Source organism: Somniosus microcephalus, chromosome 6 (assembly GCF_052327205.1).
Source record: "Somniosus microcephalus isolate GS21.2 chromosome 6, FLI_Smic_1.0, whole genome shotgun sequence".
NCBI lineage: Eukaryota > Metazoa > Chordata > Chondrichthyes > Squaliformes > Somniosidae > Somniosus > Somniosus microcephalus.
In genome coordinates this window covers 207783039-207896532 of record NC_140992.1, presented here as the reverse complement: position 1 = coordinate 207896532, position 113494 = coordinate 207783039, and the positions used below count along the sequence as shown (strand labels likewise).

The 113494-nt window shown below is 44.5% G+C and overlaps 1 protein-coding gene and 1 long non-coding RNA gene across 9 annotated transcripts; one reads left to right on the top strand and one right to left on the bottom strand.

The window, feature by feature from the left end:
* Positions 1–36315: 36315 nt before the first annotated feature.
* On the bottom strand, positions 36316–37354 carry LOC147116413 (uncharacterized). Its single transcript, XR_015078807.1, has 2 exons — positions 37264–37354; positions 36316–36539 (listed from the first exon to the last, which is right to left on the bottom strand). It is a non-coding gene; the product is annotated as an uncharacterized LOC147116413 (long non-coding RNA).
* A 2-nt stretch (positions 37355–37356) lies between these two features.
* On the top strand, positions 37357–98740 carry nutf2 (nuclear transport factor 2). 8 transcript variants are annotated; one of them, XM_085991308.1, is made up of 6 exons: positions 37357–37454; positions 52960–53080; positions 58984–59055; positions 66234–66332; positions 82180–82339; positions 93903–93992. In XM_085991308.1, exons 2-6 carry the CDS (start codon positions 52982–52984, stop codon positions 93905–93907), a joined length of 435 nt encoding a protein of 144 aa, XP_085847434.1. In that variant the 5' UTR covers positions 37357–37454; positions 52960–52981; the 3' UTR covers positions 93908–93992. The 8 variants fall into 8 exon arrangements, with proteins under 8 accessions (XP_085847434.1, XP_085847436.1, XP_085847428.1 ...); XM_085991310.1 differs by lacking the exon at positions 82180–82339 and adding an exon at positions 70213–70368 and having other exon boundaries at positions 93903–93991; XM_085991302.1 differs by lacking the exon at positions 93903–93992 and adding an exon at positions 82498–83921.
* Positions 98741–113494: the final 14754 nt, after the last annotated feature.

Sequence of the window (113494 nt, the reverse complement as noted above, 5' to 3'; positions counted from 1 at the left end):
CTTAAATTAAACTTGAACCGCTGTACAATCTCACTAGGCTTAGGGTTGAAATGTTCTTTTAGCAAAGCCACTAATTCAACAAATGATTTGTCTCCAGGCTTTTCAGGACTGAGCAGATTCCTCATCAAACTGTAGGTCTGGCTTCCCACTGAACTAAGCAGAATGGCTTTCCTTTTTCCGGCATCATTTATTTCATTTGCTTCAAAAAAATAACCCAACACTTCACAGTATTCCTCCCAGGTTTGTGCTTGACTACCAAAAGCGGAAACCGTTCCTACCGTAGCAGCCATGCTCTCTTCCAACTGGTAGCTAACTTCAGCTCGTTATTTTGTTGTTTAAAATTCCTGGCAGACTTCTCTTCTTTATCCAGGGTCCTTTTTACCTCGTCGCCAAATGTGATAAATCCATGTAGTGGAACAAGAACTCGAAGAGGCGATATCTTGGAACTAGTACAAGTATTTTATTAAACAAACAGAGTAACAAACATCATGCCTGCATCCTGGCATTTCACCTTTGCTGACCTTGACAGGAAGCAAACCTCTGACCTTAACAGGAAGCAAACCTCTGACCTTAGCAGCAGCATTGGCTACAGCACCACCTGTGGATAACCTTAATCATAACATCCCAGATTACTATATTTTTTCAAAAGGTGAGAGACTAGTTAATGTACATATTGAGAGCGATTTGGGTGTCCTTGTACATGAATCACTGAAAGTTAACATGCAGTTACAGTATGCAATTAGGAAGGCAAATGATATGTTTGCCTTTATTGCAAGGGTGTTGGATTATAAGAGTAAGGGAGTCTTGCTGCAATTATATAGTGCTTTGGTGGGACCACACCTGAAGTACTGTGTACAGTTTTGGTCTGCTTACCTAAAGGATATTATACTTGCCTTAGAGGAGGTGCAACAAAGGTTCATTAGATTGATTCCTGGGATAAGAGGGCTGTCCTATGAGGAGAGATCGAGTAGAATGGGTCTATATCCTCTGAAGTTTAGAAGAATGAGAGATGATCTCATTGAAATGTATTAAAGTCTTAGAGGACTTGACAGGGTAAATACTGAGAGATTGTTTCCCTGGCTGGAGAGCCTAGAACCAGGGGTCATAGTCTCAGGATAAGGGGTTGGCCATTTAGGACTGAGATGAGAAGAAGTTGCTTCACTCAGGGCTGTGAATCTTTGGAATTCTCTACCCCAGAGGGCTCTGTTTGAGTATATTCAAGACTGAGATCGATAGATTTTTGGGCACCAAGGGAATCAAGTGATATGGGGATAGGGCGGGAAAGTGGAGTTGATGTAGAAGATCAGCCATAATCTTATAAAATGGTGGAGCAGGCTTGATGGGCCATATGGCCTACTCCTGCTCATATTTCTTATGTTCTGAGGGTATTGCTTGATAACTCATTAAAGGTGTACAAGCAATATGAGTTTGCTATAGGGAAGACAAATAGTTTTAGGTTGTATTTGTAGGACCATCAAATATAAAATGAAGTGCATTATGCTTAGGCTATGTAGTGCTTTGATTCCAGTTTTAGTCCCCCTGAAAGGATTATTACTAGTCCTAGCCCCTTTTGGGCTACCCCAGATCAGGCGTATTCCCCAGACGTTCACCTTCAGCTAAAGTTAGAGGTAGCCGAATCCTAAAGACGCTTAATTAGGTCTAAAGGTCCAGACTATCTCTCCCTAAAGGAAAGGAATGGCCTGAAGATGTCACCGTCCTCCAGATAGCACTTTTAATAAGTTTAGCTAGATTGTAACCTTCCGGATATTATGAGGGTCCGGAAAACTTCCCCAGAATTCTGCAACTCCTCACCAAAGAATGTACAGAGATTGAGTTTGCGAGTTTGATACAGAAGTACTATGTGAGACAATTCTTAAAAATATATAGATTTATTAAAGACCCGACATGCAGTTTACAGTAGGTGTTTCAATCGCAACCTTAACAGTTCCAAATACAAAAAGCTTACAATCTTATTATCAGAGATCCTTATTCTCAAATCTTAACTTCGTTATATTTTTACATTTCTTAGTCTTATTCCAGGATATCCACCAAAATCAAATACAAGTATCTTGATCCCCGAGATACAAAGAGTTGAAGACTTACAGAACTTGCCTCTGAAGCCTGAGAATCACTTTGCCCCTTCAAGCAAATCTGTCTTCCCATTTGAAAATCCAATTTTTATACTCTTTCTCAGTGGTATTTCCTTTGAAGTTTTCTGCTGATGTAAGCTAATTATCTCTCGTAATTTTTCTGCTGACTCCTGCTATTCTTACAGTTCAATCAGCTTGTAGCATTAAGAATCGTGTCTCTACCTTTAGGTGTTCAAAGCTTATCATAAAAAACGGTGTGGAGCAGATGCTTGTATTTGATGTCATTCTTACGAAGGTCTTCTGTTTGTATGTTTTGCATTTAGAACACCTCAGCTGGTTGTACCATTGTCTTCTTAGTTACCTCAGTTGGTTGCAACACAGACTCGTGTCTCCGTGTTTCATTTGATGTCATTTTTACGAAGGCATATGTTTCTTTAATTTATGTGATTCTTTCCGAAGTGTTGGTTTAGGACACTTTAACTGGGTATTCCATTGTGTTATTTCCAAGGCTTCAGACTTTCTGGAACCTCTAACCTTTTACTTCAATAAGGCTATTGATTCAGTGTCAACAACTTATCTTATCTCAATATCCTGTATGCTGTTCACAGCTTTAGATTGTTGAGGCTTCCAGATTTTCAAACTCAGTTTGTCATGTTTTAATAAAGTCAAAATTCTGTTCATAGGATGGCGTATTTTTCTGAATATAGCTTGTTGCTTATTCCTTCACACCCTAACGTGGCAAAGAATATCGAGGCCTTTAAAGTGCAGAGGAGGGCAACCAGAATGACACCTAACCCTCGGCACTTAGTTATAAAGATAAGCTCTGAGTTAGGTCTATTTAATTTAGAGAAACTAGAGAGTATATAATTGAGGTTTTTAAAGAAAGAACTTGCATTTATATAGCTCCTTTCATAATGACTTGCATTTAGAAAGACTTGCATTTATATAGCGACTTTCATGACCTCAGGACATCCCAAAGCACTTTACAGCCAATTAAGTACTTTTTTTTTAAGTGTATTCACTGTTGTAATGTAGGAAATGCAACAGTCAATTTTGCACACAGCAAACTCCCACAAACAGCAATGTGATAATGACCAGATAATCTGCTTTTAGTGATGTTGATTGAGAGATAAATAGTGGCCAGGACACCGGAGATAACTCCCTTGTTCTTCTTCAAAATAGCGTCATGGAGGGGGCAGGCAAGGCCTCGGGTCTCATCCAAAAGACGGCACCTCCCACTGCAGCACTCCCTCAGTACTGCACTGGAGTGCCAGCCTAGATTTTTGTGCTCAAGTCTCTGGAAGTGAGGCTTGAATCCACAACCTTTTGATTCAGAGGCAAGAGTGCTACCAACTGAGCCACAGCTGACACTGACTTTAGGATGACACAAAGAGTGTTACAACCAATGAAGTGCTTTTGAAGTGTAGCCACTGTTGTAATGAAGGGAAACATGACAGCCAATTTGTGCACAGTAAGGTCCTACAAACAGCAATGAGAGGCAAGGGCAAGGCTGACACTTTCAAACTCATGAAGGGGCTGGATACAAGTCAGTGGGATAAGATATGTGATATGTGATAGGGATAGGGATGATAGTACAAGAGAGCACATACACAAAACTTTTATGGAAAGAGATATGTTGAATGCCAAAAAGCATTTATTTCCAGAGTCATTACCTTCTGGAACAGACTACCAAAATATGTGGGGTAGATTTTCATCTTCATTGCTTGGGTGGTAATCTAGCAGAGTCGATTGTCTACCCTTTATAAACCTACCCAATTTTAATTCCATTAAATATCAATGGAATGAAAATCGTGTGGGTTCCATAAAGGGTGGGCGATCCACTCTTTTAGATTATTGTCCAGGCAGTGGAGACAAAAATTTAACCCATGGTGTTTAAGGATTCGTTACAGCCTTTAAAAGGAAACTTGACAAGTTCCCGAGTGAAGATGAGACTTCCAGTAAATTGAGAGTTTGCTGGGATTATGGGGCTGCAGCATTTTCTTGGAACTTTAATTGATTGGCATAGGAATTTGGAGGGGAAATTTCCAGTGTTTTTCCTCACTGCAGTTTTTTCCCTCCCCCAGGAGATTGTGTGGTTCGGAGGTAGATAATCAGTGTATGTAGTCAGACTGTGTCTGGATGGGTTTGGCTTAATAGGCTTGGTGACCTTTCTCACCCTTTTAGTATAATAGGTTTCATTGGTTATGGGTGGCAGCCTGATCCTGATTTGATGGAATATTTTGTTTGTGCTTTGTTTTTAAGCTCTTCCAGGAAGCTCAGTGAATCAGAAACTGTCTTGATTAGCTGTGACTCGGGGTGTCAGAGGAGGTATTAAACACTTCACTATATGAATCCTCATACTATTTCCCCCACTTTGACTCCTACTTACTGAATGATACAGAGTCTGGGCTCTCATGTATAATTCAAAGTAGAGTCCACTTAAAAGGGGACACTCACTATGTTAGAATAAGTATAAATGTTAATGATCAACACTCTATTCAACACAATATTTCCTGTGTAGCTGACCGTATATGTGGACAAGATCATAGACCCAGCATCCCACCCTCTCTGCTAATATGGACAATGCACAGCAAACCCACCAACTTGCAAAGCTTTCAATCTCATGGCCTATAAATAGAATGATTCTCTTAATGTCCAACATGAAAGCAACAATCTTTGATGCTTCCAAAACATATAATAGGATGTGGCTGTAACAAAAGTGCAGCACCTTTGTCCAAGATTTAGCTGGGTATTGGCTTCTTTAATTCTGGCACAGTGCATATAGGATTATAACTTAGCTTCATTTGCTGAAATCATATTACTGTAGGAATGGTCAAATTCCTATCTAGAGATTGAGTTCGACGCAGGCAATCAATCAAAAAGGTTTTTAATGTCAAACTAACGAGTTTAAACAGATTGATGCAAGAGAACTATGAGTACAGGTCTTAACAGGTCGGAAGCTCCACGAGGACTGCCTGGGCGGTCCCATGGATGGCGTCATGACATCATCACATTTTTCCTGCATTTGGGTGATCATGTGATTAGCGGCATGACGTCATCGCGTTTGCCCGTGCTCTTAAAGGGACCGCGCACTGTACATGCAAACAGTATATACAAAGGTACAGATTTAGTCTGTAGCTAACACATCGTTAAAGGGAATTATGTACAGTTGTTCAGAGTCCCTCAGTGGCTCTGCCACATGCGCCCCCCCAGAATTGTCTTTAACGGAAAAAGTCAAACGGTGAGGGGGTCTGACAAGCCTGTCAGAACGACTCCTGTATTCCCGAAGCGGAAGCTGTTGGACGGCGGGCAGTCTGGCGGGTGGTTGCACTTGTTCTGGCGTGACGATGGTGGGCGGCCGATCTTGTCTCGGTGGCTGTGCGGTCTCGATGGGACGGTCACGGTCCAGGTGTGCTGGCTTCAAATGGTCGACCGAAATGTGGTCCGGTTTACCACCGACATCCACCTTGAAGGTTTTGTCTCCTGCCTCTAACACGCAGAAAGGACCAGTGTATGGGGCCTTAAGCGGATCCCGGTGCGCATCGTGGCGGATGAACATGTAGTCGGCTTGTTTCAGCTCCGCTGGAACGTGAGAGCCCTGAAACCCGTGATGCGATGTGGGAACCGGCACGAAACATCTGGCTGCCTCCTGGTGACTGATAAGCTGGCATGAGGCTGACCATGGCTCCGTTAGTGTTGGCAGGAATTCTCCTGGCACTCGCAGCGGCTGACCATAAATGAGCTCTGCCGCGGAAGAATGAAGATCTTCCTTGGGGGCCGTGCGAAGGCCCAACATGACCCACGGCACCTTGTCTGCCCATCCAGCGTCTTGGAGGCTGGCCCTCAGTGCTGCCTTAAGCGATCTGTGAAAAAGTTCGCACAGACCATTCGCTTGTGGGTGGTAGGCTGTGGTGCGGTGTAACTTGACACCGAGTCATTGAGCCACCGCATTCCAGAGTTCAGAGGAAAACTGCGGCCCGCGGTCCGAAGAGATGTCAGCAGGCACTCCAAAACGGGCGACCCATGAAGCGATGAACGCCCTGGCCACATCTGCCGAAGTAGTAGATGACAGGGGAACCGCCTCCGGCCATCTGGTGCTGCGATCTACTATGGTCAGGATGTGCGTAAAACCATGGGAAGGTGGAAGTGGTCCTACCAGGTCTACATTAACATGGTCAAACCGTTGCTCAGGAACTGCAAAGGTGGCCAATGGAGCCTTGACGTGGCGCTGTACCTTGGCCTTTTGGCAGACCACGCAGGTGTTGGCCCAGTCGCGGACATCTTTATGCATGCCCCACCAAACGAACTTAGATGAGATAAGCCGCTGAGAAGCCTTCATCCCTGGGTGTGACAACCCATGTATGGCGTCAAAGACCTTGCGGCGCCAGGCAACCGGCACAATAGGGCGAGGGTCCCGAACGAAGACGTCACACAGCAACGTGGTACCAGCCGAATGGAACCTGACGTCGGCCAACTGGAGGCTAGTGGTGTTGGTGCGGTAAGCTTGCACTTCTGGGTCTGAGACTTGGTCTGCTATCATGAGGGCGTAGTCGATGCCCAGCTGGACCGCATGCACGGTCGCGCGGGAGAGGCAATCTGCCACCAGGTTGTCTTTACCGGCCACGTGCTGAATTCCTGTGGTAAATTCGGAGATGTATGTCATCTGACGTTGTTGTCGAGATGACCACGGTTCGGCGGTCTTGGCCATGGCAAAAGTCAGTGGCTTATGGTCGACGAAAGCGGTGAAAGGATGTTCTTCCAACAAGAACCGGAAATGGCGGATAGCCAGAAAAAGGGCTAGTAACTCCTTGTTGAAAGTACTGTACGCCCGCTCGTTACGCCGCAGTTGACGGCTGAAGAATGCCAACGGCTGCCACGTCCCGTTCACCCACTGCTCCTGAACGGCGCCGATTGCGTAATCTGACGCGTCGGTGGTGAGGGCGATGGTGGCTCCTGGCAGCGGGTGCGCCAGCATGGTCGCGTTGGCTAAGGCACTCTTGGTGTCGGTGAATGCCCGGTCCATGTCAACCGTCCAGCTCACCGGATCCTTGCCAGACTTGCCCTTGAGGGCCTCGTACAGGGGCTGCATGAGCAGTGCTGCCTTAGGCACAAAACGGTGGTAAAAATTTACCATCCCGAGGAACTCCTGCAGGGCCTTTATGTTCTGCGGGCGTGGAAAGGATGTCACCACCTCTACCTTCGCTTGCAAAGGAACCGCCCCCTCTGAGGTAATGCGATGTCCCAGGAAATCGATTTGGTGCAGACCAAACTGGCACTTGGCTGGGTTGATAATCAGGCCGTGTTGGCTGAGGCGTCGAAAGAGGGTGCGGAGGTGCGAGATGTGTTCCTCCTTATTATGACTGGCGATGAGGATATCGTCTAAGTAGACGAAAAGGAACTTGAGGTCCCGCAGCACGGAGTCCATGAGGCGCTGGAAAGCCTGGGCGGCGTTCTTCAACCCAAACGGCATCCTTAAAAATTTGAAGAGACCGAAAGGGGTGATGACTGTGGCCTTTTGGATGTCTTGCGGGTGCACCGGGACCTGGTGGTAGCCTCGGACAAGGTCAACCTTGGAAAAAACGGCGTTTCCTGCCAAATGGGCAGAGAAATCCTGAATGTGGGGGATCGGGTATTGATCAGGAGTGGTGGCGTCGTTTAGGCGCCGATAGTCGCTGCAGGGCCGCCATCCACCGCCAGGTTTCGGTACGATGTGCAGAGGCGAAGACCAGGGACTATTTGACCTGCGAATAATCCTTAAGCATTCCATTGTTGTGAATTCCGCCTTCGCGACCGCTAGCTTGCCAGGTTCGAGGCGCCGGGCCCGCGTGTGGACCGGGGGGCCGGTGGTGGTGATGTGGTGTTCCACACCATGCTTCGTGGCCGTGGAGGAGAACATGGGCCTGGTCAGGTCTGGAAATTCGCCTAGCAGGCGAGTGAACTCATTCGGACTCGGGAAAGCACAGGAGACGACGGTGCGTGACATGGTGTTACTACGGTGGCAAGGGATAGAGTGAAACGTGGCCGCGTTGATCAGCCGCCGGTTCCTTACATTGACCAGGAGGCCGTTGGCGCACAGGAAATCGGCACCAAGAATGGCTTGCGAAACCTTGGCCGTAACGAATTCCCAAAAAAACCGCTGGCCGCCGAAGCACACCTGGACCTGCCGTCTGCCGAAGGTCCGAATAGCCCCGCCATTAGCCGCTTCGAGGGGAAGGTCATGCCTGCCAGCCTGTACATCAAGGGCTGATGCGGGTAGAGGAACCGACGACCGGAGAGGGCATCTGTGATGAAGAGCAGCTTGCCTGCATTGCCGATTGCCATCGCGGCCACGGGGCACCCGTTAGACCCGTTCTTCATTGGATGGAGTTGTTGTTGTTTTTTTTGAGAGAAGCTGCAGGGAGGATGGCAACATCTCGCCTTCGTGCCAAACCGCGCGTGGTAGAAGCACAGCCCCGTGGGATGAGGAGCTGGGGCAGTGTCTCTGGGGGATGGGTGCCTCGTGGCAGCGCAGTATTGTTGCGTAACTGTGAATATTTTGTCCACCTCGGCAGCGAGCGCTGCGCAGTCTTCGACCTCGGATCTCGCCAAGGCCGCTTGCACTTGCTCCGGTAATTGGCTGAGGAACAACTCTCTGAAGAGAAAGCATTGCGGTTCAGAGCCAAGGAGTGTGAGCATTTGGCTCATCAGCTCAGAAGGTTTGGAGTCCCCGATCCCGGGCATAGCGAGCAGCCGACGGGTGCGCTCTGATTTTGTGAGCTCGAAAACCTGTAGCAACCGCGCCTTGAGGGTCTCATACTTGCGGTCATCTGGGGGGTTCCCGAGAAGACTGATGATCCGCGAAGCAGTCGAGCCGTCGAGTGCGGAGACCACGTATAAGTAACGGGTCTGATCCTCAACGATGCCGCTCAGGGCGAACTGGGCTTCAACTTGGATGAACCACGAGGTCGCTTGTTGCTCCCAGAACTGTGGCAGCTTCAACGAAACGGCATTCACCTCCATGCTGTGTTCCTTTTGCAAAATCCGTTCACAAAAGTCAAGGTCACCAATGTAGGAATGGTCAAATTCCTATCTAGAGATTGAGTTCGACGCAGGCAATCAATCAAAAAGGTTTTTAATGTCAAACTAACGAGTTTAAGCAGATTGATGCAAGAGAACTATGAATACAGGTCTTAACAGGTTGGAAGCTCCACGAGGACTGCCTGGGCGGTCCCGTGGATGGCGTCATGACGTCATCACGTTTTTCCCGCATTTGGGTGATCATGTGATTAGCGGCATGACATCATCGCGTTTGCCCGTGCTCTTAAAAGGACCGCGCACTGTACATGCAAACAATATATACAAAGGTACAGATTTAGTCTGTAGCTAACACATCGTTAAAGGGAATTATGTACAGTTGTTCAGAGTCCCTCAGTGGCTCTGCCACATTACAGCCATTGTTGCAACAATTATTTGAAAAGAAAGACTTGTATTTATATTGCACCTTTCATGGCCTCAGGACGTCCCAAAGCACTTTACAGCCAAAGAAGTACTTTTTACTGATGACAGGCATTCTGTATGATTCGTTCAAATATATGTTTGATTGACAGCTCTTTTTGAATTTTACAAACAGTTATTTCAATTCTGCTTGGTCCCGGTCACCATTTCGAAGGTATTCATTAGTTTGCCTTTTTCAAATCAACGAGTCTATCTGGAAACTCTGAGGAGAGTTAGTGAAGTCAGATAACCTCCATAGTTGGTGAAAAAAGGAAAAATAACCAGTATGTAAGAAAACTGCATATATCATAATTTAGCAGAGGAGTTGTGAAATATTTATTATTTCTATTATACAAGGAGTTAGCAAAACTTAAGTACTGTAAAAATAGTTATTTTGATACTACTACTATTTGCTTTTTTTGCAAAATCTGGTGTATTGTTATTTTACTTTCCTAAGGCAATAGCTGAACTAATCAGAAAAGGCTCGTTGCATGTTAACTGGTTAATGCTACAAATTTTAATTGGATATCAGGGCAAATGAAAACACTCTTTGGGACATAGGGTACTAAGACTCATCTATAAGACTATAGTCTGAAACATCAAAGCTGAACATTTCTATAGTTTAAAAGGGTAAACAAACCACAAACATATGCAAGTGGCATCCCAAATTATTGAAAAGGGATAACATAGAAACAGGGGTAGTCCATTCAGCCCCTCGAGCCGGTTCCCCCATTCTATTAGATCATGGCTGATCTGTCCCTCAGCTCCATTTTCCCACTTTACTCCATATCCCTTGATATTCTTACCTAACAAAAATCTATTGATCTCATTCTCGAAAGGTGCCAGCCTCCAAATTGAAGAAAGGCACATAGAATGAGGGAGAGAAAGCCCAGAGAAATTAAACAAACGTTCGCACCCCCCAGTGCTGCTATAGCTGAAATCAAGTTACTAAGCACAGGTCAGGGATCAAACCTGGGATCTTTCGGATCTGTATGGTCAATGCATTATGTTTAGCACTAAACCAATCAAGATTGACCAAAATTGAGATGCCTTTATTAATAAGACTGGAAATCTCAGCTCCTGTGTGGTCCAGTGGTTAAATTCACCAAGTACTATATGGTTCTGAACCATATTGATCTGTAAGGTCCCAGGTTCAATGACACTTTGATCTATTTATTAATAAGATCATAAATATTTTGTCGAAATGTGATTATTTCACAACTTTACAGTACGAGTAAGGAATGAGGAGCAGCAAGTGTAGCTGAGGAGCAGAAAAGGAGGTCAAGCTCCAGGTCTCCCTCAGATGCTGAGGTCCTGGATTGGTGCCATCCAGGACTTGGGTACAAAGTACTATTGGCTTCTGAGTACCATCAAGTGATTTGAGAGTGTGTAAAGCACCCTGCAAACATGATGTGTATATGGAAAAGTCACCACTACCCATATCTGTGCAGTGTTGGTTGAGTGATGCTAACTTTTCAAACATTTTTGACTTAGCGACCCAAATGGTCCTCCAGGAGAATTTCTTCCCCTAAGAGACTGAACTCTAAGAAGCTGACTGCAAAAAGACTGAGATACTAAAATAGTAAAAAAAAGTTCACTAAAGACATTGGGGGAAAAATTTGGTTGCTTTGTGCCTCCCGTTAGTGCTGCGCCGCCGGCAATGATGTCATTGTCGTGCACAGCGCCCCACTCGCGATCTTCGGTAGCGCCCCCTGACCTACCGCTGGATGCTATGTCTGACGGGGTCAGGGAAGCCTACCTGCAACCGGGGCGGCGCTAATTAAAGGTGAGGTGCTGGGCGGTCATTTTTGTTGCTGGCCGCCTGCTAGCACCTGCCCCTGTTACTGTCCCCGGCCTCCTGAGCAGCCCCCACACCCGCGGAGTGCCGGCTGCGCTCTGTGAGCCCAGCACTTCTCTTGAGTGCCATGGCTCTTTTGCCGGCACTCCGATCCCTGGTGGCCCAGCTGAGCCCCGGCTAGGCCCCTCCCCTTTAAGAAGGGGTGGAAGGCCTGCAGTACCGCGGTGCAACGTGGCGCTGCGGCACGTAGCGCCATGATATTCCCTCGCAGCACCCCAAGAGGGAGGCGGGGTGTTTCCAGTAGTGCCCCACTTCCTTCTGGGGCGCTACCTCCGCAGCAGCGACACCACTTTTGAATTTCTTCCTTCGTGTTCCACATTCAGCTCGGACTGACTTTGAGTTGCTCTCAGGCTCGCTCTCACTGACTCTCGACCGCCGGTTCTCCCATTTTTATCGGTGGGCCTCTCACACTGTTCGCTCTCTGCTCTCCCAGTTGCAAATGTTTTGTTTTACTGTTGTTTTAAGATTATTGATAGTAATTTAAGAGACATGCCATACGTGCTTTTTACACATAATGCTACTCTTGCACAATGCACATTGTACAATTTGACCAATCAGATACAGGTAGCTTGTAGAAGCTGTTGGCAGTTTTCACTGTTCTTTGGTTCCCCAGGATGGGGCCCCCTCTTTGCTTACTCTCCCCGCCCAGGGGTCTATTTTTATGTTGTGCTATGGTCCCTTCACAGCTCAGAAATCTGTGCCTGCTAGTTGCCTCTGACTTGTTGTTTTCTCACCTACTTTGCAACAATCAGCAGAAATTAAAGTTTGAAGAAGGAAAGACGATCACATTAAAAATAATGATAGCAACTTGGGGAATTTAAAGTGGTTACATAGAAGCTTATAACTTTTTTTAAAACTGAATTGTTAAAACCAATTAAGATTTTAAGTATTTTTTTCCCCGAAATAAAGAGCTTGTTCAAAGTGCAATCCCCAAATGATATAGCCACTTAAACACCACCAGAAAGCAACTTACTGCTGTACTGGGCTTTTTAAAGTGGGGAAAGTCGTTGACAACGTTGCCCACTGCTGACAGTCATCCAGCTGGGGATGAGATTACAAGGAATTTCTCCTAGCTTTGCCTGCGAGTACATTAATGTTTCTAGACTGGGGTTTCAGACTTTTCAGCTCTCCTGTAGCGTTTGGATCTGAATTGTTTAGCTTGGGGGAGGGTGTAATTCTTGCCTTTTCAGTTAGATGCATCATCAGCTTCAAGTAGGAGAAAGCCATAGCTTTGCCAGGCATGGACCTAGAAGAATATCTATGGAAACTCCTGGAAGGTAAGTGTGTTAGGTCCAAATCAATAGCTGAGGCTTCTCTTTAATTTGATATAACACAATTTGTCAGTATAAAGGGATCTTTGCACACATCCAAAAGAAGTGTAGGACCATGCCTTCTCCACCAGAACCTCGCCAGCATTTTGCTGTCACCTCTTGATTCCATCTGTGCACAGGGAAAGGGTGTGTAAGTGCAAAGTTACCTGTGCTTTCAATCCATTCCAAATGAAGACACATCAGTTCAATTCTCAAACAGATTGGACAGAGTTCTTTCAGGTCACGTTGAACCTTTTATTCCTTTATTTGTATTTTTTGGATAAAATTGAATGCATAAGAAATCAAACACATTATAATAAAAGTATTTATTAGACTGCATCACTGAACTGTATTAAATATCACTGCAGTAGCTGAAATGGACATGCACATGGAAACCTGAATTGAAAAAAAATCAAATTGAAGAAAACTATCTGTCATACAATGATATGTGTTTATTTCGCAGCAGTTTCATTGCATAAATAATACACTTCATTGATTTGTGGACTTGACCGAACTTGCAACATTCTCGTTCAGTTATGATTCATAGATTGATTTTAATACATCTTGTATCACACTGCCACTTCGATTTTTAATTAACCCAATTGTGCTGTCAATAGGAACTTTAGAATGAAACACAAGAGAGAATTATTAATATTCTGTAAAAATAGTTAATAGGAACTATATCTCTTTGCATTGGGTTATTTTACAGACTAACTGTTACATACAAAAAGCAATTATGATAGATCGACTTAATTCAATTGGTACAACTTATCTTCTCATAATACAAAATAAAGAACATGTCAAGAATCACCGTATCAGTGTGTCATCTTATTTGACTGAAACAAAATGGCTTCTAACTGTCCTCCCCCATTTCTAACCTCTTAGTCCAGGCGAAAGACCTCACAGCTTTCCCTTTTTAAAAAACCTGACTGCCGTCACAGCCTTAGCTGGGCCTGAATGCCTGTGCTTCTGTCTTCTTTTTTTTATCTTCATCAGTTCAGGCCTGCTACACTTCCACCCGCTGACTCCCTGTGACCAGCGACTTTGCAACACAATAGGTCTGCAGTATTTATCGAAAGAGACAAGATATTCAATTGCTTATTGTTTTCAATCTTTGGGGAAGAACAACTTCTATTAGCATATAAACCACCTTGCATCTTGGTGTTCTTGCTTTAAAAACCCAACATTAAAAGTAACTCTTTCCCAAAATCCTTTCTGCGGTAAAATGGCCAAAAAATAATCCTGAAATGTGACACTGATATATTGAAATTTTTAAAAGCATATGTTCAACACATACACAAATTATAAAGTTACACTAAGTACTTTGAGGTACTGCGACTCTGTAAGCACAAATCCTTGGGGTTTGTACTGTCATTGTCAATATTTTTACTTTTGTCAACTTGCACTGAAAGTACTGAAAAGGGAAGGGTTGAGTCATGCTTTATTAAACTTTCCTTTGTTGAGGAAATGACGTGAGCAGTCACAATATTAACACTAAGTAGACGTATCTGTGACAGAAGAAATTTGTCTTGTATAATGGCAGCTGTGCCTTCAGCTGCCAAGGACCTAAGCTCTGGAATTCCCTCCCTAAACCTCTCCGCCTCTCTTTCCTCCTTTAAGACACTTCTTAAAACCTACCTCTCTGACCAAGCTAATGCCCTAATATCTTCTTATGTGGCTCGGTGTCAAATTTTGATGGATAACACTCCCGTCAAGCACCATGGGACTTTTTACTACGTTAAAGGTGCTATATAACTACAAGTTGTTGTTGTTGTTATTTCTATTCATAAAGGACATTATATTTTTAATATTTCTTTAAAGAATCTTGGTTCTGTGCATACTGCTTAGACTGAGCCAGTTGTAATATGCTCATCTGTGGCTCATAGTGTAGTGTATGTGCCTTTAAGTCAGAACTACTTTTTACAGCTCCTGTATACTGTAGTACCGGCAGTGACCACACCGGTATATAAGCTGTGCGCATGCCTCTGTACCCCAGTCTAGAGATTACCCTCCTCCAGTAAAGACCTGTTATTTGTTAATTTACAGTATCCGTGTGATTATTTATCCACTGAACCATGGATCTAACAGTGGCGACGAGTGTCGATTCGAATCTAACTGCAACATAAAAAAAAAGTCGAGTCCAGGAACACGGGCGTCGACCGCGAGCAACCGCCCAGCAGTCAGGCAGAGATCCAACTTCGCTGGGGAGGCTGTGGAGAGCCGGGCTTGGATCCCCAGCCACAACGAGCAGTAAGAGACCGACGACAGGTCCAGAGCGGACCCTTCCCGGGCAGCGGCGGCTGGAGCCGACCGACGGCAGAGAGAGAGCTGAGCAGCATCGACGGGGTAAGAAAGAGGGTGAAGAGAGCAGGGCGCAGCCGGGGGTTGATCACCGAGCGGCGTCGAGGAAAAATACTGCAAACCAGAGAGAGAGAGGGTAAGAAACAGCCGGTTTCTAGACTGAGCGGCGTCGACAAATATCAAGAGAAGAACACGCAGAGCACAGCCAGGGATCACGGGCTGATCAGGGTCCACGGGGCGAAGCAAGGGAAGACGCTATTGAGCCGCGGAGAAGCAGGGAGAGCGCAGGAGACGCCATTGAGCCGCGGAGAAGCAGGGAGAGCGCAGGAGGCGCCATTGAGCCGCGGAGAAGAAGGAAGAGCGCGGGAGACGCCATTTTGCAAAGCCGCAGCGGAGAAGAAGGGTGAGCGCGGGAAGGAAGGAAAGCACGGGAGACGCCATTTTGTGCCAGCGGAGAAGAAGGGGAAGCGCGGGAGGCGCCATTGGTGATAGTTAACGCACAACCAAGGATGCCGAAGAGTGGCAGTATCTCTACGTTCGACAATGAAGTCGAAGATTGGGCGACATATGTGGAACGTATTGAGGTGTACTGCAGGGCGAATGAAGTGCCAGATGCTAATAAAGCACTGGTTCTGTTAAATTCCATGGGTGCAAAAACTTATGGGTTACTGCGAAATCTAATAACCCCAGAGAAGCCGGTAAACAAGAATTTTGAAAGCATAGTGGAAATCCTACAGGACCACTTAAACCCCACACCGCTGCTGATAGCAGAACGATTTAAGTTCCATAAAAGGAACCAACACAAAGACGAAAGCAATGCTGAGTACCTAACGGAACTGCGCAAGCTATCGAAATACTGCCAGTTTGGAGCGGGACTAGCAGACATGTTAAGGGACAAGTTTGTGTGTGGGCTACAAAGTGAAGGAACCCAGAAACAGCTTCTATCAGAAAAGGACCTTATGCTGGACAAAGCTTTCAGTATGGCAGTATCACACGAAGCAGCCGCAAGGGGCGCTGCAGAGATACAACGGAGACCGCAAGAATATGGCACCAACGAAATGACCTATGGAACAGGGACGTGCTATCGCTGCGGCAGAACAACACATGACCAGAAAGATTGTTGGTTCAAGGACCAAGTGTGCAGACAGTGTGGGAAAGCAGGACACATAGCAAGAGTCTGCAGGTCTGGGAAGAAAACCAACAGCAAGAAATCTCCACAGGAGAAATACAAAAAGGTACACCAGGTGATGGACAGTGGTTCAGACGAACAGAAAAGTGACACAGACTCCGGAAGCAAGGAGCTGGGTTGTCTGAAACTACATAATGTAACCGAAATGGAGGATCACCAGACTATCTGGGTTACACTCAAGATAGACGGAGTCCAAGTGGAAATGGAATTGGACACAGGGTCAGCTCTAACAGTCATAAATCAAAGAGACTACAAGCGGCTATTTTCACACATACCCTTGAAAGCTACAGAGATTGTCTTGAAGACGTATACGGGGCAAAAAGTCTACCCCAAAGGGAAAATAAGGGTGAAAGTGACATATAAAGGTCAGGAAATACCTAAAATGGATATATATGTATTGCCAAATGGAGGACCACCACTGCTAGGCCGTGAATGGATCCGAAAGTTACAATTAGATTGGCATTCCATACAGGCACTGAAGGTTGAGGCCAAAAAGGGTGACGACGTCACACCTGGACGACTGTCAAAAATGCTAACTGACGCAAAAGAAGTGTTCCAGGAGGGACTAGGAACACTAAACGGAATAACAGCAACAATTAAAATAGAGGAAAATGCAAGCCCAAAGTTTCTGAAGGCCAGACCAGTGCCTTATGCGATCAGACCAGCGGTTGAAGCAGAGCTGGAAGGGTTGGAACGTTCAGGAGTACTGTCCGAAGTGGACTGGAGCGAGTGGGCTACACCCATCGTTCCTGTAATGAAGAGGTCGTTGAGTAATACGCCTGGGGAATCAAAGGAGGTCCGCATCTGTGGGGATTTTAAGGTGACAGTGAACCCAGTCCTTCACACGGTGCAATATCCGCTTCCACGAATTGAGGATATTTTCGCCTCGCTATCTGGTGGTAAACGCTTCACCAAAATTGATCTAGCCCAGGCGTACTTGCAAATGGAGGTAGAAGAAGCTTCGAAACATTACCTTCCGATCAACACCCATAAAGGTCTCTATCAATACAACCGGCTGGTGTTTGGAGTAGCCTCAGCTCCGGCTATCTGGCAAAGGGCGATGGATCAGGTCCTGCAAGGGATTCCAGGGACTCAGTGTTATTTGGATGACATCTTGGTCACGTGCGAAAATGACGGTGATCACCTCGCTAACTTGGAGAAGGTGCTCGCCAGATTAAAGGAATATGGGCTACGAGCTAATCGCCACGAGTGCGAGTTTTTCCAGAAACAGATCTCGTATTGCGGCCACGTCATCGATGAAGAGGGGTTACATAAGTCCCCTGACAAGATTGAGGCAGTAGTCAAGGCTCCAGCACCGGAAAATGTGTCACAACTGAGGTCGTTCCTCGGGCTGGTAAACTACTACCACAAGTTCTTACCAAATTTGTCTACGGTATTACACCCGCTGAACACCCTACTGCAAACAGGGGTACCATGGAAGTGGGATGATGAACGTAGACGAGCTTTCCAGAAGTGTAAAGAATTGATCACATCAAAAGAGGTGTTGGCCCATTTCAACCCAGCACTACCAGTTCGTTTGGCATGTGATGCATCACCCTACGGCATTGGAGCGGTGCTGTCGCACAAATTCCCAGACGGGTTGGAGAGGCCAGTAGCCTTTGCGTCTCGGTCACTAACCTCAGCCGAGCGCAACTATGCCCAGATTGACAGGGAGGCCCTCAGCCTAGTATGGGGAGTAAAAAAATTCAACCACTTCTGCATGGGCAGAAGTTCACCTTGCTGACTGACCACCAACCACTTGTCTCCATCTTTAATCCTAAGAAGGGCGTGCCAGTAATGACTGCACAGCGGTTACAAAGATGGTCCCTGTTTCTAGGGGCGAATCAATATGAAATAGAATATAAAGGCACGAAACAGCATGGGAACGCTGATGGGCTATCGCGCCTGCCACTGCCTACGGTGGAGGAAGCACCAGCAGTGGACCCTATCGAGATATTTTATTCGTCGATAATTGAACGATTGCCAGTAACAAACGCGGATATAGAGAAGGAGACCCGCAATGATCCGACGCTGTCACGGGTATATGAATTGACGGTGAGGGGATGGCCAACACATGGCGACTCACTGTTGCCAGCATTCTCATCCAGAAGAGAACAGCTGTCAGTATGCCAGGGGACAGTGATGTGTGGATCCAGAGTGGTGATTCCATCCAAGTTAAGGGAGAGAGTGCTAAATGAGCTACCTGAAGGTCATCTGGGGGGAGTGAAAATGAAAAGCCTTGCTAGGGCTTACGTGTGGTGGCCGGGAATCGATCAACAAATCGGAGACCTAACTAAGAGCTGCTTAGGATGCCAGAAGGTCCAAAATGCACCACCACATGCCCCTCTACACCCATGGGAGTGGCCCTCCTCTCCATGGCAACGGGTACACATTGATTTCGCTGGTCCATTCATGGACTCAATGTTCTTAATAGCAGTGGATGCTCATTCAAAGTGGCCTGAGGTGATAAAGATGTCTGATGTGCCTCAATAAATCCGAGACTCAATGTTAGCGGAACAAAACAAGGCTTTTATTAACTTAGAAGGTAACACACAGTGGAGAGGTGTCTTCCATCCAGAGGTCTGCAGTACTGGATGTGAGGCACGCTGAGCCTGCTTACATAGGGGCCAGGTATAGGCGGAGCCCTACACACAATACAATACAAGGTGAGGAAACGGAACTGAGGTAAGGGAAATGAAACTGAAACTAAACCACAGTCACAGGCACAATCACACAGAGAATACAGATGAGTGATGAATGGCATATTTCATCACATTCACCCCTTCTATAGATTTAGTCTGTTCGGGGGTTTGATAGTCCTCTGTGACCGACGTGGCTGTTGTGGTGCCGCGGGTGTCGGCTGGGTGTCCCCGGTGGCCTCCTGGGTCTCTGCCGGGGGCGCCGCCAGGGTTGTTGAAGGGGTAGTTGGTGGGGGTACCGTTGGTCGATGTTCTTCCGGGGGTGATGAAAGAGTAGTGGGTGGGTAAGAGTTGCTGTGATCGTTGTTGCTGCTGTTGTCGTGGTTGTTGTCGTTACCGGCTGGGGCGACGTCTTTTATGGACACGGTGTCCTCCCTTCCGTCGGCGTGCCGGACATACGCGTATTGGGGGTTGGCGTGGAGTAGGTGCACTGACTCCACGAGAGGGTCCGTCTTGTGGCCCCTCACATGCCTTCGCACGAATACCGGACCTGGGGTGGAGAGCCATGACGGCATGGATACGCCTGAGGTGGATTTCCGGGGAAAGACAAACATTCGTTCATGAGGCGTGGCATTAGTGGCAGTACACAATAGCGACCGTATCGAATGGAGCACATCTGAGAGGACTTCCTGCCAGCGGGAGATAGGGAGGCCCTTGGTCCTTAGAGCTAGAGTGACTGCTTTCCATACTGTCCCGTTCTCTCGCTCCACTTGACCATTACCCCGGGGGTTGTAGCTGGTGGTACGGCTCGTGGCGATCCCCCTGGACAGCATGTACTGGCGTAGCTCTTCACTCATGGAGGACGCCCCCCTATCCGTATGGATGTAGCTCGGCATACCGAACAGGCAGAACAGGCTGTTGAGGCATTTAATGACCGTGGCGCTGGTCATGTCTGGGCAGGGGAAGGCGAATGGGAAACGGGAGTATTCGTCCACAATGTTCAGGAAGTAAACATTGCGGTCGACGGACGGGAGGGGGCCCTTGAAGTCTAAGCTGAGCCGCTCAAAGGGCCGTGTAGCTTTGATTAAGTGGGCTCTATCTGGGCGGTAGAACCGAGGCTTGCACTCAGCGCAAGTGCGGCAGTTCCTGGTCAGAGACCGAACTTCCTCAATCGAGTAGGGTAAGTTACGGGACTTTATGAAGTGGAACGGCCGCGTGACCCCTGGGTGGCAGAGGTCGTTGTGGAGGGTCTGTAGCCGATCCCCGGTGGCGCTGGCACACATCCCTCGTGAGAGGGCGTCGGGGGATTCGTTAAGGGCCCCTGGCCGGTAAATGATGTCATACTCGAAGGTGGAGAGCTCGATCCGCCACCTAAGAATCTTATCATTTTTAATCTTCCCCCTCTGTTTATTATTGAACATAAACGCTACCAACCGCTGGTCGGTAAGTAGGGTGAAGCGTTTGCCGGCTAGGTAGTGGCGCCAGTGGCGCACTGCCTCCACGATGGCTTGGGCCTCCTTTTCCACGGAGGAGTGTCTGATCTCGGGCCCTTGGAGGGTCCTCGAGAAGAAAGCTACGGGCCGCCCCGCCTGGTTGAGGGTGGCCGCCAAGGCAAAGTCAGACGCATCACTTTCCACTTGAAAGGGAGTGTTCTCGTCCACTGCCTGTAGCGTGGCCCGCTCAATATCCCGCTTAATGCTTTTGAAGGCGGTGTGGGCCTCAGCAGAGAGCGGAAAAGAGGATGCTTTCAAGAGGGGGCGGGCTTTGTCGGAGTAGTTGGGGGCCCATTGGGAATAATAAGAAAATAACCCCAGGCACCTTTTCAGGGCTTTGGGAGTGTTGGGCAGGGGCAGCTCCCGTAGGGGGCTCAATCGGTCGGGGTCTGGTCCGATTTCCCCATTCTCCACCACGCTGCCTAGTATGCAGAGGCGCGTGGTGTTGTAAACGCACTTGTCCTCGTTGTAAGTGAGGTTGAGTTTTTGTGCGGTTTTCAGGAACCTCTCGAGGTTCGAGTCGTGATCCTGCTGGTTGTGACCGCAGATGGTGACGTTGTCGAGGTAGGGGAAGGTTGCCTGCAAGTGGTGGTCATCGACCATGCGGTCCATCTCCCTCTGGAAGACCGAGACCCCATTCGTCACCCCAAAGGGGACTCTGAGGAATTGGTAGAGGTGTCCGTTCGCCTCGAAGGCGGTATACGGGCGGTCCTCTGGTCTGATAGGGAGCTGGTGGTACGCTGACTTGACGTCGATGGTGGAGAACACCCGGTATTGGGCGATTTGGTTCACCATTTCTGATATGCGGGGTAGCGGGTAGGCGTCTAGTTGGGTGTACCTGTTGATTGTTTGGCTATAGTCGATCACCATCCGTTTCTTCTCGCTACCCCTTACCACCACCTCTTGGGCGCGCCACGGGCTGTTGCTGCGTTCAATAATGCGCTCCTTCAGGAGCCTGTCTACCTCGGTCGCGATAAACCGCCTGTCCTCCCAGCTGTACCTCCTGCTTTTGGTCGCTATTGGCCGGCAGTTAGGGGTAAGGTTCGCGAATAGCGAAGGCGGCTTTACCTTCAGGGTAGCCAGACCGCACACTGTGAGGGGCGGCTGGGACCCACCGTAATTGAGCGTGATGCTTTGGTGGTGGCACTGGAAATCCAGGCCCAAGATCACGCTCGCACATAGATTCTTCATGATTAGTACTTTAAAATTATCATATACAGTTCCGTTAACGGACAATTGTACCGTGCAGTAACCCATAATAGTCGATGTCTGGGTTTTATCAGCCATAGAGATGGTACCCCGAGTAGGGACCACCTTCAGGGAGAGTTGTTGTGCTAGTTCAGGGTGGATAAAACTCTCCGTGCTTCCACTGTCAATTAAACATTTAACCCCGCAACCGTTTACCTCGATGTCCACCATTGATTTGGATAGCGGGTGCGGCCTGGTCTGGTCCACTGTGACCAATGCCACTGTAGGGGCCTGATCGAGACAAGATGGCGTCCACGCTGTCTGCTCACAAGATGGCGGACCCCACAAGGTTGGGCAAGATGGCGTCCAAGATGGCCGCTCCCACGGCGCACACGCAGCGGTGGCGTGTTTTCCGGCGGGGTTCCCTCTGCACACCTTCCCGAAGTGCCCCTTCTTACCGCACTTAAAGCAGGTGGTGCCTTTCGCCGGGCACAGGTTTCTGGTGTGCTTCGACTGCCCGCAGAAGTAGCAGTTGGGTCCCCGACGCGTCGCGGCTGTCGTAGGGCTTCTGGGGGGAGAGCGGGGCCCCGACGGTGTCGGGCTGCCGGGCGGGGAAGATGCCTTCCAAGATGGCGGCGCCCTTGGTGCACACGTGGCGGCGTGGGCGGCGCGGGCTGAAGAGTAGGCGTCCGAGTTTCTCTGGGCCACATCCAGGGATCGCGCTGTGTCCACAGCCTGTTTCAGGTCCAATCCCGTTTTTTCCAGCAGTCTCTGCCGGATGTAAGTGGAGCTGAGGCCTGTGATGAAGGCATCGCGAACAAGCTCGTCAGTGTACACTGCGGTTTTTACATCTTGGCACTTGCAGTCTTTGCCAAGCGTTTTCAGGGTGACTAGGAACTCATCCAGCGATTCCCCAGGTCGCTGTGCGCGAGTAGCCAGCAGATGCCTAGCATACACCTCATTCGTAGGCTGCTGGTAATGCACCTTTAAGATGTCGCAGGCGGCCGGGTACGTGTCGGCGTCTTGGATGAGGGGGTAAACCCTGTGGCTTACCCAATTCCGCAGGATTCCGAGTTTCATACTTTCAGCGTCCGTAGCGCCTGTGACGGCTGCGGAATTGTCCAGGAAGAATTCCATACACATAAACCAGTGTCCGAAGCGTGCTGATGCGTCCGAAGCATGCTGGTCCAAATCCAAACGTTCGGGTTTCAAGAGTTGATCCATTGTGTTGAAAAGTAAGTTAATAAAATTGATGTGCCTCAATAAATCCGAGACTCAATGTTAGCGGAACAAAACAAGGCTTTTATTAACTTAGAAGGTAACACACAGTGGAGAGGTGTCTTCCATCCAGAGGTCTGCAGTACTGGATGTGAGGCACGCTGAGCCTGCTTACATAGGGGCCAGGTATGGGCGGAGCCCTACACACAATACAATACAAGGTGAGGAAACGGAACTGAGGTAAGGGAAATGAAACTGAAACTAAACCACAGTCACAGGCACAATCACACAGAGAATACAGATGAGTGATGAATGGCATATTTCATCACAATGTCTTCAACCACTACAGAGAAAACGATTGCAGTCCTACGGACCATATTTGCCAGAAACGGTTTGCCAGAGCAGATCTGCTCTGATAATGGACCACAGTTTGCGTCCGACGAGTTCCAAAAATTCATGAAAAGGAATGGGGTAAGGCATTACACATCCGCCCCGTATCATCCAGCCACCAATGGATTGGCTGAGAGGTTCGTACAAACCTTTAAGAAGGCGATAAAGGCCATGTGCGACGAGGAAATTCCACTACAGCATAAGCTGGACAATTTCTTATTAGCCTACCGAAACGCGACACATGCAGTTACCAACCAGACCCCGGCCATGATGTTCTTTAACCGAAGGTTGAGATCTCGTCTGGACTTGCTCAGACCAAATGTGTGAAGAAATGTTGAGGACAAACAATTCCAGCACATCAACAAGAAGCCGACAAGGAGCTTCAATGTAGGGCAACCAGTCTTGGCCCGGGACTATCGAACAGAGAAGTGGCAACCCGGAACGATATGTACAAGGCAGGGGCCATTAATGTACACAGTGGATGTCGGGGAGAACATTGTGAGACGCCACGTCGATCAGATCTTAGCATCACAGGAATGCGTCAACCCCATGTCTCGAGTACCTGGGGATGAACCCGACATACCGGTAGTATCTACTTCAGACCCAGTAGCAGTGGAACCCGATGAACTACCCGATGAAAAGGGGTCAGAATCGCCTCTGCACCAAGAACAAGAACCTCTGGAAAGGCACTATCCCGAAATGGTCAGGAAGCCGCCCCAAAGACTGAATCTATAAATGGACTTTTGTTATTGAATGTACATGTAAAAATGTAATTGTTATTTGAATATTAAGGGGGTATTATTAATCGAAAAAGGGAGGAATTGTAGTGCATGTGCCTTTAAGTCAGAACTACTTTTTACAGCTCCTGTATACTGTAGTACCGGCAGTGACCACACCGGTATATAAGCTGTGCGCATGCCTCTGTACCCCAGTCTAGAGATTACCCTCCTCCAGTAAAGACCTGTTATTTGTTAATGTACAGCATCCGTGTGATTATTTATCCACTGAACCACAGATCTAACACATAGTAAATAGGATAACTTTGAATTCCTTTTCTTCTCTTTTGTTTTTAATTACATTTGAGGAATGTATACATGGTCACAGACTAGAAAGCTTTCTTGCCTTGTCGTTCACAAGTTGTTACCACAGTTGGGTTGGCGCCAATGATCTGTTTGATCTAGCAATGAATCAGTTAAGGTACGATGGACTTTCACGCCCTCCCTGTCCAAAAATATGTAATTGCCCAAAAACGTGATTACCAGGCTGTGGGAGAAAACAAGAACTAATCATTTGTGATGGGATGTTTGCCTCATCAGAGGGTCTTGCAAGCAAGGCTCTTACAGCTTATCTTGAAAGGGGATTGATTGGTGGAAGCAGAGTTCTGGGAATCTAACCTGATGCTTTTGAACCCTACTTTGAGTCACAGCAGCATTAAACTGTGAAAGATACATTTTGATATTGCTCTGTCTTTCTTCAGTGTGGGTTCAACTGTTGCCCACATCTAGCCACTTTAGCGGATTTTGCTTTGCCAGGCCATTGAGAAGTGGGGGCTAATGTGGACATTCTATCAATACCTGATTTGGGGTATAAATTTCGTACCAGTCCAACCCAAGAAATATATAAAGTAAGGACTTTGTGACTTTTTAAAATTTGTTTTGGAATAGATATGTAAGTTTAAGTAAAACTTTTTAATTTAGAGAAATCTGCTGTTTTTGTTGTTCCTTCTACTAATTTTATTTCTTAATAAACTTGATTTGTAGTTTGTAGTTCAAGATATCTAGTCAGTTAGAGATTTATTCACTCTATCAAAGTAACCAGAGAGTACAATTGGTCTCATACCATTTTCAGTACTTCTACTTTGTGCATAAATTGATGATTTCATTCACTCTTGCAGTGTCAGCCTTGCCTCAGTTGTAGCACTTTCACCCCTGAACCAAAGGTTGTGGTTTCAAGACCCAATCCAGACACTTGAACACATAATCTAGGCTGAAACTTCAGTGCAGCACTGTCAGAGGTACCATCTTTTGAATGAGATGTTAAACCACGACTGCCTGTTTGGGTGGATGTAAAAGATCCCATGGCACGATTGGAAGAAGAGCAGGGGAGTTCTCCTGGTGTCCTGACCAACATTTGTACAAATTGGCTGCTGCTTTTGTCTACATTACAACAGTGACTACTCTTCAACAGTAATTCATTAACTGTGAAGTATTTTGAGACTTGCTGGTTCATGCAAGGCACTGTATAAATGTAAGTTCCTTCTTTTCTTTCTAAGAAACGTGGGCTTGCCTGTGGCAATGGTCCTTTGTGCTGGGTACAAAAAAACATATCTGGCAAGCATCCCAATTGTAACACTATCTATTAAGTCTCAGAATCACCACAGAATATTTAATGGAGTTGACACTACAGGAGCCCAGTTCTTATCCAAATGATGAAGTGGCATTAATGGTGACTATGCAGAAATCCGCAACTAACCAGGTTATGAGTGTGAAAACAAGCAAGAAAAATGGCTGAAGCAATACTCTTTTAAAATTGTAAAACAAATATCTGAGTTGACAAACTATAATTCAAACCAATGAATTGGCATTCACCATTTTCTAAAAAGATGGAAACTGTAAACTTAGCAAGAAAGACAAATTAAGTAAAACTAATCAATATACAGCTGGTTACTCATGAACTTTTATAAAGTGCCCTTTTTAGCTCCAACGGGAGAATTTTGCAGACACTTGTCCAGAGGGCCCTAAGTTCAATTCACAACCTTGACAACTAGCTGACTGTTCTCAGGTTTCACCCAGGTCACAAAAATTAAATGCCTTGTAATGCAAGAGTGCTCCATTGGTGAGAGGAATGAAGAATCATTAGGGACACCTATTCTGCCTCACTAACTATGTCTTCTGTATTTTAGTTTTCAAATGGCAATACTATTGAAAAGCCAATAGCCAACCTATGCTCTCCTTAATGCTGGAAGGTAAAATTAGATAATATTTGAATAAATGTGCTTATGGTTATAAAGAATATCTTATCTAACTCCATCATGTAGGTACTTTCTAATTAAAGAACTTCATTAACTTCCAAATAACAACTTTTTAGCATAGTGGTTATGTTGCTGGACTAGTAATTCAGAGGCCTGGATGAATGATTTGGAGACGTGAGTTCAAATCCCACCAGGGCAGCTGGGGAATTTAAATTCAGTTAATTAATTAAATAAATCTGGAATAAAAAGCTAGTATCAGTAATGGAGACCATGAAACTACTGGATTGTCGTAAAAACCCATCTGGTTCACTAATGTCCTTTAGGGAAGGAAATCTGCTGTCCTTACCTGGTCTGGCCTATATGTGACTCCAGACCCACAGCAATGTGATTGACTCTTAACTGCCCTCTGAAATGGCCGAGCAAGCCACTCAGTTGTATCAAACGAAAAACAGTATTAAGAATGAAACCTGACGGACCACCCAGCATCGACCTAGGCACCAGATTCAGACACGACAAAGGCACATCCAACCCAGTCGACCTTGCAATGTCCTCATCTGGGGACTTGTGCCAAAATTGGAAGCGCTGTCCTACAGACTAGTCAAGCAACAGCCTGACATAGTCATACTCACAGAATCATACCTTTCAGCCAACGTCCCAGATTCCTCCATCACCATCCCTGGGTATGTCCTGTCCCACCAGCAGGACAGACTCACCAGAGGTGGCGGCAGTGTGGTATACAGTTGGGAGGGAGTGGCCCTGGGAGTCCTCAACATTGACTCCGGCCCCCATGAAGTCTCATGGCATCAAGTCAAATATGGGCAAGGAAACCTGCTGCTGATTACCACCTACCACCCTGTCTCAGTTAATGAAACAGTACTCCGCCATGTTGAACACCATTTGGAAGAAGCACTGAGGGTAGCAAGGGCACTGAATGTACTGGTGGGGGACTTCAATGTCCATCACCAAGAGTGGCTCGGTAGCACCATTACTGACTGGGCTGGCCGAGTCCTGAAAGACATAGCTGCCAGACTGGGCCTGTGGCACATGGTGAGAACCAATACGAGGGAAAAACCTACTTGACCTCATCCTCACCAATCTACCTATCGCAAATGCATCTGTCCCTCCATGACAGTATTGGTAGGAGTGTCCACCACACAGTACTTGTGGAGACGAAGACCCGTCTTCACACTGAGGACACCCTCCATTGTGTTGTGTGGTATTACCACCATGCTAAATGGGATAGATTCAGAACAGATCTAGCAGCTCAAAGCTGGGCATGCATGGGCGCTGTGGGCCATCAGCAGCAGCAGAATTGTATTCCACCACAATCTAACCTCATGGTCCGGCATATTCCTCACTCTACCATTACCATCAAGCCAGGGGACCAACCCTGGTTCAATAAGGAGTGTAGAAGAGCATGACAGGAGCAGCTCCAGGCATATCTAAAAATGAGGTGCCAACCAGGTGAAGCTAGAACACATGCATGCTAAACAGCGGAAGCAGCATGCTATGGACCGAGCTAAGCGATCCCACAACCAACGGACCGGATCAAAGCTCTGCGGTCCTGCCACATTCAGTCGCGAATCTTGGTGGACAATTAAACAACTAATGGGAGGAGGAGGCTGCATGAGTATCTCCATCCTTCAGCCAGAAGTGCCGGGTGGATGATCCATCTTGGCCTCCTCCTGGGGTTCCCACCATCACAGAAGCCAGTCTTCAGCCAATTTGATTCATTCCACGTGAAAGCAAGAAATGGCTGAACCCACTAGATACAGCAAAGGCTATGGGCCCCGACAACATCCTGGCTGTAGTACTGAAGACTTGTGCTCCAGAACTAGCCACGCTATTCCAGTACAGCTACAACACTGGCATCTACATGACAAAGTGGAAAATTGCCCAGGTATGTCCTGTCCACAAAAAGCAAGACGAATCCAATCCGGCCAATTAAGGCGGCATCAGTCTAGTCACAATCATCAGCAAAGTGAAGGAAGGTGTCGTCAACAGTGCTATCAAGTGGCATTCACTCACCAGTAACTTGCTCACCGATGCTCAGTTTTGGGTTCCGCCAGGACCACTCAGCTCCAGACCTCATTACAGCCTTGATCCAAACATGGACGAAAGAGCTGAATTCCACAGGTGAGGTGAGAATGATTGCCCTTGACATCAAGGCAGCATTTGACTGAGATGGCATCAAGGAACCCTCGTAAAATTGAAGTCAATGGGATACAGGGGGAAAATTCTCCACTGGCTGGAGTCATATCTAGCACAAAGGGAGATGGTTGTGATTGTTGGAGGCCAATCATCTCAGCGCCAGGACATCGCTGCAGGAGTTCCTCAGGTCAGTGTCCTAGGCCCAGCCATCTCAGCTGCTTCTTCATGATCTTCCCTCTAGCATGAGGTCAGAAGTGGCGATGTTCGCTGATGATTGCACAATGTTCAATTCCGTTCACAACTCCTCAGATAATGAAGCAGTCCGTGCCCACATGCAGCAAGACCTGGACAACATTCAGGCTTGGGCTGATAAGTGGCAAGTAACATTCACGCCACACAACTGCCAGGCACTGACCATCTCCTCTTGACATGCAATTGCAATACCATCGTCGAATCGCCCACCAGCAATATCCTGGGGGTCACCATTGACCAGAAACTTAACTGGACCAGCCACATAAATACTGTGGCTACAAGAGCAGGTCAGAGGCTGGGTATTCTGTGGCAAGTGACTCACCTCCTGACTCCCCAAAGCCTTTCCACCACCTACAAAGCACAAACCAGGAGTGTGATGGAATACTCTCCACTTGCCTGGATGAGTGCAGCTCCAACAACAATCAAGAAGCTCGACACCATCCAGGACAAAGCAGCCCGGTTGACTGCCACTCCATCCACCACCTTAAACATTCACTCCCTCCACCACAGGCGCACCGTGTCTGCAGTGTGTACCATCTACATGATGCGCTGCAGCAACTTGCCAAGGCTTCTTCAACAGCACCTCCCAACCCACGACTTCTACCAGCACTTGGAAATATATCGCTATTCCTTCATTGTCATTGGGTCAAAATCCTGGAACTCCCTCCCTAGCAGCACTATGGGAGTACCTTCACCATACGGACTGCAGCAGTTCAAGAAGGTGGCTCTCTACCACCTTCTCAAGGACAACTAGGGATAGACTTAGTGAACATAGCCTGGCCATCGAAAAAGGCAGACACAGGCAGACCCGGCTACCAAGAGAGGACAGGATATGCTCTCACTGCAGTCAGGGAGTGGTGGAGACAGAGATGCACTTCCTCACAGCTTGTAGAAAATATCAGGGCATAAGGGAGAATTTCTACCCAAAATTCACAAAAATATGCCCTGAATTCAGAAATTTGAATGACGACCAAAAACTCCCATACCTACTAGGGGAACAGAGAAATTGTGTAACCTTAGCGGCACACTATGTTACAGCTTGCCATAAACAGAGGGACAACCATTAAATCTAAGAAAAGAGTATATACAAATTATATGAATGTATATTTATACACTCAGGGATATATCTGTTTATACACTGTATAGATAGACCTGCGTTTATGTGTTCAACCATAAATGTTTTTCGATGCTTTGGCAACATAAGATGTACCTTGTCATGCCAATAAAGCGATTTGAATTGAATTGAATTGATAGGCAATAATTGCTGGCCTTGCCAGCGATGCCCACATCTCGTGAATTAATTTTTTTAAATCCTAAAAATGTATTTTTCAAGTAAAAAGATTGTTCATATTTCTATTTCCTTATTATTCTGCTGCATTTTAAAAATAAATATTAAATAGCACTAATATGCTGCCAAAGTGGAGTCCTATTTTGTGCATCGTTAGGACAGACAAAAAAGTTGCATATGGATCTGTTAGAGGGCTGAGTACATAACTGCAAAAAACTCACAACTGCACAGTGGGTACCACTCACGAGTCAGAGGTTTTATAAGAATTGGGGTGCTGCAGTACATAATGGTCACATAGTGTGAAAGTGGAAGTCTCTTCTTGTCTTTAATTTGTACCTGGCGATACCTGAATTTGAATAGACTGAGATGTACATTGAATAAAATGATTTTTTTACAGTGAAAAAATTCTGTTATTGCGATTCACCCACAATCATAATTAATTTCTTTAACTTATAATACTTGTTACTTTGATGAGCAGAAACTAGACACTTCAATGAGTCCACTCATTCATGCAATGTTTTCATAAGTGAGGTTGCACTTCATTGGAACGTGAAATATTTACATAGAAAAATATTTTCTTTACAATATTCAGGCAGATTAATATTTCACAAAACTAGTAATATTTCTAAATCAGCAGTATAGTTTGTTATTGATATGGAAGAGAATGTGATATGGAAGAGAATGTGATACAAAGGAGAGACTTTGCTGTTTGCTGACTACTCACCTGATATTAGCTTGGTTGTATTTTGTCTTTCATACAATAGATTATTTTCCGTACTTTATATGGCGTGTGTTGGCCTGGTATGACCACCGATGAAACTGAGAGCCGGGGACATGGGAACTCTCGGCTTTGGGAATCTCTGCCCTCTCTTAGGCTGCTGCGCGACTGGCCTAATTTCTAGCTCTTCCGTCGCACACCTACCTGAGTCCACAACTCCATGTTTGAATCCCTCCAATCAGGTTTCCGTCCCTGCCATAGTACTAATATGGCCCTTATCAAAGTCATAAACGACATCCTATGCAACTGTGACCATGGTAACCTATCCCTCCTCATCCTTCTCGACCCATCTGCAGCCTTTGACATGGTTGACCACACCATCCTCCTCCAAAGCCTCTCCACCGTCATCAAGCTGCGTGGGACTGCACTCTCCTGGTTCTATTGCTATCTATCCAGTTGTAGCCAGAGAATTATCTGCAATGGCTTCTCTTCCCGCTCCCGCACTGTTACCTCTGAAGTTCCCCAAGGATCTATCCTTGGCCTCCTTCTATTTCTCATCTACCTGCTGCCCCTCAGCGACATTATCCGAAAACATACTATCAGGTTCCACATGTACGCTGGCGACATCCAGCTCTACCTCACCACCACCTCTCTCAACCATGCCATTGTCCCTGATTTTTCACACTGCTTGTCCGACATCCAGTACTAGATGAGCAGAAAATTCCTCCAAGTAAATATTGGGAAGACCGAAGCCATTGTCTTTGGTCCCCACCACGAACTCTGTTCCCTAGCCACGGACTCCATTCCTGGCAACTGTCTGAGGCTGAACCAGACCGTTCGCAACCTTGGTGTCGTGTTTGACCATGATGAGCTTCCGACCACATATCCGCACCATCACCAAGACCGCCTACTTCCACCTTCATAATATCGCTCATCTCCACCCCTGTCTCAACTCATCTGCTGCTGAAACCCTCATCCATGCTTTAGTTACCACTAGACTTGGCAATTCAAACTCTCCTGGCTGGCCTTGCACCGTCCATAAACTTGAGCTCATCAAAAACTCTGTTGTCCATATACTAGCTTGCACCAAATCCTATTCACCCATTACCCCTGTGCTCACTGACCTACATTGGCTCCCATTCTGACAACACCTTGATTTAAAAATTCTCATCCTTCTTTTCAAATCTCTCCATGGACTTGCCCCTCACTATTTCTGTAACCTCTTCCAGCCCTACAACCCTCTGAGATCGCTGCGCTTCTCCAATTCTGGCCTCTTGCGCATTCCCAATTTGAATGGCTCCTCCATTGCCTTCAGCTACTTTAAGACCTTTAAGACACTCCTTAAAACATATCTCTTGGTCACCTGTCCTACTATCTCCTTACAATAGCAAAATACTGCGGATGCTGGAAATCTGAAATAACAACAGAAAACGCTGGAAAAACTCAGCAGGCCAAGCAGCACCGTGGAGAGAGAAACAGAGTTAACGTTTCAGGTCGAAGACCTTTCGCCAGAACTGGAAAACAGCAGGAAATGGAACAGATTTTAAAGCAAGTTTAGGGGCTGGGAAATGGGGGAGGGGATGAAAGAACAAAAGGAAAGGTCTGTGATAGGATGGAAGGCAGGAGAAGAGGCATTAAGAGATATTCAAGGCAAGAGGAGATGGTAATGGGACAGGTTAAGAAACAAAGGATGGCTCTAGATGAAGTGTGAATTGTGCTGGCAGAATGAAAGACAGCTGCCACGTGGGAAGGAAGAAGGAAAAAAAAGGCACAAACAAAAAGTGTGGATAAAAAATATATATGTGATAGGGGCCGAGGTTATGATCTGAAATTGTTGAACTCTATGTTGAGTCCAGAGGGCTGTAAAGTGCCTAATCGAAAGATGAGGTGCTGTTCCTCGAGCTTACGCTGAGCTTCCATGGAACAATGCAAGAGGCCGAGGACGGTGAGGTCTGAGTGGGAATGGAGCGGTGAATTAAAGTGACAGGTAACCAGAAGCTCGGGGTCCCCCTTACGGACTGAATGGAGGTGTTCCGCAAAGCGGTCACCCAATCTGCGTTTGGTCTCCCCAATGTAGAGGAGACCACATCATGAGCAGCGAATACAGTATACTAAATTGCAAGAAGTACAAGTAAATTGCTGTTTCACCTGGAAGGGGTGTTTGGGGCCCTGGACAGTGGGAAGGTATAAGGGCATGTGTTGCATCTCCTGCGCTTGCACGGGAAGGTGCCGGGCGAAAGGGAAGGGGTGCTGGGGGTGATAGAGTGGGCTAGGGTGTCTCGGAGGGAGCGGTTCCTACGGAATGCTGAAAGGGGAGGTGAGGGGAAGATGCGTTTGGTGGTGGGATCATGCTGGAGGTGGCGGAAATGGCGGAGGATGATCTGTTGAATGTGGAGACTGGTGGGGTGAAAGGTGAGGACAAGAGGAACTCTATCGTGGTTCCGGGAGGGAGAGGCAGGGGTGGGGGCAGAAGTGCGGGAGATAGAACGGACACGGTCGAAGGCCGTGTCAACCACAGTAGAGGGGAATCCCTGGTTGAGGAAAACGGAAGACATGTCGGAAGCACTGGTATGGAAGGTGGCATCATCAGAGCAGATGCGGCAGAGACGGAGAAACTGGGTGAATGGAATAGAGTCCTTACAGGAGGCCGGGTGGGAGGAAGTGTAGTCCAGGTAGCTGTGGGAGTCAGTGGGCTTGTAGTGAATGTTTGTCAATAACCTATCCCCAGAGATGGAGATGGAGAAGTTGAGGAATGGAAGGGAAGGGTCGGAGATGGACCATGTGAAGGTGAGCTTCGTCAACTCTTGAACACCAACGCCCCTCCGGAACCTTCTTCCCCTTCACTTTCCTCTGACCCCCCTTCTCCCAATCTCACCCCCGCCGCGTTTTCACTATCCCCTCTGACCCCGAACGATCAGTCCTCAGCAAAAGCCTGAGTTTCATCCCCTTACGCCCCCACCTCAATGAAGTTCGAGCTCGGCACGATGCTGAGCTCTTTTTCCGCTGCCTTCGTCTCCGTGCCACTTCTTTGGCCAGGAGTCTTCCCCCCGCACAGCTGACCCTTTCTCCCGCTTTCAGAATTCTTGTTCTACTTGGAACCCTCCCTCTGGCCTCTTACCCTCTCTAGATCTTTTCATCGCTAACTGCTGCCGTGACATCGGCCGTCTCCATTTCTCTGCTCCCCTCACTCACTCCAACTTTCCTCCCTCTGAACTTGCAGCACTCCATTCTCTCAGATCCAACCCCGACATTGTCATTAAACCTGCTGACGAGGGTGGTGCTGTTGTTGTTTGGCAAACCGACCTCTACTAGCGGAAGCTGAACGCCAACTCTCCGACACCTACTCCTACCTCCACCTGGACCATGACTCCACTACCGAACATCAAGTCACCGTTTCCAAGACTGTCACTGACCTCATCTCCTCTGGAAATCTTCCCCCCGCGGCCACCAACCTCATAGTACCCCAAACCCGCACAGGCCGCTTCTACCTCCTTCCCAAGATCCACAAACAGGACTGCCCTGGTAGACCCATTGTTTCAGCCTGTTCTTGCCCCACGGAACTTATCTCTTCCTATCTTGACTCTATCTTTTCTCCCCTTGTCCAGTCTCTTCCCACCTACATCTGCGACTCTTCCGATGCTCTCCGCCACTTTAACAGTTTCCTGGCCCCAACCGCCTCCTTTTCACTATGGACGTCCAATCCCTCTACACCTCCATCCCCCACCAGGATGGCCTGAGGGCGCTCCGCTACTTCCTTGAACAGAGGCCCGACCAGACCCCATCCACCACTACCCTCCTCCACCTGGCTGAACTTGTTCTCACATTGAACAACTTCTCCTTTGACTCCACTCATTTCCTCCAAATCAAAGGTGTTGCTATGGGTACCTGCATGGGTCCTAGCTATGCCTGCCTTTTCGTGGGATATGTGGAACACTCTTTGTTCCAGTCCTACTCGGGTCCCCTCCCTCACCTCTTTTTCCGGTACATTGATGACTGTATCAGTGCCATTTCCTGCTCTCGCCCTGAAGTAGACAATTTCATTCACTTTGCTTCCAATTTCCACCCTTCCCTCACCTTCACATGGTCCAACTCCGACTCTTCCCTTCCCTTCCTCGACTTCTCCATCTTCATCTCTGGGAATAGGTTATTGACAAACATTCAATACAAGCCCACTGACTCCCACAGCTACCTGGACTACACTTCCTCCCACCCCGCCTCCTCTAAGGACTCTATTCCATTCTCCCAGTTTCTCCGTTTCCGCCGCATCTGCTCTGATGATGTCACCTTCCATACCAGTGCTTCCGACATGTCTTCCTTTTTCCTCAACCGGGGATTCCCCTCTACTGTGGTTGACACGGCCTTCGACCGTGTCTGTTCTATCTCCCGCACTTCTGCCCTCACCCCTGCCCCTCCCTCCCGGAACCACAAGAGTTCCCCTTGTCCTCACCTTTCACCCCACCAGCCTCCACATTCAACGGATCATCCTCCGCCATTTCTGCCACCTCCAGCGAGATCCCACCACCAAACACATCTTCCCCTCACCTCCCCTTTCAGCATTCCGTAGGGACCACTCCCTCCGCGACACCCTAGTCCACTCCTCTATCACCCCCAGCACCCCTTCCCCCGGCACCTTCCCGTGCAAGCGCAGGAGATGCAACACATGCCCTTATACCACCCACCCCTTCCCTATGTCCAGGGCCCCAAACACCCCTTCCAGGTGAAACAGCGATTTACTTGTACTTCTTGCAATTTAGTATACTGTATTCGCTGCTCGCGATGTGGTCTCCTCTACATTGGGGAGACCAATCGCAGATTGGGTGACCGCTTTGCGGAACACCTCCGTTCAGTCCGTAAGGGGGGCCCCGAGCTTCCGGTCGCCTGTCATTTCAATTCACCGCTCCATTCCCATTCAGACCTCACTGTCCGCGGCCTCTTGCATTGTTCCACGGAAGCTCAGCATAAGCTCGAGGAACAGCACCTCATCTTTCAATTAGGCACTTTACAGCCCTCTGGACTCAACATAGAGTTCAACAATTTCAGATCATAACCTCAGCCCCTATCACATATATATTTTTTATCCACACTTTTTGTTTGTGCCTTTTTTTTCCTTCCCTCCCACATGGCAGCTGTCTTTCATTCTGCCAGCACAATTCACACCCCATCTAGAGCCATCCTTTGTTTCTTAACCTGTCCCATTACCATCTCCTCTTGCCTTGAATATCTCTTAATGCCTCCTGCCTTCCATCCTATCACAGACCTTCCCTTTTGTTCTTTCATCCCCTCCCCATTTCCCAGTCCCCAAACTTGCTTTAAAAGCTGTTCCTTTTCCTGCTTTTTTCCAGTTCTGACGAAAGGTCAACCTGAAATGTTAACTCTGTTTCCTCTCTCCCCAGATGCTGCCTGGCCTGCGGAGTTTTTCCAGCGTTTTCTGTTCTACTATCTCCTTATATGGCTCGGCATCAAATGTTTGTTTGATAATGCTCCTGTGAAGTGCCTTGGGACATTTTACGATGTTAAAAGGTACTATATAAATGCAAGTTGTTGTTGTTAAAATGGAATTGTGTTTAAGCTGATCTGTTCCTTTACAATCAGGAAGTATTTGGACATCCTGAGGTCATGAAAGGCTCTGCATAAATGCCTGTCTTTCTTTTCATACTGCAGGTTTTATTGCCTCATCCCAGTTTTTTTTTGACCGATGTCAGCACAAGAACTCAGGAGCAAAGGGCTGCACGTGGACCAAAATTGTTATATTTAGTCAGCATAGATTGTGTATGAATAATAAAGTCTAAAGGAGGTAATATTTATTTATTTAGCATTACAGCTACACAAATGCATTTTGAAACTATTTTAGGCGGTTTGTTTCTTATTACTACAGAATGATTTTTGCCACACAATTTTATTCGCATCTCTCCTGAATGGGCTGACTTCTGCTGAGCGACTTAAAGGTGCCCGTTGTCCTTCAGTAACTTGCTGAAGTGCTCATTCTTCATACTTCACGCTAGACGGTAATCTATTCAAACAAGAAGCCATTCAGCAACCAAGGGCAATCCTATTCCACAGCTGGAATCCCTTTATGTACATTAATAACCTAGTATAAACCAGGTATAAAACTTCAACTTGCCTGTTTCAATACTTTAGACAGTGCGGTTACCTACTGAGGCATCAAAGGATGCAATAGGAAAACATCTATGGGAATTTTTTTTTGGTAAGAGTCTTAACCAAGGCCTCAAATAATGAATACTGCAATTGGACACACACTGGGTTAACAGGAGCAGCTCTGAATTAAAGTTAGATGAACTGGGCCAGAATTGTGATTTTTTTTAAAAATTGACTAAAGTTAATTGAGCTAATTAATTAAAAATGGGAAAATAAAAAAGCACAACGGAAGTTTACAATAAAATGCCCTCTATACACAATCGGGCGTCAAGAATGGATATTTAGATGAGCTATCAGAGGCCTATTAATATCAACTATGAAACCCTGTCCCCAGCTTGAATTGCTGGATTCAGAATAGGTGAGGTAAGAGAAACACAAAGGGGTAGATTAGAGGAGAAAATATAAAAATAGTTCGATAATACATTACTGCAAATATCTATCTTCGTCGATGAAACCCCGAAAAATATATCTATTGTCATTTTAACACCTCCACCACCCAGTTTGTCTGGACTTTCGAACAACCGATCCAAAACACGTGGGCTCACGTTAGCCCACTGTATTGTGGGTGTTGTAGTTACCTCGCTCTCCCGCTTGAAACTCTGGTTTTTTGGGTGAACTACAAGTCCCGCTGTGCGGCGCGCCGCTTCACCGCGCGAGCATGCGCCGTGCCGCAACGGCCGAGGGTGCCTCCTCCCCCCCCTCGCAGGGGCTGGGAGGGGCCTGGTGCCGTTCGTCGCCATACTGCGATCCGCCGGAGTTGGGGCGCTGGGTAAGTTTTTTTTTCAGTGGCCCGTCAGGCGTGTGATGGTCAGGGTCTGAATCACGGGGGTCTGTATGAGAGCCAAGCGGGCGGTTTATTGGGCGGGCCGCGCACATGACACAATGCGATGTGGTGTGAGGAGGCCGAGGTGCCTCTCACTTAGGGGGTCGGGCCTGGCTTGGCCAAGGGGGGCGGGAGGGGGGGTGCAGAGAGAGTGATATTTTTAGGTTGAATGATGGCGGCCTTGGCCTCGGCTGCGAGCGCGGGGGGGCGGCGGCTGTCTGCACTTGCGTTGATCTGGCTCCAAGATGGGCTGCGTCGAGTTGATAGCGGGCGCTGGGCGGGCGAGTGGAGCGGCCACAAGCCTGGTGCCTGCGGGCGTCGCTTTGCCGGCGGTAATGACGCTGCGCTTTTGGACGTTAACTTTGAATTGTTTTAAAAATAAACGGGTGAACGTGAGCGAGCAAAACCGCACGCGCGCGCAGCCCGTCACCTGTGTGTGAGGTGTTCGCTCTCCCCCCTTGTTCTCTACCAACAGCCTGCTGAAACCTCAGGACACTTCAGCCCCGAATCTCAAGCCGCCACACCCCCCTGTGTCCTATCGCAATACCGCCTTTTCTTTTGTGTTTGGCAAGAGCCGGTTCATTTTCTCTCTTCCCCCGTGTACGTGTGTGTAGTAGTGGCGCGGCGAGTTGGTGGCCGCACATTGACCCGCTTCTAGTTCACGAATACCTTCCTGAGCCCGAAAGGACTTGGCGCCGCTGCGTTTAAAAACAATGACATTTCAGAATCCTGTGCTGCTCTAACGCAAACCAAACAGGCGCCTGCTGCCTTTGTAGGAGAGTTTCGGTTTCCTTCTGTTACTGTGATGCCCAAGAAGCTGTCATTCATTCTGCAGCGGGCCGCCGATCTATTTTTCACTTTCCCATGTCGAGTCATCCATCGCGCTTCTGCTGTTTTTAAAAAAAAGTAAATCAAATGCGCTGCACTGCCTTTAGTTTTTGCACGCCTTGTATTTTCCCAGTTGGCAACACTTCACCGGGAGTTTGCAGTAGACTTGCAATAAAAGATCCATGTTTGAATTTCTGTAGTTGCACCTCCCCCTTGATCTTATTCGGGAGTTTAATGCCACTCAACGTAATATCCGTGAGTTTTTTTGAGGGTTGGGTTTGATGTCTGTCATTACGTATCAGAGAGGAGATCCCCTCCAACCAATACACACGAACCTTTTCCAGAGTACAACTTATTTACTGCAGTAATTATTTATTTTGATCTTATTAAGGAACCTTTGATGAAATATGTTGACAATGATTTACCACTTTGTACAAGTAGCTGAATGAAGAGACTGTTGTATTTATGATCACCCAAATTGTACAATTTTCCCCAGTACTGCAATCTTGTTGCATTTTGTTAGTGTTCATAAGATAAATGAAAATGACCAGTCATTTAATCGAATTCCTTTTGTAGGTCCCTAGCTGCTTTGTCTTGACAGCCTCACTTAATTTTGTACCATCAGCAAACTTGACCAGATAGCATTAGGTTTTTGTCTTGGTTCAATCATTTGAAATTTAAAAGTGTTCCCTCTCCCTGTCATCTGTTTGTTGAATAATGATATTGCACACTAGTAGGAAAATGGATGTCATGAGTATACTATGTGTAGAAATAACAAACATAAAGGGATCTGAATTTTGTCTGTCCCATGCTGGAAGATATTTACAAGTGTTAATCACTCCATGTGAAGTTGTTTGACATCTGTCATACATTTTACTTTCACCAGTTTTGACCTTTGACCCCCTTCTCGTATCTAGCTGGATCAAATTCCTCACTGGAAGGTTAACTAGTACTGTGGGGGAGGGTTTAAACTAATTTGGCAAGGGGATGGGCACGTGGATGAAACATTAGAGAGGAGAAACAAGGTGCACAGAGGACTGGGAGAGGCAAATAACACTAGACTCAAGAATAGTTAAGAAATAGGAGGTATCAGACGGGGCAAATGCAAAGCAGTCTAAGATGAGTTTGGAGGGTATGCACGGAACGTGGTAAGTAAAGTTATTGAGCTGCAGGCGCAAGCCGCCATATGGGACTATGATATAATGGCAATAACAGAGACCTGGCTCAAAGAAGGGGAGGATTGGGAACTTAACATTCCTGGCTACAAGGTATTCAGGAAAAACAGGGAAGGAACAAAAGGAGGGGAGGGGGGTGGCAGTATTGATCAAAGAAACTATTATAGCACCGGAGAGGGATGATGCAGTTGAGGGGCCAAAGACAGAGTCTTTTTTTCATTAGTTCATGGAATCTGGGCAAAGCCAGCATTTATTGCCCATCCATAATTGCCCTTGAGAAGGTGGTGGTAAGCCGCCACCTTCAACCGCTGCAGTCCGTGCGTTGAAGGTGCTGTTAGGGAGGGAGTTCCAGGATTTTGACCCAGCGACAATGAAGGAACGGTGATATACTTCCAAGTCAGGATGGTGTATGACTTGGAGGGGAACTTGGAGGTGGTGGTGTTTCCCATGCACCTGCTGCCCTTGTCCTTCTAGGTGGTAGAAATCGCGAGTTTGGGAGGTGGTAGCGGTCGCAGGTTGGGAGGTGCTGTTGAAGCCTTGGCGAGTTGCTGCAGTGCATCTTGTAGATGGTATACACTGCAGCCATGGTAAGCTGGTGGTGGAGGGAGTGAATGTTTAAGGTGGTGGATGGGGTGCCAATCAAGCTGGCTGCTTTGTCCTGGATGGTGTCGAGCTTCTTGAGTGTTGTTGGAGCTGCACTCATCCAGGCAAGTGGAGAGTATTCCATCACACTCCTTACTTGTGCCTGGATGGTGGAAAGGCTTTGGGGAGTCGAGAGGTGAGACACTCGCCGCAGAATACCTAGCCTCTGACCTGCTCTTGTTGCCAAAGTATATATGTGACTGGTCAAGTTTCTGGTCAATGGTGACCCCCCCCCCCCCCCAAAGGATGTTGATGGTGGAGGATTCGACGATGGTAATGCCGTTGAATGTCAAGGGGTGGTGGTTAGACTCTCACTTGTTGGAGATAGTCATTGCCTGGCACTTCTGTGGCGTGAATGTTACTTGCCACTTAGCCCAAGCCTGAACGTCGTCCAGGTCTTGTTGCATGCGGGCATAGACTACTTCATTATCTGAGGAGTTGTGAATGGCATTGAACACTGTGCAGTCATCAGCGAACATCCCCATTTTTGACCTTATGATGGCAGGAAGGTCATGAATGAAGCAGCTGAAGCTAGTTGGGACTAGGACACTGCCCTGAGGAACTCCTGCAGCGATGTCCTGGGGCTGTGATGATTAACCACCACAACCATCTTCCTTTGTGCTAGGTATGGCCCCAGCCAGTGGAGAGTTTTCCCCCTTATTCACATTGACTTCAGTTTTACTAGGGCTCCTTGATGCCACACTCAGTCAAATGCTGCCTTGATGTCTGGGGCAGTCACTCTCACCTCTGGAATTCAGTTCCTTCGTCATGTTTAAACTAAGGCTGTAATGAGGCCTGGAGCCAAGTGGTCCTAGCGGAACCCAAACTGGGCATCAGTGAGCAGGTTATTAGTGAGTAAGTGCTGCTTGATAGCACTGTCGACGGCACCTTCCATCACTTTGCTGATGATTGAGAGTAGACTGATGGGGTGGTAATTGGCCGGATTGGATTTGTCCTTTTTGTGGACAGGACATACCTGGGTAGTTTTCCACATGTCGAATAGATGCCAGTGTTGTAGCTGTACTGGAACAGCTATTTGGTTAGTATTAAGGAACAATATTATGCTTACTGGGTGTATACTATTAGCCACCAAATAGTGAGAAGGAGATAGAGGAGCAATTACAGAAAGATGCAAGAACTACAGAGTAGTGATAATGGGGGATTTCAATTATCCTAATAAGACTGGGATAGTAACTGTGTAAAGGGCAAAGAAGGGGAGGAATTCCTGAAATGTGTACAAGACGATCAGTGTGTTTCCAGCTCAACGAGGAAGGAAGCAGTGCTGGATCTCGTTCTGGGGAATGAAGTGGAGCATGTTTCAGTGGGAGAGCATTTGGGGAACAGTGATCATAATACCATCAAAGATAAGGAGACCAAAACTCTAAACAGTACTCCAAGCAATAATCTGGGACAAAATTAATTGACATTTAGAAAAGTATGGGCTAAAAAATGAAAGTCAGCACGGATTTGTTAAAGGCAAATTGTGTTTGACTAACTTGATCGAGTTCTTTAAAGTAATGGAGAGGGTTGATGAGGATCGTGTGGTTGATGTGTATATGGACTTTCAAAAGGTGTTTGACAAATACCAAATAATAGACTTGTTAGCAAAATTAAAGCTTGTGAGATTAAAGGGACAGTGGCAGCATGGATACAAAATTGGCTTGGAGACAGAAAGCAGAGAGTAGTGGTGAACGGTTGTTTTTCAGATGGAGTGAGATATACAGTGGTGTTCCCCAGGGGTTGGTATTGGGACCACTGCACTTTTTGAGACATATTAATGACCTGGACTTGGGTATACAGGGCATAATTTCAAAGTTTACAAATGATATGAAACTCGATAATGTAGTAAACAATGAGGAGGATTGTAACAACTTCAGGAGGACATGGGCAGACTAGCGAAATAGGAAAACACATGACAGATGAAATTTAATGCAGCGCAGTGTGAAGTGATACATTTTGGTAGGAAGAATGAGGAGAGGCAATATAAACTAAATGGTACAAGCTTAAAGGGGGTGCAGGAACAGAGTGACCGGGGGTGTATGTACACAAATCTTTGAAGGTGGCAGGACAAGTTGAGAAGGATGTTTAAAAAGCATATTGGATCCTTGGCTTTATTAATAGAGGCTTAGAGTACAAAAGCAAGGAAGTTATGCTAAACCTTTATAAAACACTGGTTAGGCCTGAGCTGGAGTATTGTTCTCAATTCTGGGCAACACACTTTAGGAAGGATGCCAAGGCCTTAGAGAGGGTGCATAAAAGATTGACTAGAATGGTACCAGGGATAAGGGACTTCAGTTATATGGAGAGACTGGAGAAGCTGTGGCTGTTCTCCTTAGAGCAGAGAAGGTTAAGGGGGGATTTGATAGAGGTGTTCAAAAACATGAAGGGTTTTGATAGAATAAATAAGGAGAAACTGTTTCCAGTGGCAGAAGGGTCGGTAACCAGAGGACACAGATTTAAGGTGATTGGCAAAAGGACCAGAGGTGACATGGGGAAACATTTTTTTACGCATTGAGTGGTTGTGATCTGGAATGCGCTGCCTGGAAAGGTGGTGGAAGCAGATTCAATAGTAAAAATCAAAAGAGAATTGGTTAAATACTTGGAAGAGAAAAAGATTACAGGGCTAAGGGAAAATATTTACAGGGCTATGCGGAAAGAGCAGGGGAGTGGAATTAATTGGCTAGTTCTACCAAAGAGCCGGCACAGGCACGATGGGCTGAATGGCCTCCTTCTGCGCTGTATAATTCTATGATCAAGGCATACCTTGAAGTAGTACCCTAGGGTTCAGTGTTCAGGCTGTTGCTGTGCTGATCTACATTAATGACTTATAGAATTATTATAGAGTGGTTGCAAATGATTAAATTGGGACGGAGGGGAATTTTGAGGCTCGCAAAGTACCCAGGGGTCGATAAAAGGAATTGGATAAAACCTGAAATGTAATTCAATAGGTAAGTGCATAATCCATACTCTTGGGAAAAATGGATGTTGAAAAATGGAAAAATGAAGGCCAAACAGAAATTGTGTAAATTTAGCATTTAACTTCAGATGATTGTAGCAATTGTGAACTAAGGGATTGGACCGCTTAATTATATTGGTAGGTCGGTTGAGTATGAGAACAAAGATGTTCTGAATTTTGTATGCCCTGGCCAGACTTTTAATGTCTTGTTTACTTCTATAAGATCCCATCTCAGTTGCCCCCTTTCAAGTCTAAAGAGCCCCAATTTCTGCAGTCTTTTCTCATAACTGAATCCTTTGACGCTCATCATCAGCCGCATGGCTTTTCTCTGCACCAGCTCCATTGTTTGAATGTTTTCCATCTATCATGGTGACCCAATCTGAACATAAGTCAGTGCACCCTGTCCAGGGCATTGTACGGTTATTGCATGACCTTTCATTTGATACTAAACCGCCATAGCAATCATTCTATTCACTTCATTTATTGCTGTTTCACAGTCATTTGAATTGCTATGTTTACTATCTCTACCAGATCCTTTTTTGTTCTGTCTTTAGCTATTTCTACATAGTATGTATCTGTGACATACATTTTTCCTACTAGTGTGCAGTATCTTGCACTTGCCTATTGAATCTGCCACCGACTTATCCCATTACAGATTTTATCCATCTCCTGTGTAGGTCTTTAGCTGTCTTGCCAACCCCCTTGGCCTGTTTGCATTGTGTTTCTGTGCGTGTCAGCTGTAGCTCTGGGTAGCACTATCACCTCAGAGTCAGTAGGTTGTGGGTTCAAGTTCCACTCGAGACATGAGCACACACACTGCAGTACTAAGGGAGTGCAGTACTGTTAAGAGGTGCCAACTTTCAGAGGAGACATTAAACCGAGGTTTCATCTGCCCTCATAGATGTGGACGTAAAAGATCCCATGGCACTATTTCGAAGAAGAGCATGGGAGTTCTCCCTGGCGTCCTGGCCAATATTTATCCTTCAACGAACATTACTAAAATGATCATGTTGCTGTGTGCAAATTGGCTGCCACGATTCCTACATTACAACAGTGACTACACTTCAAAAGTACTTCATTGGCTGGAAAGTGCTTTGGGATGTCCTGAGGTCATGAAATAAAGTCTTTCTAAATTATGAATGTAGGTTAGAAATCGCAGGGGCCTCCGCATCGTGTTCTGGGGTAGCTCCCCCACTCCCCAAACAATTTCCCGCAGCTATCTTCCTGTCACTCAATTTCTTAATAACACCCAGGTTGTACAATGATTTCCCGCTGCATTCAGATTCAGTAATAAGCCTTTCATGTTGAACTTTAAAGAAAAAGACTTTCTGGTAATCTTAAGTATACCACGTGATATGATTTCCATTGTCTATTTGGAGTTTCACTTTCTCAAAGTCAAGCTTTGTCAGGTAGGATCTTTCCTCCGCAAAGCATTGATATATTATTTTCATACAAGTACTGATCAGGTTTGCTCCAAATAATCAGTTCCGTTATTCTATCAGGTATTGATGTTTGATAGATTTGGAGTGGCCTGGATTAGATTTCTCCTATTTCCTGAATATGGATACTGAATTAGCTTGTTTCCAATCCAGTGGTGGTATCTCCTCAAATTCATTGACTGTGCTGAAGTTTTAAAAAATTTTAAATGATGTGCAATTCCCCATGAAAGTATAACCACTTCACATTTTTCAACATTTTTAAAAATTCTCCTGTTTTGTTTTCTTTCTTGGTTACTTGCCAAGAAACTGAAAGTTGCAAATTTTCTCCCATAGTTTTTAAATCAAATAAAAATCCTTACTGAAAGTATAGAGCCAGCGGGTGTGGGGCGACTCTCCTTCAATATCCTCCCTTTACCCAATGTCATTTGAAGAGCTGGTTCAACGGCCAATGCAGGCCTAGCAATACTATGCTCAATCTTTACATGTGAACCTAGTAGTGTGTTGCTTGGCTATTTTACCATGATGAACATCACAACCAAGCATGATAGTGTCTTGATCTGACATCTGCACTCGTGTTTTTCTAGTAGGAATCATCATTGGATAGTGATCATGAATGGGAACCTTGACCTATCTATCCTGGGGAATTGCACTGTTCTAGTGGCTCAGATGGGGGCGATTAGAAGAAGCTTTTTCATGCAACTATCGGAATTTGGTATGTTTTCCACATGAACTGATTGTGGCTAAACTGATTACAGCATTCAGAAAGGTACTGGTTAATAAAGAATGCAAAAGCTTATATGAGAATAAGGCAGGAAAATGGACCTCTATGGCCTAGCCCCTCCCCATCTCTGGCTCTGCGCTCCTCCAATTCTGGCCTATTGCACATCCCCTATTTCCATCGCTCCTCCATTGGTGGCCTTGCCTTCAGCTGCCCAGTCCCCAATCTCTGGAATTCCCTCCCTAAACCTCTCCGCCTCTCTACCTCGCTCTCCTCCTTTTAAGTCACTCCTTAAAAGCTACCTCTGACCAAGCTTTTGGTATCATGCCCTAATATCTCTCATATGGCTCGGTGTCAAATTCTGTCTGATAACACTCTTGAGAGGTCTTGAGATGTTTTACTATGTCAAAGACACTATATAAATGCAATTTGTTTAAGATCTGTGCCCAACCGGCGGCTAAATTCATCATGGGCAAGAATGGCTGAATGCCCCCACTTGTGCTAAAATTGTTTCTATGTAACTCAGACCAGGGATTGAACCTGACACCCTGCTGACCTATGCACTTTATCTCCACTGAACCACTTGGAAACAAACAACTTATCTCTCTCCAAAGAGTCTTCACATTGAAACTTTCAAGGATCAAGAGTAACACTGAACTTTTAGGCAAAGACAGACCATTAATGCCCTTTACACCAGCATTTCTTGCATGGTATATATGCTTGCAATGTTATAAAGGTTCTTTGAAAATCCCAGGAGAACTGCTGAAACTGGGGATGTTTTGGCTGTAAGAACTGTATTGATGCTTAGACAGGGCTTTGGTTCAGCGGCACAGTAACAATATGTTGGCTCTAGGATGCTTCGCAATCCAATTTAGGTCATGGTGTGCATCAGACTGTTTATCTATCAAATGGTTTAAGTTTGGTCCTTTGAGGATGGTGGATGATGTGCAAATAGGTATAACTTGTGTGGCAATATGGTGGGTACTCCAAGTTCTTCCAAACTAAGAGCAGTATTACACAAGCATAGGTGATGCAGCATGTATACCTGTTATTTCAAGTCTTGGAAGGAGCTGGTGTGCAAATTGGATGTGGCCAGTGTAATCTGGCTGGCACTGGAAGCAGCATTATTCATTCAAACTGTCAGATTAGATATAATAGGGATATTAACAGACAGTGAAAGTGGCAGTCCAACTGCTCCATTGGGCTAGTGATTCTGTTTCAACATTAAATTCGTTGTTGTCGTGCACAGGAAGCTTTGTGCACAGGATTCTCAGACCATAGTTTACAAGTGTCTGTAGGGAAAAAAATACAACACCGCAAGTCTGGTTTATTTTATATCTATGGATTAGTCGTATTTTTCTTTAGACTGCTGATGTGCGTGAGTCACCGCTGCCTCATGATTCCACAGCTCTCAAGTAATAAGCTCCAGGTTCACGCAGAGGATCTGAAGCTGAAAGTTCTTTGAAGATTAATTCAGGCCTTGTATGTACAGGTATCTTAGTCTGATTGATTGATTATTGTCCTGCTATGATTTTGGTTTGCCCATTTCTGATCTTGCATCGTCCTATTGTTGCTAATGAGAATGTGAGCAGTTCATGGGTATCAGATATGAAAAGTGTGTGTTTTCCATCCTTCCTTGAGTCTCCTAGGGAGGACCCTATTCTTCCTTTGCTGTTTTATTTTTTTTCCCCCTGTTAATTATCCAATTTTCCAGTCTCTTTATTTTCTTAATTTATTTTTCTTTAATTTGTTAGAGCTCTTAATGTTTGCTGCTTAGCTTGCATTTTTCTCCGCTTGTGATTTTCACAAACTGATTTTTGCACAGACTAGTAGCAATAAGCACTGTGATGCTTTTTTGATTAGCGTAGCAATTTTCTCCATGCTACCATTGATAATATGGAGCTCACATTGCTTCTGGTTAGCCAGGATTAGGGGATGAGAAGTTCACTCAGCAAAGAGCTGAACAAAAGGTAGCTGTGGATATATGGGACTTTGACAGAGCAGATCAAGGCTATAACTGGAGGATGCCAACAACCTATTTGTTCTGTATACCAAATGAAATGCAGATATCCTAACACTTGGAAGGAAGTTGAGACATGGTCTTTTCATTTGATGCTAATTATATGCACTAAAAGAAGAGTATCTCTACAGTATTCAGTGCTGCAATGTCTGTCAATCTGTGATCTTCCACTTTAGTTATAACTAGCTGAAAAATGACTTCATCTTTCAGCATTCATCGCTAAATAAGCCTGGTGACGTCTCCTCTGCATGGATAGAATTTGGCATGGTGAAATTGTCGCAGAAAGTAACTGCTGTGATATTTGTTCATTGGAATTTTGGAAGCTGTTCTGTACTACATGTAGGGTTGGCAACTCTGCTTGGAGGTATTCCTGGAGGTTTTATCACGTGGCATCTGATCACATGAAAATTGTCCGTAGTTTGTCAATATTCTTGCAATTACCTTATAAAAGTTTGGACCTCCTGTAGTTGAGTATCTTTGCTCATGGTTGGCATTTGGCAACCCTATATCCAGACACCTCTAACTCAATTAATTTGACTGTACAAACATACCTTTTAAAATGCTGTTGTGAAGTATGAAAATTATGTGTAAGTTAAAATTGCACGTTTTAGAACTTTTCGGGCGCGGGGGGGGGGGAGGGAAAAAGGGTAATGGACTGAAGAAGAAATCTGCTTGGTACCCTAGACTGTTCATTAAAAAAGAATAAGCAGTACGCAATCCATGGATGACAGATCTTGCATAATGTTCAGAATAATGACCACCGCGCCCCACCCCCCAGACTTTAGTAAATTCGCTTACCAGTTGCAGAACTTGCAGGCTGTGCTTTTGAACACGGTTTAAAAGCAATTTTCTCTTGGCAAACGGTTTTGCTCCATCTGCCATGGCAACGTCACTGGTAGTATGGGTGGACCATTCTTCTGATGGGGCTACCATGGCGGGACATGACTGGCTACCAGGAAATTCTGGGCTGTTTCTTAAAATGGCAGGCAGGGAATGGCTGGGAGCCTAAGATAGACAGCTGCATGCGGAGCCAGTGAGGCAGGTTCTGCGTTTTACGGGGCAGGAATCGTTTCAACTGTTGCATCAGCAGCTCTCGCGCGAGACATACAAGCACACCGGTACGAACCGCAGAATAATCATCTGGTTTGTTAACAGCAGTGCCCAGTAGATTCATCTTCCATTTTGGGAGACTCCCGGCCAATCCAGGAGAGATAGCAGCCTAAATTACATAGTCATTGCTGCACCATGAATTAAGTATTTGAATGACGTGGAAATTATAACACGGAAACAGGCCGTTCGGCCCAAGCAGTCCATGTTGGTGTTTATCTTCCACATGAGCACTAATCCTAAGACCAAGTGCCTGCCCTGTTCCCATATCCCATTATCCCTTTTTCCTTCAGCCACTTTTCTGATCTATTCTTAAATGTTGACATGATCTTTGCTTCAATCACGAACTCTGGTATTGCATTCCACAGCCATTACCCACTGTTTTTATAAAAAAAATTTAAAAAAAATGTTTCTCCTGCTCTAAATCTTACACTTAATTTTATATTCCATTAGTTTTTTTATGGCTGTATATATTTGAGGTGCTGCTTTTAATGCCTTGTGAACCTGAACTGCCAAATCTCACTACTCTGACACATCACCCATCCTTCCCCCATTCAAAATTTAATGTCAGACAAGACCTCCTACGATCTAGTGCTGGGCAATTTTTTACATATGTTAAAAATACATGTTTAATCTCAATGTGATACAAATCTGCATAAAGGATATAAGGTAATGTGACTAATACTGACACCCACTGCCCCCTCCCCCCTTTACTGGAAAGCATCTGCACTACGTTACAATGACACGACTGAGATTAGGAACTCAACAAAGGGATTGTTTGTACAAATCTAGATCCAACTGATAAAAGGTATGTTTTGATCTAAACACATGCCAATGTACTCCTCTGAAAGTAAAACTCTTAAAATTATTTTGTTGTCTTTTCTCCAAGTCCATTTCCATGTACTGCCACTTGGTGCTCCAGCATTCCACTACTGAGCAACAAGAGTCATTTTGTTCAAATTCTCAAGAGACTGAGCAGTTACCTTAAAAATGATTTAATTCCAAAGTACTGACTTTTTGGTGAATTTTAAATGATTTCTGTGCATGTTAAACATGTCATGTTAAATGTGTCTGGAGCCCAAGCTTGATGGTGTAGTGGATTAGTACAATGTCTTTTCACCCATGGCACTTGGCTTTGCATCCAGCTCGGATTGATGAAATGAAGCTTCCCAAATCTGCACCTTCTTCGGGTCCTACAAAAAATAAGCTTCATCAGTCTCGATCTAGCATCATACCCGTAATTTACCATAAAATTGGCAATCATACTGGGAATTGTAAATATTTGGTTATCTTTTGTCTGTGACTAATGATGACCAAGAGATGATGGAGGGAGGAAGGGCCAGTTAGGGTGCAGCTCTTCCGAGTGATCAGTGATTTTATGCTGTGAATATCTGAGCTAGTAGTGTCCCATATTCAATCTGTGCTGAATTAGCTGATGTCCACTGGGGCAGCAGTGGTTCTGGAATTGGCCTCGGCGTCCCTAGATTGGGGAGGCGAAATATTGTCATGGTTCCTACTTGTGATCGCCATCCAGGAACTCCTTCTGGAATTGCACGTGTGGGGATAGGATCTGGTTCAGTTGTTATGTCTTCTTGCCCCGTGTACTTGAATTTCCTGCCAGCACTTGTCATTGGGGCTCACACATGAGTAATGGCCACTTGGGGGAAGTACAGGAGGGTGTGTATGGAACGATACTCCTTGGAAGGGGAGAAAATCAGCAAAACTAAAAATTACGATGCTGAAGATGCATTAGATTAACACGGAGGCCTACAGTTCCTTAACTTTAATGAGCAGGGTTTTTTTTAGTGTGAGATGGTTTGCTTCCAGTCTGATTTTAACTTTGAACTTCCAAAAATTAGAACTGAAGCCCCACACAAATGCCACTTTGATACAACAGAAGTTTAATAAGATCAATCCTAGGTTAGAGATACATTGAAGAGCAAATCTGTTTCTGCAGTGTATAATCTTGTTCCAGGTATTTTCCATCTAACTGGTCTTTTACTGCAGTGTTCTTAGTTGCAAACTCTTGGAAACGGGCTAGGAACACTGAATTTATTTCCTGGTAAAATGTATGTGGCCTGTACTCTGGAAGATACTTTGTAGTATTAGTTTTTCATGCAAGTCTTGCTAGTAGTACAGGAATGCCTTCTAACTGTGGAGTTTGTATGTGTATATCAGCAATGTAAACATGGTGCCTAGTGCTATCTGGGTATGTCCTTTGATCTACCCTCCCAACTGCCTCCAGTCCAGAGTGTAGGTTATGGTGACACTTTCACTGTTGTAGTGGCATTTCTGTACAGCTGTTTTACAAGATCAAAAACTTGGCATAATCATGTTGACACTTGGTATATCAGATCAGTACCTGGCGAGAATCTGCTGTAGACCCTGTGGGTAAAAGTTTGTTTTTCAAGTACCAAATGCGATTTCTACAGAAGTGGCCTTAAGATTAATTCTTGTGATATACATTTGCCGGCAAATTGCAGTAGAATCATAGAAATTTCAGCACAAAAAGATAGCATTCAGCCAATTGTGCTTGTGCCAGTACTAGCTCCACACTGGAGCTGTCTACTCTAATCTCACTTCCTTGCTCTTCATCTGCATACTTTTCTTTGTATATATCTAATTTCCACTTAACTGAAGCTGATGCCGATAATGATATTTGTCACTTGTGGTAATGCATTCCATATTCTAACGACCTATTGCATTAAAAAATCACGAAGCACTAATCGATATTAATGCCCCCTTGTTACAAATTCATCAATCAGTGAAAATAATTTTTCACCTTATTCTCTCGAGCCCTTTCATATTTTTGAATACTTCTAAAACAAAGCCACATATACTTTTCTACTGCAGTGAATATAGCCTGAATTTTTCAAGTCTCTTATCATAACTATATCCTTCCATACCTGGTGGTATCCTAGTTAATCTTTTCCAAGGCTCCAAGATCTTTTCTATAATAGATGCCGAAAAACTGCACGTGTTGCTGGACCGGGAGCCTTTGTTATCTCTGGACTTGACTATTCCAGTGCTCTCTTGGCCGGCCGCCCCATCTTCCACCCTACATAAACTTGAGCTCACCCAAAGCTCTGCTGCCCGTATCCTAACTCGCACCAAGTCCAGGTCACCCCGTGCTTACTGACCTACATTGGCTCCCAGTCCAGCAACGCCTCCATTTTTAAAATTCTCATCCTTGTTTTCAAATCCCTCCATGGCCTCACCCCTCCCTATCTCTGTGACTACTACAACCGTCCGAGATCTCTGCGCTCCTCCAATTCTTGCTTCTTGCACATCCCCGATTTTTTAATTGTTCCACCGTTGGCAGCTGTGCCTTCAGCTGCCAAGGTCCTAAGCTTTGGAATTCCCTCACTAAACCTCTCTGCCTCTACTGCTCTCTCCTTTTTAAGACGCTCCTGAAAACCTACCTCTTTGACCAACCTTTTGGTCATCTGTTCTAATATTTCCATATGTGCCTCGGTTTGATAACACTCCTGTGAAGCGCCTTGGGACGTTTTACTGCGGTAAAGGCACTATATAAAGGCAAGTTGTTACTGGACCTGTGGTTCCCTAAGCTTTCCACCACTGGGGTTTTCCTCACCTCATGTCTGGGTCTGTTGTAGACTAATTGATCGAGATTGACTGCTATTAGTCAACAACTCCATTAACATTGTATCATGTAACTACAGGAAACTTTGTGCTATCCGGCACCGACGTGACCAAGCTGTTGCCGTCCCATCAAAACTGCCGGACAAACCAGCGTTAATGTTGAAACATACGGAGATTTTGAGCTCCGTATCTGGCAACAAACCCTGTTGCTTAGCAACAGCTTCTAAACAGTTGGCCGTACCTTGCAAGCGTCTCTGTAGCTTAGCAACAGCTTCAGCGAGACCTTGCAGAGCCTGACTAGTGGGGGGAAAAAAAGCAACGAAAAGAAAAAAAACTAACGAAACGGCTCCTGATTTTTGCCGGTGGCTCGAGCATTCTGGACAGTTAACCTCCGGATAAACCAAAGTTTCCTGTACCAGGATGGTAGAAGGCGAATTAGATGAACCGTGGTCTTTTTTCATCCAGCAATTCCTGTCATTCCCCTAACCTGTCTTGGTCAGTAAATTATAATATTTCCTCTCGGTCCATATTGGTTTTGCTTGTCCCAGGCAGAGATATTTTAGTTTTCTCTCATATACATTTTAATAATTTGACTTTTTTAGCCCACATTTGTTCTGTAATTCAGGGTGGTGCATTAACCTAAGGATTAATCTTTAGCTTCCCAGGGTAGCGAATCATGTTCAGATCCCAGTCTTGACTGCCATTTCAACTTGCTTGTCCCCATTTGTAGCAGTTGATGGATGGAAAATTATGCATATGTGGAGGAAAAGCTGTTGGGGTTGGTTCCCCAGTCCATTCTACCAGGCCATTATTGTATAACATTAATGGCAGCAATGTCAAAGTCTGTGGCTTACAGTTTTCATGGTCTCTTGGATAAAAAAGAGGAAGCATAGTAACGGGATGGGGCATGAGAGTAATTTTAAATGACTAGAATACTGTATTTTTGTTCTGATCTGTTTGTAGTGCCTGTGGCTGAGCGATCAGAATGGGTGACAAGCCTCTCTGGGAGCAGATTGGAAGTGGCTTTGTGCAACATTACTATCAAATTTTTGATGCAGACCGGAGTCAACTAGGATCATTATATGTAAGTATGAACTGGGTGCTATCTGCTCATTTGCCATAATTTTTCTTTTTCTTCAATGTGGCATGGTTGGAAAAAATTGACGAACTTTCACAAAACACTTTTTTGCATAAATGTTTGGCAAGTGAGTATCATTGTCATTAAGATTCAAAACTGCTGCATTAGAGGATTTTAATTATTATTCTTTTGTATGGTAGTAGCAAAGCAAATCAAATGTCAATATCTAAGTTGGATATCCAGGCCAAAGCCACTGGTGTAACAGCATGGATATCTTGTAGGCTACCTGCAAATTTCCTCTGAGGGCAGTGTGCCATGATGTGCTCCAGGGTCTGATTAGGATCTCCACAGTCACATGATGGGGATGCTTTAATCTTCCATCTATGGAGAAGGTGGCAGCATCTACCATGACCCGTTCTGAGGCGGTTGATGGTTGTCCACTGTTTACAAGGAAGGTTTGATCCTTCAGGTTGTACTGTGGGGTCCTCTAAGGAATCCATTCCGTATGTCACAGTTCTTCCAAGCATTTCGTCATCAAGGCTGAGGGGAGATTGCTGAAGGGCTTCGGTGATGGTCCAAAATGGCCGTCTAGATTTGAGACGGGTTGGTGGTAGGTTGTTCAAGTTGGCCTGGATTGGCATGTCTTTGCTGGTGTAGTGGTTGTATTCTCTGGAGACTGCATATTCGAGGCATAGGTGTGAACATAGAACATAAGAAATAAGAGCAGGAGTAGGCCATTTGGCTCTTCAAGCCTGCTCCGCCATTCAATAAGATCATGGCTGATCTTCTACCTCATCTCCACTTTTCTGAACTATCCCCATAGCCCTTGATTCTCTTAATATTCAAAAATCTATTGATCTCTGTCTTGAATATACTCAACGACTGAGCCTCCACAGTCCTCTGGAGTAGAGAATTCTAAAGATTCACCACCCTCTGAGTGAAGAAATTTCTCCTCATCTCAGTCCTAAATGGCCAACCCCTTATTCTGAGACTGTGACCCCTGGTTCTGGACTCCCTGGCCAGGGGAAACATCCTCTCTGCATCTACCCTATCAAGCCCTGTAAGAATTTTGGATGTTTCAATGAGATCACCTCTCATTCTTCTAAACTCTAGAGAATATAGGCCTAGTCTACTCAATCTCTCCTCATATGACAATGTCCTTTAGGGAAGGAAATCTGCCGTCCTCACCTGGTATGGCCTGTATATGACTTCAGACCCAAAGCAATGTCGATGACTCTTAACTGCCCTCTAGTAAGCCACTCAGTTGTAACAAACCGCTACAAGAAACAATAATAAGAATAAAACCGGAAGGACCACTAGGCACCGGCTACAGACATGACAACGGCACACCCAGCCCAGTCGACGCTGCAAAGTCCTCCTCGCCAACATCTGGGGACTTGTGCCAAAATTAGGAGAGCTGTCTCACAGATGAGTTAAGCAACAGCCTGAAATAGTCATACTCACAGAATCATACCTTTCACCCAATATCCCAAACTCCTCCATCACCGTCCCTGGGTATGTCCTGTCCCACCAGCAGGACAGACTCACCAGGGGTGGCGGCACAGTGGTATATAGTCGGGAAGGAGTGGCCCTGACAGTCCTCAACATTGACTCCTGATCCCATGAAGTCTCATGGCTTCAAGTCAAGCATGGGCAAGGAAACCTCCTGCTGATTACCACCTACTGCCCTTGCTCAGCTGATGAATCAGTACTCCTCCATGTTGAACACCACTTGGAAGAAGCACTGAGAAGCAAGGGCACAGAATGTACTCTGGGTGGGGGACTTCAATGTCCATCACCAAGAGTGGCTTGGTAGCACCACTACTGACTGAGCTGGGCGAGTCCTGCAGGATATAACTGCCAGTCTGGGCCTGCGACAGGTGGTAATAGAAACAACACGAGGGAAAACCCTACTTGACCTCGTCCTCGCCAATCTACCTGTCTCAGATGCATTTGTCCATGACAGCATTGGTAGCAGTGACCACCGCACAGTCCTTGTGGAGATGAAGTCCCGTCTTCACACTGAGGACACCCTCCATCGTGTTGTGTGGCACTACCACCATGCTAAATGGGACAGATTCAGAACAGTTCTAGCAGCTCAAAACTGGGCATCCATGAGGCGCTGTGGGCCATCAACAGCAGCAGAATTTTATTCCACCACAATCTGTAACCTCATGGCCTGGCATATCCCTCACCCTACCATTACTATCAAGCTAGGTAACCAACCCTGGTTCAATAAGGAGTGTAGAAGAGCATGCCAGGAGCAGCACCAGGCGTACCTAAAAATGAGGTGCCAATCTGGGGAAGCTGCAACACAGGACTACATGCATGCTAAAAAGCGGAAGCAGCATGCTATAGACAAGACTAAGCGATCCCACAATCAACGGATCAGATCAAAGCTCTGCAGTCCTGCCACATCGTCGTGAATGGTGGTGGACCATTAAACAACTAACTGGAGGAGGAGGCTCCATGAATATCCCCATCCTCAATGATGGTGGAGCCCAGCACGTGAGTGCAGAAGACAAGGCTGAAGCGTTTTCAACCATCTCCAGCCAGAAGTGCCGAGTGAATGATCATATCGGCCTCCTCCCGAGGTCTCCACCATCACAGAAGCCAGTATTCAGCCAATTCGATTCACTCCACGTGATATCAAGAAACGGCTGAGCACACTGGATACAGCAAAGGCTATGGGCCCCGACAATATCTCGGCTGTCGTGCTGAAGACTTGTGCTCCAGAAATAGCCGCGCGTGCCTCTAGCCAAGCTGTTCCAGTACAGCTACAACACTGGCATCTATCCGACAATGTGGGAAACTGCCCAGATATATCCTGTCCACCAAAAGCAGGACAAATCTGATCCGGCCAATTACTGCCCCATCAGTCTACTCTCAATCATCAGCAAAGTGTCGTCGACAGTGCTATCAAGTGGCACTTCCTCGCCAATAACCTGCTCACTGATGCCCAGTTTGGGTTCCGTCGGGACTATTCGGCTCCCGACATCTTTACAGTATTGGTCCAAACATGGACAAAGGAGCTGAATTCCAGAGGTGAGGTGAGAGTAACTGCCCCTGACATCAAGGCAGTATTTGACTGAATATGGCATCAAGGAGCCCTAGTAAAACTGAAGTCAATGGGAATCGGGGGGGGGGGGGCGGTGGTGGAAACTCTCCACTGGCTTGAGTCATACCTAGCACAAAGCAAGATGGTTGTGGTGGTTGGAGGTCAATCATCACAGCCCCAGGACATCGCTGCAGGAGTTCCTCAGGGCAGTGTCCTCGGCCCAACCAACTTCAGCTGCTTCATCAATGACCTTCCCTCCAACATAAGGTCAGAAATGGGGATGTTTGCTGACGACTGCAGTGTTCAGTGCCATTTGCAGCTCCTCAGATAATGAAGCAGTCCATGCCCGCATGCAACAAGATCTGGACGACATTCAGGCTTGGGCTGATGAGCGGCAGGTAACATTCGTGCCACACAAGTGCCAGGCAATGATTATATCCAACAAACGAGAGTCTTACTACCACCACCCCTTGACATTCAACGGCATTACCATCGCCAAATTCCCCCACCAACATCCTGTGGGTCACCATTGACCAGAAACTTAACTGGACCAGCCACATAAATACTGTGGCAACAAGAGCAGGTCAGAGGCTGGGTGTTCTGCAGTGTGTGTCTCACCTTCTGACTCCCCAAAGCCTTTCCACCATCTACAAGGCACAAGTAAGGAGTGTGGTGGAATACTCTCCACTTGCCTGGATGAGTGCAGCTCCAACAACACTCAAGAAGCTCGACACCATCCAGGACAAAGCAGCCTGCTTGATTGGCACCCCATCCACCACCTTAAACATTCACTCCCTCCATCACCGGCGCACCGTGGCTGCAGTGTGTACCATCTTAAAAGATGCATGGCAGCAACTTGCCAAAGCTTCTTCGGCAGCACCTCTGAAACCCGCAGCCTCTACCACCTAGAAGGACATGGGCAGCAAGCGCATGGAAACACCAAGTCACACATCATCCTGACTTGGAAGTATATCGCCGTTCCTTCATTGTCGCTGGGTCAAAATCCTGGTACTCCCTCCCTAACAGTATTGTGGGAGTACCCTCACCACAAGGACTTCTCATCACCACCTTCTCGAGGGCAACTAGGGATGGGCAATAAATGCTGGCCTTGCCAGCGAGACACACACCCCATGAATGAATTTTTTTTTTTAAAAAACCCCATCCCAGGAACCAGTCTGGTGAACATTCGTTGCACTTCCTCTATGGCAAGTATATCCTTCCTTTGTAAGGAGACCAAAACTGTACAAAATACTCCAGGTGTGGTCTCACCAGGGCCCTATATAATTGCAGTAAGACATCTTTACTCTTATAGTCAAACCCTCTTGTAATAAAAGCCAACATCCCATTTGCTTTCCTAATTGCTTGCTGTACCTGCATGTTAATTTTCAGTGATTCGTGTACAAGGACACCCAGGTCCCTCTCAACACCAGCATTTCCCAATCTCTCTCTGGCGGTGCGATGTTTGCAAGCACGGGCAGTAAAGGTGTTGGTGTCGATAAAAGCATACCGGTGATAATTCTCATCGTAGAATTCAGCTGGACACCAACGGATTTGACATGCAGACTTGATAGCCATACCGGAGAGCAGTACTCCGCTGCAGAGTACACCAGGGCGAGTGCTGCCGTACAGAGGGTTTGAGCGTCTGCTCCCCTTGTGGATCCGGCGAGTTTCTGGATCAAGTTGACCATACTCTTTTGGTGCGATCAAGCGTGATTCCTATATAGGAGGGTTTTTTGGCATGGTTTACCTCTTTTAATTGATGAATTTATGTTAGTCAATCCTCATTCCATAGCAGGTTTATTTCAATTACAATGCTCCGTTACTGTCCTATTTCCTTCCTTAAGATGTACTTTTGTGCTTCTATTTTAATGTACAATATGATCTACTCCTGATAATTCCAAGTCCTTTTTTTGCAAAAATGTTTTGAATCATACAAGAATAATTAAGCAACATAACTAACACAGTAAAGTGGGAATTTAGTGCTAAATTTAATTTGGATAATTTGAATTAAGCAACTTTGAATTAAGAGTAGACTGCACTTTTTATGGAGAAATAGGGCTTTTTTGCTTGTGTAGTAAATAGAAAATGTCACTGGGCAGCAGCTGGACACTTGTATTTGAGATTCAGGTTAAAGTGCATTGTTGGCAAACAGTACAGCAAGCTTTATTCCTTATTTGGATTACTTTGAGGCTAATCTGCGTTGACCCTTGGGTGACAAGTGGAGTATTAATTTTCTTAATCCTGATGTCCCTAATCTTAAACATCCCAAAAAATAATCAGGGAAGTTTATCCACTTGCTATATACGAGAGATCTCGGGTGCAAATGCCATCAGAGGTTTTGATTCAAACCTAGGGTTTCAGTGCATTCATATTGCAAAACTGAATCATGTTGCAGATTCATCCCAAATGAGACATGAAAAACTATATATTTGAAATATCTGATCTGTGGGGTGAATTATGGTAAATGTTGAACTTGACAGTGGTTGGAGAGCCAGAAACATTTTCACGTCCCTGCCATTGATGATACAAGCAGGTGATTCTGACATCAGCTCAGTAACCATGTATAATTTTAAAATACCATCATATATGGCTAATAACTGAAAGGGTCTAGCTTGATTGGTGCCAGATCGCCATGCTACTTAAACCACAGTAATTTCCTAACTCAGTATAAGCTATCTGAAAAATCTTTCAGACATTTGCAGGAATTTAGAAAGCAGCTGTTCCAGACCTATTAATTTGGGGAGTTTCTAGTGGTTGTGTTTTAGTTCTCTGAGAGCAACTGTTATTTTCTGAGTATCTTCTGAGATAGTTAATGAACAGATTTGATTTCTTGAGTGTATTTTTGTTTCAGATTGACGCATCATGCCTTTCTTGGGAAGGACAGCAGTTCCAAGGTAAAACTGCTATTGTGGAAAAAATAATTGTAAGTATATTGAAAAAATAACTCTGTTCATAGCATTAATAATGTTTGAACAGACCCTCATTTGGACAGCTGTGAATTTGAATGAAACTATACCGACAAACTCAATTTATCTGCTTCAGATTGATCAGTGCCAAACCAAGCATTTAAAGTTTAAGCTTAACAAAACCTAATTAGTTTCTTATGGTATATTGTTGGGTTGCTTCTTTGATATTAGAAGAGATTCACTGATAATGTAACAATGCGCTGTAGTATAACAATTTAGAAAATAATGAGGGGGTGAGCTTCAGTTTTTACCCTTTTTTTTCCCTCCCCGTTGAATTTTAATCTAAATTCTGGTAAAGAGAGTGCATTTTTCACACAACATATTTTATAGCTCCCAGATGACTAATGGGTAGAGACAATTCCTGGTGTTGAACTAAATCATAGAATGGTTACAGCACGGAAGAAGGCTATTCGGCCCGTCGAGCCCGTGCAGGCTCTCTGCAAGAGCACCTCCGCTAGTTCCACTCCCCTGCCCTTTCCCTGTCGCCCTGCAAATGTTTTTCTTTCAGCTACTTATCCAACTCCTTTTTGAAAGCCACAATTGAGTCTGCCTCCACCACTCTTTCGGGCAGTGCATTCCAGATCCTAACCACTCGCTGAGTAAAAAAGTTTTTCCTCATGTCACCTTTGGTTCTTTTGCCAATCACCTTAAATCTGTGTCCTCTGGTTTTCGACCCTTCTGCCAATGGGAACAGTTTCTCTCTATCTACTCTGGCCAGACCCCTCATGATTTTGAACACCTCTATCAAATCTTCTCTGCGCTAAGAACAACCCCAGCTTCTCCAGTCTGTCCACGTAACTGAAGTCCCTCATCCCTGGAATCATTCTCGTAAATCTTTTCTGCACCCTCTTGAAGGCCTTCACATCCTTCCTAAAGTGCGGTACCAAGGTTATCCACTTTGGTGTCAAAAACAAGAAGGCAGATTATTATCTGAATGGCAATAGATTGGGAGAAGGAGAAGGGGAAGTGCAACGAGACCTGGGCGTCCTTGTGCACCAGTCGCTGAAGGTAAGCATGCAGGTGCAGCAGGCGGTTAAGAAGGCAAATGGTATTTTCGCTTTCGTAGTGAGAGGGTTTGAGTACAGGAACAAGGATGTCTTGCTGCAGTTGTACAGGGCCTTGGTGAGACCACACCTTGAGTATTGTGTGCAGTTTTGGTTGCCTTATCTGAGGAAGGATGTTCTTGCCATGGAGGGAGTGCAGCGAAGATTCACCAGGCTGATACCTGGGATGGCAGGAATGACGTATGAGGAGAGATTGGGTCGATTGGGCTTGTACTCACTGGAGTTTAGAAGAATGAGAGGGGATCTCATTGAAACTTATAAAATTCTAACAGGACTAGACAGACTAGATGCAGGAAGGATGTTCCCGATGGTCGGGGAGTCCAGAACCAGGGGTCACAGTCTAAGGATAAGGGGTAAGCCATTTAGGACAGAGATAAGGAGGAATTTCTTCACCCAGAGAGTGGTGAACCTGTGGAATTCTCTACCACAGAAGGCAGTAGAGGCCAATTCATTAAATATATTCAAGAAGGAGTTGGATATATTTCTTAAGGCTAAAGGGATCAAGGGATATGGGGAGAAAGCAGGGACAGGGTACTGAATTTGGATGATCAGCCAAAACCCCCCTCATTCTTCTAAACTCCAGCGAATATAAGCCCAATCGGCCCAATGGACCCAATCTCTCCTCATGCGTCATTCCTGCCATCCCAGGTATCAGTCTGGTGAATCTTCACTGCACTCTCTGCAGGGCAAGAACATCCTTCCTCAGATAAGGCGACCAAAACTGCACACAATACTCGGTGTGCTCTCACCAAGGCCCTGTACAACTGCAGCAAGACATCCTTGTTCCTGTACTCAAATCCTCTTGCTATGAAGGCCAAAATACCATTTGCCGCCTTAACCGCCTGCTGCACCTGCATGCTTACCTTCAGCGACTGGTGCACAAGGACACCCAGGTCTCGTTGCACTTCCCCTTTTCCCAATCTATTGCCGTTCAGATAATCTGCCTTCCTGTTTTTGCCACCAAAGTGGATAACCTCGCATTTATCCACATTGCACTGCATCTGCCCAATCACCCAACCTGTCCAAATCATACTGGAGTTTCTCTGCATCCTCCTCACAGCACACACGCCCACCCAGGTTTGTGTCATCTGCAAACTTGGAGATATTACGTCTAGTTCCCTCGTCTAGATCATTAATATATGTTGTGAATAGCTGGGGTCCTAGCACCTATCCCTATGGTACCCCACTAGTCACTGCCTGCCACTTGGAAAAAGACCCGTTTATTCCAACTCTTTGCTTCCTGTCTGCCAACTAGTTCTCTATCCAAGTCAGTACCTTACCCCCCAATCTTTACACGCTAATCTCTTATGCGGGACCTTATCAAGCCTTCTGAAAGTCCAAATACACCACATCCACTGGTTCTCCCTTATCTATTCTACCAGATACATCCTCAAAAAATTCCAGTAGATTAGTCAAGCACGATTTACCTTTTTGTAAATCCATGTTGACTTTGTCCGATCCTGTTGCTGTTTTCCAAGTGCTCTGCTATTACATCTTTTATAATGGACTCTAGCATTTCCCCACTACCGATGTCAGGCTTACCGGTCTGTAATTCCCCGTTTTCACTCTACCACCTTCTTTAAATAGTGGGGTTACATTAGCTACCCTCTAATCCATGGGAACTGTTCCAGAGTCTCTAGAATTTTGGAAGATGACCAGCAATGCATCTACTATTCCTAGGACCACTTCCTTAAGTACCCTAGGATGTAGATTATCAGGCCCTGGGGATTTATCGGCCTTCAATTTCCCTAACACCATTTCCCTACAAATACTGATTTCATTCAGTTCCTCCCTCTCATTAGACCCTATGTCCCCCGACATCTCTGGGAGGTTATTTGTGTCCTCCTTTGTGAAGACAGAACCAAAGTATGTATTTAATTGGTCAGCCATTTCTTTGTTCCCCATTATAAATTCCCCTGATTGACTGCAAGGGACCTATGCTTGACTTCACCAATCTTTTTCTCTTCACATATCTATAGAAGCTTTTACAGTCAGTTTTTATGTTCCCTGCAAGCTTACTCTCATATTCTATTTTCCCCTCTTAATTAATCCTTTTGTCCTCCTTTGCTGAATCCTAAACTGCTCCCAATCCTCAAGTTTTCTGCTTTTTCTGGCCAATTTATATGTCCTCTCCTTGGATCTTATGCTATCCCTAATTTCCCTTATTAGCCACGGTTGCGCCACCTTTTTTGTTTTATTTTGATGCCAGACAGGGATGAACAAATTCTGTAGTTCATCTATGCGATCTTTAAATGTTTGCCATTGCCTATCCACCGTCAACCCTTTAAGTAACGTTCCCCAATCCATCCTAGCCAACTCGCGCCTCATACCACCGTAGTTTCCTTTATTTAAATTCAGGACCCTAGTCTCTGAGTTAACTACTTCACTCTCCATCTTAATGAAGAATTCAATAATATTATGATCGCTCCTTCCCAAGGGGCCTCGCACAACAACATTGCTAATCAATCCTTTCTCATTACATAATACGCAGTCTAAGATGGCCTGATCTCTAGTTGGTTCCTTGACATATTGGTCCAGGAAACCATCTCCTATACACTCTAAGAATTCCTCCTCCACAGTATTGTTACTAATTTGGTTAGCCCAATCTATATGTAGATTAAAGTCACCCATGATAACTGCTGTGCCCTTATTGCATGCGTCTCTAATTTCCCGTTTAATGCCATCCCCAACCTCAGCATTACTGTTTGGGGGTCTGTATACAACTCCCACTAACGTTTTCTGCCCTTTGATATTTCTCAGCTCTACCCATACAGATTCCACATCATCAGAGCTAATATCCTTCCTTACTCTTGTGTTAATCTCCTCTTTAACCAGCAATGCTACCCCACCTCCTTTTCCTTTTCGCCTGTCCTTCCTGAATATTGAATATCCCTGGATGTTGAATTCCCAGCCTTGGTCACCCTGGAGCCATGTCTCTGTAATCCCAAGCAACTGCGCATTTCCTCACTAAACAGATTGACGGATTGTGAAATTAACAGCGCATGGACTGAGAAAGAAATGTAATTTAGAGTGGGTGAATTCAATGCCAAATCAGGTATCGAAAGAGAAATAACGAGAAGGAAAGAAAGATTGGATTAAGAGAGAGAAAAAAAGAGATAAAGGAAAAGTTTAAAAAAATAAAAAAAAAAATTAATTTGACATTTTGAAAATCTCCAACAACAATTAATACCTGAAGGAATGAGACTCAACACTTATAATAGTTAATTTTCAGTGCTAGAGGAGTTGTTTGGCAGTAATTAACACTTACCACATTGGTAAAAGGGTACATAAAGTGAAATGGACAAGACTTAACTTTCTGTGGCGAGTTTAGTTTGTATCTACCGCGCAAATACAGCAACCTTGCGCTATTCAATGCATTTCAATGATGAGCCAGACAGCGAGATTCCGTATTCACGAAGCTCATGCTGCGGCGCATCTCGCACAGCAGCTTCTGGATTTTGGTCTTTAACTTCGCATCTGCCCTCGCCTGAATTTGCTGTAGCATTTCTGCATAAATAATGGGAAGTGCCATTTGCCTCACCGTTATTTTGACAGCACATTATGGCCCAATGATATAAATAGAATTCATAGATGGAAAACTGGTTCTTTAGGGCAATCATTTAGTCTAATTAATTGAAAACAGAACATATCACAAAGTTGCATAACTACTGGGCATTTGGAGCTTCAGGCAGTTTGGTTCTATTGTATTGTTTAAATATGCAATAGTAGCTTCCAAACCTGAAGAGCAAACAATAGAATTTGTACTGTGAATAATGAGCTGTGTAAGTTTTTTTTTTAGGGTAGGCCCACCATACAGGCAAGTTTTAGAGCAGAGAGTAAAAGGTAACTGAGTATCATTTACATTCAGTGATTTATAGGTTGCTGTCAGGATTCGAAATTTTTGACTATTTGACCTAGGAGGAATTTCGGGTGCTTTATGTTGAGATGTTGATATTAAAGTTAATTCAGCTCACAAGGGATTACATCCACTTTCTGAAATTTCAAATTAGTTCCACTTGAAGCATATTTTTCTTGCATATCACATCAACTTAAGGCAATGGAGTTCATTTAACACATTCCAGAGAGAAAAAGGAGTATTGGAAGGGCTTCATTCATACAAACCTCACAGGGGGAGGGAGGTGGAGGAAATGTTCTAGCTGCCAGGACAGCCCACACCAAGTTGATTTGACTAGCAGCTTAACTGGCCAATCCTGAATAAAGGCAGTTGGAAGAAGGTCAGAGGTCAAATCTTTGGCTTCCTGTCTAGTTGGAACAAACTGACAAGACAGTTTACAGTAATCTGCAATAGAAGTCAGGCACAAAGAGTGAGAATGCATCTTAAGTTTAGTGCCAACTAGTTTGAGAATTGCTAGTCAGAAGTGTGAATTTAGCCCGCTAGTGGATAATGTGGCATGCTTTGTTTTTCTATGTCATGAGGAGCATTATGAAATAGATTAAAATGCACTAAACATTATTCTGTTTGCTCAGTGTCTAGTTTACACAATGAGGCAGTTCATTACTGCAACTCCCGCCCCCCCCCCTCCCCCGTTACGCTATTCTATGTCTAGACATAGTTAAACTCTTGATCGGAGGAGTCACTGGCTTGACATCACTAGAATACCCGATGATGCTGAACTTGAGAATATCTAGTGCCTAAAATTTGTAACAGCGAATTTGTTTTTTTAACTGAAAAAATAATTCTACACAAAATGATTGTTTTGTTTGCTTAGAAGCAATTTATTACTGACATTTTAAAGAAATAAGGGCAAATTCTTGTCCCCTTATATGGTCCACATTAACTTAACTTTCTTTTCCGTCTTCCTCAGTTGAGGGCCTGTTCTGTAGACTTCAGAAGAGATACATTTCAATCAAATAGAAGTGAGGGTAACATGATGTGCTAATGGGGGAACTCTTGAGCAATGTGCCCAAGTCTGTGAAGATCCCCAGTGCCTGATGTGCATCAGCAGAGTATGTCAGTTTCAATTCCACTTGTTTGATACGTATTTCTTCTTGGCTTTACAGAGAAGCCCTTCAACTATAATTTATTACTGAAAAGAAAGGAAGATGTTTAATAATGAATATAAAATGTCTGCATAAGTCTTGAGATGTCTTAGAAGAACATCATATTTTAAAAAGGAAAGAAAAGGCATTTTTCTTTTAGAAGTTTATTACAGTGTAGCTGGTCTTTATCTTTTTGGTTTCTAAAGCCATGCACTGAAGTATCACATTTTGTTACTCTCCACAATCACATTTTGTTACTTAGGTGATAATGACGGAGAAACTGTCAGTGTTCGCTGTCATTACCCCTCTGAAACTGACCATAACTTCAGGATTTAGTGCATGTGCAGATAAATGCGGAAATCCTGAAGTTGAGGTCAGTCACTCCCTACTCCGCCACAGGTTGCGCTGTGGAACTTCCCAGAGCCGGCAATCAATTCTAATCACTTGAACTGATGAAAACTTCCCCTTTTACGTTGGAATAGCTGTTAAAAACCCTCTAATACATTAAGCCTTGTTGAAAGAGGTGAAACTGGGTTTTTAATGACTTACTGACTGAACAACCATCCTGGCACTGAAAAATGTTATGTTTGTGAAATTTCAAATTTTTCCATTAATATGATTATGAATTAAACTGCTTTAATATTTTTTTAAAGTTTGATATTTCAGCTTCCAGCTTAATCCTATGTGTATGTCCCAATCTTCGCTCACTAAAATTTATTAAACATAAATTATAATCTATGTATTTTACTTCCTGGTTTGCTCTCTGTGAGAATTCTACAGTGTGATTGGCTGCTTAGCCAGCTTGATGACATCACTGTTGCTGGATCTGTTGATTAGCTTGATTTCACCCCAGATTCAAACTAAGGTTGGGAGAGCTAAAATTGATGCCACAGAGATCGCTAGATCTTTGTAGGCAGCTTTCTTTAAGGTCAACAGTGATTGCCTTTGCTTCGCCACTGACTGCAAATTCTGGGCTGAAGTGTTCCTGGTGTACAGTGAACCATGAAGTTTTCTCAGCCAGTAAAATTGGAGTTGCTCTTCTCAATAGGTTTCTCTTTATTTAAACACAGGGCCTTCCATTTCGAAAAATACAACACAGCATAACTGCACAAGACCACCAACCCACCCCAGATAGTTGTATCCTGAGTATGGTAGTAGGACAACTTCAGGTAAGAGAGTTTCTGTTCATGGTCTTGAATTTTATTCAAATCTTTAACTCACATTGGTTTCAATGATACTGCAATGTTTAGTCTGATATTTATATCAATTTCCTGTTATGCAAAGAGAATAGTATCTAAACCATTTTTTAAAAAAGTTTGCGTTCACATGTACAGATGCACTAAGAAATTCAAACAACTTTTCTGAAAATGTCCAGAAACAACAGGAAGATAGGAAAGCATAATCCAACCTTTGGGTTAAATTCAATGAATAACTAATGGAAATTCACTATTGCTAATTGTTAGTAAGTCATCATTGCAATAATCTTAAGAGAATTTGAAAACTTTTTTTTTGAGTTCTTGGTTGCTGGTGGGCAGCCTGCTTCAAGCCACTGCCATTCTGGAACTCTCTGCTTTCTCTTTCTCACTTTGGGGAAACAGAACTTAGTGAAATGTGACATTCTGTAGATTAGCATTTAGTGCACCAACAAATTTCAATAATCTATCAAAAATCCAGTATAAGATCGCTACTCGTGTTACAGCCCTTATTCATGTAACAGATGCTACATATTCCTGCACAAGCAAGAAAATGTGGTGTTTAGAAGGGACAGAAATGGTGTGTATAAAATTTACTTCAGTTATGCACCATAATTGGATATGGAGGTGTTTTGAAAAAATTGAGTAACTCTAAAGGAGTTGCTGACTTTCTGTATGTGTAAAAGGATTGGTAGCCATGAGTACTATAATGGACCTGTACTTAATACAATATGTCATGAAGTGGTAGAACTGCTTTTGCCAGAATCCCCACTTGGCAGGTTCTCTTTTTTGAGTATTGGGAGTTGGGGAGAAGAACAAGATGCTGCTCCTGAAGTCATTTATACTGGGACCAGTGAGATGGAATACAAAGGTTTTTCGTGGTCTGGTGCATTCCTCTGTTCCATTCATGTTGTGCCCTTGGCAGAGGCCTTTGAACAGTTGTCTGCTTGCTGTCTATTTTCAAAAATTAATGAGAAGCACAGTAAAAAGGACTGCGTAGAAGAGTGTACCTTACAAAAGGCTTAATAATGAACTGTGGGATGACATACAGTGAAATGTGCATCAAACATAACTGTATCAAACTGGGGAAGAACACTCCACTGTAATTGGAAATAAGGTCCCAGAAAGGACTGAACTGAAAAAAAAAAAAATCACAAATGAATCCAACTGGGTAAAGTAAGAAAGGATAGACAGATAAATTTAACTTTCACCGGAGCCTGTCACTTAATAGATCAGAACAAGTACCTGCCACTGAATCAGAAATGACCCAATCTAATATCCCAGGAGAGGGAATCGAACCTGTAGGAAGGAAAGAGGGGAAGAGTAAAAGGAAAATGTTGTAGCTGGAGTAACAGAGGAACAAAGCAGAGAATGCTTTACATCTGAGGAAGCCTGTCTTCGCAAGTGAGTATTGCATGGTGTAGATCTAAGGGGAGGGGAAGAAGAAAGTAGTCAGTAGGTGTGTGAGTGTGTGGATTTGAGGAATAGGTGGTCGTGGCTATTTTCAGTGCAATAGCATGAATAGAATGATTCAGCGTAAACTAAGAGCGAGTTAGAAGATACTGCCATCTTCCCTAACCAGAGTTAGCTATTTGTTTTCTTCTATTTATCTGTCTATATTTTTTGATGGTAAATGAATAATTTAAGAGTCTAGGTACAAGACTGTAGCAAAATGTAATTTGATATCAAATAAATGTTCAGTACTTCAGCTGTACAATCTGCAACATCTGATTAACCAAGGAGTTGCATTGTGAGCAGTGTTCTGGTTTGATGTAGGTAAATTCTGCTCAACATAATTTTTTTTAATAGTACATAGAAATTGTTTACTTGTCATTAAAATTTTGTGTTCAATTATATCTTTATGTAATTGCTATGTCACTCAAGGTCAGCTAACAGTTACATGTATGATTATTGGCACATTGCCAATAAAGTGTTTGATCCCTATATCCATCATTGTATATTTTATGATCTGGTTATTGTAGCTCTAAGTCACCTCGAAGAATCCAATGGAAATGGACTGAGTTGGTGGGTTGTTTCTGAAATAGTTTGATGTTCGCCATTTCCTCGAGTAAAATAAAAAGTAAACTATACAGTTTGAGCAGTTTCTTTTTGGGTCACTTTTGTAATGAGAATTTCTTTTCATTTTGGTATATTTTTACATTTTACGTGAAGTAATGTCAGGTTTTATGCCATGGTCTTCTGAGGCCAGATGCTGTCATTTGAACTCTGCACGCACATAATCATAAACACTAGAACAGCAGCCATTCTGAGTGATTGATGCCTGTGCCTTTCAACTGGCGCAATCTACCCATATCCTTTTTTCCCTGCCCTTTCCCTCTATCCTTTTACATTCTTCCTTTTCAAATACTTACTCAATTCTACCTTTTAATGACGTTCCAGCCTCCGTCTCAATAGATGTTCATGGTAAAGCGTTCATGCTAAAGCATTCACGCTTAATAATCCACTGTATGAAAAAAGTTCTAACTTCCTTCCCTCCTTATTGTAATGATAATACAGGAAACTTTGTTATATCCGGCAACGACGGGATCGAGCTGTTGCCGATTTATCAAAACTGCCAGACATACAAAGTTAATGTTGAAGCATACGGAGGTTTTCATCTCCGTATCTGACAACAAACACTGTTGCTTAGCAACAGCTTGTAAACAGTCGGCCCGTACCTTGGAAGTGTCTCTAGCTTAGCAACAGCTTCAGAGAGACTTTCCAGAGCCCGACTGTTGAAAACAAAGCCACGAGAAGAAAAAAAGCCTAACAAAACGGCTCCTGATTTCTGCCGGTAGATCGAGGTTTCCGGACATACAACCTCCGGATAAACCAAAGTTTCCTGTACTTGTTATTGAATTCCTGACCTGTAGATACAATCTTTCACTGTTTACTCTCAAACATTTCATAACCATAGAAATCGTATGAAACCTGTTAGATCCTCTTATCCATTTCTAGTTGTAAAACAAGCCCCAACTTTTCGAGCCTTTCTTCATAACTATGACCTCTCATTCCTGGAATCATTCTTGTGAATCTTCACTACTCTTTCCATGGCACTAATGTCCTTCCTATAACGGGATGCCCAGAACTGCACACGATAATCCAACTATGGCTTAACTATGTCTTGTACAAATTTAATATCACTTCCTTGCTTTTATATTCAATGCACCTATGTAAAAAAAAAAACCACAGAATTCCTTTTGCCTTTTTATGTTTTCTATGTGCATTACCTCCTTTTAAAAATCTATGCACCTGCATCAGTAAATTTCTCTTTTCTTGCACTCTGTTGTGTATTTGCATAGATTGAATGAAGTTACCCCACTTTGACTTGATGTTTGTGGTAGGTCAGCCACACACCTGAAATTTTATTCTAATTTTGCCTTGTGCTTGTTTACCTCCACAGGCAAATTAGTTAACTTTCTTTGTTAATTGAAGCAGCTGCAATTGGGGAAGCTGGCACATAGTCCGGGTGCAGAATGAGAGAATTGGCCAAGTACAGCAGGGGCAATTCATTCTTGACTTCCATGCTAGTTTTTTATTTTGTGCATGTAGTATCTCATCTTTGAATCATTTGTGCCAGTTTAGTGTGGATATATTGTCTGAAAATGTACTGAATCTCCGGTCAGATTTTGGGGTCAGCTAGACCTTAGAAACCATAATGTTTAGTATAGTCAAACTGGTCATGTGAGGGTTTTACACTTCCTTATTTGTTTCTGCTTTAGATTATTGTTAATACTACTTTCAAAATATATTTTGGTGCTTACAGAAGACAAAATCATAAACATGTTAGTATTTGTAAAATACAGGAATATGAAATCAAACTTGGTAACCATTTGTTATTTCATCTTTTGCTCAGGCAGATGACGACCAAGTTATAGGCTTCCAACAAACATTTTTGTTGAAATGTCTTAGTGATACCTGGGTGTGTACCAATGAGGTCTTCAGGCTAGCACTTCACAACTTTTAATAAATGAACAGCTCTTTTTCCTCAGTTTGTCTTTCCTCCTCCCCAGTAAGCATTACTTTTTGCAGTTTTGCACGTGTGTGGCCTTTGCAGGAAATTGCAGCATGTTCTTGCTGTAAGTCCATGTGGGTTTTGCTTGTCTTGAATGTCGCACTGAATTTAATAGATTGCCCCAATTTTGTGAATATAATTTGCACCTACAATGTGCAAAACATAAACCTTAGGATGTGTACACCCTGTGCCAATTTAATACCATTGTACCAGCACAATTCCTTCCAGTTCAGCTAACTTGCAAGTGCTTGTTTGTATGGTTGCTGTGTGTTAGCTGTTTATTGCTAATTAGACTGGGCCATTCATTTTGCACTAAACTAAACCTTGATCTTGAATAAACTGCTATAGGTATACTATACTAGGTTTTTTGTGGCAGGTGGGGAGACTTTGCAGGCATGCAGTGTTTTGATATATTTTTTTTTTTAAGAATCCAATTGTCGACCAACCTAAAATAATTAACTAGTTTACCTGCAACACCCTGGAGTTTCCGCCTTGGGTGCAACCCAAAACTGTGCCCATTTTGGCGATGTGAAGTTACACCCATGCATTCTCCCAATCTCATTAGAATATGCTCAAACTTAAAATGAGTGTAAATAGGCATAAATCAGTGTTGGCAACCACACCAGTATATTTCTGAGTCTTAAAATTAAAAGTTTCAACTCATTCAACCATCATTTATACCATCATCATCAATCATAGCATTTATAAGAACATGCAGTTGGAAGCTTTTCAATTTTATAAAAAACGCTCAAAAATTGCAATTAAAAGGCAAAAAATTTGTTTCTTACCGTGCGTGAAAATCTGGGCACAATGTTGAGACCACTCCCCAAACAAGCGCAGTTGGAGGATACCCGTATTAGGGGCGGGGCCAGTTTTGTGGACTGAGATTTGTTTAGATGGAAGCTTTGATGGACGGGCGTAAAAGACCGAGGCAACATGGGTGTATTGTAGTTACACGCATATCTCACTTGTGCCCAAAATTCCATGATCTTTTAAGCCACGTAATTGGTTTGCGACTAGGTTATTTGTGTATCTGGGTGCGAATGCGGAGGAAACACCAGGCCAGTAGATAAAATTCCTACTCTATTAGCTTTGTCAGTTAATACTTTCCATACTCAGCTGTTCGCGGTAGAATTTTTTGTCATCCATAGAAACCATTACAACAACAACTTGCATTTATATAGCACCTTTAACGTAGTAAAACATCCCAAGGCGCTTCAAGTATTATAAGACAAAAACATTTGACATTTTTAAAAAAATTACCCATTTGTAAACATTGTAAAAGCATTAACTATGAAAAGGAAACATAATATCAAACAGCAATTTGCAGTGTCGGCAGCAGTTCTATCTTGACAGAATGGATACCAGTTGTAACAAAACTTAAAATATGTATAGAAGACAATGATCTTGTAGTAATGGTGTTAGCTTCAGAACCAAATGGTCATGTGTATTTCAGGACTGTCCACTTCTCAAAATTCATCTGCTTTTCTTCTCGATTATCTCTCCTCGACGACTCAAATTATCTGGGGTAGAGTTTCCATGGTTGCCAGGTGTCGTCCAGTAACATACCCAAGGGACCGCTATTCATGTACGAGCCTTGAAAGTGAATTTGGTGACTCTGACCAAGGAGGCCATTGCAGCAGAACATGATCTTCTCCACCTATGTGTACTTTCAGTAGGGGTAGCTGCATGGTGATCGAGTGAAAGCCTTGGTTGATTTTCCCTCTGCTGACCTAGGAGGGCTGAAGCCATTTGTGGAGCTCCTACTGCCTCAAACCAACCAACTCAGCATAGATCGGGATCCTTCCAGCTGCTCGCCAGCTAAAATTGCTGAGCAGTTGAACTGCAGCTGTTCTGGCTTTTAAGAGTTCTTGAGCAGGCTAAGAGGTGAAACATTTGAAAAATTAAAGCATTATGCTTCTGGGAGGAAAAACTGACTGGTTTGAGAGTTCTCACTAAACAGATTCCAGCCCAGTGGCCCTTTTAAGAAATGTTAACATTTTTTAAAAACAGGACTATAATCATATGATTGTCAAATTTAATTATATATTTTTAATAGGAAAATATCTATCGGGTAATGGTATCACACTGTAGTGTGTGATTTCTCATGTTTCTGAAATTGGGGAAATTGCTATGCTGTGCAAACAAGGGGAGGTGATTCACTGGTTGTGACTATTTCCTGGTATGTTACGGGGGGGGGGGGGGGGGGGGGGGTGGAGAATAGAGAACTGAGCACTCTGATCATTTCAGGAGCCTCTCAGCAACCAGCTCATGAACAGCATGGAGTGTGATGCATGGTGACCTAAAAGAGAGGACGCACAGGATAAATGAACATTGGTTTACTGATGTCACAAGTTCCTCTGTATCTACTATCCTTAAAATCTCCTGGTTAGAAGTAATTTAGCAGCTGATAATTTGTGATTCCCTACACTGCCATTAAGTTCTATTCTTGTGGTCATGAATGTGTTGAGCAGTGGTAGTTGTGAAGGAATTTTCACCTTTATTGATGCTCAGATCTTATTTTCTGGTGAATGAATCCTCCCCATTCTTTATATCACTGTGGGAGAAGCCAGACACAAAATATCTAATATCCTAGGTGCAGTATGCAGAAGAGCAGTGAAGTTCTCCTGGTGTCCTTGCCAAATTTTCCCTCAACCAACATCAATAAAAAAAGATTATCTAGTCACCTTATTGTTGTTTGTGGGACTTTGCTATGGACACGTTTCCCTGCATTTCAAATACTTCATTGGCTATGAAGCACTTTGGGACATCCTGAGGTTGTGAAAGGCACCATATACAACAACTTCTTCCTCTTCCGTAGTGTCTCAAATGGAAGAAGGGGGGGGGGGAAATCCATCAAATTTGGTGAGAAAGGTTATGAAGAAGGGCCAATAAAATTACCTCTAGTACAAAAAATGTAATCTGGCTACCTTCTATTGCACTACATTTTATTATTATGGCATATCAGTCAGTTCAGTATTTAAATTTAAATTTTTGGTAGTTCATCTGAGATATTTTACCTCTGGAAAGCTACAAAGAACGAACGAACTTCAGAGAGTTAAGAGGTTCCTGGGAGCAAAATGAAGGCATTTCTCCAAAGCCATGTTGGCCAACCTCAGATGATTGCGGGGGGGTCACGACCCCCATTGAGTTGCCAATTCCCCCAATACACACAATATGAGATCCAGCCATATGCAAAAGCAAGATCCAGTACACACAAAAAGAGATGGCAATGGACAAAAAGGGATCCCCATATTCCAAAAAGTGAGAGAGCACCACGCTTACACAATCAATGCCCCCATATACAAAAATTCCTGATTCCCCGTGCACAAAAAGAATTAATGGCTCTTCAGTCACCCTTCTACATTTTCCTATCCATATTGCCCCTATCTTCCTGTTCCCCAAAAGTTTGAAGACTTGTAAGCTTCAGCTTTTTAAATTTCCCAGACTTGGAGAGAGGTAAAGGTTGATTCCTGATTGGGACAAAAGTATAGCTCCCTAATTGGCACCAATCAGAGAGCAGATTTTTCTCGTGCTGAAGCTGAACAGAATTTGGAATAAGCTTTGCGCACAAAGTAGTAAGGAACTGGTGTGGGTTGATAGGCCAGGTAAACCAGATTTGGCCTGTGGACTGTGCCTTCAACATTCCTATCGTAGCTTGTGCCTTTCCCCTTGAAGATTGACTTATCCTGCGCACTCCTAACCATTTTCCCAACCCTCCACGAATTACACTCTCATCGGATACAGTACTCCTATTGCCTGTGTGCTTTCCGAGCTCCACTATGTTGGACATCCTGGAGAGATATATGTTGGACATTTTGGGGAGTTGAGGGCTAATAATCGAACAACTTTCTCATGGAGCAACAGGTTTTCCAATATGAACAGGATGGTATTAAAGTATCATGAGGGGAAAGCATTGCCTGTCTTCTGATGTGTAAAGTGCTTGTGCAAAGAAATACATGACAGTAATGGCGTCAGGCATGGGTGATTAAAGTGGGCATTTAGAGGCTAGGGTGATAAAATAGAGGTATTAGCGATAGTATAGAAAGATAGTTTATAAAGCCTATTCAAATGGTTTAAGGACAGTTACGTCAGGAAGTCTTGTTGAGGGAAAGTAACTTTGGGATAAACAACTACAAATGTTTACATGAATAGACTAGCTTCAAAGGATTTGAGAATAGATACGTCATGCAGTCTTGACATTTTCTTTTGATGTAGTCAAAATATATATATATATATATATAATATAAATCGGTACTTCTGTCTGTCATTCTGTCTGTCATTCTATCTGTCTGTCATCGCCTGTGCGTCTGGTGGGCTATGCGCTCGAAAGTTACAGGGCGTACCTACGCGCGTGTTACCTCCAAAGAAAGCTTACGCTTCCGAGACGGTTTTAAGCATATTAACGTTTCGGCCGGGCTAAAATCGCGCCCGCGGTATCCCAAAAACCTTCAACATTCCGCTCATTAGCATCTCATTATCCGCTCATTAGCGACAGAGTGACCTCGAGCTCGACCAATCGTACGCCGGGTTGCTGGCGTGTGCCGCCGGGCCAATCGGTGCGTGTGTGGCCGGGCCTTATCGTTCTGAACCGAGGTGAGTCGCCGCCATCTTGATTCCAAATTTTTCCTTTCTTTTTCCCGCTTTCTGCGTCTTTAAAAAAAACGTTGCTTTTAAAACACACATTGTTTAAAAAAAAAATGATTTAGAAACGAATTAACTTATCTAATCTCATTAATTTTCCTACCTTTCCCCGTTTTTCCAGGTAGGCCTCGAAGCCTCGGCTTCTCCTCCGCACCCACGCCCGAGCTAGGCACCTCCCGGCTCCACTCGAAGGCTGGAGGGGCGGGCCTGCGCCGCTATCTTACTAAAGGGTGCGCGCGCAGCAGGAGCTGAGACGCGGCGTCTCTCTCTGGCTCGGCCGGGGGGCGGGGCTTGCTGAGCGTCAACGGTTACCCTGGCAACCGGGCCCGCTGGCCGTCTCGCACAGCCGCAATCGGCGGTCTTCACCTCGGGGTGGGGGGGGCGCGACCCTGGGGGGGGGCCCCCTCCCTTCCCCCCGCCCTCCCTTCCCCCCCCCCCCCCGCCCTCCAGTCGCTCTCTCTTCCAACAACAACATGCCCTCGAAAAAGCCTCGGCACCGCCGGGCACTTCAGCTAGTAGTGTATAAAGGAGCATGGTTTTCAGCAGTTCTTTGGAGGGCTTGAAAGATACAGAAACGGGAAAGCCACTCTATGTACAGTTAGGCTGATCGCCTGTACAGTGTATCAATAAAGTCTGTTCCATATACTACACTACGAAGTGTCTCGTGCTTACTCGAAACGTGTTGTTATGAACCAGAGGAGGAAGGAAGTTGACTGCTAACACTAACTCCCTGTGCCCCAGCGAATTAACTTTGCGATCCTTGTTCTCATTTTCACACCTCTTCATGGGCTCCACCCACCCTTCTTTATGGATCTGCTCCAGCCATATGTCCTTGCATGCATCCTCTGCTCCTGTGACATTTGGTTACTCAGTGATCCTGCAACCTCCACTACCCCACTGGCAGCCATATTTTTAGTCACCACGTCCCTGCCCTGGAACTCCCTCCCTAGGGCCCTCCATCTTGTCACTTCTCTACTCACTTTTAGGAACCTCTTGAAATCCTTTCTCTTCAATCATGTCTTCAGTCTCTCCCACTTCCCCGCACCTCCCACTCTCCCCCCCCCCCCCCCCCCCCCCCCAGTCTTTGCTATTTTTTGCTTTTTCTCTCCTGTATGATGCACACAGGTTTTCTCCACTTTAAATGCCTTGAGAGTTTTTTTCCTGTATGTAATGCGCTTTGTAAGATTGTAAGTTTCATTTAATGGTTGATGCTAGAAATTCATAAATAAATGGGCTTTAATTGCATTTTTGACCAAATCTCTACTAGGCGATACCTGCCCACCAATCAGGAATTGTAGTTGTATTGGGATCTTGAAGTCCAGGTTTCTTTCGATTTGAATTCCTGTTTATTGTGAACTATTATGTGTTGTCGAAACTGACGTTTGAAATCAAATCCAATCAAATCAACTTTTATTGTCATTGTTAGTGCACAAGTGCAGTACAATGAAATGTAGGCTTGCGGCTCCCGAGAGTGTACATTTAGATTAAGACATTTAAACATTCAACATACATTTGGCTTGTAATACATTAACATAACCATAATAAAGTGCATTGGCAGATGTGCAGGCTTTAGAGTTTTTGAGAGTGGAAGATTTTGTGGTTTTTTGGTGCTGTCTTTGCCTTCCCTTTTTTGTGACTCTTATCTCTTGGTGAGCAGGAAATTGCATCGTAAAAGTGTCCATTTATGGTATAAGATGGCAATTGACTCGTAACCTCATTTGGCTGTGCAGTTGGCTAGCATGGGACATGTAGCAGTTCCGCAAGGTTGCAGTAGGAGTGCTCTGCAAAGGTTACAGTTAAAATACATTAGCAGCGTGGGGAAGAAAGTTTTAAATTGATTGATAGTTTCAGAGACTACGAGTGGCTGGTATGAGAGAAAGAATTTGCATTTATATAGGGCCTTTCACGACCTCGGGACATCCCAAAGCACTTTATAGCCAATAAAGTACTTTTGAAGTGTAGTCGCTGTTGTAATGTTGTAACATGGCATCCAATTTGTGCACAGCAAGGTCCCACAAACAGCAATGAGATAATGACCAGATACAGGAAACTTTGTGATATCCGGCACCGACGGGACCGAGCTGTTGCTGTTAGATCAAAACTGCCAGACATGTTGAAACATATGGCGATTTTCAGCTCCGTGTGAATCAACAAACCCTACAGCTTCAAAACAGTCGGCTGCAGCTTAAAAGCGTCTCTAGCTGAAGCTGTTGCTTAGCTACAGACCTTGCAGAGCCTGACTGGGGGGGAAAAAAAAGCAACGAGAAATAAAAATACTTATAGGAAACGGCTCCTGAATTTTGCCGGTAGATAGAGCTTTCCGGACTTTTAACCTCCGGATAAACCAAAGTTTCCTGTAATCTGTTTTAGTGATGTTGGTTGAGAGAGAAATGTAGGCCAGGGCATCAGGGAGGACAGCCGTACTCCTCTAAATAGTGCCATGGGATCTTTTACACCCCCTTGAGAGGGAAGACAGGGCTTCAGTTTAACATCTCATCTGAAAGACAATACCTCTGACATTACTGCACTGAGGTACCAGCCTACATTATTTGGTCAAATGTCTGGAGTAGGACTTGAACTCACAACCTTCTGACTCAGATGGCAGAGTGTTCCAATGAGCCATGGCTAGCACCTTGGAAGTGGCAAAACCTTTTGATTTCATTTATTTTTTGGATGAGCTGCACATCACACCAGTTTTAGTATGCTGTGGTGTAGGTTTTTACTTGCAGTCACTTTACATGAGTTTCCACAAAAGCTGTGTTGAACTCTAGCTTTGTGCTCCTTTCTGGGAAGGAGGCAGGCAAGATCTTTGAGTCAGTGAGTCTTGATTTCTCTTGTGCAATTTTTATGGTGGTTACAACACAATTGCTATAGGGGTTTCAAGAGAGGTTACTTATCCACTGTTGGTTAGGGAACACAGTGTTACACAAAGAATTCCCAGTGTTTACACAAAGCATCCTCAAAGCTCCACAATTTCATAACTAGAAATTGTCACAAAATGTGTTCACTACTGCAGAATTTCTGTCCTCCCATAGAATTAGAAGCAGGAGGACTGGCAGGAGCAGAAGAGACATGCGAATTGGGAACGAGAGAAATAGGTGGCTTTTACAGTGAACCTTGAGTCCTCCCCTTCTGGTAACTGGCTGGTTGCTGCTGGCTATGCTGGCTGTTCCAGGTTCTGTTTCCCGTTCTGTTGGCTGCTGCTGTCTTTTATTCAGTCTTCTGTCGTCTTACCGCCTCATTAGGTACTGTAAGTTCATAATTTAAGAGCCATTCTTTGATTCTGTGCTGCTTTATAAGGTTTAAAAATTGTCATTCTTGCATTAATGGCATTAATGGCATACATACGTGTAGACCACTTAGTAATATGCCACAGAATCTACGTTCTCTTGCTGCAGAATTTGGTTGATTGTTGCAGAAATTGGCCTTGAGATCATAAAATCATAGAAACTTACAGCATTTGACCCGTCATGCCTGTGCTGGCTCTTTGAAAGAGCTGTCATGCTTTTGTCTGTAACCCTGTAAGTTTCCTCATCCTCAAGTACCTGTCCAACTCCCTTTTAAAATTATTTATGGAATCAGTTTCCACCACCTTTTCAAGTAGAGCGTTCCAGCTCCCGATAACTGAGTGAAAAAAATTCTCCTCATCTCTCCTCCAGATGATTTTAAATCTATGACCTCTGGTTATTGACCCACTTGCCAGAGGGAATCATTTTTCTCCATCTACTCTATCAAAACCTCTGAGATGCTGCAGAATTCTAGGGACTTTGGTTATAAAAGTGGGGGATGTTAAAAGGAGAGATTTTTGTGTAAAGGAAGGGGGACTAAAAAAGGGAAAACTTTTGAACACAATATTTTCTCTCTTCAGTCAGAATTTTATGAATGGTTACAAGTTAGTTCATTTGACTTGTATATATGACAGTCAATCTCTTCTCCCAAAAGATTACTGGAATTGGTTGAATTATGAAAGCTGAGAATAATACAGCTGGCCATTTGGCAATTAATGACCGATGCGTTTAGATTTATTCTCTCCCCTAAAAAATATATAATTCTGGTTGCTAGTTACAAATGACAAGAAATGCACTTCAAAACATTCAAGACTGTTGAAGCAACAAAAAAAGCTATGTTCATCCATCAAAATTAATTGGAGAAAGCATTAAAACATGCCGGATATTTATATTGTGTTAATAAAGATGAATTATTTTTATAAGAATGAATGAAACATTGGTTAAGGATAGTTGAGTCAAACTCTTTCAATTAAAGTAAATGGAGTTGCAGTTACTTATACTAAAAGGTCAGCATAGATGTTGAAATTAACTGTTTCCCTGAAAGCTCTGGTATTCGCTGTGTACACACACTTGGGGGGTAGCATTTGCAAGAATATGGGATTTGGGTGTCGGCTTTACCGATGGCACTCCCACCTTTGAGTCAGAAAATTGCGGATTTGAGCCTGATGTATCCGAAAAGTGGACCTGGTGATATGCCAAGTCGACACTTGACCCTTTCCTCCTCAGAGCGGACTAAGTGATATACAAAGTCGACGCTCAGCTATGTACGGATGACAGACTTCGATTGGAGGTTCAAAACGGTCTTTATTCACAGGCCTGGGGAGAACCTTCTGAGACCCTTCTCAGATCCGACTCCACCGATTTCCTAGCAACGTTCACAATTATACAAAAATCAAACCCCTGCCCTAGGGGCGGGTGCAAAGCTTATCAGCATATACAGATTTATTGCTAAATGGCAATTATAAACTGTGACATTTAATCCTTCCTGCCGCCTACAAATTCACAGGCCTGTTATCAGTTGGTCCTGTGGCCTTCTGTGACTGTGGCTTTATTTTAATCTATTGCTCTACAACCGTCCGTTTGTCTCTGGCCAGGTGGTTTGCTCGTTACATGTTTTCTTAAGATAACAGTCCTCGTTCAATCTCTGCAAAGCACAGATTCTGACCTTGTCTTGGGTTGCTTCTGCAAAGCAAGCACATTCTGATTAGTCCCACCATACTTTGATGTAATGGAACCCTGTTGTGAGTTTACGAACAAACGAATTCTTAGGTATGTTATCTTGTATAATTGCTGCCTCGCCTGGCCAAGCAGACATCCTCCCCAATCTTCCCACGAGTTGCTCTGCAGTTTAATTTCTCAGCATTTGAAGTCACTTAATCATGTTTTAAAGCTTAGCTGGGTAAATGCAATATACAGACCTATATATCGTTTAACTCAGGGTATGAATTAACTCATTACCTCCACCTTGTACATTGGTGCTACATTATACATATTCTAACATAAAAATTAAAGTATAATAGTAATTTGGTTACTTCAGAGCCCCACTCCAAAATTTGAGCATGAATCTTAGCTAATACTTCAGTACACTACTGAGGGGGTGCTGTATTGTTCGAGATGTTACATTTTATATGAAATGATAATTGATGCCCTGTCTGCCTGTTCATGTGGACATAAAATATCCCATTCCTCTATTTGAAGAGGAGCAGGGAGTTCTCACAGCATCTGGGAAACATTCCTCAATCAGTGCTACAAGAAAATAACCACTAGCTGGTAATTTTTCTTATTTGCTGTTGATGGGACATTACTTGTCTGCGGTGTTTGTCTACATACAGTGACACTCTTCAAATGTAGTTTATTAGATGTGTGGAGCTGAGATATCCTAAGGATGTACAGTTATATGTAAATACAAATTATTTTTATGTTGGCTGAGCGGGGGAAGGATATGGAAGCTGATGGTTAAACTACATTTAAAGATTTCTGCTGCTCTATGTATACAGTGCACTGTCAAGTCTGATGACCAATGGGCTGCTAATCCAGAATAAATAAATATTATACTGATCGGGCATAGGAGAAAAAAGGGGGCAAAAACGTGATGCTGCGTATGTATATTTGGTTTAAGAATATAATTAAGGAAAGGGGTGAGGTTTGGTAAAGTGCAGTGTGTTAGACTTTTGACATTTCGATGTAAATAACGTTGCACTTAAGTTGGCAGTTTGATGTAAACATAAAGGGGACTGCTGGACAGGAGCAGCATGTACATGATAGCAAAACGGTTTTGCAATCACTGATTTGTACGGACATTCCAGCTTTTCGGGAGGATACCACTACCAGCTAAATAGGTGTCAACAGAAATTTTTGAAACTGCACTTGTACTGCTGTTCTAAAGTAGAACTGACTGCTGTAGAAACTTCTCTGCAATATATATACAATAGGGAGGCAGTATTACAAAGCTGTGTCATGAAGTGGCAATAAGTTAAGACCATTACTACATAATATTAAAACATAGTGGCCTAGAAATTGGGTATAGCCCCGCTTGAGGCGTTAGAACTGGCGATGCGTTAAGTTTATAGCCAGACGAGAGCTATCTGCGCCTGGCGCGATATTGGGTTGCATCGCCCCCAAAGGGGATTCAGGTGCTAAATCAGCCGTTGCACGGTGCTCTTAAGGCGCAAAAGGTCAGGCGCTACTCAATTTCGACGCGGACGGGCGCAGCGCAGGTGAACTCAATTACGGCAAAGCACGAGACCTGCAGGCGCCGGCCGGCTCTTAAAGGGGTGGGTCAGTCAGACTGAGCTTCAACGCCCTGTAGGCCTCAGATTCGGCGCTCGCCCTTGTCTGGCGGTACAATGTTCATCATTATGGAGAAGGTTAGGCAGAGAGCAGAGCGCTTCAGCACTGAGGCTCTGGACCAATTAGTGGCTGCAGTTGAACACCGTCGACAGGTGCTGTACCCGGATAATGGCAAGAGGCCAAATCAGAAGGCTTACTGACGATCTTGGAGGGAGGTTGCTGTGAGGGTCAACTCCAGCAGCATGGCGACCAGGACCCCTGTTCAGTGCAAGAAGAAATTCAACGACCTGACACGGATCGCTCGGGTGAGTGATGGTTTACCAAACTTGTGCTTCCCTCCATCTGCAGCTGACTTCGGGCACCCTGCTTCAATGATGCGCCACTGGCCATCTGTCAGTATGCACCCATGGCCCTTTCTGGGCAGACACATGGACAGATGTCTCAAGGCCTCATGTAAGGGCTCTTGCACCATGGGGGGCATGCGATGATGTCTCAAGGCCTCATGTAAGGGCTCTTGCACAATGGGGGACATGCGATGATGTCTCAAGGCCTCATGTAACAGAACCTCCCCTTCTTTCCCCTGCAGTCGAAGATGGCGCAAATTAGAAAAGAACAGCGTCGAACCGGTGGCAGACCTGCACAAGTCACTCTCATGGATCTGGAGGAGAGAGTGCACCAGATACTTGGAGGACGTCTGTTTGGTCCAGTGACCACTGCATCTGCCGACCCCATTACCGACAGCGAGGGTAAGACACTCACCTTTTCCACCTGTTGCCTTCCACTTGGTCCCCCCGCCAGCATGCATCCTCAGTGTGCAGCCATGTCAGAGCCATGCCGCAATCTGGCATGCCTTTCAGCAAACCTGTCCTTTTGCTAAAGCCACTCTTCCACCTCCCACTTTCAGATGAAGCAGCACCAACTCTGGCTCAACGCGCTGAAGCTGCCAGTGCCAGTGCCACCGGAGGCAAGGACCAGGAGGAATCCGGACCAGCCGTTGCAGAATCCGGGGAGCTGAGACATCTTCAGACTGGGGATAGTAGTCCCCTGGAGGGGAGGGGGGGTGGCTCTGAGGATGAACCAGTTGCCAGACCAAGCGGCATGGAGCAACGCAGGGGGGATAGGCAAGTTCGGCCACCGTCTCCCCGCAGGGCAAGGCAGGTCGTCATGACTGCTGCACAGAGTGCAGATGAGGTCCGGCGCCTGGCAGAGATGAGCAAACAGGCCCGGGTCAGACACACGGAGCTGATGGCTGCAGTGGAGAAGATGCCTGAGTCAATAGATTCATTGGCTAGGAGTATGTTGGACTTCGGGGCAACAATGGAGAGGACTCTGCAGGGCTTTGGCGCAACAATGGAGAGGTCTCTCCAGGTGTTCGGGGAAACAATGGACAGGTCTATCCAGGGCTTCGGGGCCACAATGGACAGGACTATCCAGGGCTTCGACCCAACAATGGAGAGGACTGTCCACGGCTTTGAGTCGGCAATGGAAAGGACTGTTCAGGGCTTCGGACAATCCCTGGAAAGGTCTGTGCAGGGCTTGTCCGAGGCAGTGGAGCGGTCGGCTCCTGTCTTGTCCAAAGCCATGGGAAGAACTGTCCAGGCCTTCTCTGAAGCACTGGCACCTGGCACACAGGTCCTCACTGTTGCCACGCATTCACTTGCTGGGCTCCTCCACAGCCAGATTGACGCAACGCGATGTCTCACTGCAGCCACCCTCTCTGCATCAGATAGGATCACCCCGGGCCCTTCCACTCCCATACAAGGCCAGGAATCCGTGGAGCCTGCGATTGTGGCGGATGAGCCGAGCCGCTCCCCTCAGATAGCCAGTGTGTCGTCCGACCATGGTGCAGGTGTCCTCTCTCGGCAGGAGACCATTGCACATGCCAGCGCTGGGACGCCTGCATTGCAGCTGCCACCACCTGCAGGCCACACTGCTCCCAGCCATGCTCCAAGCAAGCATCCCGCGTCCGCACCCTCCAAGCCCAGAGGTCAGCCAGGCCGTACTTCCGGGGCTTCTGCGCATCCAGACAGTCGGCAAGCGTCCCCCAGCCTTGACGCCGCCACTGGGGTGCAATTACGTAGGAGCAGCAGGGAGGGAAGGGGCCGGACGCGAACGAGAAGTCGTTCTCCCTCAAGGGGCCAGTTGTAGAGGGAGGTGCTGAGACGTTTGTTTGTCCAAATTCACGGACACCCTCACCTGCTGTTATAGGTGCAGATTTTTGTTGAGTTTTGCTGCTTTGCCGAACAGGTCACTTTTATTTTGGCAGTGATGGTTTCTGCTCACTTTACGTTGTTTAGCTGTAATGAAAGACTTTTGTGTCAATAAACAGAAGTTTAAATGTTGCTTGGTGCATGTGACTACTTTCAGTGATGCTGGCATGCAGAGGCCCTCAAACATCCAAAGTGCCCACGAGGTAAGACTCTCATCGTTCCGCCACAGGGGTGTCGAGACGAGTCCAGAGGAGCCTCTGACGAATGGACCTTCCACTTTCAGCAGCCCTTCCATCTTCCTCCCCTTCCTCCTCCTCTGCCTGCTCTTCCTCCTCCTCCTCATACTCCTCCTCCTCCGCCTGCTTGTGCAGGGTCCGAGGGAAGGTTATGAATGGACGCGTTTGCCTATAAAGGGCATCTGTCACTTGCCGGATGCAACAGTGGACTGCAGCCTGAGCGACAGTCGCATTGTCCCCAATGGCTGACTGAAAGGAGCCGTTGGCATAAAAATGGAGGCCTTCAGTCAGTGTAGCCATCACGGACAGAGAGGTTCTGCAGCGTTCACGCGGCTGCAGATCCTGACCAAGCAGGTGGCACAGATCAGTAACAATGTCCCTCCAGATTCGGAGCCTTCGCAAACACTGCTCCTCCGACATGTCAAGGCTTGTCACCTGCTGCCTGAAGACCCTCGCAGCCTCCCGTTGGATTGGCCGACCTCCATTGCCCCTCCTCCTTCTGGCCAATCCCGGCCCCCTCTCCCGCCGTCTCTCTGCCCCTTCACAGTGTTGGGCGATGAGGCCGTCGCCCTCCAAACAAGCTCCCATTCCGATGCCAGTTGGTCAAAAAGCTTTTAGGTGTAGTGCTGCAAGTGCTTCGGACAGGGTTGAAGATCCCAAGTACTGTAAAGCTCAAATCCCACAACTCCGCTCCACATTAGCTCGCCAACTCTCTCCAGCAGCGATCGCAATGAGCAGGCCAAGTGGCAGAAGATTCTGCACTAGAGCTGTCCCCTTTAAATAGCGCCGCCCTACTCCGAGAAGGGCCTGTTAGCCCTCCTTCGAACTGTCACTAATAGCGCTGGGCGCTAAGGCTCCGGGCGCCACCCAATATGTGCTCAGGCGCTCCTAAAAGGCGTTGCACACTGAAATGACGTCATGAGCCGTTTGCGCTCGCGGGTGCGCGCAAACACTTAGCGCAGGCGCTAAATGTATAGTCAATTTCTGAGTCGGCGCTATCCTCATAGCGCTCACCCCAACATAGGGCTTCGCCCCAATTCTAGGCCTCTGTAGGCACTCCGCGCCGGCGCTACCAACCCAATTTCTAGGCCAGTAACAAGCGCTTGTTCAAAATTTTCCCAATTCAAATATTTCAGCTTGTTTCAATTAAAGGGTGCAATAATAAATGTAAATGCACCTAATATTTGGTGGGGTTCAGTTAATGGACAATAATGAATCTGTTTACCACAATGCTTTCAGCCTTTTGGAGAAAGGATCCGGATCCATATGGCACAGCAAATTAGTGGGCTGTACTAAAAATCTAAGCCCCACATACACTCAATCAAAAACCCCTAAGCTCAAACCCCTAAGCTCAACTTCTGTACCCATCATATTATGAGGAATGTGGCAGCATAGATAGAGGGCAAAAAGCAAAGAATGAAAATAGATTTTTTTGGGGGTTGGTAGCTCTGTGTGCCAAGGATCTGCAGTGTGACCTTTTTTCCCATTTATATAAATAATTTGGACATAGACAGAGACAAATAATAATTGGAGTATTAGTGTATTTATGTCCGCCTCTTCCCCACCCCAGAATGCATCACCTAATTTCTCTGCATTAAATTTCATCTCGCAGCTGCCCAATCTATTAACTTGTTGTCCTCCTGAAGTTTCTTGGTCATCTTCACAATTAACCACACTCCCTATTCATGTCATGTGCAAATTTTGATATTGAACCCCCATTACTAAATCCTGATCATTTGCACATGTAGAGAAGAGCAATCATCCCAACACTGATTCCTGAGGGACACCACTTTTTAAAACATCCATTAACTACCACTGTTTTCTGTCCTTTGACTAAATTCTTAATAATACTGTCATATTCTCTTTAATACCCTGTGCCTTAATTTTAGCAACAGCTTCCTATGCAGCACCTTAACAAACACCATTTGAAAATAAACGTGGCTATTCAAGTAAAGACTATAACAGTTAAAGTAGAATTCGCTAAGTATTTGAAAAGGAAGAATATAAAAGGACAGGGAAATGGCATTGGATTACATAGCTCCAGTTGAAGAGCTGGCACCAATATCTGTGATCAGCAATTGGCACCCCCTGTGCTGTAATTTCTATGATTGTAACCAGCATAACCAAATTTAGTTTTGTAGTGGAACCTCCAATTTCCACACTCCAGTTACCCACTAGAATTTTTGCGGGACACGGCATTGCATAAAACCCTGAACATGTGCCCTCCCATCTCGCTGCCCCAGTGTATCTGAAAGTCTTGTTCTGGGTTTACTTTCTCTGTCTGCATCCTTCGAATGGCCCGCCAAGGCACTCGTCGCTGCCTCCTAGCTAGCAGCAACCCAAATTGCCCTATCTTACTCTCTTCCCGCCTTAAGCGTCTGCTGTGAGCTAATCTCGCCTCCCTGTCCCTCCCTGCTCTGCCCCTATGGACTTCGCCAGTAAATTAGGTATCATTGCCCCGCTCTGCATTTCCCTTCAAAATGTACGTTCACTTGTAAATAAGGGCCTTGTCATCCATGACCTTATTGTGGACAATCAAATTGCCAACATGGCATTGACAGAGACATGGTTGAGGGGTGATGACACCTTTCCCCTTAATGAAGCTTCCCCACCTGGCTATACTTTCCAACATATTCCACGCCCAAACTGCCGTGGTGGTGGTGTAGCCCTTATCTAAATTACACCTTGGTCTGTCTCCCTACTCCTCCAGCAATTCTCCTCCTTCGATCATCCCAACTTGTTCCACCCCTCGCGTCTCTCTTTTAAAATCATTATTCTGTACCGCCCACCCAAATACCACACCAATTTTCTCAGATATCTTCTCTGCTTTCCTCCCTCTGCACCGAGCTACTTCTCGTCCTCGATGATTTCAACCTCCATCTCAACTCATCTTGCTCCCTCTCCTCTGAGCTCACTGTCCTCCTTTCCTCCCTTAATCTCTCCCTACATGTCAGCTCCCCCTCCATATACATGGCCACCCCCTCGATCTTATCATCTCAGGTGTCTTCGCTATCCCCTCCGTAACCAGCATCGATAAGGCAATCTCCGACCATTTCCTTATATCACTCTCTGCTCGTATTCCCCTTCCTCCTCCTAAACCCACTTCTTTTCATATCCGCTCCTGGAAAAAACTCCAAGTCCCTTACCACTGCACTTTTAATTCTCAACTACCTAGCCTTTGACCTACTATTCTCCATGACATCTCTGCAGCTACCGACTTACTAAATCACACCCTCTCCACCACTTTTGATGCCTTTGTCCCCACTAAAATCATTACACACTCTCACCCTCGTAGTTCCTCCTGGTATATCCCTCATCTCCGCTCCCTTATGTCCAAGGGGCACAGACTTGAATATTTTTGGCAGACAACTGGCCTAATAACCCATCACCAGATTTGGCACTACCGGGTCCTGCTCTCCATCACTAAAACCGCCCACTATTCTAAGATCATCCAGGATGGCAAAAATAACGCCAGGCTTTTCTTCACCACTAACTGTTTTCTCAAACCAACCTCCTCTTCCCTCACCTCCAATAAATGTGAGGAGCTCATGGGCTTTTGTTTAAAAAGATCGACAACATCTGTTCAACTGCTTCTGCTTTCAATTCTCTACCTCCCCCTAGCCCACTGGACCTTACTTGCTCTCTGTTTTCCCCCTGCCCTAACCATAAATTTGCATATTTCTCTAATTTCTCTCCTATCTCCCCCCTTGCCCTTTCAAAGCTCATCTTGTCAAGGAGACTGACCTGCTCTCAACCCTATTCCTACTAAATTGCTGACAACCCAACTTTCCTTCCTGGCTCCCAAATTAGTGGACATTGTTAAGTGTTCTCCCCTGCAGTATTGTCCCCCTTTCCTTCAAATCTGCCGTCATCAGCCCTCTCTTCAAAAAACCAACCTTCGACCTCTCCATCCTTACAAACAATCACCCCATCTCCAACCTCCCTTTCCTCTCAAGTTCTTGAACGTGTTGTCCCTTACCAAATCTGTGCCCATCTTTCCCAGAACTCCTTGTTTGAATCCCTCCAATCAGGCTTCTGCCCCTGCCACTGTACTGAAACGGCTCTTACCAAGGTCACAAATGGCATCCTAATTGACTGCGACAAAGGTAATCTATCCCTTTTCATTCTTCTGGACCTGTCTGCAGCCTTTGACATGGTTGACCACAAAATTCTGCTCCAACGCCTCTCCACCGTCATCAAGCTGGATGGGACTGCACTCACATAGAAACATAGAAAAATAGGAGCAGGAGTAGGCCATTCGGCCCTTCAAGCCTGCTCCGCCATTCAGTATGATCATGGCTGATCCTCTATCTCAATACCATATTCTTGCTCTCTCCTCATACCCCTTGATACCTTTTGTGTCTAGAAATCTATCTATCTCCTTCTTAAATATATTCAGTGACTTGGCCTCCACAGCCTTCTGTGGTAGAGAATTCCACAGGTTCACCACCCTCTGAGTGAAGAAATTTCTCATCTCAGTCCTAAATGTCCTACTCCGTATCCCGAGACTGTGACCTCTCTTTCTAGACACCCCCCAGCCAGGGGTAACATCCTCCCTGCATCCAGTCTGTTTAGCCCTGTCAGAATCTTATACATTTCAATGAGATCCCCTCTCCTTCTAAACTCTAGTGAATACAGGCCTAGTCGACCCAATCTCTCATACAACAGTCCTGCCATCCCAGGAATCAGTCTGGTGAACCTTCACTGCACTCCCTCTATGGCAAGTATATCCTTTCTTTGGTATGGAGACCAAAACTGCGCACACTACTCCAGGTATGGTCTCACCAAGGCCCTGTACAACTGTAGTAAGATCCTTGCTCCTGTACTCAAATCCTCTTGCAATGAAGACCAACATACCATTTGCCTTCCTAACTGTTTGCTGTACCTGCATGTTTGCTTTCAGTGACTGGTGCACAAGGACACCCAGGTCCCTTTGTACATCAGCATTTCCCAATCTATCACCATTTAAATAATACTCTACCTTTCTGTCTTTCTTACCGAAATGGATAACTTCACATTTATCTACGTTATACTGCATCTGCCATGTATTTGCCCACTCACTCAACTTGTCTAAATCGCCTTGAAGTCTCTTTGCATCCTCCTCACAACTCACAATCCCACCTAGTTTTGTGTGGTCAGCAAACTTGGAAATATTACAAAATAACAACAGAAAATGCTGGAAAAACTCAGCAAGTCAGGCAATATTACATTTGGTTCCCTCATCCAAATCCTTGATATATATTGTGAATAGCTGGGGCCCAAGCACTGATCCCTGCGATACCCCACTAGTCACTGCCTGCCACCCCGAAAAAGACTCATTTATTCGTACTCTCTGTTTCCTGTCTGTTATCCAATTTTCAATCCATGCCAGTACATTACCCCCAATCCCATGTGCTTTAATTTTGCACACTAACCTCTTATGTGGGACTTTATCAAAGGCCTTCTGAAAATCCAAATACACCACATCCACTGGTTCTCCCATATCTATTCTACCAGTTACATCCTCAAAAAACTCCAGTAGGTTTGTCAAACACGATTTCCCTTTCATAAATCCATGTTGACTTTGTCTAATCCCATTGATATTTTCTAAGTGTCCTGTTATCACATCCTTTATAATAGACTCTAGCATTTTCCCTACTACTGTTGTTAGGCTAACCGGTCTGTAGTTCCCAGTTTTCTCTCTCCCTCCTTTTTTAAATAGTGGGGTTACATTTGCCACCTTCCAATCTGCAGGAACTGTTCCATAATCTATAGAATTTTGGAAGATGACAACCAATGCATCCACTATTTCCATGGCTACCTCTTTTAGTACTCTGGGATGCAGATTATCAGGCCCTGGGGATTTATCAGCTTTTAGTCCCGTTAATTTCTCCAGCACTTTTTTTTACTAATACTTTCCTTTAATTCCTCCTTCTCACGAGACCCTTGGTTCCCTCGCATTTCTGGGAAGTTATTTGTGTCCTGTGAAGACAGAACCAAAGTATTTGTTTAATTGCTCAGCCATTTCCTTGTTCCCCATTATAAATTCTCCTGTTTCTGACTGTAAGGGACCTACACCTGGTTTAATTCCTACCTTTCCAGCCATAACCATAGAATCACCTGCAATAGCTTCTCTTCCTGATCCCTCACGGTCGCCTCTGCTGCCCCCCAAAGATCTATCCTTGGTCCCCTCCTATTTCCCATCTACATGCTGCCCCTCGGTGACATTATCAGACTGCTTGTCTGACATCCAGCACTGGATGAGTAGAAATTTCCTCCAGTTAAATATTAGGAAGACCGAAGCCATTGTCTTCGGTTCATGCCACAAACTCCATTCCCTTTCCACTGATTCGATCTCTCTCCCCGGCAACTGTCTAAGGCTGACCAAGTCTGTTCGCAACGTTGGTGTCATATTTGATCACGAATTGAGCTTCCTACCTCATATCCATCTTCTCACTAAGACTGCCCATTTCCACTTTCGTAACATTGCCTGTCTCCGTCCTTGCTACAACTTATCCGCTGCTGAAACCCTTATCCATGCCTTTTATCACCTCTAGACTTGACTATTCCAATGCACACATGGCTGGCCTCCCTAATTCTACCCTCCATAAACTGGAGGTCATCCAAAATTCAGAGGTCATCCAAAGTCCATGTGCTAACTCGCACCAAGTCCCGCTCACCCACCTCTCCTGTGCTTGCTGACCTACATTGGCTCCCAGTTAAGCAACGCCTTGATTTTAAAATTTTCATCCTTGTTTTCAAATCCCTCCATGGCCTCACCCCTCCTTATCTCTAACCTCCTCCAGCCCTATAACCCCCTAGACCTCTGCACTCCACCTATTCTGGCCTTTTGAACATCCCCGATTTTAAATGCTCCATCAATGACAATCGCGCCTTCAGCTGCCTAGGTCTTAAGCTCTGGAATTCCCTCCCTAAATCTCTCTGCCTCCTTTAAGACTCCCCTTAAAGCCTACCTCTTCAACAAAGCTTTTGATCACCTGCCCTAACATCGCCTTATATGGCTCGGTATCATTTTAAAAAATATAACACTCCTGTGGAGCACCTTGGGAAGTTTTATTACGTTAAAGGTGCTATATAAATATATAAGCTATTGTTGTCTCATTTGGTATCCGTAAAGTCTCCTGTTGAGATATTTCTTTGCAAGCCTGAAGAGCCCAAGCTCAGCAAGTTGTTGCTCACAGTTCATCCCTTTTAAAAATTGGAGATTTTCTGCACTGCCTCTAGGATCTGGATGGCCACCTTGTGTCATGATGACTTCAAATTATATTGTATATCAAATATAGCTGCCACCAGGAGGTTATTGTGTATTTTAAGTTTGGCTATGTTTCTACCATGTTGCTTAGGCCTGTTTTGGGAAGTTCCTCTTTAAGCTTTGTGCTGGCAATACAATTGCTTGAACATGTTTTAACACCAACATGTAGGAGAAATTGCATAATATTTGTCTGTCTAGTGTTTTGTGCTGATTAGTTCAGGTTTGGAGTTGCCCTATATAGTCTGACTCAATTTAAGTGGCAAGTTGGCTCAGTGATGGTCTTCTCACTTCTGGGTCAGAAGCTTGTGGGTTCAAGCCCCATGGCAGAACTTGAACATAAAAGCTAGGCTAAAACTTCAGCACTGAAGGGGTGCTACATTGTTAGAGGTGCAGTCTTTGAAAGTGTCTGCCTATTTTGGTGGACACACAAGATCCCATGGCACTATTTGAAGAAGAGCAGGGCTATTCTCCCAGTGTGCTGGCCAACATTTATCCCTGAGCCAGCATCACAAGACAGGTTAACTGGTCATTTATCTCATTGCTATGTGCAGGATTTTGCTGTGTGCAAATTGACTGCTGTGTTTGCCTACATTACAACGATAACTGCACTTCAAAAGTGATTCATTGGCTGCAATGCAATTTGAGACACCCTGAGAACATAAGAGATTATATAAATACGAGTTCAGTTGTTTCAATTAAAAGACAAGTCAGAAGCAGGAAATGAGCATGAACAGTGCAGCACCAGATTTCAAGGACTGGGCAGGGTCTGTTTCAGAGTATGGTACTACTGACCACTTTATATCCACATATATATGCAATTGTATTTATTTTCAATGTAATCATTAGAAACCTAACAATAAAACAGTTTCTTGGATTGCAGCAACACAGCATAACTCAATTCCATGAACACTGCACTCAATAGAATCAGATAAATCGTGCACTTTCAGTATTCTCTAATTTGTTTGAAGTTTAGCATTTTCCAATAATGCAAATAACTTGTTGTTGTGTGTCATGTCTTTGAAAGAAGGTGAATTGCTTTTCAGATCACTTTACTGTGTCTCCTGGTCAGTTAACTGAGGAATCTCTAATAAGGACACCGGTGGTTAAATCTGGGGGAAGACAGAGTTTATAAATGAGAAATTTTGCCACGTGTAATTTTATAATGGTATTGGATGGCCAGGTATGATTAATGATTGAACAGTTGGTAATTTTGGTGGAATTCATAGTGTATGACTCCACCAATTTGTTTTTATTGCTGAAGTAGCTAATTAAGTACTGGGGAAAAAGTTAATGGAAATTAAGATTTAATACAATAAATCTTCCTTTCAGACCCTTCTTAATGGTCTTGTTATACTTGGAGATCATTAGATATCTCGAATGAGTGAAACGTGCTGTTTTAAAACTGATCATGGGATATATACCAAGTATACTTTGAGAATGTGAAAAAGCTTTTATGAGCTACACTCTTTTTTTCAAAGTTGATTCTGATGTATTGACGAGCAGTTCAGCCGCAGCCATTTCAAAGGCTAGAGTGTGAGCAGCACTGAAAGGAACAGCAGTTTTTACTGTAGGAATGTATTTTAGTAAATATTGTTCTTAAGTTATGATTCACTCTTTTTGTGTCTACATAGTAGCTAACTGTAATTGAGCTGATTCGAACCCTTTCATAGTGCGATCTTGTTTGCTGAAACAATGTTTCAGTGCATCAGAAGCTGACTCAACATTATTGACCTTACTGAAACTTACTGAAACTATGTTTGAGTACAGTGATGGTAGTGTATGTTGAGGCATCCTCGGAACTACGCCAAAAGAATAATTAAATGAGCTTCTTGTGCTTTTAAAAAGTCTGATTAGGAACTTACTGGAAAATAGATCACAGTCCTGCAACTCACCATGTCTGTTAGTTGAACTGAGAGAAGTCACTCTGTAGACACTGATTTAATGCTTTATAACTCAACATCAGTTTTTGACGCAAGATTCACTGCTGCTTATGGGCTAAATAGTGGAGAATTGGCACTTACATTTTCACTAATCAGTGATTTAAATAGACTAGGTAGCTACAAAATCTGCATGCCACAATCCTGGTGGAGTCAGCAGGAGGGTTCCTAATTTATATGGGGCTTTGGGCTCCCACAGCACTCTGATCACGTCTCTGGTGCCTGCCTTCCATGGCAGGTGTGGGATTGCCCAGACCCATAGTGCCCCTGACCCTTCATGCAAGGGGACTGATCCAATAATTTACTTTAGAAAAGATAACTCTTCAAGAGTCTAGGCTGCTCTTCTCACCGGCCCTTTTCTGTGTAGCCTTGGGAACTCTCAGCAGGAGGACATCTTTGGCCTTGTAATGGATAGCAGAGGCTCTGTTTCCTTACAAGGCCAACTGGGAGATCCCAGAATCCGTGGGAAGGCTGTGCAACTGGGTCCCTGATGTTTTCTGGTAGGTCCTGCCAGGAACTCCAGAGGACCAATGTATTTAATTTACTTAAATGACTGAATTAGGATATTAGATTTTTTCACTAACTATTTTAGCTGTTCACGCTAAGTGTAAGTAGAAAAGAATAAATGAAACATTTGCTTTTTCAGAACCTAAACCTATTTTGTTTCCTTTCAGGCTGATGATGATCCTGTCATGGGATTTCACCAGATATTTCTACTGAAAAGCATCAACGACGCTTGGGTCTGCACCAACGATGTCTTCAGGCTAGCACTGCATAACTTTGGCTGAAACTTCTGCCTCAAGCACATCCCTACATCCACTCTTCTAGTCTGCTATTAATCACAATAACTGGATTCCAAATATCATACACAAGCGTATACACAAGAGTAAAATCTGCAACCTGCGTAGTCTCTAATCACAGTTTGCTTGAATTTAGCTATTTGTGCATGATGTTTGGAAATATGTTAGTCTAGCTGAAATGGGCAAGACAGTACCCCAGTGTGTGTTGTACCAGCATGCCTTAGAAGATAAGTCATACCACACTTCATTTTTTTCTATGTACTGGTAGGTTGCTATAGCAATCCAAAGAACCGAAATAAATAACAGCAACTACCTGTCCAACCTTTTGATTTGTTCATACCTTTTGTTGACTCATGATACAATAAACCATGTACTTTTCTTAAGATGGAAATGGTTTCATTTGGTTTCCTGGCAGGTTTAAAGGTGTTTCTTTTATATTTAAAAAAAAAAAAAATGTATTTGACCGTATAATCCAATTGGAGGATAAATTGCTGTTGGGTATTGTTTGTGCTGGTGCAAAGGTTTAGGTCACTTGTCTATCAAAGGGACAGTCATAACACAAGTGAACTCAAACATAGTTATTCGGGCCCTGCCTTGTATATCATGATCTAACTTTGTTTCAGTTCTGCTGAAGAATACACTTGCCTCGTTCTTGACAAATTGAGGCTATAAAAGAGTAAGATGGTGACTTAAGTCTTTTATAGCTGTGATGCACAACATTCAACATGATGTGTAAACTTTGAATCAGTTAAAATGTACAGTTTTATCTAATGTCTGTACTTGAACTTGAAAGTCACATTGCTTAAACCTTTCATATTTTGAAGGTTTCAGTAAAACAAGCCAATACTTGGAAAATTAGGTTGGACTTGTGGATGCTCATGCATTATATTTTAATTCTCCCTCTTTCTCCATTCCTCCTATCCATGTGACTTCCTTCAGCTTGAAGGGTGGAGCAGTGTAAACTGACCTTCTCCATGACTGCTGCCAGTGCTGCACTGTGATCAGTTGGCAGTTGAGCTAGAAGTGGATAAAGAATGTCAGCTTTTCAACCCTGGAAATACTTCACAGTTGTGGATTCCAATGCCGTGCTACCCTAACATTTAAGCTTAAGACCACAGAGATGGAAAACTAGTGCTGTATCTGTTAGGCTACTGCATCATTTCTGTTTCTTTTCTGAAATTGGTGGTTGAAACAGATCCAAGTAACCTGTCCAAATTTTAAAAGGAAAATGGAGTCCATCCATTCATATTAGACTACAGATCTTGGTACCAGAGCTGCAGATTATAATGCAAAAAATACTAGTGATGCAATAAGCATTTGTGAACAAAATAAAAATTAACACTCATCTTAAAGAATTATATGTGATTGTTACTGGTACAATTGTCTTTATTAAGAATGCTGGATTTTTTTCCTCCAATATACTTTGTCTGCATAAGTTTGGCGTTGCAGGTTTTGGGTTTTCTTTTCTTGGTTAGTGATGCATGTTGGGAATACAGTTCCATGATTACCAGGGGCACTCGGGCATCTCGCCCAAGTGGCCATGCATTGTGTAGGCCGAGGCATTGAGTGTTATCACAGCCCAACCCAATACTGCCTTCATCTAAATTCCAGAAATAGTTAATTTCCAAGAGCAGTACTTGTAAGCTATTAGTAGTAGGATTTTCCATTCTCAGCCATGCCATGGTTTGAACCTGTGACCTTTTAGGTCTGTATGTTTCACTATGAAAGATTTTCTTTTAGATACAATATTTATAAAGGACTTTTTGACACTGGCTTCATTCACATTATGGTCTTTATGGGAACTGCATCTGTTGGGCCACTTGCACAGATATGCAATCTCAATAACTTGTAAAACTTCTTCACTTGATTTTAACAGGCCAATGTGATTTCTCTGAGAATGTGTTCCTTTTGAAAGTGGGAATGCTGGTTTGTTTTGGAGCCAATCTCCTTTCTCTCTGAACTTAAAGGATTAATCCCTAATAAATTCAAAGTAGTGCAAACCCCAGTTGGATGAACATCATTCCTTTTAGTATGGTTATCTGAAACTGAAAACATAAAGAAGCAGTTTTAATAGATTAATGCTAGGGCAGTGATTAGAGAGTTAAATTTGAGTCTTGACACGGTGATAAAGAAATATTGTTATTTCTGAAAATTAATATAAAATTTGCAGAATGTTCCCACAACTTGAACATCCTTGTGCAATTTGATGGTAATGTTGTCAGTCGTACTGCAAAGTATTAAGCCTCTTGTTTGTAGCGGTAAGAAGTGAGGCTTAGGGTGATTCTGAACTTGCAAGCAACTGTCTAAAACTGTACAACATAGGTTAGAAAATGCAGTTACATTAACCAAATATGTAATACAGAGCAATGTGCTGTGAGTTAGAATTTCCTAATTTTGATCTGAAATATTACATAATGAAGTATTATATAGGGGACTGTCCCAAACATAATTCTGAATTTAGATGTCCCAAGGTATCTAATATTTTGTAGACAATAATTTAGTGTCCCATATGAAGTTGTTTGGTTTTCCTAATTGCATGTAAAATTTCTAAAAATATATAAATAAAGTCAGTTAATTCTAATTTGATAGCTTCTAGTTCATTGATGTTTTATTCCAATCAAAGATGATGGCTGTCGCAGTTTAAACTCAACTCTCTGTGCCTTGCCCTAAGTTGCATCAGTTCGGTTATATGTTGCGATAATGAGCGTGCATACTGAAATTACCATGTTGAGCACTGAGGAGAGTTTGTAGGGAAGTGAAGCAAATACTGTGTCTAATGCAAATCAGAATTTGTCATAGTATCATGAAAGCTGCCTTTTTTTTTAAAGGCACATGTGCAATGATGTAATTGTGTCACTCATTTACCAAAGGGGCAATTTGTTTTGCGATAGATTTCTGATTCAATTGTGTCTTTTTACATTTTATTACAAATCATTTCTTAAATGGTCAAAGCATGGTACATTGCACATGTTACATAGAAGCACTGCTTTTATCTTTAAATATTCACAGTAGTCACACATAAAGCAACACCATGGCACACTACTGAAAATAGCAATTCAGCCTTCTAGTAAATCCAGCAATCATCTCATTCCTTCTTATAAAACATATTCTTATGTAACAGTTCTTTCTCTGGTTTGTAGGATCTTTTTCCCATTGAGGATCAGGGAAGAGAGAGGCTGTATTAGCTTATCTTGCATTCTGTTGGGTCTCCCACACCCACTCAGGCTGCTTCAGCCACTCAGTCTGCTTCAGCCAGGAGGTCATTGATTTCAGTGATCAGAACCAAAATGACTCCATGATTGGCTGATGGGAAGCTTATTTGCACCAGTGTCGAGGCAACAATATCAATTCCTTGTTGTAGTGAGACACTGTGCATGACAATTTGACTGAGAATTTTCCCGCAATTAAGGCTGACAGATTTGAGTGGCCCACTTAAGAACTTCGAGTGTGGTTGCTACTGGACCACCTAGTTGTTTTTAATGCTTCTTGGGAGATTGCTGGTAGCTTAACCTTCAGTGCTTCTATGTCAGTATTTGAAACATAGCCCGTGAAGTTGAAATACTTTTCATAAACTCCACTGTACTTATGAATATGGATTGATCCTATTCAGAGTAAGGAGCTCCATTAAGTTCCTGTTAGAATATAAAACATCATTAAAAGTTATTGATTTCCAATCTGGCTATGGAATCCATTCAATCAGTTTGCAGAAAAGGTTCACCCAAGTTTTTGTTAGTCTTACTCTTTAGTTTAAGCTTTGTTTCCTTTCTGATCTTTTTCATTGTTGTACTTCAGTAAATCTACAAGCATACATAAAGATGTGTACCTTTTTATGATATAACAAAATAACTCCTGATTACTTCAACCAATCTTTGAAAACATTACTGCAGTGATGCACAAAATGCTGACCGTTTAAATGCAAGCATTTAATGAGTGTAACACTTGTTACATACACCAGTTGCCAATCAAAATGATAATTTATGAGGATACATTTATGGAATTGTAAACTACATTATAAAGTTTAAGGAACTGCAAAACATGAAGCTTAACATTTATATATGTCAAAAGTGTACATTTTGGAATGTTTTATAGTTGCTGAAAAAGATAAATTAAGATATAAAAATATGGAAATACAGTTTGATGAAAAGGTACATTAAAAGCAGACATATGTACAAAAGAATGGATCGTTGGGTGAATTAGTTGACATTGCCATTCATATGGATGTAACTCAAAAAGCTGCCTTCAGCAGAATTCTTGGCAACTGTGTAAAGCACCTGTGTGCAACTTACACCTATTGTACTGTGAATTTGTGTCAAAGGACTTATGTTTGGAAATTATTTAAACATGTTACTTTGTGCCATACTAAGGATATGTTGTTTTGCCTTGGATATTCTGCTGTTTGAAAATACCATTCTTGATCTAAAAATATTTTTAGATTTCCATTTAGACTTTATTCCTCCCGTTATATGGCGTAGGTCATCTGTGTTGACAGGAATGCAGCTCTTTCAGTCCCAGATATAACTAAGAATCTTGGGCCGCCTGATGTTGCTGAAGATGTGATGCTTCATCGGACTTGTGTATACAGAATCTGATTTTTGGTGACCTATTTTAGGAAAGTGAAAGCTCTGCTTTCAGTAATAATTGGTACACATTGATTTCATTGCAGTGTAAAACCATTGTTTTGTTGGTTTCTATAATAAACTTTATCAAACAGCTTTCTCATTGTACTTAAGTTATTGCTTCAGCCAAAAAAGCATTAAGGCATTGTAGCAGGTGGTTAAGATTAAAGTAGTGGCATGACTCCTCAAAGCCTTTCCACCATCTACAAGGCACAAGTCAGGAGTGTGATGGAATACTCTCCACTTGCCTGGATGAGTGCAGCGCCAACAACACTCGAGGTTCAACACCATCCAGGACAAAGCAGCCTGCTTGATTGGCACCCCATCCACCACCTTAAACATTCACTCCCTCCACCACCGGCGTACCGTGGCTGCAGTGTGTACCATTTACAAGATGCACTGCAGCAACTTGCCAAGGCTTCTTCAGCAGCACCACCCAAACTCGCGACCTCTTCCACCTAGAAGGACAAGGGCAGCAGGTGCATGGGAACACCACCACCTTCAAGTTCCCCTCCAAGTCACACACCATCCTGACTTGGAAATATATTCTCGATCCTTCATTGTCGCTGGGTCAAAATCCTGGAACACCCTACCTAACAGCACTATGAGAGTACCTTCACCACACGGACTGCAGCGGTTCAAGAAGGCGGCTCACCATCAACTTCTCAAGGGCAGTTAGGGATGGGCAATAAATGCTGGCCTTGCCAGCGACACCCAGATCCCATAAACGAATAAAAAAAATGTTGTATATTCACGACATTTGAAGATTTCTCAGCTCATTTTAAGGGGAATTTTTAAATCTAATCATACTTTGTTTTTTAAATCATCTGTCATTTGCCCCATCTAGATAAGTAGAACTGTAAAACTGATAGTATACCATGACTACATTTTAATTATAGCATATCTTGTATTACAATGATGGTTTTGACTTTTTAAGAGGCTGGAATTTGTTCTATTTTTTAGAATTAAATTAAGATTATAAAAATCACCAGGATTTCAAAGTAATAATTGCAAACATTTCAAGATGTAGTCTAAAAGATAATGTGATCTGTATAATTTTCTTTAAATATGTGTGTTTAATCATTTGTTTGTGATGTACAATGTTTGGATAATGGAAATATTGTTTAGGCTCCCCAATGGCCCAGGTTATTACTCAAGACATACACATGCGTAATGAGTACATTTGATGCCAGAGAGCAACCAACACCTATGGAATCATATCCCAGTGAGCACCCATTGAAGAGAAAATTTGCAAGGGGAAAAAAATCTATTTTTCCACACAAAACCAAAATGGTAAAAATACTTTGCATGTACAATGTAGAATAGGGTGCAAACTAGAATATGAATAGCTCTATTTGGTTTAAAGCAGGTGGCAATTAGGGGTCCCTTTATTTCTGACTTCTCTTGAGTAAACTTGCTTATTCCCTTCCAGAAATTATTCTGATCAGTAAATGTGTGTGTATGTAGCACCAACTACCCCACAAACCTTGTGTGCTCTTGTAAAAATGCTAAAAATCACAAATAGTCCCTTATGTCCTGTGAAATAAATAAGATACTCATCTGTATGGAGCTTGTTCAACACTACACTGTTGAACATAGAGTTTATTGAAAATTGAGTTTGTTTCAGAAGTGAGGAGGACTGAATCATTCCATTGTAACTGATTTGCATAGGTCTACCTTGTTGGCTAAATTCCATGATCAGCATCTAAACTATGATCATTCTACTTAGAGTTTAGTTATGATGTCCAGGTGCCTTATAAATTGCAATTGCATTGTAATCTTTTGTCTAGTGTATATAACAAGTTGAAGTGTGGTACAAGGCAGATTTGAAGGGTTCAGTGTATTGCTTGAAACATATTTCTTCAATGTACTAGCAGATCCCTGTGGCATTGCTCAGTGAGTCAGAAGGTATGTTGTTTTGCAACAGATGTTACGCCATGTACGGCATAACATCAGGGCCACTGATTTAAGGTGACTGAATAAATCAAATTGTGTTTTTATAATGTATTCTGGGTTTTTCTATTGGTGCTTTGGGAATTGAATTCCATGACCCTCCATTATTTTGAGAAAACTGTAAATGAGTGCTGTATTCCTTTACCTATGTATTTCCTTTTTTAATCCCTTACCATTTTTAAAGCAGACGATACACAGCAAAGTATATCAGTTGGAGGTAGGTACCTGATATTTAGCAGTGCTGAGTAGGAGGAGTGGGGTTTTGCAGCACTGGTGGGGGGTTTGTGGGGAGAGGGGGGGGGAAGGGTGTGATCCTGTGCTTTGAACGTACTGGGAGATGGTTTGGGGGTTTGGCAGAACTGGGGTGGAGATCCTGCGGTCTATGACTTCTGTGGAGGGAGACTCTGCGGGTTGACACAACAGTGGAGTGGATTATGGAGTTTGGCTGATTGGTCGACTCCTACAGTTCATCAGAAGGGGGAGGAGGATATGGATCTGACAGCAAAGTGGGGGAGGGGGAGTGGGCAGCACTGTGACTTACATTTCTAGGAGTTCTCTACAAACATTGGCGCACTTTCTAAAGTAAAACTGAATAGTTTCTATTTAAAAGTTTACTTGAAAAGTGGCTCAAATTTAACATCCAGTCAGATTACTTTCGAAAACAAACTAAAGTACTGTTATAGAAAGACACAATTTGACTGCGAAAACAAATGATTATTTTAATTCAACGTTGGCAAAAGCTACAACATATTCGAATCTGACAAACCAAATATGGTTGTAATGTAATCCTTCTGTTGTGTTCCACCAAGCCTTTGACACATGCAATGTCTCTAAGCAGTAGACACACAGAGAAATAAACAATATTATCCCATTTCCCCTCCGGTTAGAGACATAACCTTCATCAATCCTGACTCTACAAATCGTTATGGAAATCTCAAGCTCTTTGTAGGCCTCTAGTCATACACACTGTCCTTGTTTATTCATTACGACATAAGTTTTATTGTGAACAAGACCCCCAGAATTGAGACGATAGCAAAATACTGCAGATGTTGGAAATCCGAAATAACAACAGAAAATGCTGGAAAAACTCAGCAGGTCAGGCAACATCCGTGGAGAGAAATTTGAGTTGACGTTTCGGGTTTGACCCTTCTTCAAAACTGGAGAGAAAAGGAACTAGATCGAAGGCAGGGCTGCGATCGGACAAAAGAATAAAAGAACCGAAAGAAGTAAAAGAGATTAGAAGCTAGACGAGATGGTAATAGGCTGGGATTAGGTGTAAAGTGTACTGGCAGGGCAAAAGATAGCTGCCAGGTGTGAGAGAGAAACAAAAGGAAAGGGGGGGGGGGAGGAAAGGAGTGGAAAAATATAAGTAAAAATGAAATAGGGGCCGAGGTTATGATCTGAAATTGTTGAACTCGATATTGAGACCGGAAGGCTGCAGAGTGCCTAATCGGAAGATGAGGTGCTGTTCCTCGAGTTTACGTTGAGCTTCCGTGGAACAGTACAAGAGGCCAAGGACGGTGAGGTCCGAGTGGGAATGGAGCGGTGAATTGAAATGACAGGCGACCGGAAGCTCGGGGTCACCCTTACGGACTGAACGGAGGTGTTCCGCAAAGCGGTCACCCAATCTGCGTTTGGTCTCCCCAATGTAGAGGAGACCGCATCGTGAGCAGCGAATACAATATACTAGATTGCGAGAAGTACAAGTAAATCGCTGTTTCACCTGGAAGGGGTGTTTGGGGCCCTGGACAGTGGGGAGGGGGGAGGTATAGGGGCAGGTGTTACACCTCCTCCGCTTGCACGGGAAGGTGCCAGGCGAAGGGGAAGGGCTGTTTGGGGTGATAGAGGAGTGGACTAGGGTGTCTCGGAGAGAGCGGTCCCTGCGGAATGCTGAAAGGGGAGGGGAGGGGAAGATACGTTTGGTGGTGGGATCACTTTGGAGGTAGCGGAAATGCCGGAGGATGATCCGTTGAATGTGGAGGCTGGTGGGGTGAAAGGTGAGGACAAGGGGAACCCTATCGTGGTTCCGGGAGGGAGGGGCAGGGGTGAGGGCAGAGGTGCGGGAGATAGAACTGACACGGTCGAGGGCAGTGTCCACCACGGTAGAGGGGAATCCTCGGTTGCGGAAAAAGGAAGACATGTCTGAAGCACTGGTGTGGAAGGTGGCATCGTCGGAGCAGATACGGCGGAGGCGGAGAAACTGGGAGAATGGAATAGAGTCCTTACAGGAAGCGGGGTGGGAGGAAGTGTGGTCCAGGTAGCTGTGGGAGTCAGTGGGCTTGTAGTAAATATTGGTCGATAACCTATCCCCAGAGATGGAGACGGAGAAGTCGAGGAAGGGAAGGGAAGAGTCAGAGATGGACCATGTGAAGGTGAGGGAAGGGTGGAAATTGGAGGCAAAGTGAATGAAATTGTCAAGTTCAGGGCGAGAGCAGGAAACGGCACCGATACAGTCATCAACGTATCGGAAAAAGAGGTGAGGGAGGTGACCCGAGTAGGACTGGAACAAAGATTGTTCCACATAGCCCACGAAAAGGCAGGCATAGCTAGGACCCATGCGGGTACCCATGGCAACGCCTTTGATTTGGAGGAAATGAGTGGAGTTAAAGGAGAAGTTGTTCAATGTGAGAACAAGTTCAGCCAGGCGGAGGAGGGTCGTGGTGGATGGGGACTGGTCGGGCCTCTGTTCAAGGAAGAAGCGGAGTGCCCTCAGGCCATCCGGGTGGGGGATGGAGGTGTAGAGGGATTGTACGTCCATGGTGAAAAGGAAGCGGTTGGGGCCAGGAAACTGGAAACTGTTAAAGTGGCGGAGGGCGTCCGAAGAGTCGCGGATGTAGGTGGGAAGAGACTGGACAAGGGGAGAAAAGATAGAGTCAAGATAGGAAGAGATAAGTTCCGTAGGGCAAGAACAGGCTGAAACGATGGGTCTACCAGGGCAGTCCTGTTTGTGGATCTTGGGAAGGAGGTAGAAGCGGGCTGTGCGGGGTTGGGGAACTATGAGGTTGGTGGCAGCGGGGGGAAGATCTCCAGAGGAGATGAGGTCAGTGACAGTCTTGGAAACGGTGGTTTGATGTTCGGTAGTGGGGTCATGGTCCAGGTGGAGGTAGGAGGAGGTGTCGGAGAGTTGGCGTTCAGCTTCCGCTAGGTAGAGGTCAGTACGCCAAACAACAACAGCACCACCCTTGTCAGCGGGTTTAATGACAATGTCAGGGTTGGATCTAAGAGAATGGAGTGCTGCAAGTTCAGAGGGAGGTAGGTTGGAGTGAGTGAGGGGAGCAGAGAAATGGAGACGGCCGATGTCACGTCGGCAGTTAGCGATGAAAAGATCTAGAGAGGGTAAGAGGCCAGGGGGAGGGGTCCAGGTAGAATGGGAATTCTGCAAGCGGGAGAAAGGGTCAGTTGTGCGGGGGGAAGACTCCTGGCCAAAGAAGTGGGCACGGAGACGAAGGCGACGGAAAAAGAGCTCAGCATCGTGCCGAGCTCGAAATTCATTGAGGTGGGGGCGTAAGGGGATGAAGCTCAGGCCTTTGCTGAGGACTGATCGTTCAGGGTCAGAGAGTGGAAGGTCAGAGGGGATAGTGAACACACGGCAGGGGGTGAGATTGGGAGAAGGGGGGTCAGAGGAAAGTGAAGGGGAAGAAGGTTCCGGAGGGGCGTTGGTGTCCAAGAGTTGATGAAGCTTGCGATCCTTGACATCGGAAAGGAAGAAGAAAAGTTTTTTGTTGAAGCGTCGGATGAGTCGAAGGATGAAGTGGAACTGAGGACCCGGACAGCTTTGAGATAGAGTGCGCCGGTGTTGCTGATCTAGTTCCTTTTCTCTCCAGTTTTGAAGAAGGGTCAAACCCGAAACGTCAACTCAAATTTCTCTCCACGGATGTTGCCTGACCTGCTGAGTTTTTCCAGCATTTTCTGTTGTTATTTCGGATTTCCAACATCTGCAGTATTTTGCTATCGTACTAGTGTTTGGTTCACTGCCACACCTCTTCTAGGAATGCCTACCTTGAAGAAGTTCTGCTCTTCTCTGCGACGGGATCTCCGTTTGGCTCTTCAACCTTGTTCATCTTCATTACTTTCAGTTTCCCTTCTCGTGTTTGATCAGGTATCTGCCAAGACTCGGTTTCACAGCCACATCATTTTCCTCAGCAACTGTCTCCGGTTCCGACTTACTCCACGTGGATTCCAACTAAACTTCCACCCTTCGTGCTTCGGATCCACCCAGGATTACAAATATCTCCAAGATATTCATCGTTCCTCGAACTACTGCTCTCGCCGCATCCTGAGATCCACGCTCAATGCCATGCGGCGCCACATGAACACACTCGACTTCTCTCTTCAGCAACACCGGCGCACTCTATCTCAAAGCTGTCCGGGTCCTCAGTTCCACTTCATCCTTCGACTCATCCGACGCTTCAACAAAAAACTTTTCTTCTTCCTTTCCGATGTCAAGGATCGCAAGCTTCATCAACTCTTGGACACCAACGCCCCTCCGGAACCTTCTTCCCCTTCACTTTCCTCTGACCCCCCTTCTCCCAATCTCACCCCCTGCCGTGTGTTCACTATCCCCTCTGACCTTCCACTCTCTGACCCTGAACGATCAGTCCTCAGCAAAGGCCTGAGCTTCATCCCCTTACGCCCCCACCTCAATGAATTTCGAGCTCGGCACGATGCTGAGCTCTTTTTCCGCCGCCTTCGTCTCCGTGCCCACTTCTTTGGCCAGGAGTCTTCCCCCCGCACAACTGACCCTTTCTCCCGCTTGCAGAATTCCCATTCTACCTGGACCCCTCCCCCTGGCCTCTTACCCTCTCTAGATCTTTTCATCGCTAACTGCCGACGTGACATCGGCCGTCTCCATTTCTCTGCTCCCCTCACTCACTCCAACCTACCTCCCTCTGAACTTGCAGCACTCCATTCTCTTAGATCCAACCCTGACATTGTCATTAAACCCGCTGACAAGGGTGGTGCTGTTGTTGTTTGGCGTACTGACCTCTACCTAGCGGAAGCTGAACGCCAACTCTCCGACACCTCCTCCTACCTCCACCTGGACCATGACCCCACTACCGAACATCAAACCACCGTTTCCAAGACTGTCACTGACCTCATCTCCTCTGGAGATCTTCCCCCCGCTGCCACCAACCTCATAGTTCCTCAACCCCGCACAGCCCGCTTCTACCTCCTTCCCAAGATCCACAAACAGGACTGCCCTGGTAGACCCATCGTTTCAGCCTGTTCTTGCCCTACGGAACTTATCTCTTCCTATCTTGACTCTATCTTTTCTTCCCTTGTCCAGTCTCTTCCCACCTACATCCGCGACTCTTCGGACGCCCTCCGCCACTTTAACAGTTTCCAGTTTCCTGGCCCCAACCGCTTCCTTTTCACCATGGACGTACAATCCCTCTACACCTCCATCCCCCACCCGGATGGCCTGAGGGCACTCCGCTTCTTCCTTGAACAGAGGCCCGACCAGTCCCCATCCACCACGACCCTCCTCCGCCTGGCTGAACTTGTTCTCACATTGAACAACTTCTCCTTTAACTCCACTCATTTCCTCCAAATCAAAGGCGTTGCCATGGGTACCCGCATGGGTCCTAGCTATGCCTGCCTTTTCGTGGGCTATGTGGAACAATCTTTGTTCCAGTCCTACTCGGGTCCCCTCCCTCACCTCTTTTTCCGATACATTGATGACTGTATCGGTGCCGTTTCCTGCTCTCGCCCCGAACTTGACAATTTCATTCACTTTGCCTCCAATTTCCACCCTTCCCTCACCTTCACATGGTCCATCTCTGACTCTTCCCTTCCCTTCCTCGACTTCTCCGTCTCCATCTCTGGGGATAGGTTATCGACCAATATTTACTACAAGCCCACTGACTCCCACAGCTACCTGGACTACACTTCCTCCCACCCCGCTTCCTGTAAGGACTCTATTCCATTCTCCCAGTTTCTCCACCTCCGCCGTATCTGCTCCGACGATGCCACCTTCCACACCAGTGCTTCAGACATGTCTTCCTTTTTCCGCAACCGAGGATTCCCCTCTACCGTGGTGGACACTGCCCTCGACCGTGTCAGTTCTATCTCCCGCACCTCTGCCCTCACCCCTGCCCCTCCCTCCCGGAACCACGATAGGGTTCCCCTTGTCCTCACCTTTCACCCCACCAGCCTCCACATTCAACGGATCATCCTCCGGCATTTCCGCTACCTCCAAAGTGATCCCACCACCAAACGTATCTTCCCCTCCCCTCCCCTTTCAGCATTCCGCAGGGACCGCTCTCTCCGAGACACCCTAGTCCACTCCTCTATCACCCCAAACAGCCCTTCCCCTTCGCCTGGCACCTTCCCGTGCAAGCGGAGGAGGTGTAACACCTGCCCCTATACCTCCCCCCTCCCCACTGTCCAGGGCCCCAAACACCCCTTCCAGGTGAAACAGCGATTTACTTGTACTTCTCGCAATCTAGTATATTGTATTCGCTGCTCACGATGCGGTCTCCTCTACATTGGGGAGACCAAACGCAGATTGGGTGACCGCTTTGCGGAACACCTCCGTTCAGTCCGTAAGGGTGACCCCGAGCTTCCGGTCGCCTGTCATTTCAATTCACCGCTCCATTCCCACTCGGACCTCACCGTCCTTGGCCTCTTGTACTGTTCCACGGAAGCTCAACGTAAACTCGAGGAACAGCACCTCATCTTCCGATTAGGCACTCTGCAGCCTTCCGGTCTCAATATCGAGTTCAACAATTTCAGATCATAACCTCGGCCCCTATTTCATTTTTACTTATATTTTTCCACTCCTTTCCTCCCCCCCCCCCTTTCCTTTTGTTTCTCTCTCACACCTGGCAGCTATCTTTTGCCCTGCCAGTACACTTTACACCTAATCCCAGCCTATTACCATCTCGTCTAGCTTCTAATCTCTTTTACTTCTTTCGGTTCTTTTATTCTTTTGTCCGATCGCAGCCCTGCCTTCGATCTAGTTCCTTTTCTCTCCAGTTTTGAAGAAGGGTCAAACCCGAAACGTCAACTCAAATTTCTCTCCACGGATGTTGCCTGACCTGCTGAGTTTTTCCAGCATTTTCTGTTGTTACCCCAGAATTGAGATACTTCCTACAAAATACCAGATGCCAAATTGTTTACCATCCTGGCCTATTGTCCCACTTCCTATTGTCCCACTTCCTATCTCAAGACTGTCTTCATAGAATATACAGCACAGAACAAGCCATTAAGGCCAACTAGTCTGTGCTGGTGTTTACTCCACCTGAGTCTCTTTCCATTCTATCGACCTCATCTCAGCCTGTCGGTGTGTCTTTCTAGTCTCGATCTTAAAGACCTCTATTAGGTCTCCCCTAAGTCTTCTCTTTTCTAAAGAAATAAACCCCAACCTGTTCAATCTTTCCCAATAGCTGTAATCTCTCAGTTCTGGTACCATCCTTGTAAATCTTTTTTGCACTTTCTCCAGTGCTTCGATGTCCTTTTTATAGTATGGAGACCAGATCTGTGCACTGTACTCTTAAGTGCAGCATAACCATCTTTAACATAGGTTTAACATAACTTCACTACTTTTGAATTCTATACCCCTAGAAATTAATCCCAGTGCTTTGTTAGCATTTTTAATTGCTTTGCTGACCTGCGATGCTGCTTTTTAATGATTTTTTCCTCTATCCCTAGATCCCATTGCTACCCTCTATCCCATTCAGTTTCTTACTTTCTAAGGTGTAGCTGATGTTTCTGTTTTTCATACCAAGGTGCATCACCTCACATTTATCTGCAGTGTGTTAAAGTTCATTTGCCACTTAACTGCTCAGTCTGCAAGTTTTCTAATGTCTTTTTCTATTATGTTGCATTCTTCCTCTGTGTTAGCAATAACCCCCAGGTTGGTATCATCTGCAAATTTTGATATTGAGTTACTTATTTCTAAGTCCAGATTATTAATGTAAATTATGAATAGCAATGTTCCCAGCATTGATCCTTGTGGAACAGCACTTTCTACCTTCCTCCAAGTGGAAACATCTTATCTGTCTACCCTATCAAACCCGTTCATAATCTTAAAGACCTCTATCAGGTCACCCCTCAGTCTTTCTCGAGAAAAGATCCCTAGCCTGTTCAATCTTTCCTAATAGGTTTAACCTCTCAGTACTGGTATCATTCTAGTAAATCTTTTTTGGATCTTCTCCAGTGCCTCAGTATCCATTATATAATATGGAGACCAGAACTGTTCACAATGGTCTAACCAAGGTTCTGTACAAGTTTAACATTTTCTCTGCTCTTCAATTCTATCCCTCTAGAAATGAACCTCAAAGCTTTGTTTTTTTTTATGGCCTTATTAACCCGCATCACTACTTTTAGTGACTTGTGTATCTGTACCCCCAGATCATTCTGCTCCCCTACCCCATTTAGACACATATTTTCCAAGGAGTATGTGGCCTCATTATTCCTACCAAAATGTACCACCGCACACTTATCTATATTGAAGTTCATTTGCCAATTACACGCCCATTCTGCAACTTTATTAATGTCCTGTAATTTGTCACAATCTTCTGTATTGACTATACCCCCCAATTTGGTGTCGTCTGCAAATTTCAAAATTGTACTTCCAATTCCTGAATCCAAATCATTTATGTAAATAGTGAACAACGGTGGTCCTAGCATCGATCCTTGTGGAACACCATTTCCTACCTTTTGCCAGTATGAGTAACTACCTTTAACCCCTACTCTCTGTTTGCTGTTTTGTAGGCAGCTGGTTATTCAGTCTGCCACTTGTTCCCTGACTCCACATGTTCTGGCCTTAGTCATGCATCTACCTTATCGAAAGCCTTTTGAAAATCCAAATATATTGGCCCGTATTTTCCGATTGCAGGCCTCCCACGTGCGGAGGCCTGCGATCTGGAAAAATCTACGCCCTTACCTGAGGGCTCCCGGGACGCACCCACTTCCAATCCTGGGCCTCTCCAAACTCCAAGTGCGCAGGACCCACGTATTCCAGAGGCACAGGCAGTTCGCAGTGGGCCATGGGGAGCCAATCAAAGAAGGGAATCTCCCTTCATACACTTGACAGGAAGACCTGTCAAATATATGAATGGAGATCACCCCAAAAACATAGTAAAACTTTAAATACATTTTTTTAAAATCACATTTTTAAAATGACTTGAAATTACAATAAATTAAATACTTTAAACAAAAATTTACATTTTTGAAAAAAGTAATTAAAGTTTTTTACAGGGCTAAAAATAAACTTACCTTTTTTAAAAGTTTTTAAATGATAAATCAGTGAAAACATTAAAAAAAAAACTTTTTCCAACTCTTATCCTGGTAAAAGCAGGCCTTACACCTGCTTTTACCAGGCGTAAGAATTGTAAGGGTTTTCTCGGGCGGAGGGTCTCTAAAAAGCGGAACTATCCGCCCGCAGAGGCCCTTCTCCAGGGCAGGCGGAGGATGTCGAGAGCATTCTTGATAGATCGGAAATGCCGGTTTTCAGCGCATGCGCTGTGCATGACTGAAACCTTCATTTCTGATGTCCCTACGGGTGGGCACACAGCGCGTACCCACCCGTAGGGATCGGAATATCTGGGACTATGTCTACTGCATTACCCTTGTCTACCTTTTCTGTTACTTCTTCAAAGAATTCAATAAGGTTGGTCAAGTCTTTTGAAATCCATGCTGACTTTTTTATTATATTTTCAGTTTCTAGATTTTTTCAATTACATCTTTGAGTAACGATTCCATTATCTTTCTGACCACTGACATTAAGCTAATTGGTCTTGTTCTATCTCTGCTTTTAAATTTAGGAGCCACATTAGCTGTCCACTATTGCCCCTTCTAATGAATTTTTGTATGTATGTAATAGTGCCTCTATCTCTTCCATAACTTCTTTTAGTATGCGCGGTTGCAATCCATCTGGACCAGAGCTTTATCCTCTAAGTTTGATTAGTTTATCAATTATCTCCCTCTTTTCTATCTTAAATATCTTCCTATCATTTTGATCTCTTCATCTAATGTCATGCCCACCATGTTAGTCTCTGGTAAATGCTGGGGCAAAGTAATTATTTAATATTTCTGCCATTTTGCTGTAATTACCTGAGGGTTTATAGTATGTATCCTGGCTATCTGTTTCACAATGTGCTGACAAAAAGTAGTCAACACACATGAATCACACATTCTGCACTTTCAGCAAAAGCTAAACAGCACAGTCAACTAAATTCTACCCTGACACATTAAACACTAAAGCATCCTGGGAATGAACAACTTTAACCATTTCATTATTTCATGTCACAGTGCACATCCACAAGCCATTTATAAATAAAAAGAAAGCAAAATCCTTAATATGGAGAATTTTAGCTATGAGGAACGATTGGATAGGTTGGGGTTGTTTTCTTTGGAACAGAGGCTAAGGGGAGATTTAATTGAGGTGTACAAAATTATGAGGGGCCTAGATAGAGTGGATAGGAAGGACCTATTTCCCTTAGCAGAGAGGTCAATAACCAGGGGGCATAGACTTAAAGTAATTGGTAGAAGGATCAGAGGGGAGTTGAGGAGAAATCTTTTCACCCAGATTATGGTGGGGATCTGGAACTCACTGCCTGAAAGGGTGGTAGAGGCAGAAACCCTCATCGCATTTAAAAAGTACTTGGATATGCACTTGAAGTGCTGTAATCTACAAGGCTATGGCCCAAGAGCTGGAAAGTTGGATTAGGCTGGATAGCTCTTAAGGCCGGCACAAACATGATGGGCCATAAATTTCTGTGACTATATGAGATTAAACCAAATCCTAAACCGATGTATACATGGCTAGGGTATCTTACAGTCCCCTCTTTGAGGGTGAAGAAAACATTTTCTGATCCCTTGCTTACGATTCAATAACCCCATCATTTTTAGTTGCCCATACTAGAGTTTTAAGGTTCTCACTAGCTTTCAAAATCACTAAACACTGATTGATCAATGCTACACTTGCAACAACAACCTCACCCAAGCAAGTTTTAAGTAACCTGCTTTTCTTTATTCCTGTATTAACCGTTTAAGTACACATAATGCTTTTAACACCAAAATTTACAACCCTGTAAGTCTTCTGTCTAGAAGGTAATCTTTACTTGAATTCCTGTGACATTGTGGGCCCTAATGGGCACTAATATTTTATCCCCAAATGTTGTCATTCTTGTCTTTGTTTTTGTTGGTGCAAGGCAAAACTAAACCATACAAATGGTGTGTAACGCAATATCTTCCTTGCTCCAAACATTGATTCGCTTTACATTCCATCAATAGACATGTATAGTGCAGTTGGAAAATTCTGCACTCAGGGTGAAACCATATACGGACGATGAACTCTACACACAGCCGCATCGGCAGGCACCACTTCTCCTGAAACTGTGCATGAAGTGTCTGGTGCAATCCAGAACCCTTCTTTACCCCCTCACTAATATCTTCAGATAATTCACAAATTCTTTGTGTATATTGATTCCACTTTAAATACTCCCATCAGTTTATCATCAGCAGAAAACAATTGTATTGCCATTATCACAGGAAGACTCACAAAACAACATCACTTTACTTGCAAGGCTTCCGAATATTACACACCAATCCAAATCTTCTCACCTTACGCCAAACCATATTCCCGTCTGATTTTACAGATTTTTTTATTTAATATAAAATTTGAAATGTAATTGTTTATAATACCATCTAACCCCTTTTTGAATGAATTTAAGTTGAATATCCCTCCATATATACTCGCCTTTGAGATCAGTTCTTAATAGTTTGTTGTTCTGACATAACATCCCGTCTGCCTATTCCTTTAAACAATCCCTTTAATTACTTGCACGTTGATTTATCATTTGCCCACATTCTTTTAATATCAATTCACCTGATTCTCTTCCCAAATTGCTCTTAGTAAAATCGTGCAGCATTTCTCTTAGCAGTGCATGATTAAATTTTGCATACATTAAATTCTATAAATTAGAAGGCAAAGGTATAAAAAGAAAATGTAACAGTAGGAAAATTCCCAAATCGCAAATTACTATCCGTCCTTTATTTGATCCTTCTTGTGTCGGACATTTCATTGATTCATTCTGGTCCAATTTAATTGAAGCATTTAGATGAGCACTTGAAATGCCATAGCATACAAGGCTACAGACCAAGTGCTGGAAAATGGGATTAGAATAGATGGCTTGATAGCCGGTGCGGACACGATGGGCCGAAGGGCCTCTTTCTATGCTGTATAACTCTGTGACTCTAATTTTGTTATCTTTGGGACCTTGCCTTTGTCCTTTAACATGTGTCCACAGTTCAAACAATTACCACAATTGATGAAAATTTATTTATCTTCATGTCGTCATATGGAAACAGTTTTGCTGCATCAGTCTGCCAGATAAATATCAGTCCATCCTGAACCACCAATTGTTATTAGTAGGAGAAGTATTCAAGTACTCTGGTATCGCCTTCCTCAGAACAGCAAAGAGCATCCACGCCATCCTTTCAATCTAAAAAGAAATAACTTTCCATACAGGTTAAAATTTAATCATATCAACCAAATTGAAGAACTGAAAAGGAGAGGCCTTTCAATGGTTGGTGTCCCTCAAAAGATTCAGCAACAATGGTTTGTTTTAACATATCAGTCACTGAGGCAGCATACAGATGCTTCAGAGACGCTCTTTCATGACCTGTTATGGCTTTAAAATTCAAATGACGTTGGTAATTAGAGGAACTGTGTTTAAAGAACTATCAAAATCCAAGGTACTTTAAGACCTCACTCTCACTCGGACTCACTGACTACTTGCTTCAACATTTGTTCCGAGTGCATATTTCTTTCACGAACTAGTCCACAAATCATTCTTTATTATCACTAATATTCACCTTGATCTCCCCACCTCAAAAGAAATTGTTCTGCAAGTACTTTTGCAGTAATAAGTATGCAGCTATCACTTT

Coding starts and splice junctions, on each gene's coding strand:
- nutf2 (XM_085991304.1), top strand. CDS start 52,982: ATGGGTGACAAGCCTCTCTGGGAGCAGATTGGAAGTGGCTTTGTGCAA. Junction 59,056..66,233: donor CTATTGTGGAAAAAATAATT/GTAAGTATATTG, acceptor ATTTAAACACAG/GGCCTTCCATTTCGAAAAAT. Junction 66,333..82,179: donor TGGTAGTAGGACAACTTCAG/GTAAGAGAGTTT, acceptor TTTCCCCTGCAG/TCGAAGATGGCGCAAATTAG.